The sequence below is a fragment of the Girardinichthys multiradiatus genome, chromosome 1 (assembly GCF_021462225.1).
Source record: "Girardinichthys multiradiatus isolate DD_20200921_A chromosome 1, DD_fGirMul_XY1, whole genome shotgun sequence".
Taxonomy (NCBI): domain Eukaryota; kingdom Metazoa; phylum Chordata; class Actinopteri; order Cyprinodontiformes; family Goodeidae; genus Girardinichthys; species Girardinichthys multiradiatus.
Window position 1 is genome coordinate 33,498,613 of NC_061794.1, and position 144,179 is coordinate 33,642,791.

The 144,179-nt window shown below is 40.2% G+C and overlaps 4 protein-coding genes across 9 annotated transcripts; 2 read left to right on the forward strand and 2 right to left on the reverse strand.

Annotated features, from left to right (window-relative positions):
* Nucleotides 1-1,484: 1,484 nt before the first annotated feature.
* On the reverse strand, nt 1,485-13,636 carry spo11 (SPO11 initiator of meiotic double stranded breaks). Of its 4 annotated transcripts, none has more exons than XR_007041193.1 (18): nt 13,238-13,636; nt 12,417-12,530; nt 11,006-11,094; nt 10,586-10,652; nt 10,338-10,446; nt 9,922-10,008; nt 8,373-8,409; nt 8,171-8,280; nt 7,988-8,087; nt 6,740-6,777; nt 6,428-6,504; nt 5,974-6,085; nt 4,051-4,180; nt 2,300-2,465; nt 2,077-2,193; nt 1,791-1,994; nt 1,630-1,681; nt 1,485-1,551 (listed from the first exon to the last, which is right to left on the reverse strand). XR_007041193.1 is itself a non-coding variant. In XM_047384910.1 (13 exons), the coding sequence occupies exons 1-13, from the start codon at nt 13,348-13,350 to the stop codon at nt 4,061-4,063; spliced, it is 1,173 nt and encodes a 390-aa protein (XP_047240866.1). In that variant the 5' UTR covers nt 13,351-13,635; the 3' UTR covers nt 3,818-4,060. The 4 variants fall into 4 exon arrangements, 1 of the variants encoding a protein (XP_047240866.1); XR_007041180.1 differs by having other exon boundaries at nt 1,630-1,684; XR_007041187.1 differs by having other exon boundaries at nt 1,630-1,724.
* A 13,809-nt stretch (nt 13,637-27,445) lies between these two features.
* bmp7b (bone morphogenetic protein 7b) lies at nt 27,446-74,350 on the forward strand. The gene is made up of 7 exons (XM_047380099.1): nt 27,446-28,150; nt 59,929-60,121; nt 64,574-64,722; nt 67,948-68,151; nt 70,931-71,007; nt 71,490-71,600; nt 71,787-74,350. The coding sequence occupies exons 1-7, from the start codon at nt 27,751-27,753 to the stop codon at nt 71,934-71,936; spliced, it is 1,284 nt and encodes a 427-aa protein (XP_047236055.1). The 5' UTR covers nt 27,446-27,750; the 3' UTR covers nt 71,937-74,350.
* A 4,692-nt stretch (nt 74,351-79,042) lies between these two features.
* Nucleotides 79,043-93,241, forward strand: irf10 (interferon regulatory factor 10). 2 transcript variants are annotated; one of them, XM_047373174.1, is made up of 9 exons: nt 79,043-79,173; nt 79,815-79,997; nt 82,495-82,690; nt 82,821-82,894; nt 83,270-83,324; nt 90,419-90,523; nt 90,623-91,009; nt 91,110-91,228; nt 92,738-93,241. In XM_047373174.1, the coding sequence occupies exons 2-9, from the start codon at nt 79,827-79,829 to the stop codon at nt 92,849-92,851; spliced, it is 1,221 nt and encodes a 406-aa protein (XP_047229130.1). In that variant the 5' UTR covers nt 79,043-79,173; nt 79,815-79,826; the 3' UTR covers nt 92,852-93,241. The 2 variants fall into 2 exon arrangements, with proteins under 2 accessions (XP_047229130.1, XP_047229122.1); XM_047373166.1 differs by lacking the exon at nt 79,043-79,173 and adding an exon at nt 79,327-79,665.
* On the reverse strand, nt 93,234-115,006 carry zmp:0000000926. Of its 2 annotated transcripts, none has more exons than XM_047373146.1 (3): nt 114,606-115,006; nt 95,953-97,694; nt 93,234-95,839 (listed from the first exon to the last, which is right to left on the reverse strand). In XM_047373146.1, the coding sequence occupies exons 2-3, from the start codon at nt 97,534-97,536 to the stop codon at nt 95,375-95,377; spliced, it is 2,049 nt and encodes a 682-aa protein (XP_047229102.1). In that variant the 5' UTR covers nt 97,537-97,694; nt 114,606-115,006; the 3' UTR covers nt 93,234-95,374. The 2 variants fall into 2 exon arrangements, with proteins under 2 accessions (XP_047229102.1, XP_047229112.1); XM_047373156.1 differs by lacking the exon at nt 114,606-115,006 and adding an exon at nt 101,686-102,769.
* Nucleotides 115,007-144,179: the final 29,173 nt, after the last annotated feature.

Consider the following 144,179-nt stretch of genomic DNA (forward strand, 5'->3'; position numbering starts at 1 on the left):
CATCTGAATCAACGAGTTAACTCTAAACACCTGCAAAAGATTCCTGAGGCCTTTAAAACTCCCAGCCTGGTTCATCACTCAAAACCCCAATCATGGGTAAGACTGCCGACCTGACTGCTGTCCAGAAGGCCACTATTGACACCCTCAAGCAAGAGGGTAAGACACAGAAAGACATTTCTGAACGAATAGGCTGTTCCCAGAGTGCTGTATCAAGGCACCTCAGTGGGAAGTCTGTGGGAAGGAAAAAGTGTGGCAGAAAACGCTGCACAACGAGAAGAGGTGACCGGACCCTGAGGAAGATTGTGGAGAAGGGATGATTCCAGACCTTGGGGGACCTGCGGAAGCAGTGGATTGAGTCTGGAGTAGAAACATCCAGAGCCACCGTGCACAGGCGTGTGCAGGAAATGGGCTACAGGTGCCGCATTCCCCAGGTCAAGCCACTTTTAAACCAGAAACAGCGGCAGAAGCGCCTGACCTGGGCTACAGAGAAGCAGCACTGGACTGTTGCTCAGTGGTCCAAAGTACTTTTTTCGGATGAAAGCAAATTCTGCATGTCATTCAGAAATCAAGGTGCCAGTCTGGAGGAAGACTGGGGAGAAGGAAATGCCAAAATGCCAGAAGTCCAGTGTCAAGTACCCACAGTCAGTGATGGTCTGGGGTGCCGTGTCAGCTGCTGGTGGTGGTCCACTGTGTTTTATCAAGGGCAGGGTCAATGCAGCTAGCTATCAGGAGATTTTGGAGCACTTCATGCTTCCATCTGCTGAAAAGCTTTATGGAGATGAAGATTTCATTTTTCAGCACGACCTGGCACCTGCTCACAGTGCCAAAACCACTGGTAAATGGTTTACTGACCATGGTATCACTGTGCTCAATTGGCCTGCCAACTCTCCTGACCTGAACCCCATAGAGAATCTGTGGGATATTGTGAAGAGAACGTTGAGAGACCCAAGACCCAACACTCTGGATGAGCTAAAGGCCGCTATCGAAGCATCCTGGGCCTCCATAAGACCTCAGCAGTGCCACAGGCTGATTGCCTCCATGCCACGCCGCATTGAAGCAGTCATTTCTGGAAATGGATTCCCGACCAAGTATTGAGTGCATAACTGTTCATGATTATTTGAAGGTTGACGTTTTTTGTATTAAAAACACTTTTCTTTTATTGGTCAGATGAAATATGCTAATTTTGTGAGATAGGAATTTTGGGTTTTCATGAGCTCTATGCCAAAATCATCCGTATTAAGACAATAAAAGACCTGAAATATTTCAGTTAGTGTGCAATGAATCTAAAATATATGAATGTTAAATTTTCATCATGACATTATGGAAAATAATGAACTTTATCACAATATGCTAATATTTTGAGAAGGACCTGTAGAATATTTATCACAGGTAGCAGAGATAATATTATGGAACATTTACTGAGTCTGTCATAGTTTTCTTCACAGATTTGACCAACATGCAGAATGAGACTCAGGAGGCAGGAGAAAAGTTTAATAAGTTTATTTGACAGGTAATGGATGTTGAACTGGAACCGGGACTGGAGGCACAGCACTGTATGGGGAAGGAGGACAGGTAAGTTCTCTGGAGAGCAATGGGGTTACTGGGAATTGGAGCAAGATCTTAGCTTACTGTTTTGTTGGCGTGGAAGAATGATGTGGAGCCTGGGAAGACTGAATAGACGCTGCTGCGGAAATGGTGAATAATCCAGGACGACGGTGAGTATTCTGTAGCGGCTTTGGTGAGTATGGGCAGTAGAATAATCCAGATCAATTAAACGGAGATGATTTTACCTGGTGAGTCTTTGGTGAACAATTGGTGGAGGGTGAGCAGGGTGAGCTTGTCTGACAGAGTTGGTATTGAGCTGTCAGCTGGATATTGAACCAAACTAGGTTCTTCTGAGGTTTGAGTACTTAGGCTGAGGCAGGATCCAAAACTGAGGACTTAAGAGCCAGAGCTGATGGTCACAAGAACATGAGACCAGGACTTGAGGATTCCTAGGAAGGAGCACAAAAAAGGTCAGAGACTTTGAACTTAAACTCTAGACTGAGACTACAAGGCTTGGCCATTAGGAGTTACCACAGAGGTTAAAACTCAGGCAGTGGAGTGCTGACAGCTCCACCTTCTTATACTCCTCCAGGTTGATGGAAATGCGGAACACCTGTTACCCTCCACACAAGGGGATCTTGGCAGCATCTAGTGGTGAGTAAGTGTTAGCAGCAGGTAAACAAAACATGAAAACTCCCAGACTCCGACACTTACCTGCAAAAGCAGTTACTGCAACAGTCTGTAACTGACTCACCTGGTTCTTCCGGTTCGGCTGAACCAGTTCTTCCCAATGAAGAATCCCCTGGCTCCGTCCGGCAGGCTGTCTTCTGGCAAGGAGCGGCATGCTTCTGCCGGCCACAGCCACAAATGGAGCTCGGCCCTGCTGTCACAGCCCCGCCCCATAGATAAAACTCCGCCCCCTCATTTGAATAAAAAGAACATGAAATAAAAAGAGCTTAAAATGAAAAACGGGATTAAAAAGTAAAAGTCATTGAAATACGTAAAGTAGCTTTACAAAATAAAAGTGTCACAAAATAAAACTGCATTATGGAATAAAGAAATCTTTAAGTAAATTAAATAAATCTCGAAATGAATGAAATAAAATAAGATGAAAATGTATTTTAAAATAATTATTTTGTTTTATTTCATGGGGATATTTATCTATTTCATGGAATATTTATTAATAATTTATCAATAGCAGTATTTATTTATTTAATTTTGAATGAAACGGCTCTCCATACTGCTGGGGAAATGACGGTCACGCATTAGTTGCGAAAGAAACCACGTCCTCTAACCTCGGCTGCCGCCAGGTGGCGGTGATGCGCGCCTTTTAGGACCCTTGTAGCAGTTTGTTACAGTACAAGCGAAATTAGTGGTACGTGGTGGGTATAAAACAAAAACAAATTCCCACAATTTTTTGAAATTGCTGTAAAACATCTGAAAGAGCCTAATTTTTCCAATTAAATATGTGACCCATACATAATGAAAATCCCCAAACCATTTTTGCGTAGACCTACCAGTTTCTTGTTGTCAACTAAGAGCTGCTTTTTTAATAAATGTTCAGACCTGTAAAATGCTGTTCCTTTTTATGGTTTTTGCAAATATTTCATTAGAAAACTAGAAAGAAGCACACACCTTCATGTACATCTTTAAAAATGAATAACTCTACCTCTTAAAGGTAGAATAACATTTTGGTATTTTTAAACTTCCTTGATGATTTTTAAAAATGTCAGCAGGTGGAGCTATTGTGCTTTGGCAAGTTTTGGTGAGTTTGAGTAGCATTTAGTCCTTAGAATTTAATTACACAACTTTTAATTTCCACATCGCTTACAAGATTATCTAATTGTATGTGACTTCTGAGACAATAATCTACACGAGATACATTCATTCTCTTTTTCAAAATACTGGACTTCATTATACATGAAGCAACTATAATTATCTAATGTTGAAAAACCCCAAAACAAAAGAATAGTTTTCACTAACAAAAAAAATACAAAAAATTTAAATGAATTTTACTTTAACTACAAATGAATTTCCTTCACAGGCACTTTTTCCCTTAAGATTGTTATTTCCTTACTCTGAGCAAAAAGTTTCTCAAATCTCTTTAAAGTGAAAAAGACAAAGAAAAAACAATCTTGAACACTTTTCAGAACTTTCTGTATGAAACAAAGTCAGGGATGGTAACCGCAATCCCATCAGGAAAGAGATTGGTTTATTTCCCTGTTTGCCGTTTAGGTTTTCTATACAAATGCACCATGTTTACAACTAAACATTGAGAAGAAATGTGTTCCTTTATTAGAGTACATCACAACAGATTGTACATTTTATGACCTCAATCACGATCCCATCACAGAGTTTTAATCAATAATTTACAAGTTAAATCACATCCTAAACACATGCAATATTGGGTCCACATTAAAACTGCAAACAAAATGACCGTTGGTAGTGTTCAAAGAAGTCAGATGAAATATTGAGATACAGAACTTTTTTTGGAAACCAGTTTACCTCTTAGTGCTCACACCCAGCCCCCATATCGAAGCTTATTGGGCAGATAGATATTGGTGAGGAAGTCAGGGGCTATGGATGACAGGGACTGTATTTCAGCCTTAACTTTGCTCTGCTGCATCAGTTCCATCTACAACAGGTAAGCAAACAACCTTAAGATGCATAGAATAGGAAGCTGTAAAAACATGTTTGAATTAAGCCTTCTGACACACATTCCTCTTTCCTGTGTCACATAAGGAAACCATAAAACTCTATGAGGAAGAACTTAATTCCTTTGAAAAACACTAAAGTTGCTTCACACCAGGTTTAAATAAAATATTATCAGACCTCATTGTTTCCTAGAATTTGACTTTTAATGATGAACATGTTCTACAGATTCATTTAGGTGTGTTTAAAACTAAAAGTACTTTTATAGACCAGATTTAGTTGCTAATTAATTATTCAACCCCAGATGCAAATGAGGTGTTTTGGTAAAATTTGAAATGGTTCTGATGCTTGCAATAAACAAACTACACATGAACAGTTTAAGTATATAAAATATTACAAGGATGTAATCCAAATTCAACACTTAATCCTAATTTGACTAATGCAGTCCCTAAATTATTCAACTGCTTGAACAGAATTCTTCTGAAACCATCCGGTCTGGTCTAGGACACGCCTGATGCAAACTGTGAGCCTCATTAGCTGCATCTAGTGTACCTGAGATAGAACACGTCAAATACATCGACCGTTAACAATAAAGTGTCATTGCATGTTGGAAATGTCAATCGTTCAGAGAAAATCACAAATACGTAAAACAGTGGAAAAGGTTAGCAAAGGTCCCCAATGTTTCCAGAAAGACAGTTCACAAAGGAACAGTGGCTACGCTACTTGGACGGGGCTTAAACAGGAAGATATCAATGGCACTACTGACCCAAAAGCACAAGAAGTGATTTTCAGTTTGTTCACAACTATGTAACTAAGCCAAAGAGGTTGGGGAATCTGTTCAGTCAGGTGAATAAAAACTGAAACTTTTCAGGAGTGAGGTTCAGCGATACATGTGAAGTAGGAAGAATGATGTATATGCTACAAACAACACCATGTCTAGAAATCCTGGGATGAATTCTGTCAGTGTGCAAGTTAACTGTCATTGGATTTTCCATCAGGACAATTCGATTCTAAGCACACCTCAATCAGAGGCGTAGCTAGAGGGGTGGCCAGGCCATTGGTGCAATCAGAAAAAAAAAAGACGAGGTCACACAAGATTTATAGTTGCTGTCTCTGTCCATGCACAAGATGACAAGCGTGAGATGCGCACCCATGCGTGTTGTTTTTGGGGGGTGGCGCGAAGCCCCATGTTGCAACAGTCCACAAGTGGTACTCACCAAACAGGAAGAGGTGTGAAACCTCGTTGGTTTTACCAGAATATGCACATAGGAATTAAAACACAAAGGAAATCATTATTGTTAAATGTTTGATGGGCTTGTAAAAATGGCTAAAAAGTTACCACTTATGAGGCCAGTTTTGTATTTAAGAGATGTGTTACGGATTAACTCTAATGAAAACATTTAGCAGGATTTCAAGAAGCAAAGGGCACCACACAAATCCAAGAATATCAGTGACCTGGAGGCCCTTGGCCACAAGGACTGGATTCGTCCAGAAAGCCGCCACAAGCTATGATTATAATCAGCTGGACAACTTGATGCTATACCAAGTACTACTGGCTGCAGTCGTCATCATCAAAATTGGCATTTTATGTTTAATTTGTAGAAACCATTGACAATATTAGCTATGCTGAGCTATTTAAACTTTCTTGCTTGATTTGTTTATTGCAAACACTTACTAACTTACTTATTTTACCAATAAACCTAATTTGCAGTGCGGCCAAATAACTTTAAAAAAGTTTTGGTTTTTATCTTTGCCCTACATTTTATTTTCACTCACCTCTTTGCACCAGTCTGGTTGGATGGTTAAGTAAGGTCTCTTTAGCAAACTGCTGAGCTTGCTTTCATCTCTCTTGGTAAGAGGAATCAGGGAATCTTCAGGAACCCTCAACCTAATGTAGACAAAGTTACCATTTTAAATTAGTGATTAGATTCATTTTCTTCTAACATTTCTGAATTTTGATGGCACAAAATAAGAATCGACTCAATGGGAGAATACAAGAAAAATGCAGAGACTACAATTAAAAAATATATGTCAAAAAACTCTTTTTTTTTTCTAAATTTGTTGAAATTGATGTATATTTAAAATGTCATAGACTCCAGTGCAGTCTTTAAAGGGAAAAAAGAGGTAAACAGCAACTGAAACCAAAACAAACATGCTGAATGTCCTCTGAATATAACTCCAATTGGAGGTGGGAGGAGGAAGTAGGAAGTAGCAAATTGTGTGTCCAAACCTCTGCAGGTCAGAGGGGAGAAGGCCAAGCCACATAACGCTTGGGACGGTCAGACTGTGGGCCTCAAATGACATTGCCTGTGGAAAATCCACACTCCATTACACAAAATCTCTCCAACACACATATCTTCAATATGCTTTTATGTCTAGGAATTTGTCACCAGTAAAACTGGGATGGATACATGAACATAACCGCTAAAAAGGTAGTTAATAAACTGCCTACAATGATCACTCCGTACAAAGCAGACGTGAGTATTTCCTATTTTAGACACTAAATAAAGCGCTGTGGAACAGAAAAAAACAAAATACTCACCACTGATCCATACTTGTAGATGCACATGATCTCAATGCCTGAAAAAATTGAGAGAGAGACACAGACACCGACATACCAGAGGAATTATCCTCTAAGATGTGTAACAGAGCTTTGAACAAAGTAAAACATTACATGTGTGTCTGGCCATGCAACTTGAACAAGGTTGAACGCACCAAGAGTAACAGAGGGAATAATAGCCAAAGTAGACACAGTGCTTTGCAAAAGTATTCCTACTGCTTGAATCTTTTCACATTTTTTCATGATACAACCACAAATGGATTTTGGGATTTTAAGTGACAAACCCAAAAAAATAGATATAGTCGTGAAGTGGAATAAGAACAGTATGTAGCATTTAGATTTTACTTTTTACAAATAAAAATCTGAAAAGTGTGGTGTTCAACACCACTTTACCATGAACACACCACCCCCCACCGTGAAACATGTTGGTGGAATCATCATGCTGTGAGGATCCTTGTTATCCCACCAGATACAGGAAGGCTGGTCAGAATTAAAGGGAAGATGGATGGAGCTAAATAGAGAGCAATCCTCAAAGAAAACCCGTTAACCTGCAAGAGACTTAAGACTGGAGCAGAGGTTCAGGTTTAAATGACCCTAAACATAAAGCCTGAGCTGCAATCCAATGGTTTAGGTCAAAACTTATTTATCTGTTAACATGGCCCAGTCAAAGCCCTAAACACAACTGAGGGTTTGTGGAAAAAAATTGAAAATTGCTCACCATCCAGCATGACTTTAGCTTCAGCTATTTGCTGAAGAATGAGCAGAACCTTTACTCTTTAAATGTGCAAAGCTGGAACAGACGTACCCCAAAATACCTGCAGCTGTAACTATAGTGAAAAGTACTCCCGCGACCTATTAATTTAGAGTTGATGAATAATGATGATTTCCAAACCTTTCAGCCTTCTAAGAATAGAAAAACCTTGAGTCATATTTCTTCCACTTTACATTTATGCACAACATTGTGTTGGTCTACCACGTAAAATCCCAATAAATGAAAGTGTGTGGCTGTACAGTTACAAAATGTGGAAAGGCTCAAGTGGTATGAATATATTTGCAGGCTACTGTACCACAACAAACTGTATAGATGCTAATAGGGGCTGACTACACAAGACATGCAACCCAGCTGTGTTTGTCGAGAGATGAAAGGAGACCCGTTTTGATAGATGTGGTGAGCTATGCAAAGCATGCGTGAGAGTTAGACTGATCTGCATTCAGATATATCTTCTGTACCATGAGGGTCAGCATCCACCAGGGCGAAGATGGGAATGTGCAGCGTGTCCCACAGTTTTCTCACCATCAGCCTGCTGTTCACATCTGGCACACCTTTACCCTGACTCACACAAAATCAATATTAAATATACTGTGACTCAGGTTAGCTCAAAAAAGACTGTGGCTTCAACAAATACAACAAACTGTGATTATGATGCAAGGAGAGAGCTTTGTGCAGAAGTCATCATCCAGCAGCCTTTGGAATGTTGCATCCTTTTCTACTATCATTATAAATTTAGCTGATGAAACAATATCTGAAAAATAATTAAGACCTTATATCATTTTGTCCATAAAAAAAAAACACATGATATGTTTACTTAAGACTCAGCTGGTGTTTAAAGGATACTTCTAATTCCAGTGATGTTTGGGGAAACTGAAACAGCCTAGAAAAAAAATCCACAGAAAACAAGACTGTAAATATTGCAAAGTCAGCTTGATTCACCAAAACGTACGTAGACTTGTTGACACATCATGGAGCTTTACAAGTAATTTTGCATTGCATGTTGTATTGAGACATGCACTGATGTTCCTGTCAACAGTACAAGACCATATGGTAAGCTGATGACAGTGATGTGCTGGAAAAAAATGGAAAGGAGGCACAACATAGTAACACAGAGACTGGGCCAATTACCGTAAATAAAATGGGGCTGTATAATGTGGAAGTTTAAACATATTCAAGCACAACATCTGTCACAAAGTAAACTATCAAATAGTTTAAATGATTAACATTTGACACAAACCAACTGTTCAAACATGCAAGTCTACACATATCTTTACTTTCTTTTAGTTATTGCTCATCATGACCCTGTTTGCACTTTACTCTTCATTGCAATGGAAAGTGTAACCATGGAGAGCAGTAAGTTTAAATTAAGCTTTTAATAAGTTATTTGCTTGTTTTCATCAATACTTTTCACCACCAATTCTTAAGACCTGAACCTACTATGTGGAGTTCATTTAATCCATCCTGCAGGCCATTATTCATATGCTGTAATGAGTTAGAAATACCACATCATTTGTGAAAGCAAAAATCAAAGTTGTATGAATGGGTGGATCATGGATGAGCCGCAGATATCCACAGCTTGTGTGGGGAGAATGTATTTTTTACAACAGCTATCAGATGTCCTAAAAGTTGTGCATTCCACAAATCTGTTGTCTATGAAAGTTTGACACAGTCATTTTTGAAAGAGAGCCATAATACGACGTCATCTTTGTTCTTTGTCATGTAAGAGACAACAATTAGTATGTGAAAAAGAAACTTTAAAATGTAACTTTCCTCTGATGCTGTTTTTAGCCAAGGCAGAGAAGCTGGTCAGAGTTGATTGCAAGATGAGCTAATTAAAGAGTAATACTGGAACAAAATAAGTTAGAGGGTGCAAACGTCTTGAGACTGGGGCAGGGGTCACCTCCTAGCAGGGCAACCACCCTAAGCATAAGGTCTGAGCGATACCGTGATTTAGATCAAAGTAAACCTGTGCATTAAAATGGCCCAGGCAAAGTCCAGACCTAAATCCAAATGAGAATCTGTGCCAAGAAAATGTCCTTAAATATTAGTCTCTAGATGTGCAAAGCTGGTAGAAATATACCCCATAACGTCTGAAGCTGTTCTTAAGAAGAAAAGTGGCTCTACGAAGTGTCTGCTCGAGGGAGCCAATAGAAAGGCACATTTTTTGGTAAAGACAAAAATGGAAAACCATGAATCATTTTTGGCCATTTTACAATCTACACTGCTTTCACATATTTTATGCTTTCACATAAAATCCTGATAGAATGTTTTTGAAGTTTGAGGTTATAACATGACAAAATATTCAGACGATATGAAGCATTAGATCTGTTGCATTGCCAGGGATAGTTATTGAGGTTAGAGGCAGTAGGTTTTGATTTTGGAGGAAACTTACTGCTGAGTTGGAGTGGCAGTCAATCCTTGTTCCATCCTCCTCCAAATAACACAGATCACCAGAGATTAAGCCCTTGGATGTGGCCAACTACAGACCAAAGGCACACACAAATACACACACAATGTGACATATGGTTATACATCCCTTTTGCAGCACTGACTTTTTGAACTCCACATCAATTCTATCTTTGTTTGATCAGTAAAACCATATTTACTCCACAGGTGTTTCCTGAACCATGAACTGAAGCAAAAATGAAATATGGCACTAATCTAAAATATTTCATTTGTTAGATTTTAGCTAATATTCAAAAGAATTCTGCTACAAGCTTTTAATATAAGAGGTTTGCATTTTCTGTCAAGCATTGTCACTGAATTATCTAAACCATCTGTCAGGCTGAAATGAATATGCACACTTACCACATGTAGTGATCTGCGAGGAACCTTCAACATGCAGGACATGTCATCTATTATGCTATCCACAGTTCTCTGTGACCCAAACAGCTGTGTGTTGTTGTAATATATGTCTCTGTGGAAGAAAACTTCAAAGTAAGCACATTGAAGAAATGCCGCCTTTTCTTTGTAAAACCACTAAACAAGTATATAAGAATGTAACGAAAGGGATTTTTTTCATTTGGCTTTCGGGAAATTCCTTGATGACAAATGACCTTTTCGTCGCATAGGAGTTGCTCTGCACTAGTCTGTAGATGACGGAGAGAATCTTCAGAATTTGTGCTTTGAACAGAGAAAGAAAGACAAGTTTTGTTATTTATATTTTACTCACAATCATCAATTCTTTTCTAGTTTTACAAGACAGAAGGAGAAAAGAGACCCAAGAAAAAATATCTGCTCTTTTCCATGTGAACTGATCCTTAAAAGCCTCTTTCAACATGTTCTGTCCCTGCCAATTTGTCACCTAAAACTAAGTCTGACTTTTACTGCCGTCTGTGCAGTTTATTCATATGCTTATAATGAATACAAATTAAAGCCACATGAAGAACCACACAGCTGCAAAGATCTTTTGAGTGAAAACAAGCGGGAGCGTTGAATTTGAGGCTGATGTGTAAGAAGTGTGTTTCTTTTCTCACCAAATTTAGTAACAGATGAAGGACAGTCACTCCTGACGGAGGTGACAGAGCGCTCTGAATTCATCTGAAGTCCGACAGCACTGTCAAAACTTAATGTAGAAAAAAAAGAGACCAAAAAATCATTAAAGTCCATTTATACGGACAACGTGCTCTGTGTTCGAAGTTCCCACCTCAGACCCTGAGGGCCACTTTAAATGATTCCACTTTACCTCACCCTCCTGATTCATCATTTAAACTTTCACAAAGGATTGGGTCTGAAATTGACGTGTTTTGATCCAAAAAAGACTGAAAGCGAGTCTTTGTTTTGAACGTGAGATCACCACAACACAGTCATTTTAAAGCTCTCTATGGGTTTGCCTATGCAGGCACAAAGCCCTCCTTATCACTCCGTCGTCTTTTATTGAACAGAAAGCTATTTAAGCTTCAATCATTTTGACTTGGCAGTTAATATAGGGCACTCATTATGCAAACCCAGTCTGACCTGACTGCTTAGTTCCTCTTAAGAAAAATAAACCGTAACATCATCATCATGTAAGGCCTCGATTCATATCAAAAGCTTTGTATGTATATTTTTATTTATCTGGTGACAGCTTGGGCTTGTTGAAAGGTCAAGTGGCTTAGGCCAGTACTGCGAGGAAGCATCTGTCTGGATATAGAACTGGTGCACACCTTTTAGCAGCCTAGGCATGGCCTAGTATGAGATTCTGATGATACAACAGAGTAAGTATACCATAGTAACTGTATTACCAAAATGCTTAACATGTCCATTTTTTTAAATCTCAAACAGAAAAGCAATAATCACTGCTAATGCAGTTAAAATAACACAACACTTTGATTATTACAGTTATAATATTATCTTTAACATATATCGAATGTCTGTTCTTGTCTTTCTTGTAAGTCAGAGAAAAATATAGAAACCTTTATTCAGTCAGCTGACTCCTGGGGGATGGATCATGAACAACCTATGAAGCCATCAGATATGCTGCCAAGTGTATTTCAACAAGAAACAAAACTTAATTCATTACAAGAAGGACAGAGGCCAGGCCAGAACTTAAAAAATATATAAAAACATCAGTAAAAAGAACACAGACAACAGCTGAATATGCTGAAAAAGTGTAGGATTAATCAGAGATTACTCCAGCTGCATGGAGCACAACGTTACGCAGCTCTGCCCGTCCCCTACCCCACATGTTGCAGCATACTATTAGTCAGCTGGCTGAAAGCAGGCTACTTGAAATATTTCGAATCGTAAAAAATCAGACACTTTTGGAAACTAAAGAAGTGCCTCCATTTCCCTTATGAAGGCATCGCTGTTGGCAAACTATGAGCTGCATGTCTGTTACGCAGCTGACTAGCCTATGACAGAAAGAAAGAAAATGTTTACATGAAAATGTGTTCAAATCAGGTTTACCTGACATTGGCCCGACTGGACCTGTTGGGCAGTACCAGGATAGGGACTTCATCTCTGGACAGACAGGTAACTATTCCCAGGATTACACCTTCAATGCGAGTTAAAATTTCATCCCTGAATTAAAAAAAATCAAGGCATCTAATAAAACAACTGTTTGGCAAAAGCATCTAAAACAATAGGAGGAAAACGGTGACACTGACACAAACATGCCTCTGAATACAGTTCATACTTCAAATATTAATGTATAAGTATACAGTAGTTTTGTCATAAATATATTATTATTTATTATTCAATATAATAATATTTCTGAGAATTATGCTTTTCTTTTTCTCTTATTTTGTTTTTTTCGCCAGCAAGGGCACCCCTACTGCACTATGTATGCGCAAAGCCCTCGGCTAGTTTGACTGCCTATTTCCAAGGGTCGGCTCACTTTACCGCAGCCAGCACACTTCCATTTCATACCTCTTTTTTAAAGTATCGTTTATTTTCTTGGTAGTTAATCATTTTTGATGTAGGAGCTTAAACGTTACGTGCAGACAGGTTATATATAACCTCGGACGTTTTGACTAAAGCCTTGTCCGACTGTGGTGACGTTCGACAGAATAGTTAGCAAAGGTTTTAACGTTTTCTGGAAAACTAGCCAACTGATAGTAAATCAAACTACTGACTACCTAACCCACATTGTATTGCTTTATTAATGGCTATTAACAACACCAGATTAAAACTACATACTCGAAAGTGAAATTTGCACCTCAAAAAAAAGTGTCAACCAGGCTAACGTTTACTAACCTTCAGCAACAAACAGACAACGGTGAACTTACGGACTGATTTCCCCCACAGAACGTTGGCTCTCTGCCTTAAAGTCGACGTTGTTCATCAGCTGAACACGAAGCTTGTCAATTTCAGAAAACAGCTGTGCTTCCAAAGTACTCATTATGTGTCTGTATGTCAAAAAAAAACTAGCAGCTAATACCTGTCTGGCGGTTAACCTTCAGGGTTAGCTTGTACTTGAAATCTCGCGCCGGCTAAATGCAGCTGATTGCCTCGTGCTTTAATAGATGTGGACATGCGAAAATATGACGCATCGACTTTAGCAAAATTTGCTATTTAATAAAAAATAAATAAATAGTTATTTTTCTTCGTATGATGTTGCCCTTCTAATTAAAAAAATATGAAAAAGGATTTTTTTTTTTCCTGTGATGGATTCCCGACCTGTCCAGGGTGTAGTCCGCCGCCACCCTGTACGGAAGAAGCGGGTACAGAAAATGGATGGTTGGATTTTTTTTAAGTATAAGTATTGGTGGTGGAAGTTCTATGTATAAGTGCTTAAAAAAGCATTTTTGTAAGGCAGCCTTTAGACACGATTTAAAAACTGATTAGCTACTGCCATTGTTGACAAATCTTAAGCAATTAAAAGTAACCCTTCAATGTTATTTAAGTGTTAATTCTGCAAAATTGCAAAGTAGCCAATGTCATTGGTAGACTTCTATTACTCAATCTTCCTTCTAAATAAACATTTGGTAAAATAAAAAAGTTTTTATTTGTTTGAACAAGTTCTTGTACTCTATTCCCTTTTTGAAATACTGCTACCTCATTAAGATTGTATGTATAGTTTCTATAAATCATGCTGTTTATTAACTGTATATAACAATGTCAATAACCATGTGAACGTCTTTTTTTTTAACAGAGGCAGATGTAATACCAGTGATAAGCTGAAAAATATTCACAACACCTGAACTTCTTCACATTTTTTCCACATTTATAACACAATATAATGTAACTATGCTTAATAGTTTGTAATTGTAAAGTTAAAGCATAATTATACATTGTTTTAAAGGTGATTTTACAAATAAAAATCTGAAAAGCATGGTGTGCACTTGTATTTATTTTATACCGTTATAAAAACCCAGTGCAACTAAAGTCCTTCATAGGCCACCTGTGTATTATTTTAATGTCAGTATAAATCCAACGATTCTGTGAGGGCTTTAGTGAGTTGTTAGAGAACATTAGGGAACAACAAGCATAGTGAAGGCCAAGGAACACAGCAGACAAACCAGGGATACAATTCTGGAAACGTTAGTTTATACAGCAATATATATCCTGCAAACATGGAAAAAGTATGGCACAACTGTAAACATACCAACAGGGACACCAAAGGATGTCCACCTATACTGACAATCTGAGCAAGGGGAGCATTAATCAGAGAAGCAGATTTATAGTTCAGTTGTGAGAATCTGTTGGCAGGACAATTGGTAGCAGACACGCTCCAAAATGCGGGCCTTTATGGAGAAGTGTCAAGAAGAAAAAACAAAACTCCAATTACAACTGTGAAACATGGTGGTGACAAAATTATACTGTGGATGTGCATTCATCCACCAGAGACAGTGAAGCTGGTCAGAGTTGTTGTGAAGATGGATAGAACTAAATATGGTGCAATGCTAGAAGAAAAGCCTGCAAAAGATTTAAGACTGAAGCACAGGTTTGTTTTAAAAGCATATTCTTCTGTTAGAACTGCCAAACCAATGACCAGACCTAAATTAAATTGAGACTCTGTGCCACCCAATTTGAATGAGCTTGAGCTGTTTTGAAAAAAATAAAAATAAAATCATTGGTCTCTAAAAGTGCAAACCTCATAGTGACACCCTGAAAATATTATTTAGCTGCAATTGCAACAAAAACTATGGTTTATGACATACATCCATTGACGTGTATTGAAAATGTAAATGATCTTTGTGTATGAATATGTTTGTATGGCATTCTTGTATACACTCCTAATTCTTAAATAATGGACTTGGAAACTTATTTTTCTTTCTACAAGTTGAAAAGTATTACTCACTTTGAGACTCTGTCCTTTATTAGGATCCAAGGAGGTGGGTGGGCTGTAGTGGCTTAAGATAATAACCCAACATTGGCTAGTATTAAGAAAAATTCCCATCAGCACCCTCTGCGGGCCTCAGTTATGAGACACTCTATCCAAGCCTGCTGCTACTTGTCTAAGGTGTGTCTGCTGAATGTGCTCGTCCTTCTGTTTGTGTGTTTTTGTGTTGATTTCAGAAGGACCTGGGTGGGGGCTTGTTTTGTTGCAGTAAGAGTCCATAAGGACATGACTATTGTTTCGTCTTGGACATTTGGAATGTATTTTTAAGCATAATTGTTTTAAATGAAATAACAGCATGTGTTATAGGATTTGATAATATGTTATAATACCCTCTTTGAGTTGCTCTAAGTCCCAAAAAATAAAATTACTTTAATAAACCATGTTCTCCGCATCTATTGTCGTCTGCGGTGCCTGTCGTGGCGGCAATCCCCGAACCCGGTGGTGGACACCGGCAGTAAGGAGTCAAGCTGAAGAAGGAGTCCTATCGGCAGTGGTTGGCTTGTGGGACTCCTGAGGCGGCTGACGGGTACCGTGGGGCCAAGCGTGCCGCAGCCCGGGCGGTGGCAGAGGCAAAAACTCGGACCTGGGAAGAGTTCGGTGAGGCCATGGAGAAGGACTACCGGTTGGCCCCGAAGCGATTCTGGCAAACCGTCCGGCGCCTCAGGAGGGGGAAGCAGTGCTTCGCCAACACTGTTTACAGTGGGGGTGGGGAGCTGCTGACCTTGACTGGGGAGTACTTCGAGGATCTCCTCAATCCTGCCATCACGCATTCCCTGGTGGAAACAGAGGCTGGGGACTCGGGGTTGGACTCTTTCATCACCCAGGCTGAAGTCACCGAGGTGGGCTTCGGGGTTGGATGAGATCCGCCCTGAGTACCTCAAGTCTTTGGATGTTGTGGGGCTGTCATGGTTGACACGCCTCTTCAACATTGCGTGGCGGTCGGGGACAGTGCCTTTGGATTGGCAGACTGGGGTGGTGGTCCCCCTACATAAGAAGGGTGACCGGAGGGTGTGTTCCAACTACAGGGGGATCACACTCCTCAGCCTCCCTGGTAAGGCCTACGACAGGGTATTGGAGAGGAGAGTCCAGCCGATAGTCGAACCCCGGCTTCAGGAGGAGCAGTGTGGTTTTTGTCCTGGCCGTGGAACACTGGACCAGCTCTATATCCTCTACAGGGTAATCGAGGGTTCATGGGAGTTTGCCCAACCGGTCCACATGTGTTTTGTGGACCTAGAGAAAGCATTCGACTGTGTCCCTTGTGATGCCCTGTGGGGGGTGCTCCAGGAGTATGAAATCGGGGGCCCTTTACTAGGGGCCATCTGATCTCTGTACAAGCGGAGCAGAAGTTTGGTTCGCATTGCCGGCACTAAGTCGGACCTGTTCCCGGTGCATGTTGGACTCCGGCAGGGCTGCCGTTTGTCACCGGTCCTGTTCATAACTTTTATGGACAGGATTTCTAAGCGCAGCGAAGGGCCGGAGGGGGTCTGGTTTGGGGACCAGAGGATTTTGTCTCTTCTTTTTGCAGATGACGTGGTCCTACTGGCCCCCTCTAGCCAAGATCTACAGCATGCACTGGGGCAGTTTGCAGCCGAGTGTGAAGCGGCTGGGATGAAGATCAGCTCCTCCAAGTCCGAGGCCATGGTTCTCGACCGGAAAAGGGTGACTTGTCCTCTTCAGGTTGGAGGGGAATTCCTGCCTCAAGTGGAGGAGTTTAAGTATCTCGGGGTCTTGTTCACAAGTGAGGGAAGAATGGAGCAGGAGATCGACAGACGGATTGGTGCGGCTGCCGCTGTAATGGGGGCACTGTGCCGGTCCGTTGTGGTGAAGAGAGAGCTGAGCCGAAAAGCGAAGCTCTCGATTTACCGGTCGGTCTATGTTCCTACCCTCACCTATGGCCATGAGGGTAGGAAAGAACGAGATCCCGGATACAAGCGGCGGAAATGAGCTTCCTCCGTAGGGTGGCCGGGCACTCCCTTAGAGATAGGATGAGGAACTCAGCCATCCGGGAGGGGCTCGGAGTAGAGCCGCTGCTCTTCCACATCGAGAGGAGCCAGTTGAGGTGGCTCGGGCATCTATACCGGATGCCTCCTGGATGCCTTCCTCGGGAGGTGTTCCAGGCACGTCCCACCGGAAGGAGGCACAGGGGACGGCCCAGGACACGCTGGAGGGACTATGTCTCTCGGCTGGCCTGGGAACGCCTTGGGCTCCCTCCGGAGGAGCTGGAGGAGGTGTCTGGGGAGAGTGACGTCTGGGCGTCTCTGCTGAGTCTGCTGCCCCTGCGACCCGGTCCCGGATAAAGCGGAAGACGACGAGTACGAGTACGAGTACGAGTACTTTAATAAAATGCAAAAATATTAATGTTTGCTATGATAAACAACCCCTAAAATCTGTTTCTTTGTTGCATCATTTAGCAATTATGTTGCTTATTTCGTAAAATTTGAAAATGTACTCCACTGAATATTAGGTTATCCAGTGTCCTCAGCTTTTGGAGCTGTTAGTAGGCATGCTGTGTGTGTTTGCAGTGGCACTGTTGTCTTTCTTTCACAGTGTGAAGGCCTGGTCAGAGAGCGTGTTAACCAAGATCTAAAAAGATGGGGTCCATAGCCCCTGACCTGACCCTGAATATTTCCTAGTTACTTTCTGAAGGTTTCCCTTTCCCCTGAGTGGCTGTGACAGGCTGCTTCCGTAGTAATGGCTCTTAATTTCTTTGTAATTGCTATCTTTTAGTGATGATGAGCAGCCCATCACTCAAGATGAAAACAATCTTTATATGTGGAAGACCGCATGTTGCCAGAGTACTTTTTCATCTTTTCCAGAAAACCCAGAGAACCCTGCTGTTCCTTTGGCCAGGGAGAGATTTGAGTCGAGTGTGAGGCCTTAACCCGAGGAGACAGAGTGCAACGAGTCATATGCATGTCTCGGGATGAGTGTTTGTGCTGTGCAAGAGGAGGGAACTCAGGGGGAAGTAGGGGGCTGCAGGGTCAGAGGAAAGAAAAGGGCTCGGTGGAAGGAGGGGTGGGGGGCACTCTTTGCAGGTGAGGGGGATTAACTGCAGCTAGAGGCCCATAGAAACTAAATACAGATCTGTCAACCTAATCCTCACAAATAGAAAACAGAGCTGCCCTCCTTTCACAATCCACATAGTTCAGCACGTCCACCTCCTGCTCCATTGCCCCCCACTCCAAACACACACACAGTATACTTTTGGGTCTCCCATTTGTCTGGTTCTCATCAGCCTTGGTCACTTTTGCCATGCAGCCCTCTCTTTAATGACCACTATCCCCAAAAGAGGAGCTAACAGATCACCCAGTGTCCATAGTGACTAACAGATCAACATAGCCTTATGGAGTGATGAGAGCAAGAGTCAAGGGGCAAGGCCTCTCACTAAACATGGAGGAATCTTAATGGGACCACAGCCCAGAGCTGTAATAAACTAGCTGGACTTTTATCATGCCCAGGCAGCTCAGTAATGGATGCTGATAAGTATGTGGCTGGGTTAGGAGGCCGACTAACTGTCGAACCTGATGACACAAGTGACAGCGTGCCTGAATGATAACATCCTGCAATGGGATAAGCGCAACTAAGCCTGACATTAAGGGAAAGCTTAACTAAAATGGTATCTCTGACTGTCAGCACCAGCAGCTATTACTGATGGGTCTGGCTGGACTGCTGAGTGCTATATATCAGATCCAAGCTACTCCGGTGTTCCCAAGTGCCATATCCAGTTGCAGACAAACACAGAGCTGACAGGACATATCTCATACAGGCGAAAGCAGGTAGTGAGTGATGGCAAAGAGACCTGCAAGGTGCAGCGTTTCAATTAACGTAATATTGTATTTCTTACCAGAAAATCCTGACAGCTTATTTTGACATGTGATGAAACCCATTTGTTACGGCAATTCCAACCTAATAAAATAGACCTCATGTGAAGACTAGTATTGAGTAGCAGTTGCCAGCTCCTGTCACTGTTCATTTCAAGTTTTAGGATACTGTACTTTATAAAGATATTTCCCTAATTACACATTTCAACTGTTTTTGCTTTCTAGTTAATTCAAAAGCAAAAAAAAAAAAAAAAAAAATGCAGTTTTTACATTATGATTTTTATTCTTTAAGGGTAAAAAGCTATCCAATCATATCCTCTGAGAACACATAATTGCCCACTAAACCTAATGTCTGGCAGTAACTACTGCCATCAAGCATTTGTGGTAACTGGCAATCACATGGCTGCGACAGAATTTTGAGCCACTCTTCATTGCAGAACTGTAAGAACCTCAGCAACAGTAGAGGGTTGGGCCTCAATGGTCTTTTTAAGGTTATGTCACAGCATTTCAATCAAGTCTAGGTCTAGACTTTAACTGGGCCACTCCAATACTGGAATTTTGTAGTTTTTGAGTCTTTCAGAGATCTTACTTTCTGTGCTTTTGATAACTTTCTTGCTGCATGAAAGGTGTGCTTGCAAAGATTTGTTAGAATGTCATTAAATATTTTACAGAAAATATGTAGTGTAAATGTATATATCAGGTACTGTACTTTATTTCGTAAGATATAGCATCCAAAAACTCAGTAGTTGTTTTTCTGTACGTCAGCCATGTTTTTTTTTTAACTCATGCAATCCATTTCCTTTTGGTTGGGAATAATACATGAACAAATACATGATTATGACATTTTATATCAATTAAAAAACAAGAGATTAGAAATCCAGTGGATATTACACATAAACCTATCCAAAAACACATCAATATGTTCTTATTTTCTCATGTGTCAGGCTTTAAATGTTATCATACTCAAACCCTAAATGCGCTTCATAAAATGAACTGTTTCAAAGCTGTTTCTTTTACCCACCCACTCTCTTTTTCTTTTTTTTTGTCTGCTTGTCTCACAGCTGCGCCTCATATGTTCATGAGGCCCCTGGAAGTGCGAGACAACAGAAGGGGAACATTCGCAATAGCTCAGCTCCACCTGGTTAGGCTGTTCTAACAGGCCATCAGCTTGTGCACTGCACACGTTGGGGTTAGACCAAAAACCATGAGGAACGGACAGGCAGATTGAAATGGGTGAAGAGGAAAAAACAGAACGTGTGCCTTCACCATATCGTGTCCTTGCAGTCGACCCCACATTGCAACCTTTTAAGACTTTTTTTCAAAAAGATAGATTTACTCTACAGACCCACTTCCCCAAACCTCATCCGGCTCTCTGCTGCCACAGATCTTCAAAGGACTACTGCCTGCTGCTCTCTGAGGCAACACATGAAATAAATATTAATATGACCTCTGACCACATGCTTTGAGCTCCTAAACAGAGTTAACCAAGCACACAGGAAGAACACCAACTCTTGCAATGCACTTGAACTTCAACAAAAGATTAAAAGAAAGCAAAAGAGTGAACAATGTGATGAACAGATGACAATGTTACATGAGTGTTATAGAGTTTCCGGGGAGGTTTTACTGAACTTCTGTGTGGTCTTCTTTGGAGCTTTGTATCATGCTCCAACCTGTTGGAGTGCAGAGAGGAGTTGCTGCTCAAACTGTGCCAGATGACAAGGAGAAATGTTAAAGTGTAGTTGAAATGCTGTGGACTAAATAAAGATTTTGTATTACATAAAAAAAAACCTGATTAAATAAGTAGAAGAGGTATAAGAATCTTGTGATCTTAGTTATAAACTCTAAAAGTGCAACTCTTTTATTGTGGCAAATGCCTCCTACACCTTTAAAACTGCTGGGCTGAAAACAATCCAATCTCATTTACTAACCCAGTCCTAGGTCATATCATTGCCTGTGTTGACTTGACACATTAGGGTTGGGTTGTAAATTTTGATTCAGCATACTGGATTACGTTTTTTGTAAAAATAGGCAGAAAAAATGCCTAAGAATGTTAGGTTTAAATTGTATGGTTCATCTTCAAAAAACATTCTGGCTTGTGGATGGGAACCAATTTCAAACAGTCAGTGGGCAAGAATTGGGGCACACTCAGAACAATCCAACACTTAGACACAAAGAACAGACAACTATACACCCACAAAATAAAACCTGATACCAAGTTAGAGGGGCCTTATAACCTAATGTTCAATCAAATAAATGTTAGTCCCAAAAGGAATTAAATATTGTTATAGCTCATATTGTGCAGATTTCTTCAAAGAGCTGTTGTAGATGGTGATGGCTATGGGCAGGAAGGATCTCTTGTAGCGGTCTGTCTTACAGCAGATCTGAAGAAGCCTCTGACTGAAGACACTATGTTGTTGTATGACAGTGCTCAGGGTTCTCCATAATGTTCTTCATTTTATGAAACATTTTTCTTTCAAAAATTGATTTCCAGACATTGTAGAGGTGTCCCCCAGCACAGAGCCAGCCTTCTTTCACTTCCACGGTGTGGGAGGAGAAATAAAACAAATAGAAACCCAGAATCAAACAGATAGTTTTTATTATGAACTAAAGTGATTAACACAACAAATGGACAGCATGTGGTAATTTACCATCTCACCATTCTTTATTTAATCCAAAGGAAGAGCTTTATTGAAGTCTGACTAAAAGAGAACATAATATTTATATTTTTTATTGTCATGCTGTGAAGGAAATTTAAAGGTGCTGCATTTATATTTATATTTATATTATATTGTAGATATGTTTATACTGTTTAATTTGTATTGTATTGCACTGACTACGCCAAAACAAATTCCTTGTATGTCCAAAAACGTACTTGGCAATAAAGCTTTTCTGATTCTGATTCTGATTCTTTGGTGCAGAAGTCAAATGTAGGTCTTTATATATCTTAAAATTGCAGTTTATGAAATGATGATGCAAATTTCTAGTCTCTTGTGTAACCCAACAAACTGGGTCACAATTTTTGACCTAATAGTGGGTCACAACTGCCTAACGTCTCTTCCAAGCAGCATGAAACCAGCATTTAGGTTTTTAACTGCTTCACCATTTGGCCTGAATTGGTCTCCTCAGATTTGTCGCTATAGCTTTTTGGCTTGTTTTTTTTCACTAATTAATTTAATTGCATTAAAGTGCTCGTTCTGACATCACTGCACATCTCTGTTACTCTTGCTTGCTTCATTTAATGTGACTTACTTAAGAAAAATCATGGTCATTCTTCCAACAGCTTTATCCGATGTGTCTCAGTGACAGAACTTTCAAACACAATTTGTTCTGCCTTTCCGCTTTAATTCCCCTTGTCAAAGGCCTCTCCGTGCAACTCACCCTGGTTGGCCTCAGCTTGTGCCCACTGTTTACAGGGACTGTCACCGGGCCCTCGAAGGACTAAACAAAAGGGGGTCTGTTCCTTTTGTGCTGTACAGAATTGTCTGCCCCTTTCTGGGCACAAATTGAGGAGCTATTGGAGGGGATTTGACCTCATCAACCCTACAGCACAGAAAATAAAGCAGAAGAATCACACACTGGGAGAAAAGAGAAAGAAATTGATGATGAGTTGAAGATGTGGATTTTTATGCAGGACCTTAAGTTCCCAGTCAGAAGCTGCTGTATTGTAAACACCTGCAGCCATTAACTGGATCTGTCTGAGCACTGGATAGAAATGTTTACAAGTCACTGTTGAGAGCCCTTCTAAAATCAAATGGAGGATCTGGTATGCAGAAGAAGCAGTGGCAGGATGTGAAATGCTTGAAACAATGTCATTGGAAAAAGCAGAGAAGAGTGCTTTTGAAGACCAGAACAACCACATTAAAGGGGCAGGAAGGTGAGCTACACTGTATTACAATTCATATCCTTTAAACATTTTTACATTTTGTCATTTTAGAAACACAAGCTTCAACATTTTGGGCATTTTGTGTAAAACTCTGGCACAAATATAGCACAGAATTACGTCACTTTAAAAATAACTTTTGTTTTTTACTAATAAAAAATATGACAATTTTGGTGTGTTCATCCTTGTTACTCAGATACTAAGACCAGTGCAAACATTTGTCTTCATATGTGACTTATTAGTAAATGGAGCTCATCTGTGTGCACTTTAATTTCCGTATAAATAAAACGGATCTGTGAAGGCCTCTGAGGTTTGTTAGAGAACATCAGTGAACAAGCATCATGAAGACCAAGGAATACAGCAGAAATGTGAGGGAGAAAGTTGTAGAGAAGTTTAAAGCAGCGAGTTTGGCAAAACTGCAAACCTACCAAGACATGGCTATCCACTTAAACTAAAAGGCCAGGGAAGGAAAGCATTAATGTGAGAAGCAGTGAAAAGACCCATGGTACCCTGGAAGAGCTGCAGAAACCCACACCTCTGGTGAGAGAATGTGTTGGCTGGACTTTTAGTTGTGTACTCAAAAACTGAACCTGCGTTAAAAACGCAGATAGGAGTAAAACTAACTGTGGCACATAGTAATGGCAGCATCATGTTGTAGGAATGTTCTTCCTCAGCAGGGACAGGGAAGCTTTTCAGAGTAATTGGAAAGATGGAGTGGGGACAAATATGTGTCAATCCCTCGAAGAATCTCTGTTAGAGGAGACTGGGGAGGATATTCTCCTTACAGCAGAACAACTACCCTAAGCACACAGCCTGAGCTACAATAGGATGTTTTAGTTCAAAGTATCTACTTGTGTTAGAACTGCCTAGTCAAAGTAATATCTATAATTTATGATAAGACATGCATATCTCTGTTTACAGATGCCCTCCAATCTGACAAGTAAACTAATTCAGTCTCTGAACATGCAAGGCTGGAGACATGTCCTGAAAAATTACAGCAGCAGCTGCAGCAAAAGTTAGTTGAAAAAATTATTGACCCAGCAGAGCTGAGTACATATGTACATCACACTCTCCAGATTTTTATTTGAATTAGAATTTAGAAAGCCAAATTCCTTTTGCTTTACAATTACTCTCTACTTTGTGACGATCCATCATATAAATTGCCAATAAAATATCTTGAAGTTTGAGGCTATAAAGGTCACGGGGTATGAATACTTTGCTCTGCCTCCTTTTTTTCCTTTCTATGTTGGAAATCAGAGTTTAAAATGTTGGACAGCTTTTCTTACTGTATTATTGAAGTCTAACTTTAATGTTATAAACATCACCTAGCAGGCAGGAGCCAAAAAACGTCTTAACTCCAAACCTTTGACAACTGTTTTTTTAGAGCAACTGAGCTCTGAGAAACTCCATATATTGAATTTAGCCATACATCAGAATCAGAATCAGCTTTAAGTTTGTTCAGACGAACAAGGAATATGACTCTAGTACACTTTGCTCTCAGTGAGGATACATGTATATTTTTTGGTAAGCTCCCCAGCCTCACCTGCTCCTGCAGGTCCTTCAGAAAGCTGTTGATCCACTGACAGGTGCGGCTGGGACTTTCAGCTGGGTGAGCTTCTGGTGGAGGATGTCTGGATTGATATTGTTGAAGGCCGAGCTGTCCACAAACAGGATCCTGGCGTACATCCCTGGTTGGTCGAGGTATTACAGGATGAAGTGTAGTCCCAAGTTGACTGCATCATCTGCCGACCTGTTTGCCCAATAGGCAAACTGCAGGGGGTCCAGCAGGGGGCCTGTGATGTCCTTCAGGTGCTTCAAGACCAGTCGCTCAAAGGATTTCATGACCACAGACGTCAGGGTGACAGGCCTGTAGTCATTTAATCCTGTGATGGTGGGTTTCTTAGGTACTGGGATGATGGTGGAGCGTTTAAAGCAAGAGGGAACTTCACACAGCTCCAGTGACTTGTTGAAAAACTCAGTGAAGATGGGTGCCAGTTATTCTGCGCAGGCTTTCAGACATGATGGGGAGACATTATCAGGTCCTGAGGCCTTCTTTGTTTTCAGGTGCTGAAAGAGCCTTTTTACATCTTCCTCTGAGATCCTAAGTGCAGGCAGGGGGTCCGAAGATAGTGGAGTGGTTGGTGTATGGTAATAATTTGTGTCTGAAAATGAGAGAGCAAATCTCCGAGGGTGCCATTAGAGGCACAGTCTTGGATGTTAATTACATGCAAACACACAAATACACAGTTTTAATGGGCATGCAAACACATGCAAATGCAAATACACAGGAAGATTAAAAATAATGTAACTTAGAGCTCCATTTTTTAAAGTTTTTTTTAAATGTATTCAACTTTGTGCTGTCTATGTTATATAGTGTTGTGGATGACTGAAAGTGTAGGTTGTTGTTTTTATGATTTTTATGTTGATCTACTGAAACAATGTCATCTCCCCTCGGGGATGAATTCTATTCTATTCTATTCTATTCTATTCTATTCTATTCTAATCTATTCTAGAGCAGTCACCGCTACCCAAAGGATGTCTCCATTTTCAAACACTAATGCAAAAATAATGCAAATGGTGGTTTAACACCAGAAGGATGCAAAGTGTCAAAAGGGCTAAAAAGCAGTTCAAATCTGCAACTTTCACTGTGTTTTACATGACCAGCAGCCACATTGGATACTAAATTCCAGGGCTGCTTCCTGACCTCCAACTTCCCCAGTCAGAATTCATACTTCAGGGGGATGTTGTGTGTTTTTAACAGACACATGAACAATCTTACTTCTTAGTACAAACATGATGCAGCATGAGCCCCTCATGTTCCACAGGGCTACTGGCTAACTTGTCATTACAATTCAATATTGAGCCAACAAATAATTAAATAGTCTATTGAAAAAAAAAACCCGCGTTGCCTGGCGTGTTGCATGACAATAGCCACTTTAAATTATTTGTTAAACAAATAGCACATTGCATAACCTACTAAATTGGAACTTGAGACTCCCACACCAGCAGTCGGCCCTAAGCAGCTATGGAGATGAATTTGTCTCAATATTATTCAATCAAACAAAAAACTAATCTCAATCAAGAAAAACTAATCTCAATCAAAAAATATTAAGTTGTGATCAAAACGTTCAGGGTTGTAACATTTTTTATTTTTTTTTAATGGAATATTTTATTTTGGGGAGAAAAAAAAATTGTTTGAAAAAACTTTTTTTGATTAAAATGACTCATATTTTCTCATGATGAGAAATAATCCTGTGTGCTGTCCTCACCACCTGTGATACTTATTTCCTCTCCTGTGCAATTCCCACACTACACTGCTGAGACACAGAACGCTTTCCACCGTGGCCCTGTAGACATTTGTAAGCAGCTGAGGAGAAAGAACAGTCTGTTTTCATGTCCTGATGAAGAAGAGCTGTTGTTGTACCTTCTTCAACAGGCGAGGGGCGTTTCCAGTCCAGGAGAGGTCAGAGTAGATCTGAATGCTCTTGCACTTTAAGTTGTCCAGACCACTTCCCACAGGACCTCATCGACCTCACCAAAAAGAAGCGTTTGTGGTACTCTGTTGGGGTAGTTGTGTATTTCTCCAGAAACCTACAGTGAAATTATGAAATACTAATTCTGGTTATAATATAGATGACCCTCTAATATAATCTGAAGAGATTGTGTTGTCGCCTAAAATTAGTCATTTTAATCAAAAAACGTTTTTTCAAACTAATTCTTTTCTCCCCCCCCCAAAAAAAATATTCCATTAAAAAGAAAATTTGTTACAACTCTGAAAGTTTTGATCACAACTTAATATTTTTTGGTTAAGATTAGTTTTTTTTATTTATTGAATAATCCAAAAGTTTTGACCACAATTTATTTTTTTGTTTTGATTAGTTTTTTTTTTTGATTGAATAATATTGAGACAAATTTACCTCCATAAGCAGCCGCAGTGTTTGCATATATCTTTGGGCTGGCTCTGGTTGTAGCTGTACCTTTTTGACATCAAAGGACAGCAGGCTTTAAAGCCTGGGCTCAGACCCACATGACCCCTTGTATTTAGACAGCGCACCTGCAGATTAGGGAGGGCTGCAACTGCATGTTGCAACGGCTCCCACGGTACTGAAGTATTCCCTGATAAAACTCAAATAATCACTCTCTTCTATGATTTGTGTTTTTCATCCACGCAGTCAGCCTTAACAAACTAAAATAACCAGTTTTACATTTGTTATTATTGAATCATTGCAAACAAAATGAGGGAATGTAACAATTCATACTGAAGCATCATAACACAGATCCCATCTTCAGTGTTCGGTGTTTTATTTTGCACGTGTCGCCTGGAGCCGTTTTCAACTGGCAACAAAGCCAAACTCGCTCTCTTCAGAGAGCCTGAGCATATGCGCCCTCACTGTCGCCCTTTCCCTCCCTCTTGCACTCCTCCCAGCGCTTAGCGCCTTCTTACAACTTGCTCAGTGAAATGCGTGCGCTCGCAGCCTCCACTCCGCAGTTGCAAGCTGCACCGCATTTGGCAACTTTTGACCGCAAAGGTTTGAATGAGGACCGAGGGGCACGCGATTCCACCCAGAGAAGTGATCAATCAAAGGACTTTTCAGTTGAGTTGATGCATAACTTAGACGTGCTTCCCCTCAACATGAGGGCATGTAAGTGATTTTTGAATACTGATCACTGGGCTGCCTTGCTGTCAAGAATTCCACATCTATTTTTTAGAGTTTCGGCGAACCGATCTTGGCGCAATTACGCACGGAGAGCGCCATGGCACATATTCTGGACAGACGTGCGCCCGTTTTGCTTTTGGTCTGGAGCTACTGCGTCCTGGCGGATACAACCTTTACGAACTTCACTTTGGACAATGAGTTCCACTCCAGTTTTATCCACCGCCGGCTGAAGAGCCAGGAGCGGAAGGAGATGCAGCGGGAGATCCTGTCGATCTTAGGACTGCCGCACCGGCCGCGACCTCACCTCCACGGGAAGCACAACGCTGCCCCGATGTTCATGCTGGACCTGTACAACGCGATGTCAACGGATGGGGACGAGAATAGATACTCTTACCCTTACAAACCCATCTTCACAACCCAGGGCCCACCGATTGCCAGCCTGCAAGACAATAACTTCTTGAATGACGCTGACATGGTCATGAGCTTTGTGAATTTAGGTAGGCTCCTCCAGTTCTTCAAACGTTCCAGTCTCTTTTCTTATATATATATATAATAAGCAACCAAAAATACTTTCCAAAATGCGTCTGTGTTTCATTTAAATTCAAATGTGAGAACAGAATCAGGATAATTTTTTATGCCATCGTAAAAGCAGCTTATGAACTCTTCTGTTGTAACACCTGTGCGCGCACACAATGACTGTGTTTATAAAACCAAAGCACAACTTCGCAGCTAACACCAGGAGAGTCAAATTCCACTGCACCCCTTTGTTAAACAGCTGAGAAAAACGACAATTTCCAGGTGCTTTAGTTGCGGATGAGGGAGCAGCTCAGCAGCTAATATATCAGCCAGGCCTTATCTGAAAAATGAGTCAACAGAAGAATGGGTTCAAAGTGCACAACCAGGTCCTCCTTTCACTCTAATCTGGAGACATCCCTGTAGAAACAAAGATATCAGAATAATTCCAGTCAGCAGTGATTTCAGCTTAGTTTATTCATATTTGTTTGCCTGTGAGTGAGTTGCACTTCACATCAGTAATTAGTTTTTTTATTTTTTTTATTTACAGTGCCTCATGTCATAATTGGCTTGTTAGAGGCATCAGCTTCAATTTATTTCAAATGGAATTTTATTGGATGGAGCCACACAAAGTAGTGCATTGCTGTGGAAGGAAATTCATACCTGGCTTTTAAAAATATTTTACAAATAAAAATCTAAATAATGTGGCATGCATTTGTATTCCTACCCCCTGAATCAATACTTCGTTGTGCCACATTTCACTGAAATAGCTGCTAGTCTGAACACATCTTATTGAAATTTTAGCCTATTCCCCTTAAACTCAGACAGATTGGAGGTTGAGCATCAGGGAACATCAATGTTCATGTCTTACAATAGATTCTCATTTGGACATCTGGGCTTTGACTAACACCGTAATATTCATTGATCTATTTTTTGTGGCTTGGATGTATGATTGTGGTTATTGTCCTGTTGCAAGATGAACCTCTGCTCCAGTCTCGTATTCTGCAGCCTCAAATAGATAGTACTTAGCTTCATCCATCTACTTATCAATTCTCACTAGCTTCCCTGTCCTTGCTAAAGAAAAGCATCCCTATAGCAGGATGCTGCCATTGCCTATCTATCTATCTATCTATCTATCTATCTATCTATCTATCTATCTATCTATCTATCTATCTATCTATCTATCTATCTATCTATCTATCTATCTATCTATCTATCTATCTATCTATCTATCTATCTATCTATCTATCTATCTATCTATCTATCTATCTATCTATGAACATTTCATTTTTGATTTTCTCTTGCATTCAATCCTGGAAAGACCATTGTTTAACTGTCTTGGCAAGAAAGAGGGAGGTGACACTGGTTCCCTCCACTGCAATGTGCAATTACTGTGGGAGCTGATGGATTGTGACTATTTTCAACAGGCTGCAGCACAGATGAATTTGACCACAGAGACTCACAAAGTCGAGAGCCAAGGCTGCAGCAGGCTCAAGGGGTAGAGGAAGGCTTTTGAGCAGAAAAGGCAAGAGATAAACTCAGTTCAAGGGCTTCTGAAAGATGGCTGCCATCAGCAAGGGGATTTACAGATGTGTGTTATGTTAAAGAGTTGCAAAAGGAAAGTTACACTACTGTCTTTATATCTTCTAGTTAATCTAATTTTAAATGACCTTTGGCCAAATTAGGCCTTTAAGGCACATGTTCATGTCTTTCATTTAGACACAAGGAGGTTATTTGTGATGGCATTCGGTCACATGCTGGAAATATTAATGTGTTTTATTGATGTGGTTTGTGTTATTATCATAAAACATTTGTGCAAGATCCTATTTTCATTCCTTCATTACCTTTCACTTGAGAGAACTTGAGAGAAGGAGAAAATAGTTATGAGAGAAAAAGAGAGAGAAAAAGTGATGGCAATTAAACTGACTGTTTCCTCTCTAAATTCCTTCGTTTCCACATTTGCACTTTGTGGCTTTTGTTTTTTCATTTAGGTTGTCTGAGGGCTAAGCGGGCACAGCTTTTATACAAAAAACGCCTGTTAACTTCTGCCCGTCTCTGCATCTGCAAAGCCAACGTACATGAGTCTGACTTTGCACCCTGGTTGTAGCAAAGGCCAGTGTTTTAGATTGACCTCTGTCCATGTTTAAGTTCTAGAGCACATCACAAGAGCCACCAAATGACTTAATATACCTTTATTTTTGGCTATCCCTTTTCGATCCTCTTTGTTTTTGCTTGTTGGAGCTCTGTCGTGAGTCCAGAGGAGCCAGTTAAGGGTGTGTGTGGGTTTTTTGGGACAGACCCCAGGCCAGGGACGTCCTCTTTACTGAGTCACTGGAGTTTAAAACCCAGCTGTGTAAATGACTTACAGAATGCATTCAGAATTCACACTGCTGCATGCAAACACAGGTCACCCAGGCACTGGGTGTGTGCCAGACATGATCGTGCACGAGTTAACACAACATGCAGGTCTCTGAAGCAGGCCACACAACATGGAACTGTCTGTGTACCTGCAGTGATTATTTACGGTGGTGCCTTTGGTCTTTGGCAGCGATAGCCCTCGGCCACTGTCTATTAAAAGCATTTCCTCCTTAACCAACCATGACTTCCGTGGCTTTTGGCCACAGCTTTGGCCTGTAAAGATCAGCTCATGTTGAACTCATACTTACTGATCCTTCTCATCCTATTGGCACAAAAACAAACAGTCCAACCTAAAAAGAAAACATTTAGGCCTTCTTAATCAGAGGAAAGAACTGTTATTGGAGGTCTGCTGTTTGCATACTGGATGACTAAAAGAGCAGCAAAATCATCACCTGTGCCTGCAAAATATGTGTGTGCGTGTGTGTGTAATGTGATCCTTTGCAGTAAGATGTTATCACGAGATATGTTAGTCACAGCTTCCTTGTTTTTCCCTCTTCTCATGCAACCCTACATGGATGATAGCTATGACTGAAAGTTGGAATGATGCAGCTCCACTGCAAATCAGAGGTAAAAAAAAAAACGGATATCCAGGATATCCCAGTTTTGTCTTATTTGATCAAAGATGAGGGGAAGACCTTTTACTCAATATTATTTCATCTTCAGAAAAATCCAGTCATGTCTTTTAGCACATTCAGAATTATCCAGACAGTCACATCCATTTCAAGCTTCTTCGCTCCCACTTTCCCAAAGTAAAACCTCTTAGATTTTGATGTTTGCTAAAATTACATTTACAATATTTCATCTCTAAATAGAAAAACATACACACTGTAGCACAAAAATAATGATATAACACCATTTCAAGAAGGGTTAAGCCTTAATGTTGAAATTAGAACCTCAACCACTATATATGTTCATAGGTGGGATTGTACGGCGTCTGGCAAAAGTAGTTACATCCCTTCTCCCATTACAACCACAAACCTCAATACATTTTATTAGCTCTAATAGCTGTGAAAGATCAACACAAAGCAGTGCAGAGTAATGGTAAAATAATGATATTCAAAGTGTGGCATGTATTTGTATAAAGCCCCCTCAATCAGCACTTGAATTGCAGCTGCTATGTTTCAATCAGCTTGGCACATCTGGGGACTGACAATTTTTGCCCATTCTTCTTCACAAAACGTTCAGTCAGATTAAAGGGAGAACATTTGCGAACACCAAGTTTCAAGTCTTGTTGGAGATTCTCAATTTGATTCAGATCTGGACTTTAAATTGGTAACTCTACATGAATATGCTTTGAATATGCTGTATATTTAGGCCTGCTTACCTGCTGAGTGGTGAACCTCCATCCCAGTCTCAAATCTTTCGCAGCCTCTGAAATGTTTTCCCCAGGTTTTTGCTTTTGCATCTCATCTTCCACATGTTTGCCATGTCTCCTACATAGCCAGTGGTAAACTGCAAATTTGACTTCTTGTTGATTCCTTTTAACAACACCTTTCTTCTTACCACACTTCCATATAGGCTAGATCTGTAGCATGCACCACTAATAGTTGTCCTGTCTACAAATTCTCCCACCTGTAGATCTCTGCAGCCCCTTCAGTGTTACAATGGTACCATAAGTTGCTTCTCTGATTAGTGCTTTGCTTGACTGGCCTGTCAGTTTAGGTGGGTATTCATGTTTTGATAGGTTTGATGTTCTGTCATATTCTTGTCATTATTGGATGATGAATCAAACTGTGCTCTGAGATGTTCAAAAGTTGAGACTGCTGTTGCGCTGTAGAGGAAAAGCACCTAAAATCACTAACAAATATCAAGCCACTGGAAAACATGTGCTACTAGGGAGCATTTTAATTGTTTAGTGTTCTGCTGCTGATAATCAGCACCAGATGGGATTTATCTCCCAGGTTGAAAAACAGTCAACAAACAAAGTTCATCTGGAATTTTTTATACTTTAATTTTGCCACTATGCATGTTATCTCAAAGTTATCATGTTGCAGATTTCAGTTTCATGGAACTGAGCCATGCTAGGGTCATGCTTATGTGCAAGAGAAGTGACCAGAAAAGGGAGAGATTTGTCTTAGGATCTCTGTGTCAACACTCATACTCTCTGTGTTACCTTTGTGACCTGATCGGGCACCACCTGGCCCTCCCCCATCCAACCCCCCTCTGCCTGCTTCCATCCCTGCTGCCAAACAGTTGTCTTGCATTTCTTTCTGCTTTGTTCTATGGCTTAGGAGCAATATTTCGAAGAGCAGAGAAGGGAAGAAATGTCAAACTGGTAAATTAGTTCAGATATTTAGCGGTTTGACTCTGAGAGAGAACTCTGTCACCAGTTCACCCTCTTACTACAAACTGAGAAGCAGTGTGTCATGCTGCAGTCGCACCAGAGTGAAGAGCTTCAATATATTTATCAACAACACGCTCATATCTCTCCTTCATCCTCTCTCCACCCTTCTCTCTGTTGATCCTTGCATTCCTCTGCACAGTATGCTGCCTGTGGTGCTGAGGTTAATACAGATGTTTCTCTCTGTCTGCAGGCCAAAGCAGCTGTGCAGAGAAACTTTATCTTTTCAGAGTCCAAGTCCCCTCGACTCGCCCTCCACCACTAGGTCTGGCCCAGTTTCCAGGCTGTTTTCACACACAGGACAATCTGACACCACATTCCCCCTGCCCACCCTCCTGAACGAGCCGTATTGATTGTCGACGCTGGCCTCTGAGTTTTAATTAGTTAGTTATCATATGGTCCCTGCAGTGTTCTGTGGTGTTTAGTCTCCAACCTCCTGCTCTAGCCTTCACCTCTAAAGGTTTACACCTCTTGAGCTTCCAGACATAAAACATTTCAACGCTTTCTCGAGTTCTTTTGTATGTTTTTCCACTCCCCACCTCTCTACTCACATACATAAGCTCATACACACACACTTCTTTTGAAAGGTTGTGACTTTGTTTCTCATTGCCTCTTGCTAAATTCACACAAACATTTTTTCTCGCTCAAATCATTTTATCAATTGCTGTCAGCTTATTTAAAAGCTGATAAATGTGTTAATCATTTTCTTTCCATCTCTAAACCAAAAGCAGTTTATCAAAATATATCTGATGCAGTTTCTCACACATGGACAATGGGAAAAAAACAAAGGCTGATGAGGTCTGTGCTGAAGGCCACGTTTTATCTCTGTGCATGGAGTTTGTCATTGAAACTGTTTGTTTATGTTCTGTGTTTATGCCCTCAGGGGAGTCAAAACATGTATGTGCAAGTTTGCATACAAGTGTAGAGAAGTGCTCAATTTTTGGGGGCCAAAAGCAACTACTCTGTAGCTAATTAGTGTTATTGAAGGCATGCTTTTCATTGCTGCTGGACAGGGAATGTGGGGAAGCAGAGAAATACCGCAGCTGGTACAGATAGCTTGATCTTCCCGTCAGGTAGTTACTCATCGAGGGCTGATTTAAAGCATTAAGGCCAAGTTCTTGGGATATGTCTGTAACAGTTTTTCTGCTGTCAAATTTGTATGTTCAGAGACTAAACATTTAATCCATTCATCTTTGCAAAGTATATGTAGCTCATTTGAATCGGATGGTAGAATGTATCAACTACAATTTTAAAGACTTTCTACAAATTCTCAATCAGATTTAGGTTTGGAGGGTAATGAGCAGTGTTATTTTCTGTCACACTTATGGGTTTGCATACTTGTTTCGCCTGATTAGAGCAACTTCTTTCAGATGCGTACAGCGTCCTCTATATATGTTTTGTTGCAAACTTAAACAGGACTTCTGATGGCTGTAACTTTCTTCTTGCCACTCTTCCATTAAAGCCAGGCTCGTGGCCAGCTAATAGTTGTGTTGTCAACAGATTCCCCTACCTGAGCTATTGATTTTTGCAGCTCCTAAAGAGTTGCCATGTGCCTCTTGGCTGACTCTCCATATACTTGTACTCGTACTCGTCGTCTTCCGCTTATCCGGGACCAGGTCGCGGGGGCAGCAGATTCAGCAGAGACACCCAGACGTCCCTCTTCCCAGACACTTCTTCCAGCTCCTCCGGGTGGAGCCCAAGGCGTTCCCAGGCCAGCCGAGAGACATAGTCCCTCCAGCGTGTCCTGGGCCGTCCCCTAGGCCTCCTCCCGGTGGAACGTGCCTGGAACACCTTCCTGAGGAACTACCAGGAGGCATCCGGTATAGATGCCCAAGACACCTCAACTGGCTCCTCTCAATGTGGAGGAGCAGCGGCTCTACTCCGAGCCCCTCTGGAGGGAGGAAGCTCATTTCAGCTGCTTGTATCCGGGATCTCGTTCTTTCGGTCATGACCCAAAGTTCATGGCCATAAGTGAGGGTAGGAACATATCGAGAGCTTCGCTTTTCGGCTCAGCTCTCTCTTTACCAAAACGGACCGGCACAGTGCCCCCATTACAGCGGCAGCCGCACCGATCCGTCTGTCGATCTCCCGCTCCATTCTTCCCTCACTTGTGAACAAGACCCAGAGATACTTAAACTTCTCCACTTGAGGCAGTAATTTCCCTCCAACCTGAAGAGGACAAGCCACCCTTTTCCGGTCGAGTACCATGGCCTCTGACTTGGAGGAGCTGATCTTCATCCCAGCCGCTTCACACTCGTCTGCGAACCGCCACAGCGCATGCTGTAGGTCTTGGCTAGAGGTGGCCAGAAGGACCAGGTCATCTGCAAAAAGAAGAGACGAAATCCACTGGTCCCCAAACCAGACCCCCTCCGGCCCTTGGTGACAAAGGGCAGCCCTGCCCTTCGACTATCGGCCAGACTCTCCTCTCCAATACCCTGGTGTAAGCCTTACCAGGTAGGCTGAGGAGTGTAATCCCCCTGTAGTTGAAACACACCCTCCGATCGGGGACCACCACCCCAGTCTGCCAGCCCAGAGGCACTGTCCCCGACCGCCACGCAATGTTGAAGAGGCGTGTCAACCCTGACAGCCCCACAACATCCAGAGATTTGAAGTACTCAGGGCGAATCTCATCCACCCCCGAAGCCTTGCCACCACGGAGCTTTTTAACCACCCCGATGACTTCAACATGGGTGATGAAAGAGTCCAACCCCGAGTGCCCAGCCTCTGTTTCCACCAGGGAATGCATGTTGGCAGGATTCAGGAGATCCTCGAAGTACTCCTTCCACCGCCCTATAATGTCCTCAGTCGAGGTCAGCAGCCTCCCACCCCCACTATAAACAGTGTTGGCGAAGAACTGCTTCCCCCTCCTGAGGTGCCGGACGGTTTGCCAGAATCGCTTCGAAGCCAACTGGTACTCCTTCTCCATGGCCTCACCAAACTCCTCCTAGGCCCGAATTTTTGCCTGTGCCACAGCCCGGGCCGCAGCATGCTTGGCCTCATGGTACCCGTCAGCCGCCTCAGGAGTCCCACAAGCCAACCACAGCTGATAGGACTCCTTCTTCAGCTTGACAGCGTCCCTTACTGCCGGTGTCCACCACGGGTTCTGGGATTGCGACAGGCACCGCAGACCTTACGGCCACAGCTATGGGCAGCAGCATCGACAATAGACGCGGAGAACATGGTCCACTCGGACTCTATGTCTCCAACATCCCCTGGGATCTGGTCAAAGCTCTCCCGGAGGTTGGAGTTGAATACATCCCTGGCCGAGGGCTCCGCCAGATCAGATCGCCAGATCAGATCGGGGAGGCCATCCTCCCGATCACGCCTCTCCAGGTGTCACTGTCGTTTCCCACGTGGGCGTTGAAGTCCCCCAGCAGAATAATGGAGTCCCCAGGAGGGGCACTATCCAGCCCCCCCGACAGGAACACCAAGAAGGCCAGGTAGTCCGCACTACCACTCGGCCTGTAGGCCGAGACGACAGTCAGAGACCTATCCCCAACCCGAAGGCGCAGGGATGCAACCCTCTCATCCACTGGGGTAAACCCCAACACAAGACAGCTGAGCTGGGGGGCAACAAGCAAACCCACACCAGCCCGCCGCCTCTCCCCGCGGGCCACTCCAGAGTAGAAGAGAGTCCGGCCCCTCTTGAGGAGATGGGTTCCAGAGCCCAAGCTGTGCGTGGAGGTTAGCCAGACTATTTCTAGTCGATATCTCTCGACCTCCCGCACAAGCTCAGGCTCCTTCCCCCCCAGCAAGGTGACATTCCACGTCCCTAGACTCTCCATATAATGCTCAGCCATTTTAGGTGAATGGTCATGTCTTGTCAGGTCTGCAAACGTGCCACACGCTTTCCGTTTTTGTATGATGGCTTGATCAGTGAGCTCACTGAATCTCACTACTCACAGCTTGTTATATTGTTTTATAACCAAACCGTACTTAAAGGTCTCCAAAACTTTATACCTAAACTATTTGGTGTGTTCTTTGGTCTTCATGATGCTATTTGTTCTCTACTGTTCTCTAACAAACCAATGATGGTTTCACAGAACAGCTGTATTTATGCTGAGAATGAGTCATAGTTTTGGTTGCACTGGGTTTAATTTAAGTGTATTAAAGTAAAGGTTCCGATTTTTGTGTCATTTTCCTTAAACTTCACAATTATGCACTAACTTGAGTTGGTCTATAGCATAAAATGATCCCAATAAAACACATTCAAGTTGTGGTTGTAACAACTGTACCAAAAACACAATCAAAAGAGTCTCAGCTTGTATGATTTTTTGGCATCTTTACAAAGTACACACCAGGCTATCCAGAAATATCACAATTTTTATTTTTCTATTTATGACCTAGCAGATTCACCTGTTAAACACAGGCAACCCAGAATGACTTCTGGCGGTGCACAGCGTCTGTCTGCTTGGCCAAGTTAAGTCACTTGCTGGGAGAGATGATGAAACACACTGCGTGTGGGACTTGATAATGTGGCCTGTGGTCAAAAACCCCAGATGTACAAAGCGGCAGGCGTTCTTGCTCTGCTTCAATGATGGAATGACCTGCGTTTCTGCCAGGAATGTTGGGCTCATCCGAATTTTTTTCTATTAAACTCACTCTGTTTTTCTAAATCTCTATTTTATTTAAGCGTTAGCCCCAACTTCTCACAGCAATCAGTATAAACTGGCTCTCTACTTGCTCATGGAAAACAATGACTATAGATACTGCACTAAATATGAGAATAAATATAACTTGCAGCCACATATCCACTTTTATTTTACCATGTGGATTACTTTGGCCAGGCCTTATCAGAGAACAGCAGCATCTGAGACTCCCCCTGCAATCCTCTGACGGCGGGTACCAAGCAGTGAAGCTCAGAGGGCAGACGTAGGCCAGAACACAGCCAGAGATCCTTGGACCAATAGCTCCACTGCAGCAATAACAAATATAATGTTCTTTGCTTGGTACTGGGGCACTGGTAGGGCAGAGGGGAAAGGAGGAATGAAGTGGGAAGAGCAGATGGAGACAAAAATAGAGAAAATGCCAAGAGAAGGAATTATTTGATGCTTTTAGTTGCCTTGAAATGAAAAGTATTCACTGACCTTTTTCACATTCTTTTACATTACAAACAAGACCTTCAATGTATTCCAGTGGGAACATCTGCGATAGCCTAATGCAAAGTAACTCCCAAGTAGGAAAATAGGATAAATGGTTTTCAAATTTGTTTTGACAAATACAAATCTACATTTCTGTTCAAGCCATCTTACTCTTATATCCCTAAAAAGTTGCAACTTGTTGTTTTCAGAAGTCATGTAATCAGTAAAAAGAGCAAATCTGTGTTTAATTTATTGTCAGTATAAATATAGCTGTTCTGTGAAAGCATCAGACATCCACAGCTCAAGTGAAAAAACTGTTGATGGGACAGCTGTCAACCAATTGTTTAAATGAAGTCATAAGAAGTCCTGTATGGAGTTTGCTTCAAACCATGTACAGCAAACATTTAGAAAAAGGTGCTCTGGTCAGATGAAACTAAAAACAAACATTTTAACCTACGTATATGCAAATTATGTTTGGCAGAAAACTAACATCACCCTGACCATACCACCAAGACCATGAAAAATGTTGGTGCCAGCATCATTTTGTGCAGGAACTGAGGAACTGAGAAAATCTTCAGAGCTAATGAGAGCTAGTAGAATATTCCAAGTACATCTAAAAAAATATGAATATGGTGAAAAAGTTCAATAATTTTTGTTACTCATTACAGAAAGTGAAACTCTTATTGTTATAAAGATTCATAGAGTGAAATATTTCAAGCCCTATTTATTTTATTTTGATGATCATGACTTACCAATAATGAAACCTCTAAATTGAGTCTCAGAATTAGAAAAATGTAAACATTTTCAAACTCCTGGTGCCACACCCTAATCAGCTAAAATAACTCAAAGCACCTGCAAACGTTTCCTGAGCCTCTAAATGATCTCTCAGTCTGGGTCAGTAGGCGACACAATCATAAGGGCAGACTGCTGACTTGAGAGATGTCCAGAAGACAGTCATTGACACTATCCACAAGGAGGGTAATCCACAACAGCTCATTGGTGACTGTTCACAGAGAGCTCTATTCATGCCTATTAATGGAAAGTTGTATGGAATTAAAAAGTGTGGTAGGAAAAGGCATACCAACAACAGGGAAAATTGCAGCCTTGAGAAGATTATTAAGCAAAATACATTCAAGAATTTGGGGGTACCAATACAATAGCCACAGACGTATCCTACATATAGCCTACAGGCGTCTCACCCTGGGCTAAGGAGAAAAAAACTTGACTTTTGCTCAGTGATTCAAAGTTTTCTTTTCAGATGAAATTAAAGTTTGCATTTCATTTGGAAATCAATGTCCCAGAGACTGGAGGAAGAGTTGAAAGGCATAGATTCCAAGTTGCTTGAGGTCCAGTGTGAAGTGTCCACAATCAGAGATGATATGGGGAGCCATGTCATCTACTGGTATTGGTCCACTGTCTTTTCTGAAGTCCACAGTCAACAAAATCGTCTACTAGGGAACTTGCACTTAATCCTTTCCTTCTGCTGACAAGCTTCATGGAGATGCTCATTTCATTTTCCAGCAGGACTTGCTACCACCCCACACTGCCAAAGGTACCAAGGTGTGGAGTTCAGGGACCAGGGTATTAATGTGCTTGATTGGCCAGCAAACCTACCTGACATGAACTCCATAGAGAATCTATGGGGGATTGTCAAGAGGACGATGCGAGACATTAGACCCAACAATGCAGATGACCTAAAGGCTGCTGTAAAAGCAACCTGGGCTTCCATTACACCTCAGCAGAACCACAAGCAATGTGTATTAAATCTATATAAACACTTTCTGAAATGAGTGACTAAAAATATAAAACTTTTTCACAATATTCCATTTTTTTAGATGCTCCTGTATGTATATGGTGGTAATAACTGGGACAACATATTAAAAAAATATGTTAGAGGCTGCAAAGGAATCAAGGCTAAATAAAAACCCAGAGCTACAGTGGAATGGTTTAGATTGAATCATATCCATGTGGTAGAATGATCCAGTCAAAGTTTTGACATAAATACATCATTATCCAATCTGACTGAGCTTGAGCTACTTTGCAATGAAGAATGGGCACTATTTTTTGTTTTTAGATGTACAAAGCTGGTAGAAACATACACTAAAAGACTCACAGCTATAATCGTGTTGGTTTATGTAAAATCTGTGCTCAGTACAACAGATTTTGATTGCAATCTTAATAGGAATTAGTTTTGAGGTGTTGAACTAATGGACTTAGTCATTGGATAAAACGTTCCCAACCAATAACTGAACCATGAGTTGAATGAGACAAGTCACACGCTTAGATGCGCTTGCAGACAAGATGAGTGAAAATTAAACAACTTTTGCACGCTTATGGTGGATGATCTTTAGTAGAGCTATTAAGAGGTGGCGGAGCTTTCTTAGTGGCGTTGCCTAACCTGTGGAACAACATACCTTTGCCTCTTAGAGCTGCTGATCATGATCATTAGCTGAGTCTTTTAAAAAGTAGCTATTTTATCTGTGTTCATTCCAGTTTAGCAGAATATTTTACCTTTCATTGTAGTTATTGTCATACTTATGAAATTGTTTTGCAAATATTTTAACTGGTTATTTTTCACTGTTTTATTGTCATATTGTATATAAGCCCCTTCGTGGTGTAGTGTGGTCGATTCCAGTTGCCTCAGGAAGGTCATCTGGTGTAAAAACTCTGCTAGGTCTGTGTGCAAGCTGTACTGACATGGCGTGGTGACCCCTGAATAAGGGCGCAGCCAAAAAGACACCTCCTACTCCATTGTCATATTGTACTTGATCTTTACTATTTAAGTTGCTGCTGACTTTATGCTATGTCAAGCACGTTGCTCTAATATTGTTGTTTTTAATACCCTATAGTCACTAATAGACATCCAAATAAAATACATTGAAGTTAGTGGTACAAATTGATAAAATGTAAAAACCTCAAGGTGTATGAATGCTTTGTAGGCCACTATTATACTTTCTGCATCTTCTATGTGGGGTTGTGTAGGCTTGTGCACCTCGGCGTCAAAGCAGTTACAAGTGTTTAAACCCTATTTTGAGCCATCTACCCTGCCCAGCCACCAGCTGCACTGTGGGTATGCGTTAGGTCGCCAAGCAGATGATTGGGATAGCGGAAGCTATTATACTGACCAGATTCCACAGAAAGTGCCAACATTTACATAAAAGCTTGCAAAAGCCACGCAATGACTGTGTACAAGTGGTTTTATGACAAGTGATGAAACACTGCATCTGTGACAGAGGGAAATATGAATTGACTGACAGATCTCTACTTATTTGGGTAAAATAAGTAGCTGCCTTTTCCTTGTATTTCCTTTACATATATTTATTTGTGAAAAGCAAAGTTAATAGGCTGTGAAGGAGCAAATTTTTTAATCAAAGCTCAAATGCCCATCATGTGCACACAAGGTGCAGCACTGTGATGCAGGGGAAAATCTTAAAATGCTTTCCCTTCTGTGCATGACACGTGAGTTTTCTTGAGGTCTATAATAGGAGCTGGCTTGGCTCATTGAGGAGGGTGTGGTTCCTGGGGCCTCTAAATTAAAGAACATGAAAACAAGGGGATGAGGGGAAGAGGGGGTGAGTGGGGAAAACTGACTGGCTGCGGTATGGCGACTCTGAGTTGTTTTATCCGGGAGGAAGTGGAGATGGCTGCAGTGGTGTTAGTGCTTGGAGATGCCTCACTGCTCGACACCAAAAACTCTTTCCTTCTTCATTCCTGCTGTGCAGCTCATTATATCTTAAAACACAATGAAGACTGATGAAGATGTAATTATGTTGTTGCCATCACACTAATGTACAACCTTTTTTACACAGGCAGCATTTTGTTATTCACCTCCTTCATGCAGGATAACTCAGTCTGGAGGATATTCAGGGTAGAACATTATTTAAAACAGGGAGCAAACTAGAAAAAAAAACTAATAAGTAAGTAATTACATCCTTTTTCTTACATTTATTCAGTTATTTTCACCAAGAATTAATTTTTGTCAGTTTTCAGCATTTAGTCTCACTCATTTCGTACATACTGATATTTTAGGAAACACTCCAGTATTTTAACAACATGCCATTTCAAATAGTTTATCCCACTGTCCTTGAAAAAGAAAGCTTTGATTCTTTTAATTTTAGTTCTTAGCGCACATCAAGGACACTTTATGACAGTCTTTGCCAACTATTGCATACATGAATATTGGGTCTATATGTTTCTATTAGTATGCAAGTGTCTGCAAGGGAGACTGATAGATGAAAGAGGTCAACCCTAAGGGATTTTCATCATTTTGATTTATAACAAATGGGAAATTTTCAGAGATGGTAGAGACCAAACTCCTAGTATTTTAAAATGCCACATGTTGATTTATTCATTTTCCACCTTAACCCTATTAGTGATTCTGTAGTATTGATTCTGATTGCTGCATCCAGTAAGATTTATTTTGGTGACTAACGTAACGAATTTGGTAACTGCCTTGCAATTTTGGGAAAACTTCCTCCTTTTGTTTTCTATTTTGATAGTCACACACTGACAAGAATTTTCCTACAGAGGTCCAGCACTCGTTCTGATAACAACTGTGCATGTACAGGGGTTGGACAATGAAACTGAAACACCTGGTTTTAGACCACAATAATTTATTAGTATGGTGTAGGGCCTCCTTTTGCGGTCAATACAGTGGCAATTCGTTTTGGGAACGACATATACAAGTCCTGCACAGTGGTCAGAGGGATTTTAAGCCATTCTTCTTGCAGGATAGTGGCCAGGTCACTACGTGATACTGGTGGAGGAAAACGTTTCCTGACTCGCTCCTCCAAAACACCCCAAAGTGGCTCAATAATATTTAGATCTGGTGACTGTGCAGGCCATGGGAGATGTTAAACTTCACTTTCATGTTCATCAAACCAATCTTTCACCAGTCTTGCTGTGTGTATTGGTGCATTGTCATCCAGATGCATGGCACCGCCTTCAGGATACAATGTTTGAACCATTGGATGCACATGGTCCTCAAGAATGGTTCGGTAGTCCTTGGCAATGACGCGCCCATGTAGCACAAGTATTGGGCCAAGGGAATGCCATGATATGGCAGCCCAAACCATCACTGATCCACCACCATGCTTCACTCTGGGCATGCAACAGTCTGGGTGGTACGCTTCTTTGGGGCTTTCCACACCGTAATTCTCCCGGATGTGGGGAAAACAGTAAAGGTGGACTCATCAGAGAACAATACATGTTTCACATTGTCCACAGCCCAAGATTTGCTCTCCTTGCACCATTGAAACCGACGTTTGGCATTGGCATGAGTGACCAAAGGTTTGGCTATAGCAGCCCGGCCATGTATATTGACCCTGTGGAGCTCCCGATGGACAGTTCTGGTGGAAACAGGAGAGTTGAGGTGCACATTTAATTCTGCCGTGATTTGGGCAGCCGTGGTTTTATGTTTTTTGGATACAATCTGGGTTAGCACCCGAACATCCCTTTCAGACAGCTTCCTCTTGTGTCCACAGTTAATCCTGTTGGATGTGGTTCGTCCTTCTTGGTGGTATGCTGACATTACCCTGGATACCATGGCTCTTGATACATCACAAAGACTTGCTGTCTTGGTCACAGATGCGCCAGCAAGACGTCCACCAACAATTTGTCCTCTTTTGAACTCTGGTATGACACCCATAATGTTGTGTGCATTTCAATATTTTGAGCAAAACTGTGCTCTTACCCTGCTAATTGAACCTTCACACTCTGCTCTTACTGGTGCAATGTGCAATCAATGAAGACTGGCTACCAGGCTGGTCCAATTTAGCCATGAAACCTCCCACACTAAAATGACAGGTGTTTCAGTTTCATTGTCCGACCCCTGTAGTTCAACCATTCCTAACTTGTAGCTTCAACCAGTATGTGTTAACCATGCTCCCAAAGTGAAACAGGATTGCCCCAGTGGTTCAATTTCCATTGGTTACCTACAGCTAAGAAACCAAGGAGAATGTGGCTGAAGAATCTGAGTTAGAAGTGAACACCAAAATCACTGTATGTTTACAACTTTCACACTGTCAACAAAAAGTTCATAGAGAAATATCTCTAACTCCAACCAACCTCCAGAAAAGAAACTTTGCCATCATAAGGTATGGTTTCAGAAATAAAAATGTATGTAGTTACATAATTTAATGATTGGTAGTAACTCATTTGTGCATGAAATCCTGTTCTTTGTACCCCTGAACACATACTCATTCTACCACAGAAAATCTTCCCTTAAGAAAAATCAGATGTACAATTATTGTGAGTTGATTTAAAAGTTTAGAAAAATGCAAGATCTATATGAATGTTATGATTCTGGCATGTCTACTCTACCCTGTCTCCCTGGCTGCAATCAGCATATTAGATTCACCTGGTGGCTGCTGCAGTGTAGTGCAATCTGTGGAATGCCAAGCACCTGTGTCTTCCCTGATATATACTGACTCTGACAAGCAGACGGTGCCAGATTATTGAAAGCATTGTGTGAGTAGATATCCAGCGTTCCTTCCTGTCTTATCATTGTTCTTCACCTTGGATTTATGCCTCTGCCTGCTCCCTGTCGGACTATTTGGATTTTGGTTGTCGACCTTGTCTCCTGCATCTGGTTTATGCCTCTGCCTGCCCCTTGCCTGACGCCTCTTGTTCCGATCGTTGACCCTGTTTCTGTCCTTGGATTATTGAGCCAGCCTAGCCCTCGGATTATTCAGCTTGGAGTCACTTCTTACCTGTGCTGTGGAGATCACCGCCTGCCACCCACTGAGGTTTCCCCTCTGGGTTTCAAGTTCCACGCAAAACAAAAGCAGGTTAGTGGCTTTTCTGATCCCTGCAAAATCTGGAGAGACTACAAGTCACTAATCCCTCTTTCTGCCTCAGTGATTCCTGGAAGCTGTGAGGAGTGTTACCTGTGTGACTTTTTCCTGTGGCTGAATAAACCTTTTAAACTTTCAGTACTGTATCTGGCTGAATCTTGGGTCTGCCTTTTTCTGATTCATAGCAATGAAATTTAATTATATATTTTTTTCACCTTTCTTCTTAGTTCAGAGAAGGTGAGTTAATTAAAAAGCTAAATATGCTGGTTTACGAAATCAGAGGTCAGTTCTTAGAACCATAATCCCAATCCTCAAAAGAGGAAAGCAGGTATTATTATGAATATTATCCTGTATTAAAAGTCCATTAGAGAAAATTTTATTACACATAAGAATCTTGGTCCTTAAGTCGCACATATTTAATGCTAATCATCATCAGCAACAGGAATAAGGTGTAAAATATTAGGAAATCTAAGGTAATCTAGGGTTCTGCAAATTTGAGAACTGAAGTCTGTTTTCATTCTCTTTTCAATTTATTTTAGCTGACCAAATGAAGAAGTTTCCTCATTAGTGAAATATAAAGGGCCTTTTAAAGATGTAGGAGGAGAACCTTTCAGCACACAATTTAGTATAAATTTAAAATAGATCAAAATCAGGGAGGTTGGTCAGAATTGATGGGAAGGTGGAAAAAGCTAAATACAGGGCAATTCTGAATGAAAACATGTCAGAGGCTTTAAAAGACTTGAGACAAAGTCTCTGTAAAGTATGATCATAAATGTGATGATACATTACAAAATATGATTTCCCAGCTTATAGCTAAAGAAATCTGTCAAGCACACCACATCAGAACGCATATTCCAATTTACTTATGTACCTGTATATGACCATAGGATGGCTAATGTCATCTGGATCACCAGGTAAAAGTCCAGATTTGAATCCAATTGAGAATTTGCGCCAAGACTTTAAAATTGCTGCAGTTTTGCACAACGTTTTGAATGAAACTAACCACATGGACTTGTTAAGATGTTTTTAGGTTGAGAAGTCCTGTAAAAATAACAAATAAACAAAGAGACTGGTTTTAATTTTCTTCTTTGCCACTCCTACTGAATTTCAGCAAAAAGTCCAACTATTCATTTGAGCGAAGAAGCCATAAAACAGTCGAAGTAAATGAGAAAAAAAGTACCACTTTGAGATTCTTTTTACAGAGAAATGCATTACTAAGAGCTCCAGGTTGTTTATATATCCTGTATAAATTTGTGGTCTACAGTGCCCAGTGAAGCATGAGGTGGAACCAAACACAGGAGTTTATGGGTGTAGAGGGCAAGCAAATTTGATGTCTGGTGTGAGAAGGAGAGTAAAGAGGTCAGCAAAGCCGGAAAGGTTTGGCCTGACCGCAGGTCTTCAATGTAAAGACTTTTCTTCCTGTGGTTACTTTCTCTGCTCCCACATAGGCTCAGAGGCATTTATTAGTGACTGTGCACACTGACACACTTTGAAAACAGCTTCTCCAGAAAGTTAATAATTTCTAAGTAAGTTAGAGTAAGTAAGAGTAAGTTATAGTATTAAACTCTGCTGACCCTCAGAGCTGTCAGGGCTATGATGGAAATACATCATGCTGGCATGATGTCATCAGCACTTGCTAGTGGACAGGATGTTTCCTAATGTGCTAATCGCCCTACTGTGGGTACTCAATCGTACCCAGGAGTTCGAACTGTCTTTATTGTTTATAGTATAAACATCATAAAAAAGTCTGCCCCTTCCTTGCACTGTTTTTCTTCACTGGTCTCCTTTTAGTGTATGGAAACTTTGACGTGTTCTGAGAGCACTATTTAAAATAAAGAATGAGAGTTCCTGGGATATTCTTGTGTTTATATGCCTCATATTCAAGCTGTGGAGTGATCTGACCACATTTTCTGATTTTAGTTACCAGGTGTGCCTATTAGTAAAGAGCTCTAGGGGGTATGTTGCGGCAGTGAACTCTGGGGATTGGAGGAAGCAAAGCTTAAGTCGACATTTGAGAAAAAGTGAGAGGGGTGCTAGGGGTGAGATCCCCTCCTGGTGAGGAGCGGAAGCGTGCAAACAGGACCAAGGGGTGTGAGGGTACACGACAGACACTTGGACTAATGTGAGCTGTCAGATCTGTCTGCTGTCGCTTTGGAGCCTGAGGTGTTGTAGAAGTGTCTTAGGTCTATATGATAGCAGAAGAGGTGGAGAGAGGATGAGGAGAATAAAATAGGGAGGGTTTCAAAAAGGGGGGAGACACAAATGGAGAGAAAAATCCCCGCTTTGATCTTCAGCCAGAATTTATTCTTAAAGGGATAGTTCAAACTTTTTCACATTTTGTTTGGTGAAGTTATAAATTTTACACCTTTCCTTGCGGTAGACACATCATTTCCCCATGAATTTGTAGTGAAGTGAATAAATCCTCAGAATGATGAATGGGTAGCATCTAGTAGCAGCAAATTTACAACATAAGAAAAAAAATACTGTGCAGTTATTAAAAATGGCATACTCAGATTCAAAGAAATTTGCTGCTGAGTAGCATAATTTGAAAAATGTACAAAATATTCATTTATATTTGTGCATTAAAAACAACAACACACTATTTTTCATAGTATATTTCAACAACAAAGTGTGCAAATAACAGCAGGGATGTAGATAGTTATTGAGTTTGGTTCTAAAGTCTAACAGCAGCTGGGATAAGGGATCTATGATGACACTTGATTGTCTGTCACTAACAGAGCTCTCCAGTTGTGATCCATGGGGAGGAAGACATTGTCCAAAAGTGCTTTTATTTTTGCCAGAGATCTTCTGTCTGCATTGAGTTGAGGGAAAATCCTAGGACAGAGCTGGCCTTTCTAAAGAGCTAATCTAACCGCTTCCCCTCAGTAAGCTGCTGCTATAACATACTACACTATAGAGGATGCCTGATGCCATCACAGAGTTAAACGTGTCTTAAGGATCACCCCCTGCACTCTAAAAGATCTCAGTCTCCTCGTAAGGTAGAGCATCAGTGCTGTGTCTCTGGTCCAGTTTATCTTTCAGTTGAATACCTAGGTACTTATAAGAGTCCACTATCTTAATGTCAGCTCCCTTGATGTTCACCAGTGTTGATGTGGAAATGTCTGCCCCTGCGGAAATCCTTGGATTTCCCCTCGTTGATCAGGTGGTGGTTCCGCTGTCACCAGTTCACAAAGTCTTGTGTACACTGTCTGTACTCTGAGTCATTCTTACCGGTAATGCTTTTACAGAAAAGCCTTGGAATAAGTCATCAAGGATGCTGAAGAAATTGGTAGATTTACAAGGAGTGTGTAAATCAGATTTTAGAAGATATATTTAGGTGATATAATAAGAAGATATATTAGGGTTCCAAGCAAGGGCTGCCTCAGTTTACCGAGGTGACTGTGGCTCAGTGAAAAGAGTGGTGGTCTTGCAATCTGAGGGTTGTGAGTTTGATTCCAGCTTCCTCCTGCCACATGTTGATGTGCCACTGGGCAAAGCACTTAACCTCAAATTGCCTACTGATCTGTGCATCAGTGTGTGAATGTGTTAGTGAGTGCATCTGGCTGAATGTGGCTCTACTGTAAAAGAGCTTTGAATGGTCAGTATGACTGGAAAGGTGCTAAATAAGTTCAGTCCATTTACCATTCATTGTGCACAAGGCATTTACTCTCATTCTATAACTTATGGTATGTAGTGCACAAGTCTGCTTTAGGAAATGCAGGTTTCAGATTGAGACTCTCTATCAGCAAATACTTAATTTTAAATGACTCAGACCAGTACCAAGGATGACAAATCTTTCTTGGAAATCCCTAATTTAAAGTATCTTTGGTAAATGAGATGAATAGTACTTCTGCATAGTTTTTCAGAAGGTTTCAAACTGAACAGGAAAGAGTGGAGGAAATGAAAATGAAACTATTAATAGGAAGGTAATAAGTAGACAGGAGCAAGTTATCCTTATTAAGGTATCTGTCAAGGTCTTAAAATTAAGATTTAAAAAATGCAAAAATATTTCCAACATTCTTTTTAAATTATCTATAAAGAGATGCAGCAGAAAGTGCCAGAGTCACTTGAGTGCTCTCTTGTTGAATGGCACATAGAGTAACGCAGCACTCCCCTACCTGCTGCTGTGCAGTACCCATCAGCTGGCTGAAAAAAGGTCACTACATTCCTCTTAGACAGTACTTGAAGAAAAGACAAATCGGGCTGTTAGCATTTCTGGTGAAGGCAAACAAGCACATTCTTGGTGTGGCAAACGAAAGGAGTGCCACACATCACTTCTTCAAGCTGGCGCTGTTTTAAAACTACAGTTGGCAAGCTATATATCTGGTTTAAAATAGATCAAGGTATACATTTTTGTTGAACATTTTTTGTTAATTTTGTAGTAGAGGGAAACTGTATTATGTTTGCTTCAGGCCATCATATTGTGAGAATCTCATAGTGGCACATGCCTAGTAACAAGTTACAGGTCCTTCTCAAAATATTAGCATATTGTGATAAAGTTCATTATTTTCCATAATGTCATGATGAAAATTTAACATTCATATATTTTAGATTCATTGCACACTAACTGAAATATTTCAGGTCTTTTATTGTCTTAATACGGATGATTTTGGCATACAGCTCATGAAAACCCAAAATTCCTATCTCACAAAATTAGCATATTTCATCCGACCAGTAAAAGAAAAGTGTTTTTAATACAAAAAACGTCAACCTTCAAATAATCATGTACAGTTATGCACTCAATACTTGGTCGGGAATCCTTTGGCAGAAATGACTGCTTCAATGCGGCGTGGCATGGAGGCATTCAGCCTGTGGCACTGCTGAGGTCTTATGGAGGCCCAGGATGCTTCGATAGCGGCCTTTAGCTCATCCAGAGTGTTGGGTCTTGAGTCTCTCAACGTTCTCTTCACGATATCCCAAAGATTCTCTATGGGGTTCAGGTCAGGAGAGTTGGCAGGCCAATTGAGCACAGTGATACCATGGTCAGTAAACCATTTACCAGTGGTTTTGGCACTGTGAGCAGGTGCCAGGTCGTGCTGAAAAATGAAATCTTCATCTCCATAAAGCTTTTCAGCAGATGGAAGCATGAAGTGCTCCAAAATCTCCTGATAGCTAGCTGCATTGACCCTGCCCTTGATAAAACACTGTGGACCAACACCAGCAGCTGACACGGCACCCCAGACCATCACTAACTGTGGGTACTTGACACTGGACTACCGGCATTTTGGCATTTCCTTCTCCAGTCTTCCTCCAGACTCTGGCACCTTGATTTCCAAATGACATGCAGAATTTGCTTTCATCTGAAAAAAGTACTTTGGACCACTGAGCAACAGTCCAGTGCTGCTTCTCTGTAGCCCAGGTCAGGCGCTTCTGCCGCTGTTTCTGGTTCAAAAGTGGCTTGACCTGGGGAATGCGGCACCTGTAGCCCATTTCCTGCACACGCCTGTGCACGGTGGCTCTGGATGTTTCTACTCCAGACTCAGTCCACTGCTTCCGCAGGTCCCCCAAGGTCTGGAATCGGCCCTTCTCCACAATCTTCCTCAGGGTCCGGTCACCTCTTCTCGTTGTGCAGCGTTTTCTGCCACACTTTTTCCTTCCCACAGACTTCCCACTGAGGTGCCTTGATACAGCACTCTGGGAACAGCCTATTCGTTCAGAAATTTCTTTCTGTGTCTTACCCTCTTGCTTGAGGGTGTCAATAGTGGCCTTCTGGACAGCAGTCAGGTCGGCAGTCTTACCCATGATTGGGGTTTTGAGTGATGAACCAGGCTGGGAGTTTTAAAGGCCTCAGGAATCTTTTGCAGGTGTTTAGAGTTAACTCGTTGATTCAGATGATTAGGTTCATAGCTCGTTTAGAAACCCTTTTAATGATATGCTAATTTTGTGTGATAGGAATTTTGGGTTTTCATGAGCTGTATGCCAAAATCATCCGTATTAAGACAATAAAAGACCTGAAATATTTCAGTTAGTGTGCAATGAATCTAAATGATATATGAATGTTAAATTTTCATCGTGACATTATGGAAAATAATGAACTTTATCACAATATGCTAATATTTTGAGAAGGACCTGTATATCAAGTCCTGGCCTTGTAATTTCTTTATCTCACACAACGTTTTACTTTTAAACACCTTTCAGACAGGTTTTATGGCTGTTTGAGGGAAGGAAATCAGATCTTGCCAATCTATTACTTCAAAAAGTTTTTTCAGGGCTCCTCAGTTTTGTTGTTTTTTTTCTTTTCAAGACGCTACCTTGGGGTAACGTATTTTATCTTAGAAAATATCACTGGATCAGGACCATTTGAGGTGAATAAGGAATTATGTTAGTTTGTTCTCACAGAAAACAGAAATATATTTGACATTTTATGACAAAAGCCTGTTATGTAGGACATTTCAGAGCAATGACCACTTGAGCAAATGAGAGTCCCACTCTGGATACCACTATCCAGGAGTCCCACTCTGGATACCTGGATATACAGGTATTATCAGCCATTGTATTATGAGGTATTATCATCCATTGTATTTAGGTCCCAGAGATATGTTTTAAGTAACAAGAAAGAGAATTACAGAAAGGAAGTTCTAACCATAGATGGAGCTCATTAAGTAGTCCCCCTCATGGTTACCAGGCATATTATAAACTCTTGGAGGATTGAACAGTCTCTACCATCTCACCATGTCTGAGTGCACTGATTTGCACGTGTGTGGCCAGCTCACTGTGTAAGCTCGCTTTTCTCTTTGCATGTGCCTGTTGTCGTGTCTCTAATTATGGATTACAGAAAGCCATAATGATTGTGTTACTGTGCAGTGACGCACAGGACCCGTCACTTTACAGACTCTGAGAGTTTGTGTGTGGAATAGCTGTGACTGAGTTAAATGTGGAATACTCAGAGTGAGTGGCTCACATGGCATCTCAGGGTGTGTTCGCCAGATTTTTGGTGTGTGCGACACAGGTGGGGTGATGGCTACTTACTTCCTTCCACAGGAAATCATAAATGCACCCACTTAGCTTAAACCTTGCCTCTTCCTCTAATCTAATGACTGCCATACTCCCTCCATGGCCTACTCCCTCCATGGCCTCTAGGAGAATTAAATGGCAAGCAGAGGTTTTGTTGTCCTTTATATTGTGCTGATAAAATCCATACATTAAAGGGTAGAAATGAGACAATCAGTTACTGTGTGTGTTTACAGCAGTGTCCAGCTGTTTTTATAAGAAAAAATGAAAAAGAAAAAAACAGGTTTTGTTGTAAAAATTTGAGAGGCTGCTCCGTAAACTGGAAAACAGATCTGGCTTACCAGAAAGAGGAAGTGCACCTGCACTGGGCGACAACAGGTTGGGGGGATACCAGAAGCAGCTGAAGAATGAGGCCATGGAGCCGTAAAATATACAATATGAAGTCTGTGTGAGAAAGTCTACTTAATGCCTACTTTCCTGCTGTGTGTTTGTCTTTGAAGTCATCAATGTCAATGTCTGTATGCCTAAGGCGTAATTCCTTCCCTGAAAAAGGTGTGCTTGTGATCTTCCTCGTTTGTTGTTTAGGTGCTTTCCCCCTCACTTATCTAAAATATGATGTTTAGGTATTAATTCGAATCCGCCTAGGGGTGATTTTTATACACCTCATAGAAGACCACCTGCATGCTGCAATACATTGTTTTTTTATTTTTACTTACAGTTCACCAAACAAAAGAGACAATGTTTCTTGGATGTGCTGCTGCTAATGCAGTATGAAGAACATTACCGAATCAGAATGGGAGGTATATGAAACCTCATTAATGTCAACTTTATTAAAAAAAAGAAGGAAATCGTTCTGAAGACTGTTTAAAATGGTTTTCTCACTAAGCTTTTTATTTTGTTTTAAAACATTTTTTTTTTACTTGAGGCCAATAGATACAGTGCTGTGAAAAAGTATTTTACAGTAGTTCAACTTTAACTTTTGTAATATTGATTTATTTTCCCTTACAGATGTTTTCTCCTCACACTTAAGTATTGCAGATGATAACAAATTTTAATATCAGACAAGGATGATCTGAGTAAATACAAAAAAGCAGTTTTCAAGTAATGATTTAATTATTCAGGAACAAAAGTATATAAACCAACCTGGTGTTATCTGAAAATGTAGCTCACCTTTGTTGGAATATGAATTAACTTTGATTAACCACTAGCTATACCCAGGTCTGATTACTGCCAGACCTTAAGAATAAACAAAGGATCCCTTAAATAGAACCTGATGAAAGGGTCTCAAAAGGCAACACATCATATCCTGATTTGAAGAAATTCAAGAACAGATAAAAAAATAACCTCTCTAATATCTTTCAGTCTAGACATTTCTAGTTCTTTGGGTTCCAGCAAACCGCAGTGAGAGCCATTATCCACAAATGGATAAAACAGAGAACAGTGGTAAACCTTCACAGGAAAGGCTAGCCTACCAAATTGACTTGGGTCACATCCAGGAGGTCACACAAGAAGCCAGCACAACATCCAAAACACCACACTCACCTTCCTTAGTAAAGTCAGTTTTCACAAGTCAATAAAAAGAGAGAAGCTCTGTAAAAATGGCAGCAGGTGTAAACCACTACAAACCAAAAAGAACACAAAGGCCCATCTTGAATTTGCCATAAAAACATCTTAATAATGCACTAGACTTTTTGGAAAGTATTCTGTTGAGTGAAATAATGATAATAAAAAAGGAAAATATGGATATTGTTACATTAAAGCATTTCAGAGAAACAACATCCTATCAACAGTCAAAAATTGTGGTAGTAGTGTGATGGTGTGGGACTGCTTTGCTGCTTCAAGACTGGGACCAGTGGGCTTAATTGAATGTGGGGCCCCAAATCAAACTCTACTGGGGACTACAGTACTGAAAAAGTACTACTGATGTAGTATTTGTGTATGGCGGCCTCACTTCTCTCAGTCTGCCCCAGGGCAGCTGTGGCTACATTGTAGTTTACCACTGTCAGTGTGTGAATGGGTATATGAATGGGTGGATGGCTGATTGTAGTGTAAAGCGCTTTGGGGTCTCTGGGGACTAGATAAAGCGCTGTACAAGCGCAGTCCATTTACCAGTGTTGTGACTATGAATCTGAATGTATTATTTAATATTTAATATTAATACTTTAATATTTTATCAAATAATATTTCAGTCTGTTAAGGGTTGTCCTGTGAATACCAGCCCAGTAAGGCGGTGGTATCAGGACAAGATCGAAATGCGTGAGCCAAGCTCTGACATTATTGAACAGCAAAACTCTGCACACACATGGAATGAATTCACACAATTTCTTAAAATACAAGAATTTATTAACAAAAATAAGTCAACTCAAAGTCAAACATATTTCAATCAACAAACTCTTTACTATGCTAAAACAATCCAACTAAACTACTAAGCAGAATTAAAGAATAGGGAAGACTAATGGGCTATGTACAATTTAAACAAGTTGATTAAAGATGATTGAAACCATGACCGAAAAAGTGATGCAACATTATCATGCAATGTTTATGTTTGAGGACCAAGGATTATCTTGAAGAATCTGAAAGTGAAGTGAAGTTAGTCTTGGAACTAACTTAGGCAATAATCAGCAAACCTTTAGACAACCCTTCACAATGCAAGATCAGATAAAATATTATTTTAATAAAATAATGTTTTGAGAATGATCTGCTGAATAAAACCAACCTTCTGGATGACTAATTCTCAATGGTGTCTCATTAGCTGCCTTTACGTATTAAAATAATATTATTAAGGAAGTGGTAAAATATTTAAGGAAATATTTTGGAAAAGACCCAAATCTTTCTGGAGAAATGGGGCTTAATGGTGTTTACTTGGTTATAAAGTTTAGTAAATTAATGTTAAGGAAATATTATTTACTGGATTGAAAACTAACAACCTTTCTGGGTAAATATTCTTTAGCAGTAAGCACGTGTTCTTACCTGTTAGCATTTAAAGCTAACAAAAGAAGCAGATAGCTTAGCACCAGAATCAAACACACACCTTTAAAATACTGTTAATAAAAGGGTTAAAATGCATAAGCACGGACGGCGCGTTATGGCCGATCTTTTGTGTTTAAAATCACCCTTTGAATAAAGTTTGTCTTAACTTTAAAAACACACAAACACAGAACACAAAACTGAGCACGTGGTGAGCAGATAGCCTGCTAGCACCAAGATAGCTGAGTTCAACATAAACAAAACCAAATTTCATAAAATGAAAAACGTTCAGATCATTTCATCCTAAATTTTCTATCACTCTGCCCGAACCTAACATCATGAACCGTGGTGAGAAGGAGTTGTCCGGGCAACGACGAAGTTTGAAGAAACGCCCACAGTCAACAAACGGTTAGCTACAGCTAACCTCCTTAGCTGTGGGGAGTGGCTCGTTCTGTCGGCCATCAAACTGCACGTTACCGTAACCATGATGCGGCTCCTGTTGTCCTTCTTTCAGACCGGGAAACTGCTTCACTCGGCTTCATAGAGACAGCGTCTCTACCGGGAATTCTCTATAACACAGCTTGATTCTGTAGGCCTCAGAGAGAAAAGTCAAGCCAGGCTTGTACCTTAATTATTATCCCGTTATGAATGAATCTACCGGATACACATACAGTGATTAATTTGTACTTATCTTTGTGCATATGATCGATGATCGTATGACACTCTTGGATCCAGTTGAAGAGTTCTGTCTGTTTGCCAGCAAAGAAACATTAGCGCGCTGTGCCTCTCCTGTCCCGGTCCCGCAGAGGAGCAGTGGAAGAGAAAGATTCATTGGAAAAGGGGTGCTTTATACAGCCAGTGGCATCATGGGAAGTCCGCTGCTACCCCACACTTCCTCAGTTGTTGGAAGTCGGTTAAATGCAATTTATTTTGAATGTTCCAGAAAAGTTTGTACCGCATCTTTCATGTTGTATCCATGGCTATGGGTCCCAACACCATTTACATACTCACTAGGAGCTGCACTGCGATGTAGCCCGGCTGAGAGTGATCCAGAGCGTGGTAAAAGTGCTGGCAAAAAGGGGACTGGAAAAAATAAATAAATAAGTGATACTTGTTTTAGAGACTGATGAGAATTGATAATGCATAGTGAAGTCCATCGACAATGTTTTTTAAGTTGAAATGCTTGTTAAATGAGTTTATTGTGGGTAATAGTGGATTGAGGACAATAACAGCCTAAAGCAAGGCCATCAGTTGGCCAACTGAGTAAAGCTTTGTTCTTTATGGAAAAGGGAGTATATTCTGGCTAATCATTTCACAGTGGTGCCTTTGTACAACAACTGGCTTTAATATAGGTATAAGCAGGAAAGGGTGTGTGGGACAAATACTGGGGCAAATATCACCATAGTGTCCATCACTGCATAGTAGTTACAACTCTAGATAAGAAACATGCTAATATCAAAAATCCTTGATAACTGGGTTAGGCATTTGTGTATGTGTGGATATTTGTCCATTATAATTTCAAAGGTTAAAGAAACCCTGAGTAAATAAAATGTATTTGAAACCCAAAACATTAAGTTAAACAGAAACTGTTAATAGAAATGATAAACTAATGTTAAGATAATTCAAAGATTTTTTAACCTTTCAAAGACAGCTGTAATATTTAAAACCTGCAAGTAGTGACTCAAATTCTCTGTTTAAGTGACCAAGAAGTAACTTAGGCCTGTAAAGTATAGAAATATTTTTCCAAATAAATTCCCATGGGCTCAAGATCACGTAGAAGTGGTATTTGTGTATGGTTTGTAGAAAAAACAACAGCAATTTACTGCAATAAGGTTAACTTTCAGTTTCCAAGAGAACAGAGAGGCACTGAGTTGACATAAAATCTGTACAAACCTGCAGGATCAATGCAAATCTAAGGTCTATATACAGGTCCTTCTCAAAATATTAGCATATTGTGAGAAGTTCATTATTTTCCATAATGTAATGATGAAAATTTAACATTCATATATTTTAGATTCATTGCACACTAACTGAAATATTTCAGGTCTTTTATTGTCTTAATACGGATGATTTTGGCATACAGCTCATAAAAACCCAAAATTTCTATCTCACAAAATTAGCATATTTCATCCGACCAATAAAAGAAAAGTGTTTTTAATACAAAAAACGTCAACCTTCAAATAATCATGTACAGTTATGCACTCAATACTTGGTCGAGAATCCTTTTGCAGAAATGACTGCTTCAATGCGGCGTGGCATGGAGGCAATCAGCCTGTGGCACTGCTGAGGTCTTATGGAGGCCCAGGATGCTTCGATAGCGGCCTTTAGCTCATCCAGAGTGTTGGGTCTTGAGTCTCTCAACGTTCTCTTCACGATATCCCAAAGATTCTCTATGGGGTTCAGGTCAGGAGAGTTGGCAGGCCAATTGAGCACAGTGATACCATGGTCAGTAAACCATTTACCAGTGGTTTTGGCACTGTGAGCAGGTGCCAGGTCGTGCTGAAAAATGAAATCTTCATCTCCATAAAGCTTTTCAGCAGATGCAAGCATGAAGTGCTCCAAAATCTCCTGATAGCTAGCTGCATTGACCCTGCCCTTGATAAAACACAGTGGACCAACACCAGCAGCTGACACGGCACCCCAGACCATCACTGACTGTGGGTACTTGACACTGGACTTCTGGCATTTTGGCATTTCCTTCTCCCCAGTCTTCCTCCAGACTCTGGCACCTTGATTTCCGAATGACATGCAGAATTTGCTTTCATCTGAAAAAAGTACTTTGGACCACTGAGCAACAGTCCAGTGCTGCTTCTCTGTAGCCCAGGTCAGGCGCTTCTGCCGCTGTTTCTGGTTCAAAAGTGGCTTGATCTGGGGAATGCGGCACCTGTAGCCCATTTCCTGCACACGCCTGTGCACGGTGGCTCTTGATGTTTCTACTCCAGACTCAGTCCACTGCTCCCGTAGGTCCCCCAAGGTCTGGAATCGGCCCTTCTCCACAATCTTCCTCAGGGTCCGGTCACCTCTTCTCGTTGTGCAGCGTTTTCTGCCACACTTTTTCCTTCCCACAGACTTCCCACTGAGGTGCCTTGATACAGAACTCTGGAAACATCCTATTCGTTCAGAAATTTCTTTCTGTGTCTTACCCTCTTGCTTGAGGGTGTCAATAGTGGCCTTCTGGACAGCAGTCAGGTCGGCAGTCTTACCCATGATTGGGGTTTTGAGTGATGAACCAGGCTGGGAGTTTTAAAAGCCTCAGGAATCTTTTGTAGGTGTTTAGAGTTAACTCGTTGATTCAGATGATTAGGTTCATAGCTCGTTTAGAGACCCTTTTAATGATATGCTAATTTTGTGAGATAGGAATTTTGGGTTTTCATGAGCTGTATGCCACAATCATCCGTATTAAGACAATAAAAGACCTGAAATATTTCAGTTAGTGTGCAATGAATCTAAAATATATGAATGTTAAATTTTCATCATGACATTATGGAAAATAATGAACTTTATCACAATATGCTAATATTTTGAGAAGGACCTGTACATAAATCTTCAAATTGAGCTCAGCTTTTAATACCTCTGTATAAACGGCCGTTGCTAAATATCACTCCAGCATCCTTTTTTTGCTACAGCATTTATGCTACTGCTACTTACACATGAGGCAAACAAATCTTACTCAGCTTGAGATGCTGAATGCTTGAAACCGAATGTGAAACTGATGGCAGGACCTACTTTCTGATTAATTGGGATACTTGCATATGGGATCTTCTACTATGGGGGAAAAAGTAACAAAAAAAGTAACATACCACATCCTGTTAAGGTCTAACATGGTGAACGCTACACCCTTGACCCCAATACACAGGCACTATTCAAACTACTGGTGCATAAAAAGTGACAACATGCAACCTGAGAATGTGCGTATGAGAAACACAAAATGTGTTTCCTAATGTTTAGACCTGGGAAATATGTGTTTTTCAATAGAACAACAAATACAAGAAAACAAGCAAACTGTGAAAACAGCTTAAAGTAAGAATTACTCACTATGGCACAACTATTGAAACAGTATACCCGTAATTATAGAACTTGGAGACGTACGTCATGAACTTATTTAAGAATTATTGGTGAGTTTTATGTTACATTCACATTTTACATCAACACAGTGGAAGTATCAGTCTTCCTATGTAACTCTGAGCTTTTTTTGTGATTCTTATTTATTAAAGACTGCAACATATTTAGCTCTTGGCATCCAAAGTTTTGCTAAGTTCCTAAACAGTTATTGATGGGTAATTTAGAGTTGAGTAAGTAAATGGTAGGTGTACTTTGAGGTTAAAAAGTAGTCAATGGCCGAAAGAGACTTCCTTAAGACCACTGGAAAGCCCAGTAAACTGTTGATGAATGCCATTTCAATTTGTTAGGAGCAAGTCTTACCATTTGAAACTGAAAAACAAAGAAAGAAGAGATGAATTTTTCATTGTACTGTATATTATTGGCAGGAAAATAAGTAAAGATATTAAAAGTTAAAATTACTTGAATTAAAATCCAAGATAAAAATTAGAGTTACTGTCTATTACACAGAAAATCATACAAAGAGAGAATGATAAACTGGTGGATGACTCTCTGTAAGTAAAAGGCTTTAGCCCAGGGGATGTCCGGCTGTGACTTAAGAGGAGCAAGGTTAAGGATGGAGGTTTTCTGGGGGTGCAGGATGGACTGGAAAGCAGGGATGTGGCAATGACAGGACAGCTGGAATGGGGTACAGCAAAATGGAGCCCCCACCCCATGAGAACCAGATGAAGTGCAGACAGGATGACTCTCTGGGGCTATGAAAGGAAAAGAAAGGGAAGAAAGCGGCTCATAAAACTGTCAGAATCTGCTTGCATTTCTTTATTATGCAGTGTTCACCAGATGCATTGCTTCTAATGCAACACTTCATGAATGTTTCTATCATCAGCCAACATGTGCACTGCATATCTATCAATGTGTCAAATCTGGCACTGACTTAAAGTCTGACAGCTTATGTCAGGTCCTAACTGAGTTTGAAAGAGAATATTTTATTTTGAAGGAAAATATCATGACTCTCTGCCTCAATACATAAAGTTTTTAGACTTTATGTAAACTCACATAAGTGCTTCACTGTTTTATACCTCATAATGGGTGAATCCCCTCAGTCTGTAAAGGAATGCTGTCTTATTTGTTGTTTTTGTGCTTCTGTGCAGTGGAGCATGATAAGGAATTCTTACCAGTGCGGCGGCATCATCGAGAGTTTAGATTTGATTTGTCCCGCATCCCAGAGGGTGAAGCCGCCACTGCCGCTGAGTTTCGTATTTACAAGGATTTCATCCATGAAAGTTATGATAATGAGACCTTCCGGGTCAGCGTCTACCAGGTGTTGGAGGAGCATTTTGACAGGTGAGCTCCAATGTATAGTAATGTGCTGAAACAACTTCCATGTTTCTAGATCTCTGACCCTGGAACAGTATTTAAATGTTTTTGTTTTACAACCAGTCATTCTGCTTCCAGGTAAGGTGAGGTGACAGGTCATACAATATGCTTGTCTAAAATTGATGTCCATGCTATAAAAACCCTTTAGATATTTATTAATAGTGTGGGATGTTGGCAATGAAGTTTCTGCCTAAAAGCAAAATGATTGTATAAAGATTGTTTTTAGTCATATATACTCGATTAAAAAGTCCCCCAAAATGAGAGAATGAAAACCTATCTATTTTGAAATATGTACAGGTTTTTGATGATTTTTAAATATATTTCAGTTGTATACATGTGTACTGCATATCTCATTGTGATCAAAAACAATTAGAAAAATACTCACTTTCCTTATGCCAACTCTGGCTTTCTTTGGTAAAAACCCCAACAACAGTAAAGCTTTTTCCTGTGGTTTTTACCACATCAATCTCACCTTTTCCTAACTATTTTACCACTGAACTTCAAATGTCAGCTGATGATATTAATGACTGAAGAAAATGATAATTGTACCAAAGAAAACATGAGCTAACATCATTCTGGAAAATATTTAAGCCTTGCATTGCTTTAGCCAAGCTCACGATCTTGTTCTTTTAAGTTTGGCTGGAAATATAAAAAAACAAACAAACAAATAAACAAAAAAGTTTTGGTGTAGTTAATTATGTCCACCTTCTGGTGAAGATATCAGAATCAGAATCAGAATCAGAAAAGCTTTATTGCCAAGTACGTTTTTGGACATACAAGGAATTTGTTTGGCGTAGTCTGTGCAATACAGTACTCAAATTAAACAGTATAAATATAAATATATGTGCACAGTTTTGAGTGAGTGAGAGTAAATGTAGAGCAGTATGTAGAGCAGTATAAGATGCGAGAGCGGTACAACAGTGCAGGTGATCAGTGTGCAAGTATGGCAGTGCAAGTAAAGCAGAAGTCCAAGCTGAGCGTTAATGTAATGCAAGTTACAAGTGTCCGGTCGGCAAAAAAAAAAAAGGGGGGGGGGGAAGGGAGAGTGTCAGGGTGGTTTCTGGGCTTTGTTAACAAGGCTGGTAGCAGATGGGAAAAAACTGTTCTTGTGGCGTGAGGTATTGGTCCGGATGGACCGCAGCCTCCTGCCAGGAGGAGAGTTTCAAAGAGTCTATGGGAGGGATCAGCCAGAATCTTCCCTGCCCGCTTCAGGGTCCTGGAGGTGTACAGTTCCTGGAGCGACAGTAGACTGCAGCCAATCACCTTCTCAGCAGACCGAATGACATGCCGCAGCCTGCCCTTATCCTATTACAGAGTTTCTGTAACTTTAATTTTACCAATGATGCCAGAATTAAATTTGTCCAGGGTATTGCAGTTGGGGCCTAAATCCAAGATATTTGGCAGCTTCTTATGCTCTTCTTTTGTGTTAAGGACTACCACTCACATTTTGATCCTTTTGTCAGGTTAGATTCGTATCCAAAATAATTACAATTATGATAACATTAGCACCACCGTACACATTTCCCACACCCTTTGGAAACTAAACCAGCAGAAAAGAAAGTAACAGCTTTTTTGCAAAGAACGCACAGCTTGGTAGGTTCTGTACCTAAGTTCAGAGGAGAAGAACAGAAGGAATGAAACAAGAACTTCAAACAAAAGAGACCCTGATTTGATGCCTTTTTGTGTAACTTCAGACCATTATTGTCAATCCTGTTTTGTTCGATCTAGCTGTGCACAAGTTTGCAGCCCTTACTACTGACAAAGTATGTTTAATTTTATTTAAGTAATTCAGGTAGATTCTTTCTCAATATCATTTGACTAATAATCCAGCAATCCAAACAGATTGAGCGTGTATTTTCAAGGGACCAAACCAATATCTGAGAGATCAGCATGATGCAATCCTATTTACAAAGGAAGTATTTTAGTCACTGGCTATTTTCAATAACAGAAGACCTTTTTTAGGTAAATTTGTTTAACATTTAACTTTGTGTTACAGTTTGTGTTACAGTTGACACCTCATACTCGTACTCGTCGTCTTCCGCTTATCCGGGACCGGGTCGCGGGGGCAGCAGACTCAGCAGAGACGCCCAGACGTCCCTCTCCCCAGACACCTCCTCCAGCTCCTCCGGGGGGAGCCCAAGGCGTTCCCAGGCCAGCCAAGAGACATAGTCCCTCCAGCGTGTCCTGAGCCGTCCCCTGGGCCTCCTCCTGGTGGGACGTGCCTGGAACACCTCCCGAGGAAGGCGTCCAGGAGGCATCCGGTATAGATGCCCGAGCCACCTCAACTGGCTCCTCTCGATGTGGAGGAGCAGCCGCTCTACTCCGAGCCCCTCCCGGATAGCCCAGCTCCTCACCCTATCTCTAAGGGAGTGCCCGGCCACCCTACGAAGGAAGCTCATTTCGGCTGCTTGTATCCGGGATCTCGTTCTTTCGGTTATGACCCAAGGTTCATGGCCATTGGTGAGGGTAGGAACGTAGACCGACCGGTAAATTGAGAGCTTCGCTTTTTGGCTCAGCTCTCTCTTCACCACAACGGACACTGCGCCCCCATCACTGCGGCAGCCACACCTATCCGTCTGTCATCACGAGGGACACAGTCGAATGCTTTCTACAGGTCCACAAAACACATGTGGACCGGTTGGGGGGCAAACTCCCATGAACCCTTGAGTACCCTGTAGAGGGTATAGAGCTGGTCCAGTGTTCCACAGCCGGGACAAAGACCACACTGCTCCTCCTGAAGCTGAGGTTCGACTATCGGCCGGACTCTCCTCTCCAATACCCTGGCGTAGGCCTTACCAGGGAGGCTGAGGAGTGTGATCCCCCTGTAGTTGGAACACACCCTCTGGTCACCCTTCTTATGAAGGGGGACCACCACCCCAGTCTGCCAGTCCAGAGGCACTGTCCCCGACCGCCACGTAATATTGAAGAGGCGTGTCAACCATGACAGCCCCACAACATCCAGAGATTTGAGGTACTCAGAGCGGATATCATCCACCCCTGAAGCGCACGCTTGGCCTCACGGTACCCGTCAGCCGCCTCAGGAGTCCCACAAGCCAGCCACAGTCGATAGGACTCCTTCTTTAGCTTGACAGCATCCCTTACTGCCGGTGTCCACCACCGGGTTCTGGGATTGCCGCCACAACAGGCACTGCAGACCTTACGGCTGCAGCTACGGGCAGCAGCATCGACAATGGATGCGGAGAACATGGTCCACTCAGACTCTATGTCTCCAACATCCTCCGGAATCTGGTCAAAGCTCTCCCAGAGGTGGGAGTTGAATACATCCCTGGCCGAGGGCTCCGCCAGACGTTCCCAGCAGACCCTCACTATGCGCTTTGGCCTGCCAAGTCTGCTCGCCTTTGTCCTCTTCCAGCGGATGCAACTCACCACCAGGTGGTGATCAGTGGACAGCTCAGCCCCTCTCTTCACCTGAGTGTCCAAAACATGCGGCCGAAAGTCTGATGATATGACAACAAAGTCGATCATTGACCTCCTGCCTAGGGTGTCCTGGTGCCAAGTGCACTGATGGACACCCTTATGTTTGAACATGGTGTTCATTATGGACAATCCGTGACTAGCACATAAGTCCAATAACAAAGCACCAATTGGATCCAGACACAGCTGACACCCTTTTTTAAATTTGGTTTTCAGTAAACATCGTCTGTGACAATATACAACACCACAAAATAAAGAATTTTATCAAAAATATGGCATCAAAGCTTTGATTTTAGGCAGTTTCACACAAAACATTTCTGAACTGAATAAGGCTTTTCAAGAAGGTGTATAACTCTGTCCTCAGCTGCTCCTAAAGTTTTCTGTTGTCTGAAGGGAACAACACAGTCATTTATTCCTCTGCAAGAGAAAGGCCTGCATACATGAATGGACTAGGACTATGTGACACACTATCTGCTCAGTCAGAAAATAGGTCGGGATGCATGAATGCCCATGTGAAGAACAAGGGATTTTTACTTACAAATGGTGAAAGATTAGAAACCGGAGTTCAATGTTGGACAACAGGATTGACTTGGATAGGCACTATTTCCTTCACTACTCTGCTCACTGTTTTTTTTTTCTTTTTCACAGCTGTGTGTTTTGTATCTCCCTCTGTCCCCTGTTTGCTTTCTGGTTCACCCACTGAATTCCAGTCAGTGTGTACCATATGAAAGGACAGCCCGTTTACAAAGCTATTGTTGTCAATTAAGAAAAGGAAATGCTCCCTAGGGCCTCACCATCTGGAGACCTCCTCACCTCCCTCCATTACTCTCTTTCTTTCTCTCTGTCACGCTACTCTGACTCTCTCTCTCTCTTTTCATGCCATGACTTTTTGCTTCAGTCAGTCATGACATTTTGCTTCAGTCACTTTCTTTCTACATGACTATCCATATCAAACTTTGAAAATTTTTTCCTGTGTCCCTTCAGGGAATCGGATCTTTTTCTGCTGGACTCGAGGGTGATCTGGGCAGCAGAGGAGGGCTGGCTGGTTTTTGACATTACAGCCACCAGTAACCACTGGGTACTGAACCCTGACAAAAACTTGGGTCTGCAGCTGGCCCTGGAGACCCCAAACGGTAAGAGGCATTCATGTCAGATAATCCTGTCACATATAGGAAACAGAAAGGCCTTTTAGTGTTAGAGTTGGAATTCCCACAATGAAATGTAAAAAAACCAACAAAAACACAGAGGAGAAGGTATAAACGATTAGATTAGAAGGAGTCTGAAAAGTATAGCATATGGAGTGGTTTTTCAATACTGAGAGATTAAGAAAGGAAACATTTATGGAAAGAGGGTTGCACACCTGTGCAGACATTTGCACAAGTGCCCATTTCATGTTTTAGAACGCTGTGACCTTTATTTTCCGTAGAATCGCGTATTTTGCAAGTGCAAAAAAAGCAGCTAAGCAAAGTCACCAAATCAAGTTGTTCATGATTTGGTGTTTTTATTAGAAACCCAATTGCAGAGTGAAGCAGAAAGCAGATGCCAAGCAGGCAAAGTGGGGTGAATGAGTCTTTTGTGAAATAACCAAACACAAAACTTGTAGCAACAAAGATGATAGGTAATGTGAAACAAACACAGAAAGTTCAGGGAACTTGAGAGAAACAGGTAGGGACTGGGCCCCAACAGAATGCATGACAGGAGTAACAAGAGCAACAAAATCTGACAAAAAATGACTAAACAGAGAGGCTTAAATGCTGGGGAGGTTAATTACTGGAATGCAAAATAGTCTAATTGCTGGATGAGGAAAACCTAAGAAAGAGCTGGAAGCTGAGACACCTTGAGAAAGTAATCACTAAATTAGGGAACACTGAAACAGGGGGAAATGAACACAGAATAAATGATGATGCACACACATTCATACCCAAGGACAATTTTAGAGAGCTACATTAACCAAACAGTCATGTTTTTGGACCTTGGGAGGAAGCCAGAGTACCCAGAGAGAATCTACACAAGCACAGGGAGAACATCCAAAGCATGCAGAGCAACCACAGGCTGGGACTGGAACCAGAATATTCTTGCTGCAAGGCAACAGTGCTACCAACTGTACCACCATGCAGCCTTTGTGGCTACTCATGAAGACCAATAATATCTCTAAAATGTCTCATCAAACAAGCCTTCGACAGGAAGTCAAACAGATAACGGTGAACTATGATTCCTTTTAAAAGGAACGTGAGTAAATACTAGAAAACAGAAAATCACCCATTATGCATTTTACAAGCTGTTTTATATGTGCAGTCTTCAAGTGCTTCAATAGCTACTTCACGTAATACTGCAAGTCTTTAGGTTTGTATTTACTCTGAATAATCTGCTCTAAGACTAAAATAAAAAGACCAAAAACTGTCATCGTTTTTAAGCCAGATTTGACTCACATGCAGAGAACGCTCAAACAGAGAACCGTTTAAAGAATTTATTAACAATTTGTGAAATGTACAAGGAGCGAAGTTTCCAGGAAGGCCGTCTGACTGGAAGGGAAAACAACAAGGTGAGTTCAGATCGGGATACAGACTTGCTAATTCTGTGGTTGGGCTTACTATTCGGGTGGGGCAATCTGCCAGGGGGAGATGGTTGCGAGTCTGGGACAGTGAGGTAGTGCTGATTCCGTTGGGGCTTCTTGATGATCCAGGAGGAACCATAGGAGGGTGGACAGGGTTCGCTTAACCAAACAGAGAGGTATCCAGGGTGGCCCGCTGCATGGAATGAATCCAGAGTCCAGACTGTGATCAGAGGTTTTTCTTGAGATCTCCAACAAGGAGCAAGGCTGAGGTGCCTAAGACAAGGTAAACGGACTGTTGGTAAAAATCCTCATAAAACTATCACAAAATACAAGGTATATGGCCAGGGAGAACTACCATGAAGGGCAAAAACACTCAGTCGCAAAAGTGCAGGTGAGCCGCCCTCATATAGTCCTCTGAACTGATGAGTCAATTAAGAACACCTGTCACACCTTCGGTTCTCCAGCTCCGCGGCCCCCAGAGGTGGAAAAAGGAAGCAGCAGGCACAGAGACAACCAGACTATGACAAAAAACAGATAAGATCTGTAAGGAGGCAAAAACCTTTACAGCCCTGTTTTTAAATTGTGAGGCCTGTGAGGTCAGTTGCCATGTTTGAACTGGCAAATAATTAATCCTTCTTGCTTTGTGATGCTGAGATGGAGCACATACAGGCAGAAAATATGCAGCTTCTACATATTCAGTGCTACGTGTTTTGTCTTGTTGGTGTGGGATATTGAATTTCCACTTCTTTTTTGTCCGGCAATGTTATTTATTTCCTAAAGACTCCACAGCTTAGTTTTTTAGGTTAAAAAAGACAAGAAAATATCTAGTTGTATAACCAAGACAGTCAGTACATATTTAGAAATGCCTAATGTTCAGTTAAACCGAACCTACATCACTGTTACTTAAATGTATAAAGCTGAAACAGAAATAGTGCCTAAATATGGTTGGCCTAAACTATTTACCTTATTAAGTTAAAAGAGTAACCAGTTTCTACTTTATTGGCCATAAAATGTGCTCCAAATAAACATTTTGAAGAGCGCCAGCTGTGTTCAAGTGTAAACCTAACAAACCCAAGTTAGCTGCATCCATCATAGTGCAGTGCAACATGAGGGTCAGCATTATAACACAACGCTGCAAATGCCAAGCACTCGGATTATTTGTTGTTTGTGGGGACACAGAGGAGATATATCAGACTGTGCCTTTCATCTGTCAAGACCTCATCATTCATCGCCATCATCATCGGTCATACCCTCATCATCATTAGCAGGCTTGCGGAAAAAAAAACAGTTTTATCTCAGTTGGCATAAGTTATCTGGAGGCACAAATATTTGCCTCCAGAAAACTTTCTCAACAAACAGCATTCAGTTCAAGAGAGTGTACAGAATGCCATCTTTGACGGGAAGACAGGATGTTACATGTTAGATGAGGAAAACAGACACTATACTGCTTTCAGGTTGTGCAAAGGGTGGGCTGGGCACATTGGATTCATCTGTGTGTGATTGTAGGTTAGACTGGGTATGAATTTATAGGGGAGCATGTACAAACAAGTGTATACGACATTCTGTCGCCAGCAGTGACTGAAGAGAAGGTGGAGAAGGGATGCATGGGAAAGACTTCACAAAGCAAAACGTTAGTTATACATTTTATTGAAGGGTCAGAAATAGTTTGAGTGAGTAAAGGATCACAAAAGTAGGAAAAACCTATAAACACAGCAATTACTTGATCTCAGATGCTTAAACTTTAAACCTTTCAAAGTAAAATGATGTGGAAAACATATTGCACTGTTCTTTGTCGCCCCAATAGAAGAGAGTATCAATCCTCATGTGGCCGGGCTGATTGGTCGCAGTGGACCTCAGAACAAACAGCCCTTCATGGTGGCCTTCTTCAAAGCAACTGAAGTGCACCTGCGAAGCATCCGCTCAACTTCAGGAGGAGGCAAGCAACGCAACCCCAACCGATCCAAAGCTGCAAAGAGCCAAGAGGCGCTCAGAGTGGCTAGTGTTGCAGGTAAACGTGAGTGTGCATTATGTAGACTGTCCGTGCAAACTCATGCACTGAAATAAGCATATCCATTATAGTCCCTTGTGACTATATTTCTACTCCTTGATGTTTTTCCACATTTAACGTCTGTTTAGTTTAAAAGTTTTAATGTGAGAAACATAAAGTGCTCATAATGTAAAATGGAAGAAAAAAGATACATGGTTTTCATGTTTTTTTTTTTTTTTTTGCAATTAACAAAGGTTTAGCATGTATTAGCATTTAGTCTCTATAATGCTACTTGGAGCTGCATGTACATCTTTTTAAGGTATGTCTACCAGCTTTGTAAATCTAAAGACTAGATCTTTTTAACTGTTCTTTTTGCAATATAGATGCTCAGCCAAATTGAACAAGAAGTATCTGTCAACATCCATTTTCAAGTCCTACCCCTGATACCCAAGTTTCTTTTGGTCTGGACACTGACTGGGCCATCCTAAACACGAAACATCAATTATCTTGTGGCCTCTTCCAAGGACAGCCCTGTATTTAGCTCCACCCTCCATTCCATCAATATTTAAGTTCCTTGTCCATGCTGAAGATGCCCATACCCACAGTATGATGCTGCCACAACTGTGTTTTACTGTGGGGGTTATGTGTTCAGGATGATGTCCAGCATTCGTTTTACACCACACTTACTATTTGTATGCATGTCCCATCTAACTAACTTCTTCTACATGCTTGCAGTGTCCTCCTGGTTTGTGACGGTTAGTTTTACATGCTCATAGCAATATGCATGTGGGCCAGAAGGCTTGTAGCAAACTGCAAACAAGACTTTTTATAATGTCCATATTGGCCTCATGGCTGCATTTTGCTCAGCATGTCAATTTAGGACCCATACTCCTTCCATTTTCAGGTGATGGAACAAACAGTACTCAGTCAGACGTTCAAAGATTGGGATATTGTTTTGTAACCTAACCCTTTTAAACTGGTCCACAACCCTATCGCTGACCTGTGTGATGTGCTCCTTGGTCTACATAATGCTGTTTGTTCACTGACATTCTTTGACAAACCTCCGAGGCCTTGAGAGAACAGCTGTGTTTATACTGACATTCAATTACACAAAGGTGGACCCTGTTTACTAATTCTGTGACTTCTGAAAGTCTTTTTTTTTCAGATGTGTTTATGTAAAAAACTATCCATAATTTCCCTCCACTTGACAAATATGCGCTACTACGTATTTGTCACATATAATCCCACTAAAACTCAGTGCTGTTTCTGATTGCAACATGACAAGATCTGGAACATTTCAAGGGGTATGAATACCTCTACACTGTATATATCTGTAAGCCACTGAAGTAACAAAGTAAAAGGTACTTCTTTAATAGTATCTGTGTCTGCACATGCACTCATAACACACAGACACAAAATATTCATAAATGACACTGAAATGTTAAAGCATTTGATACCTTTATTTTGCAGGTGTGAGTGTGCTATGTTTATGTGAAGCACTGAAACATTAGACTGTAAAGCTTCAAATAGTGCTCTGCTGTCTTTGTTTATTTACCGAGCATTACAGAGAGGTTGGGGCTAAGTTTCCCGCTTGAAGGCAAGGCAGCATAGGGTTTTGTGGCGGAACACATCTGCAGTGCGCTGTGGGGCAACCAGACCCTGGACACATGGGCCAAATGGGTCTGTTTGGAACTTTGGATAGCAGTGATCTTTAGCAGGATGATGAGAACCAGTCGCTCATAATCATTTCCAACGCTTTCAAGAGCTAATGCACCACAGACCCTTGCTGGTCACCAGAAGAGCAGAATGATACTTGTGGATAAGAAAACAGGCTCTTTTTGTGTTGTCAAAAGAAAAAGGAATGCTAAAATAAGTGAAGAAAGGAGTGAAAATATAAAGTCTTTAGTTGTAAATCTGGCTGAGATATGTTGTGTGCACATCTGTTTCATCTAATGGAAACTCGAAGTCCAGCAGAGTGACATCCAAGCATGGTGGCCCATTTATTTAAAATACTGAAATGATGATACAAAAATGATGCTACATCCTTAGGTAATTTCCTAGCTATTGGCTTGAACAGCAATGTTTTTAAGCATTTGCTACATTTACAGTGCAATGCATAATTGTGAAGCTGAAGGAAAATGAAAAAAAGAAAATGAAAATGTGTTGCATGCATTTGAATCAAAACCCCCTTTACTCTTTTAGCCCTGAATACATTTCAGTGCAACCAATTGCTTTTAGAAGTCACCTAATTAGTAAACAAAGTCCATCTGTGTGTAATTTTATTTAAGCCCTCAGATGTTGATAGAGAACATTACCAACAGCATCATGTAGATCAAAGAACACAGCAGACAGGTCAGGGATAAAGCTCTGGAGAAGTTTAAAGCAGCGATAGGTTATAAATCAATTGTTAAGAGTTTGTGGCAATACCAGAAAACTTTTGTTTACAGATTCTCTCCATCAAATTCTACTTAGCTTTAGCTGTTTTGCAAAGAAGAATGGAAAGAATGTTCAGCAGATATCTAATATCTACAGGGGCTTTGTATTCAGCATACACTTGTCCCCACTTTTTACTTTTATAATTTTGAAAACCATGAATCATTCTTCTTCCAGTTCACCATTTTGCTGTACCTTGTGTTGGTCTATTAGATACAATCTCAACTGAGGGTTTGTGGTAGTGATGTGACAAATATAGAAAATATCCAGAAGTATGAATACGTTTATGAGGCACTATAGGTCTGTACTTTTAGACTCTGAATGCACCAATGTTTATTCTCTGTTTGTGTCTTTCTTTTGTCCGCAGAAAACAGCAGTGCTGATCAGAAGCAGGCGTGCAAGAAGCATGAGCTCTATGTCAGTTTCCGTGACTTAGGATGGCAGGTATAAAAACAGAACTTGCCAAGATTGCTTGACACTGTAGAAATCGGCATAAAATCCAGCTTTAAACTGGCCTAAAACATAAAAATGTAATTTCAGTGTCCAGATTAAAACAACATTTTGTGTTTTTAGAAACCCGAGAAACTCATTCAGCTAGCTAACCCACATCTGGGGTTTTAAGTGAAGCTTTCTTTTTGGAGAGCTTTGGAAGACCAACATTTTGTCACATTTCTTAAAGTTAGAAACAAAAGAAATTTAATTAGAGGTACAAAAAAATGACAAATATGACTAAAATAAATTCTATGTTATGTTTGCATTTTACATCCAGTTGTTCTAATGACCTCTAGAAAGTCACTTGCAGTGAAGAGATTGTATATTATTTCCTGCACTCCAAGGTGCCCTCAGGCATGTCAGTTTCAAATATTTACCAGAAAGGACAAGAAAACCCAACATCTATCTGAACTTCTCCTTTCATTCACTTTCAGGACTGGATCATTGCTCCTGAAGGATATGCTGCATATTACTGTGAGGGAGAGTGTGCCTTCCCGCTAAACTCCTACATGAATGCCACAAACCACGCCATTGTGCAAACACTTGTGAGTAGCTGTAAAGCCAATAAATAAAATACAGCATACATGTGCAGCCTTAGTGAGATCTCTCATGACTATTTTGGCGAATTTGGGACACAAACTTTGCAAAGCCCAGATTGTATGGGGCATTATTCATGAAAAGCATTTATTGTGCAAGATATCTTGTCATAACTGACCTCCTCTTCCTTCCAGGTTCATTTTGTTAATCCAGAATCTGTTCCCAAACCTTGCTGTGCACCGACACAGCTCCATGCGATCTCTGTGCTCTACTTTGATGACAGCTCCAACGTGATCCTCAAAAAGTACCGCAACATGGTAGTCAGAGCATGTGGCTGCCACTGAACCAACATCATCTTCACAGAGATGCACTCATACGCACACGATGAGAGGGGAAGGAACAGAGCGCTCGTGTAAAATGCAGCAGAAGGATCGCAGAGTTTTTTGTGCATTTTATGTGGACATATTATTGTAAGGCCAAACAGGAAAATTCCCCCCTATATTTGTTTAAGATAAAATAGAAATGTACTTCCTGGTTATGCTGTCATTTTTAGCAGTAAATGTAAAAGCCCATATGTTCCACATGAAGCAATGTTTGGAAAGCAATCTGCATATAAAAAAAATAAACAGTATAAGACTTCATGGAAGATGTTCATTCAGCTAATAAATAAGAAATAAACTAATCAACAATACTTAAATAAAAATAAATAAATAATAATTTTTATTTCTTTAGATCCTATTAAAAAAATAGCAGTGTGAGTCGGTTTAGAAATATATTTTACTGATAAAAATAATATTATTAATCAATCAATTTCCAACCTTCTTGTGAAGGAGTTTGCAGCATAAAGCCTTATAATGAAGCCTCTTTTTTCATTTTCCATTTTCCCTTATATTTTCAATAGGATCATTTGCTTGCCATGTGATGGAAATGAGATGTCCCCATTCCTACTGAAGGTCAGTCAGTCAGTCAGTCAGTCAGTTATTTTCTACCGCTTATTCCATAGTGGGTCACGGGGAAGCAGGTGCCTATCTCCAGCAGTCTATGGGCGAGAGGCGGGGTACACCCTGGACAGGTCCTACTGAAGGTTCAGTGACTTATCTAACCACAATGTTATGTTGCACTGATGTACTAGATGTAGAGGTAAAGACATCTTTAAAGACATCAATGTTCTTTTTTCAGTAATTTCCTCCTTTCAAAGTTTCAGAATATTTGCACCGTACAGGTTGTAGTCTTTCATGTATGATAACCTTGAGTAAAAACACAAAGATTTCATAGCATTTGCACAAAAAAATAAAACAAAGATATATAACATGATCTAACTGTTTTTGCTGGTGAAAGAAAAGCAACAATTATTCATTGTGCTAAATTAATATTAGCTTGTTAAATAATTTGGATGTCTGCTTAGGCACTGTAGCTAGCTTGCACTCAGCTGGGAACTGTACTTTTAAAACACTGTTTCCTTAATAAGAGTGATGGGTGGCACCCTTTAGTTTCCAAAACATGGCTGTGTTTTTTGTAATCAGAGATATTTCTAAACAGACAGATTTATATCTCTTGTACATTAGGCAGCCTTCTCTCAGCCAGCTCACTTGCCTGCTGCAACAGGCAGGGGGTGGAGGATGGGGGGTGCGCAGCATCACTCCATGCTCCATGCAGCAAGAGATCACCCTGGCCTTTCTCTGGCATGCAGTTACCCATAGCTCCCTTTCAACTTTTCTTTAGCTGTTAAAATCTGAAACTGTTAATAGCAGTACATTTGTCTTTTGTTTCACTCTGCAGTCCTCTTCCTTTCTCTGTTATGTGCTCAACCCACTCTAACAACGTGAAACTTTTAATATAGCAGGAAGAATACTTTTCCTCATTTTACTTTCAGTGACACACTGGCAGGGCAGAAAGGATCTCACTGATTTATCTGCTCAGGGAGAATAAGGTCTCTAAACGAGCTGCACAGATTAAGTAGCAGACAAAGGTTTTCCTTTGTGATTCTCCAAACAGACAGTCTATCTGTACATTTCCCTTTCATTTCATTATTTTTGTCTAATGATTGACAATTCAAAATAATCTAAAAAAAATGCAGTTTTTTGGAACATTTTTATCTGACATTTTCAGATGACTAACTTTCTATTTTACCTATATGTGATCAGATTTTGTCTTTATAAAACAGCTGAATGAACATTCTCCAAGAACAGAGACTCCATATTTAAGTTAGAGGCTAAAGGACATAAATTATTTACATTATTTGAAAATAAAAATTCCCTTGTATGACCTCTCTACATAAATGCACAGGTACGTACGAACACACTATCATGTTTTTGGGTTCTACCGTGTGTACAAGAAACCTAAAGCACAGACTGTACTGTATAATCATTCATTCACAACCATCTGTTATCTTAATGATTATGATAATCATTGTAGTTTATTATGTTTACCATATATATGAATATGTGACTGGTGGAGGAGTATAAAGGACTTTGTATTCCCTCAATGTACAATACTGTGTAAATATTGTTGTTTTCCAAAAAAAAAAGAAAGTGTATTTATTTCCCGGAATACAATTTGGATTTCTTTATTTTATTTCCATGTATAAAATGCTGTACTATTTTTGGACATAAGCATTGCCTCATTTAGTAGGAACATTTTTAGAAATACAAACCACCTTGAAGTATCTTGTTCTGTGTGCTCAACATTTTCAGGTTTGTACTTCTCTGCTGTAATACAATCTGTTGTATTTAAAAATAAAAAGGTCTATTTATTGAGAGCAGGCTGAGCTTTTAAAAAGTGCGCTCCAATTTCTCAACTATGTTTTGCTGCTGAACTGTTACAATAACATGGGAGAAAGGCAACACACCAGCAGTGTGACATATTGTTTCATGTGACATTAAAAAGGGGCATATATCATAGCTTTTTAACAAATTTTCTGCTTCAATTGTAACTCATGAAAGTTATATTCATTCAAAAATAATAATAATAATAATAATATACATTTTATTTAAAAGTGCCTTTCATAACACTGAAGGACACTGTACAAGTAGAAAAGAGCAAACAATGGACAATAACTTAACAAATAAAAAAATTACATGAACATGCAGATTTAAAAAAGTGAATTTTGATGTGAATTTTAAACTGAGGCAGGTAGACAATATTAGTGATATTAAGTGGTAGCTGATTGCTTTTTTTTTTTTTTTTTTTTGCAAGTCTTGTCTGGCAGAGTAGCACTAAGAATCGTTGTCTGAGTGCCAAGAAGAAGCCCAACAGATTTATTTTCACAGGTGGAGCATTACGGCTAACGCTACAATGAGAGAGGTGGGGCAAAAAGGAAAAAGGGAGAGAAGGAGAAAAGGATAGAGAGAAAGAAGGATTTTAGTATCTTGTCTTAAAGTACAAGATACTAGAAGACTGCTTCTACACCTGTAGAAACATATAACAACAGTAATGTCACCAAAAAGTGCACGTTACTAATGCAAGATGTATTTGGTGGTAACTGCTGCTCAATATAGAACATCTGTGTACCTGTTAACACCTGAATCCAGACACATGTGGGTGTAAGTTTGAATGCATTGTGTATATAAGGTTTCTCTTTAAAAAAAATATTGCTAAAGCGAGTGTGAGGAGCCAAAGACTTGAGCCCCTAAACCCGGGACAGACATGGAGAAGATCTGAGCTACAGACGTCCGAAGCCCACCCCCACAGCACAGGAACCCCAGGAGGACCCCCCCACTCCCTCCAGAAAAGAACGGAGGAGAGCCCCAGGGGAGCCAGCAGCCATAGTGCAGAAGTCCCAGGCAGCTGCAGTGACGAGCAGATCCAGCCCTGCACCAAGAGACCCAACCTGACACAAAAACAGGCGCACACAGTCACAATCACACATTCCCACTATTATGGTGGCAGCTTATTCCAGAGCTGGGTGGCAGAGTAAGAGCTGTTGTAACATGGGACGAATGTTGTGGAAGGAGGGGCTTTTGCTGATGAAGCGGGTGGCAGAGTTCTTAATAATTTGAAGTTCATGGAGGGATTTTTGTTGAAGACTATAGAGGAGAGGAGACAGGAGGTGACCAGGCTATGAATGAGGACAGAAGTGGAGTGGGGGCTGAGGGAGGAACAGAGGCGGTTTATGGAGCAAAGGTGGAAATCTGCAGACAGGACAATATCATAAATATGAGACTGAAAGGAGAGAGTGCTGTTGAGGATGGCACCCAGCCTCTTTCCATGTTCAAGCTCAAAAGACAGAAGCCAAAGATGCAGTTCAAAGTTGCAGAAGAGTGATGACCTGACTCTTGGAACACAGATTTCGGGCCTCATTGCATGACACATTGGCCTCCCAAGAAAAACAGTGTAGTGAAGTAGTAGTGAAAGCAAAGTCCCCAGGTCCAATGTGAGCTCAGAAGATGAAGATTTACATAGTGGTTTGTCGAATCAAGTTGGAGGAAGTCAGGGGAACTGTAGTCCATATATACGAGTACCAAAACTTTGAATCACACAATGTTTGTTGCACCTACTTTTACACAAGACTCCAGAGGGTAGTAGTGTCTTGCAAAGCATTCATACTTTCTTAAATTTTCCACAAACTTCAATGTATTTTAGTCTTGTTACAGATTCTCAATTAGATTTTGGTTTGGACTATGACTTGCCCATACTAACACATCAATATGCTCAGATCTGACCTGTTTCATTGCAGTTATGTTCTATGTTTAATCTGTTTAGAGGTATTAGAGTAAAGACGGGTGTAGAATGGATTTCTATTTTCCTTTCTAATTTACAATATGCACTACTTTGTGTCAGCCCAGCAGACAATGGCCGCAAATGAAAAGCTATGCAAAATTAAAGTAAAACAATTTATTACAGTGGAATACAAATTGCTGGAAAATGGTCCAATATGATATCCTGCAAAACAGCAAAGACAATCTGCATAATGAGTCATAGTTTTACTTTAAACGTGCAGAAATAAAATGCCAGTGATCGGCGACTCTATGAGGTAAAGCTATTGTTTGACAAAACACATCTTAGGGCATAAACATTTTATGCAGAACAAAATGTGCAATTGGTTTGCATATTTCTTTGATATTTTATCAGTTCAACCACTACAGATGTGGGACTGTTCTAATACAAATAGCAAAAATAGGCAAATCTGGTTGAATATTAAAATATACAGTGGGGAGAACAAGCATTTGATACACTTTGCAGGTTTTACCACTTGCAATGCATGAAGAAGTCTGTAATTTTTATCATAGGCACTTTCCAACTGTGAGTGATGTAATCTAAAACAAAAATCCAGAAAATCGCATTGTGTGATATTTAAGTAATTAATTTGCATGTGATTGCAAGTATTTGATCACATAACAACCAGTAAGAATCCTGGCCCTCACAGGCCTGTTAGTTCTTCTTTAAGAAGCTCTCCTGTTCTCAACTCATTAACTATATTAACTGCATCTGTTTGATGTCCTTACACAACTGTGTTGTGTAAGGACATCAGGGATATAATAGTAGGACTGTACAAGGCTGGGATGGGCTACAGGAAAATAGCCAAGCAGCTTGATGAGAAGGCAACAACTGTTGGCGAAATTATAAGAAAATGGAAGAAGTTCAAGATGATGGATCTGGAGAAGATCTGTATAAAGGAGTGGTCCAAAATTCCTGCTGCAGTGTGTGCAAACCTCATCAAGAACTACAGGAAATGTCTGATATCTGTAATTGCAAACAAAGGTTTCTGTACCAATTATTATGTTTTGTTTATCTGATGTATCAAATACTTATGTCATGCAATCAAATTCTAATTAATTATTTAAAAATCACACAATGTTATTTTCTGGATTTTTGTTTTAGATTCCGTCACTCACAGTTGGAGAGTGCCTATGATAAAAATTAAAGACTTCTATATGGTTTGCAAGTGGGAAAACCTGCAACATCAGCAGTGTATCAAATACTTGTTTTCACTATATTGCACTAACATTAGCTTTGTAAGCCCTGCTGATGTCCACCTTCTGATGGTACAGTGTAGTCATAAACGGATGGACACAGTCAGCAACAATACTCAGGTGTGCTGTGGCCTTTAAATGATGCTCAACAGGTACTAGGTGGCTTAAAATATCCCTATCATCTTGAATGAGTATGTTCCTTCTCCTCTGACCTCTGACACAAATAAGGCTTTTCAATTCCTGAATATTTTCTCTTTTTCTGACCATTTTCTGTAAACCTAATTGATATTTTCTACTCAGTCAAATTCATCTGCCACCAACAACAGCGTCACGTTTAAACTCACTTAAATAATCTCATTTCCCCAATCTAATGCTCGGTTCAAACTTCAGCAAGTTGTCTTCACAATGTAGAGAGACCTAATTGCATTAATTAGGTGCCATGTGATTGGCTGATTCAATGATTGTGTTAACAAGCAGTAGAACAAGTGTACCCAGTAAGTCAGTTGGCTATTGCAGTGCTTTTCAAAGTGGGACCAGGGCCCCTCATGGAACCACCAGGGGGTGCTATGGGGGTCTCAGAAAATTTGAGGGAAGGTAAGAGAAAAAATGCAAAAACAAAGGAATAGAATCTGATTTTTTATCATTATCATAAAATGTAATCTTATATTTAAATTATTTTTTAATCATAACTATAAAGTAAAATATATAATATTATAACATAAGCTCCAGAAGGGAGTTACATAAGTGTTCCCACTTCACCAGGAGCTGCTGTCATATGTTGATTTGGGCTCCATTTCGCCATTGTTCCAGTCCCACCTGGAGCACCTCCAAAGATATTTCAAAGACTATTTTCTTGACCTTGAAAACTCACATTTAAACTGGGTTAGTAACCCATTTGCACCCAGTGTCAGTTCTAGTCTGGAGGAAGAGTCACAGGTGGAGCTGATCTAGATGACATATTCAGGGGATTTAAAACTGAACTTTGAGGGTCGTCCCTTGTCTAACCACTGGCTATATATAAGAAATCACTATCCCATCTTGATGCGTTCTCCCTTTTGCAACAACCTACTTGTGTGAGCACAACTTTCCAACTTTAAAGGTACTCAAAACAAAATATAGAGCATGTCTATACGTAAACAATGAACTGCGTATTGCACTGACAGACATTTAGCCCAGGCTTGACAAATTGTTTAGGAACCACCATGCCCATCCCTCCTATTAGTGTAATCTTTGTCTGTTACTTACACACACACACACACACACACACACACACACACACACACACACACACACACACACACACACACACACACACACACACACACACACACATAATGAATAAAAATAAGAAAAAAAACATTCTAAAAGTTGATGTTTCTTTACAGAAGCTAATTTTGTTTGGGGGGCCTTGGCGTGGTCGAAGTTTGGGAACTCCTAGGCTACACTACAAAAACAGTTGTTCAATAGTTCACTACCTGAGGCAGAAAGCAACGCAGCTCTATGCTGCCATCTGTTGGTTGAAATTGTTCAGTGTGTTGGTTTGTCGTCAGCTTTTATCTAAAATAAGTTTGTGGTTTTGTTTTGTTTTCTTTTTTTTTCAGTCCCATCTCATGCCTACAACAACTTGAACTGAACAACTGAAAGGGCGCGTTCTCTTTGGGCAGAAAAGGTGAAGGAGCGTCTGACAGGAACAGAAAAACAAGTTACACCCACATACTTTCATTTTCACGGGAACATTTTGTTATGAGTGGCTGCGTGTGCATGTGTGTACGGTTTTTTTTCCTGTTCTTCTGTAGGAACTAATTATCAGGCGGCCTCTTTTCTGCATTAGCATCTTTAATTAGTCTTATCACTCATTCAGTTAATATTGTAGGTTTCTTGTTTTTAACATCCGAAGTCTTTTTCTAAAGCTGAATTATGTCTATTATACTATTCTAATACAAGCAATGACACCAATGATATAACAAACACACTATTTTGAATTAGTTTTTTTTATTCTCTTACAACATATACTTAGGGTTACTTGGAAATGATTAAATGTTCTCTAGAGCAAAGTGGGGAAACCGAAAGCATAAAAATAGCGTCAAAGCTTTCGCTTTCGCTTGTGGGAGCGCACTGAATTTTAGTTGCGACTTCTCCATTTAACTTTTCGATTCACCATGTAAGTGTAAAACTGAACAGCTCCATTAGCTGACTTATTATTCTACTTTTTTCGTTTTGTTAGATAGAATAAATCACAGAATAAAATATAGGCCTATTGTTATGTTAGCAATTTTGGTTTAAAACTAGTGTTGTTCCTGTGACACGCAGCATGTGCTGAAGATGGATGAAGGAGCCAAGTTGCACCTTAAAGAGTGGCTGGTAGCTCAGATAGAGAGTGGGAAATATGAAGGTCTGTGCTGGGAGGATGAGGACAAGACAATGTTCAGGATTCCCTGGAAGCACGCAGCCAAGAAAGACTACAAGCAGACGGAGGATGCTGCTCTTTTTAAGGTCAGCCCTTCCTTTATGTTTCGCTCTCAAAAATCTGAAACTTGTAAACAGGTTATTTTTACTCTGAAATAGGAAAAGCATTCATTTCTATCCGAAAGGTAAGCGAGTGAAACCAAAACTGAGATCAACTTAACCTCTACCCTAAAATCTACAGTTGATTACCGACCTGTGACAATAAGCAACCTAATCATTAAATGTCTTTTTTAGGTGCAATAAGTGTAAAAATATAGCGTTTTGATATTTATTCTAAAATCCTATTGTATGTTTTATGTCGTTTCGCCGTTGAATAAGGTGCTCCCGCTATGGAAGGTGGCATAAAATGTTCAGAGCCAAAACATGGCTCTTAAGAAAACATTAGGAGATATAAGATTTGTCGTTTTCCACTGGCGATTGTTTATATAGCAACGCTTTTCTAGATATATGTAACAAAATAGATTTACTTGCACCAATATGTGGGAGCTTATATCAAATCAAATCTGCTCTAGTGATCCTAACTTGGGTTGAAAAAAGTATGAAGAAACTAAACCTAAAGGAAAACGATGGATATTCTTCCTCGTGTTCCTTTAAACCTTTAATGGAATCACTTTAATACGATTAATATGAAAGTTTGTGAAATTCTTGTAATTTGAACAAACTGTGTTGATTCCTTGTGTTCCGTACGATCCAACATGCAAAAGAAAACTAAAGCGCCCCTGATGCACCATGGGCAAATTTTGCAAGCAGCAGTGGCGCATCCAGAAGGGTGGCCGGGTGGGGGAGACTCCAATAATCTTGGTGAGGGAATATCAGGAATATCAGGAGCTTTATGGTTCTGTTGTTATAAATAAGGGAAATGGGACACAAAAATGACATATAAGTAAGTAAATAAATAAATGCTAAAAGTTGGAACATGTTTTCTATGTATTATATACACCACTATCCGGTGGGGGCCAGTGGGGTGGCCATCAAATTTATAAGGGCGGCCATTGTTGCTGTTTTTGGTCTTTATTAATTACCTATTATTGGAAATTCTAAACCCAATCTAACCTGGCTGACTAAAAGCGGAAATAGCAGTACACAATTCCAACAATTAACATGGAAATCATCCATGTAAACAAACGAAAAATATAAAATGATCCAAACACAAATTCAAAGTAGTAAAAAGAAAAGATAAATATCTCCTACACAAGCAAACAGTTAGACTTAAAAGTCTTGAAGAACTCTTCACTATCCTGTTGCCTTAAGCTCCCTGTTGGTAAAACACTGCAAATAAGAGCAGAAGCATTTCAAAAACTAAAAAGAGAGACAATATTTCATTCTAAATCTGATTTTGATAAATTAATTTTAAAATAAATATTATTTTACCCTTTGGGATTTCATTTCCTTCCATGTTTTGTAGATCTTAGAATAAATGTGTGTCTTTGCAAACCACAATGAGGTACTGTTACCCGCTAAAGATAATGAAATGCCTACCAGACAATCAAGGTTTTCAAAGAGTACACAACCTCTTTGGGTTATTTCCACAATCCTGGATTTGGTAAGTTGTGACATATTACAGTCAAAGATTAACCAAACAGCACTAGCTGATAGAAGTTCCTATTCTCAATGTATTAAATAATTATGGAAACATCTACTGCCAATTACTGATCAGGGGGGAATTATCTGACCTCTGACCGAGCAGTTGGTGCATCTCTAGTATCAACACATCTCCTCCCTGAAAATAATCCTGTGAAGTAAAATGTGATCTGTGTTAGAATTTACTTTGTTGTGATTACTTGTGTTTAAACTTAAATTAGCCATTTTCTGGTTATTAACTGTTTGAACTGACACTAGACATATATCGTTTGTTTGTGTGTCAGTACTTAGTAAGTTTTATGGTCTTTCATGCAACTTCTCTTTCTATTCAAACTATCTTCTTCGAGCCGGGAAACAGAGCAGTTGTATTCTCAAGGTCTTCTCTGTACTATCAGTAAGTCTGTTGCAATTAAATACATGCCTGGGAACACACACTTTTGTAGTACATTACAGTGAGTTCACGTGTGCAGAGGCTGGCCTGCCCACAGTATTAGCATACAGCCAATTAGACTGCAGTGCGTGCCTAAGTCCAGCATATTGTTGCCAGCAGGTGCATGCTCAAGAAGATAAATATGTATTGTCCTCTAATTATGGGGCTCTTTTCTGCGGAAAAGAGTTCAGCGCTGTATAACTTTGTATGTTGTCCAAATGAATTAGGCTTTGGCTTCTAAGAACTTAAGACTGACTCCAAAGACAAAAGAAAGAAAAAAATGACACCTGTAACAATGTTTATTGTTCTGTTGCTTTCCAGAAACAAGGTGAAAAATACCTTTACTAATATACGTTTTATGTCTAAATGCAACTACAAAAATAAGATTTGTTTTATATTTTTTTCTTTTTTTTGTCTGATTTAATGAGGATTTAAATCTCCATATTAGCTAGATTGAATTTATTCAAATAATAATTTTCTAAATTAGCATCTTCTTTTACTGCTTATGCACAGGCCTGGGCAGTGTATAAAGGCAAATACAAGGAGGGCAGGGATAAAGCTGATCCCACAATGTGGAAGACCCGACTCCGTTGTGCACTTAACAAGAGCACCGACTTCCAGGAGGTTCCTGAACGCAACCAGCTGGACATCACTGAGCCCTATAAGGTCTACCGAATCGAGCAGGATGTCTGCCTATCTAAGACAGCAGGTAAAAAAGACTAAGCTGAGGTCAAACTGACTTTTATCTTTTCTGTTTTGTTTTCCTTTTACAGCTATTTGATGGCAAATAATTGTCGTATTTGACTTCACTTGTGCCTTCTTCTTCTTAATCTTCGCAGCTCATCCTCAGTCAAAGTATGTGTTCAACCGTGTAAAACTGCCTCCAGGGAGTCCTGGTTTTCCGGAAAAACAGGTACAATAAGAAATACATGCATACATCCAATGAGACATTATTTACAAAATGTGTCCAGGGGCACACTGAATACTTTTGGTTTGCATTGGTGGTTTGATGAATAATTATGAGTTTCACAAAGGGATTTAAAAACATATCACAAGTCATTTTAAGGCCAGTCACAATAAAAGATGTGGACAGCTTTTTAATTTCACAGCACAGCAAAAATGATAGAGTTGACCCTAGCACTAAAAAACAACACGAACAGCTCAAACAAACAGCAGGAACAGAGACAGTAGTACTTCACATGAACCATACCATAAATCTTCTTGCATTGGAAAGTATAGCTGCAGTCCTTACTAGATGCTTCACTAACTTTGGTTTCTGTTTTTGTAGTTTCACTGTCAAAAGGAAACGTTTCAAGCACACAAAGAAGAGAAACCATGTGCTGGTAAGGGTTACATACACAAACATGTCAGAAATTCTTCAAGACGATCATGCACATTTACAGATGCAACTCTATAAGTTTGAATATCACAGAAAAGTTTGCTTATTTCAGTAGCTCAATTTAAAAAATGGAACTTATACAGACTGATCTATTGACAGTGCTTATATCCTTTAGTTTCAATGATTATGGCTTATAGCTAATGAAAACCCAAAATTCAGAAAATTAGAATAAAACATAAGCTCAATAATTTTTATTTATTTATTTAGGAATGTTGTTATGACCATGGTATGGCGTACACAATCAGGGGTAAGATCATAGTCATTGTCCATTAGACTTTGACATTCCCTAAAGGGGGATTTATGGCTGTAGTCGGTGCCTCAAGTGCATCACACAGAGCTGTATCATGTGGATGAGCCACTTCCGAACCAAAAAGAACTAGACTATTGCTAATTGGTACTAAGTCCTCTTTTCAGATGAAAGTACCATTTACAATTTAATTTGGAAATCAAGGTCCTAGAGTGTTGTAGAAAGAGTGGAGAGGCTCAAAGGAAGATGTTGCTTGAGGTTGTTGAGTTTAAAAAACTGTTTATGTGAGAACAGACCTCAAAACTACTTCTCTCCATTGAGGATTTATTGAGGACTCAAGGTTTGGTACACAAAGACTCCTCCTCTGTTCAATTCACTGTACACACCAAGGCACACACAAATCTAATCATTCAGTGTATACATGTTTTTTATAATGGATAATGTGAAGCAAAATTGCAATGCTTGGTTATGAAAAGGTTGGGTTGAAATTTTAGACCCCCCTTCGTGGATATGAAGCGTCACTTCTGCCTCTGCATGTGAGGTTTCCATGGTCAGAGATAATTTGGAGAGCCATGTCATCTGAAGGTGTTTGTCTGCAGTGTTAAGTCTAAAGTGAGTATAGCCGTCTAACAGGAAATTCTACAGCAATTATTGTCTCCTATTACAGACAAGTCTTATGGCAATGCTGATTTCATTTTACAGCAGGACTTGCCACCTGCCCACACTACCAGAAGAATAACTATTTGTTTTAATGACCATAATATCACCATACTAGATTGGCCCTTAAACTCACCTGACCAAAACCTCAGAATCAATAGTATATCATCAAGAGAAAGATGAAGGATGACAGATCCAACAACGTAGTTAGGCTGGAGACTATTAAAGTAACATGGGCTTCCTTGACACCTCAGCAGAGCCACAGGCTGATCATCTCCCCGCCACACTGCAGTGATGGCACATATTTAGGCAAATATAGCTCAGGCCAAGTATTAAAATAAATGAACTTTCAAAATATATTCTAATTTACTGAGATGCAGCTTTATGTTCAAAGGACCCAAAATTTCATCCAGACAAAGCATGATTTACAGGATTTATTTTAAATCTGAAACTGGTGGGAGTAAGGAAACTTTGGCAGGAGCACACCAGAAACTCTGCAAGGGGATAGGACAGGTTAGTGGCTGTTAAAGTGTTGAGGGAATCTAAAAGGACTCAAAACGAAAGCTACGAACATTTTCAGGATCAGTCTGAGGGCTTCAATCCAAACTCTGGTAATTCACCTGCTCTGGGGATCCAAAAGGATGTCAGGAGATTGAATGAGGGCAAGGAAAAACCCCCTGGTATTCCAGAGACAGGAGCCTTTGATAATGAGGCAGTAACTTAAAGGCTGCAGATCACTTAAATAGAGCAAATCAAAGGTGAGTAAAATTGTACTGATTGAAGCTGAGGAGGTGGGCGTGGCAGAGAAGAGGACAAACAGACATGAAACCATAATAGCTTCATTTTGTTTCATACTGTGTAGGACGATCATAGAAATAATGTAAATCACATTTTCGGAAGTATTGTGTTAGCAATTGGTTTGATCTGGGGTACTGTGAGGTTGGTTGCATTTGGTGTTTCCTATATAGCCATACTTGCAAAACATGTAGAAACATCAATCTTTCAGGAAGTCAGTAAATAGTTCAGCAATTCTGTGAAATTCTGGAGAATGTTTAGTAAAAATTGCTTTCCTCTGATATTTAATTAAATTTAGTTTTGTTTTAGTTTTCCTTTTTTTCTGTATTGAAATATTATACTCAAGGTATGACTTTCTAAACAAGGTGTTTTGTAGTTCTTAGTCTAAGGGTGTCACAACTGGTTGTCTGTGCACACAAATCTCTGTGGGAAGAAGTTCTTGGTTTTGCTCCTACATTCTTAAAAGTAAAAGACGCTAATGCGAGAGAGAGGTTCTGCTATAGTGCAACATGTACTGGTTGTCAAATGTCACACAGTTTCCTTTTAAAGTAGTTCATGTTTGAGAAATTAAAGGTAACGAGGAAAATGATTTTGTTATACAATTTTATTGGTGGCAAATGATGCAAAGTTTAGCTTTCAGTGACGTGTAGTAGAGGGAAAGTTATATATTTGTTTATATTTATTAATTTGTTTTCAGCTCCTTGAGTCAGTATTTATTGGAACCAGCTGCCTTTGCAGTTACAGCTGCAAGTCTTTTGGGGTCTCTTTATCAGCTTTGCACATTTCTTCCAATTTTTCTTCACAAAATAACTCAAGGTCAAAAAGACTGGGTGTCTGTAAACATCAAGTTTTAAGTCTTGCTACAAAATTCCAGTTGGATTTATCTCTGGACTTTCATTAGGCCCTTCTAAAACAAGAACATGCTTTGTTTTAAACGTTTGGGGCCACTGTCCAACTGGAAGGCAGAGGTCTGCCTCAGTGTCTAGATTTTTGCAGCCTCTGACAGTTTTTTTTTCCTGTTTTAGCTCCATTGATTGACTCTGAACAGCTTCCCTGTCCATGCTTAAGCAAAGCAGCCCTACAGTATTACGATGATGCCACCACTATGTTTCACAATGTTGAAATTGAGTTCAGGGTAATGTGCAATGTTTCAGCTGCACATAGAGAATTGCAAGTAGGAAAGAAATTTAATTTAGGTCTCATCTGACCAAAGCCCCTACTTCCGAGTGTTTGCTGTCCCCTTATAGAAGTGGTTTTCAAAGTAGGGGTCACCAGGACTCAGAAAGGTTGGGGAGATGAAAAACACTTCTTATTCTCAACAGTTTGTTGAATGTTAAACCCTGGGATTATAATTGTGTTAACATATTTTAAATATACTCTTAATAATATTCTTACAATAATTCAATTCAATTCAAATTCAATTCAAAAATACTTTATTAATCCCAAAGGGAAATTAAATGTTGTTGTAGCTCATTATGAGGGTTTCTTCAAAGAGCCGTTGTAGATGCTGATGGCTGTGGGCAGGAAGGATCTCACAACCCTTCAGTCTCACAAACTGTGGTCTGTTTGTCAGGTAGTCTTTGATCCAGGAGATTGTTGAGGCCTCCACCTGAGTCTTCTGGAGTTTCTGACAAAGCAAATCAGGTTGGATTGTATTAAATGCACTGGAGAAATCAAAGAACATGATCCTCACAGTGCTACTGGCTTTGTCCAGATGACAGTGGGTTTGTTGAAGCAGGTGTATGATGGCATCTTCAACTCCAACTCCACAGCGATAAGCAAACTGAAGGGGGTCCTGATGGTTTACTGTTTGCTTACTCAGGTGGGCCAACAGGAGTCTCTCTAGGACCTTCATGATGTGAGATGCTGTTTAGGGGGGCCATGGTATGGAAAAGTTTGGGAACCCCTGCCCTATAGGACTTGTAGCAGACTTCAAACATGAAACTGTAAAATCCAGACTATTGGTTGTTCTATCATAAGACTGTCCCATCTATGCAGCTCTGCCAGAGTCAACATGGGTTTCTAAGGTGCTTCTTTGATTAATGCTCCCCATTCACAGTTTAAATCAGCGACCATGTCTTGGTAGGATGGCAGAAGCCTTTACAGAACAGCTGTGTTTATGCTGGAATTGGTGCACGGTGGCACAGTTGGTAGCACTGTTGCCTTACATCAAGAAGGTCCTGGGTTCGATTTCCAGCCAGGGGTCTTTCTACATGGAGTTTGCATGTTTTCCCCATGCATGCGTGGGTTCTCACCAGGTACTTTGCTTTCCTCCCACAGTCCAAAGACATGCCTGTTAGGTTAATTGGTCTCTCTAAATTGAACCTTAGGTGTATGAATGAGTGTGTGCATGGTTGTTTGTGTGTTGCCCTGCGATGGACTGGCGACCTGTCCAGGGTGTACCCTGCCTCTCGCCCATAGGCTGCTGGAGATAGGCACCAGCTCCCCCATGACCCACTGTGGAATAAGCGGTAGAAAATGACTGACTGACTGAATATCACACAGATGGACTCCAGTTACTAACTAGGTGACTTTTGAAGGCAATTGGTTGCACTGGCTGGATTTTATTTAGGGCTGTCATAGAAAAAGGGGGTGAATACAAATGCACCTGTTATAAAGTAACAAAATGTAAAAAGGTTTAAGTAATATAATTACACTGTACATTTATTACTTTCCATTATCAACTATTACTTTTCCGACAGATGTCTTGACATTTTCCTGCAGAGGTTGAAATTACCAATAAAGGTCAGGTTTTATTGTCACATCAATAATGTCATGTGACTTAGATGCAGAAATGTTGGCTAAATGATTCTAATAACACTCTACAGCACAGAATTAATAAGGTTAGACTGGAAAGCAGTATTTTTCTTTCAGCAAAAATAAGAGCTTGACATTTAAACGAGTGGGTTCCATTTTAGTCTCATTTGTTCACACAACCTTACAGTGAGACAGTATTCCGAATTTGTCCACATTATTTCTAACAATCTACTCATAATCAGCAATATTCTTTTTGAAGCATATTTTTTTGCGTTGCTGCCTTGTATTACTGAGATACACGTTTCCTTGGAGCCAAGATGGGTTTTTTTTGACGCTCTGCTTTTTACACATAGTAAGAAGATGTTAACTAATTAATCAGGCCTGCATTCAGCTGGTTAACACATAATTTTTTATATCAGCATTATATTGATAAAGCATTTGGTGGTGCTCATTTAGTTGTGACACCATGACTGTGTATTTTGCACCAGCACCAGGTCAATTTATACCATAATCAATGCATACCCTCTTATAATCCCAATATGATTTCATTTTATACCTGCAGACAAAGCTTTTTGCACTCATTTACTTAGCCATTGTGCATCAGTTTTTTTTCTTGGTAGTTTTTGCATTTTTCTTAATAAATAATGGAGTAAAAATATCCTAAAAAGGCTTAAATTGTATGTATCTGTGACTGTAGTTTAAACATATTGGTGTTTTGTAGGTCGCTCTTGGTAAGGTCACTTTTGAAAATCAGACATTGTGTCTTATTGAAATTTACCTGTATTAATGAAGGTTAAATAAAAAACAATAAAATAATTTTGTTACAGTGCACTAAAAAAATATATATAGACATTTATTTTAAATCACTGGTTGTCACAGTGGGTGCATAATGCCCCCCAGAAATGTACAAATTGACACAAGACACACAATAAACACCGGGTGGCAGACAACTCCATGTCAAATGAAATGATTAAAGTTGCAAAAGTACAAAGTGGTAAAATCGTGTAGGTACAAAATTACCAGCATCCGATATGTTATCTTGCTATTGTTTGGTTCAGTGACAAACCTTTAAATGGCTTCATTAGCTGTAGCTGCAGTCCCTCTACAATAACCGCAATGTCTCTATATAAACGGCATAACAGGGAGAACATAAGGAAAATGTCCGCAACCAAAATAAATCTCCACCGCATAACAGCCCCAACTACGGCTTGTGTTTCTAATTGGTCATGGTCTATTGATAGTTTTATTACAGCCTGAAGATTATTATGAAGCCTGTAGCCTCAATCGTTATCTCTGATTGGCTGGTATATAGAGGCTAAATATCCTGCCCGTGTCCAAAGGCCTTTTTGATGGGATCTGCTTGTATTCACAGCTGGAGTCAGAATATAGATATAGATATAGATGAATTAGGATTACCAAATTCATTTCAGGATAATAAGAGATATATATTGTTTATTATTATTTTCTTTAGTCTTACATGTCTTTAGTATTTCTTTAAATTGCCTTTTAAGCTGTAGGACTTTGGTGAAATGTTTTAGGTGTCCTATCATTCCTCTAGCTTCCCACAGTAGTTTGCTGGAATTTTGGCCCATTCCTAAAATAATTTTGACATCATCATGTGAGCTTTTTAAAATTTTTCATAGTCATAAAATCTTGGTGTTTTCATGGTGTCCGGGGCTGTTGCAGGACCAAAGTGCGGGCAAAAGCGAGGGAGGAGCATGATGAGTAGATAAATGTATTTAATGAGAAGAACAGCCAAACCTACAAGTGCAGGTTGGACAAGGAAAACACAGGCAGGTCATAGGACATGGATCAGGTAGTAGCCAGGGTAGTTTCCAGGAGGAACCAGTGGAGAACAATGGTAACCAGAGAGTATAAATACTGAGGGGGAGTGGAGAATGGATCCATGAACCAAGGGAGCTAATCAGATGGGGAATCAGTAGCAGCTGGTGGAAGAGGGATCCTGAATGCAACTAAGGGAGGGTGGCTAGTTAACACAGATGAGCGGGGAGTCCAGGGACATAACAGAAAACATCTAAGTGTACAAAAATAAGTAAACAATGAGACTATCAAAAGAAAATGGAACAGGGAAAACACAATTCTTCAAGAAAATACAAACAAAAACATCTAACATAGTAAAGGGAAGTATCAAACACCTAAACACCAGAATGAGCCTAATAAACATGAATGAACTGAAATAAAGCAAATTAAGAACATGACAGTGCAGAGAAAGCAAATAGAAGGCAAACTCTAAACCTCAAACACAGACAGATTTTGACAGGTGTAAGTGAATTTCTACATTTGCGATATATATATAAAAAAAAAAAATTGCTCTCCTTATTCTTGCATTTAGTAAATATAAATAATTTTGGTAAACCTTACTGACCTTAAACAGGAAAAGGTTAGTCTGATTTAAGGTAAACTAGTGTGAAATTTCCTTATGTGTCTTTTACACTGCATATGTAAGTATACTTTTTAACAACCACATGGACTTGTGAATATGCAAAAATAAAAACCCAGCAAACACTGTTTTTCCCCAGCTTGCGATTTTGAGTTTGTTCTCATGTGTTTTTCTCCTCCAGATGACCTGATGAGGGAGCATATGTACTGTGAGGTAACAGAGAAGAAAAATCAAAATCAGGCTTCTGCTCCAAAAAGTTTCTTCAGCCCTGCACTGAATATAACTGGTGAGCAAATCACAGTTTTCCAAAGAAACATACCTACATCAACACATATGCATTTTTACATTGGTCTTGATCAGTGTTAACTGTATTCTGTATGTACAGATTTTCGCATGCAGGTGAGACTGTTGTACAATGGCCAGACAGTGACGAAAGTGACCACACGGAGCCCAGACGGATGCTTCATCCTCCAGGGTCACGTTCCTTTGGGAAATGAACAGATCTATGGCCCCTGCACTGCCCAGCAGCTCTCTTTTCCCTCCCCGGGCTCTGTAGCTCTTCCGGCCTTCATGACAGAAGCAATGAATCGCCTTCTTTGTCACCTGGAAAGGGGTGTGCTATTGTGGGTGGCACCAGATGGTGTGTTTATCAAGCGCTTCTGTCAGGGCAGGGTGTATTGGAGTGGTCCCTTGGCCCAACACACTGACAAGCCAAACAAACTAGATCGAGAAAAGACCTGCAAGCTGCTGGATATACCCACGTTTCTAAATGGTATTACAGAAGATTCATACTACTTACATTTCTAATTAGAATTAAAAAACTGTTTCTGTTTGAAATATAAATCTGAATCTATAATTTAATGTTTGATCAGCACTCCAGAACAGTTTACAGGGCAAGGGGCCAACACCTTCATATGGGATCGAGCTCTGCTTTGGGGAAGAGTTTCCAGACCCAAATGTACCTAAAACCAGGAAGCTCATAATGGCACACGTGAGTTGGAAAGGGACACAAACAGCTTGCTGCTGTATTCCAGACCATTTACTCATACAACAGGGTAAAATAAGTATCAAACATGTTAATATTTTTCTCAGTAAACGTATTTCACATTGGCCAGTTGATATGAAAATCATACCAGATGCAGACAACAACCCAGGTAATCCATAAACAGAAAGAAGTCAAAACAAATTAGTCCATAAAATCTATTGAACAGTTGGTAGAAAAGCCCTTTTTAGGATAGGACAGCTTTGAAACCTCTCCTGTAAGGCGAAGCTGTCCACATGCATTGTTAAGGTATAATTTCGGCCCATTCTTCAAATTTTGAAGATTCCAGGGGGCATCTGGGTGAACATCTGTTCACCCAAATGTTCAATTCTTTCCATAGAGTTTTAAGTCCATTAACTGGGCCTTATCTTGCAGCTCCACCTTCATATTTTTAGTCTCAGAAGTCTCAGAGGATTTCTCTTTTAATCCTTTCTTCTGTTATATAAATTTCAACAGGACCCACACCATGATGATCCCACTTTCAAACTTCACTATTGGTTTGGTGTTTCTCGGGCAATGCAAAATCCCATTCCACCTTCAACATTTTGTGTGCAATGACATCCATAGAATAAAATATTTGTCTCATTTCATCAAGTTCTGCCAGTGTTTCATTGGCTTGCGAAAACATTTTGCAAAGAACATTAGCATGCCTCATCTGCAGCAGTCTTGCACAGTGAGTGTGCATAGAGGCTGTAACTGCCAATTCCAGGCCTTTCTGAAGCTCTCTACAAGTGGCCCTTGGGTCTTGGAAAACTCCTCTGATTTCTTTACTCCTCTGTTTACTCCTCTGTCATAAATCTTCCAAGGAGGACCTGGTCATGGCTGGTTCATGAAGAAATTATGTTCTTTCCACTTCCAGATTATGGACCCAATGTTCATTGGAATATTCAGAGGTTTAGAAATATATCTAATTTAATCAGTTTGTTTAGAAAATATATTTGTTCAAAAGGTCTATGCTTTTCTCAGTCCTGGCATGATACTTTTTATGGGTCAGAAATTAAGACTAAACCAGCTGATGTTAACTGCCACTGATAGGAAGCAGGATTACTTTCTACATACTACAGATTTCAGTAATTTTTTTGACTTTATGCATTTTTTTCATTTTGATGTTTTAATATCCCATCTCCTTTTGCTTTATTACACATAACAGAATTTATGGATCAGATTGTTTAAAAGTGTTATACTTAGACAACATTTGGTGTGAATTTCTTGCGATTTGCCCCACTAGAAAGATATTTCCAGAGAAAAATATTGACATGTTTTGACACATATTTTCCCAGCAATTTTGATTTTATATACAGACTTGTATTAGCTGAGCAGTAGACGTTTGTAAATGTTGACTTTTGTAAACGTTACAGATCAGAATCTCAGATGTTCCTGCATGAGAGTGACATTTTTGGCCAGTAGATGTCCTTACATCCACAGTGATTAAGTTTTTATTTGTTTCCTGTTGGCCAGGTGGTTCCCTTGTTTGCCGTGGAACTGTTACAGAGATTCAGCTTGAGACAAACTGAGGAAAAACATCAGAATCACACATCCAACACACAAGGAAAAAATATGTCAGCAGACTGAGAAATGTGCCAGAGTAAATACAGACAATGACAAATGAACTTGATCTCCATCCTTGTAATCACCATGACAGAGTACCACATTATTATCAGTATAGATGTATATAGATAAATATTACCTGCATAGTAGCCATGTTTGCAAGTCATTAAGGAAAATTTACTGTAATCTTCATTATTGCAGCTTGTATTTGATGTTATTTTCTGCAGCGCAGCTAAACACCTGTTGTACATTTTGGTCAAAGCATGCTGATAACTAAATAATAATGTGAATGTTTTTCTCCCTCTTCATTTGATGTTGAACTCATACTTGTATTATGACATGCTAATTTAATTTTCTCCCACTGGAACAAATATGTAGAGTAAATTGACAACAGGAATTAAATCTATAAAGCTTTTTCGTCATTTATTTCTAGCGAACATCATATAACAGATTCACAATTTTTTTAAAAATATACATTTTTGTAGCTGTAACATTTAAAAAGAAAAGAAAATAACAGGTAAGATTTTTCTCTTAAAAAAAAAACACAAACTAAAGTGAGAGAGAGTGCTGAATCAGATGATTTACCCGTATCTGAGTTTAAAATACTTTCATCATTTTTCCCTGCCTTCAAACATATACAGTACATTAAAAATGAGACGGGAACTGAAGCGTACAGTACACACAGGGGTCAAGAGCATTCATAAAGCATCATGTTCCAACGTGTTATTAGCACCATTACTCTTCAGCCATACTGCACCTTTTTTAGTCCTTCCATCATTCAGTTTTTAATGGAAAAACACCATGAGTGTCGAGGCGATGTGGCACAGACCTGTCTGTGTGGGTGGGATTGTCTGTTACGCAGTTTTCATTAGTGTTCTCCCTTTCTCAGAGATAATGTTAAGAACACATTGGAGAGTAATACTTTGATGAACAACATTTTGAAATGACTCCCAGTGATGAGAATTAGAAAAAAAGGCGAAGAGTTGCTCATACATTCACCTTGCCTGCCCAGGCCGGCGTGAAGACATCGGCTCAGAAGCAAGAAAAGAAACAATAAAGGAAAAAACTGCATTGCAAGATTGACAGAAATTGCATTAAATGTGTTTAGCATATTTACTGTATATAACATCTGTAATATATATATGTATTTTAACTATATATATATGTATATATATAGTTAAAATCTGCTCATATATATCTGCAATTCCTCAGTAGCGTTTACTACTTTCATAACACTGATTCAAAATACCCTGCAGTAGTTACTTTTATTGAGTACATGTGTGGGACAACCATAACAAAAACAGAGTGAACACAGACAAGTGCTTGATTGTCTCATTAAATGTCTTCGGTGTCTTTGTAAAGACTCATTCAGTTATCTTTAAGCTGCTGCTCCATCTCTGAGTCAATTCACTCCTTCACCTATTCGCACCCTAATTTCGAACCTACGCATTACTATTTCATCCCCTCCTGCTTCTGTTTTGTGCACTTGAATAAAACATTTAATACTTACTTATGAACTTATACCATGGTGTATCTGTTCACCTTTGGTTGTATTTTTTGCCAATTATATAGATCAACTGTCATAAAAATAGCAAACTTTCTCATGCAATTCAGTTTAACTCCATGTTATGACCTAAAAACGTTGTACTACACTCTGTTTCCATCTACTTTTGCTGTAATTTCCATTTAGGTCAGTTAACAAAAAAAACAGATTAGAACCCTTGAGCGGACAAAAATACCTTTAAGTTACCTACTGCTTGTAGATATTATTTATTGGATTCATATAACCATATTTCCTTACAGTATACTCTGGGTAGAATGTAGATACTGTTTCTAGATCCTTGATATAAAATGGGGATGACTGGTGCAAACTGACGCATGATCAGTGTAAAGCCTCCCCAACAAAACAATTTGTCATAAAATGACCAAAACTACAAAGGTAGCAGATGGTGAAGGAGCAAAATGACCCACTCCCTGCTGCTCCTTTCAGGAAAAGAAAGACATGACAGGACTGGACAGGAAAGGAAAGGAAAGGAAAGGAAAGGAAAGGAAAGGAAAGGAAAGGAAAGGAAAGGAAAGGAAAGGAAAGGAAAGGAAAGGAAAGGAAAGGAAAGGAAAGGAAAGGAAAGGAAAGGAAAGGAAAGGAAAGGAAAGGAAAGGAAAGGAAAGGGTCAGCAGGGGCTAGTTCATGAAGTCCTGGAGCGCTACTATCCAAGTGCTTTTAGATACATCCCTTCTCCAACACACCTGAATCAAGTGAATGACTTGTTACTATGCCTCTGCAAAACTGAATGCTTTAGGTATTGGAGAAAAATATATCCAGAAGCTGTGGGATAGTAGCTTTAACTCTCCAGGACTGGACTTGGAGACCCCTGGACTAGACCGGACTAGACACAAATTGTGCCTTCTGTTGTTGTGTATACCTTCCCTGCAACCCTGCCTTGAGGTCTCTCCATCGTTTGTCTTGATAGGTGCAACAGAGACAAGGAGGGTGTGTATGTGCTCATATGTGTGTGCATGTGTGTGTAAGTATGCATGTGCAAGTTTCTACTGCCACTTCATTAGCTTGGAGCCATGAGGTAAATCCACGAGGCTTTTATCAGTTCTGGTTGAGGGAAGTGTGTCCGGTGCAGACCAGTGCCGTTTACGAGGCCGTTGCTGCTCATTAGCAGGAGTGTCTGCGGCCTGTCTGCAAGAAGGGCCTGGTGTTGACAGGGGTTGCTGGGGAGGAAGCGGAGGGGGTGGTGGTGGGGGAGGCATTTCCTCCCTATGTGAGCCGCTTGACTCTGCTGGACCCCTGGGGAGGAGTTGCGTACGATGGGCCCTGGAACTGGTACGACTGGATGTCCGCTGAGTTTGGGTAGGCATTGGGGTTAGGGCCAGGCAAACATCTCCCTCACTGAGCTGACGGCAGGGCAGGCCATACAGCTGTGTAGTTCTTTGAGGAGAGCAGGAAGACCAGCCCTGGTCTCTCACAAAGAATGGGTACTCCACCAAGACCTGCAATAACTCCTAAATATGAACAACAACATGATTACTTTAAAGTCAGTGAGACCTTTGCCATTTAACATCACAACAGTGAGGAAGCTTTTAAACAGAAGCATTCAACCCTAGAGGGAGCTGACCTGAGAGTTTCGATCTGTAAGGTGAACCTGCAGGTGACTGGAACCCTGGGTACTGCTGGGGGAAATCACCAGAACCGTGCAGGTGCTGAGGTGGAACTCTGGGGATGTATCCGCACTCCTCAGAAAGTCTTCAGTCCTCAGCTCCTCCACTCGTTTCAACCGTCCGCCTGCCAGCTCAATAAGAGACCCCTTGGTGAAATGAGGTAGGAGTGCAGAGGGAGACGAATGAAGGGTTGCAGACGAGGTCTGAGAATTGGAAGGAGAAAAATCTCTCCATCTGTCTCTGTTGCGTCGCTTCTCACGCTCACTGTCTTTTTCTTGGTCTTTCTCATGTTGTAATTGCTTCTCTTTTACTTTACCCCTTTCCCTGTCCTTTTGGAGGACTTTGTCTCTTTCTAGATCTCTGTCCCACTCTCTTTGTGACCTGTCATGGCTGTTAGGCAGACTTACAGGTGAGTTTGGTGAATTCCCTAGCATGTGCAGCCTAGGACCTGGCTCCCTATGCAGACAGTATGAAAGTGTTCCTGAGGAGCTCGAGAGAGGGTAGGCCTGGGCATGAGGGCTGGGATGGGTGACTGATCCTAAGGAGTAATATATTTGGGCCTCAGTTGGTGTAGTCCCCACATGATCCAGAAGTCCACCTCTGCCTGCCCTTGGGTCTGGTCCAAGGGTATGTGGACTACTGGGGAGTGAAGTGGAGCTAGTCTTCCCAGACTGATGTGTTTCCTGCAGTGAGGAATGTGGCTCAGGGCTTACTTGAGGTTGAGAGTCTGACAAAAATGCCCCTGCAGAATGGATAGGGGAGGTTAGATCCTCCTGCTGTCTACGTCCTCCATTGGCATGCAACGTATATGGACTGACCTCCAGCCTAGCTCTGCTGCTATCATTCCCAAACTCTCCAGTAAGCAGAGGTCTGGAAGATGAGGCAGTCCTGCTGCCTGGCCCATCCAAGCCATTGGGCCTTTTGCTTATGTACCTAGGTCTTACCTCAACTAAACTGGGGTCTTGGGCATACAAAGCATGAGGACTAAATAGGTAAGAAGGGGAAAAGAGAGAGGGGCTATAATCTCGACGGCCAGTATTAAAATAGGACCACATCTCTCTTGTACTAGCTGGAAAAGGAGTCTTAAATGAGGAAGAAGATGAAGAAGATGGGGAGGGGGTCAATGACAGGGGTCCTTCCCCTCTGAGCCACCTGGAATGATGGGGCAGAGATGAGGTGAGGGGATCATCTCTCCAAACAGGCGAACCTGAAGCCCTTCTGTCGCTGACCTGGCCTGGGAAAACTGGAAGAGAAACAGGTGAAGAATAGTTCAGGGACCATGGTAATGGCATGTGGAGGCCTGGTGCTGAAGCAGGAAGGGCTGGAGGACTGTGTAGGAGATGGGGGTTTGGGTTAGAGAAAGCTCTGTCCCTGTCACTGGTTTCCCTGCCTCCCTCCCCTCTACTGGTGCTATGTCGGCTTCGAAACGGCACAGGTGGTTTAAACTCATCAGGAGGGATGTGGTGTTCTGCAGATCCTTGCCGAGACTCCCTCTTTTTGGGAGGGAGGCGCTCTTTGTTGCGGTCAGGACTTGGATTCATGGGTGGGCTCCAGCAGCAGTGGTGGCCCCCTGTGTGTTAATGTAGGCTAAGTCACATGGGCCTCACGGGAAAATGAGGGGGGCACACAGAGGGGAAGGCCGATACACAGCATCACTGTTGGATCGATGTTGCTGCTCTTGCACTGAAGCACCACTCACCTTGAGAAGAGCAAAAAAGAAAGAGACAGAAGTAGGAGAGATTAAGTGTGAACATTGGGAAAGAACAGTCTGTTAGGTCCTGGCATCAGTTGTAGTTAAGACTTAGCTGTCAGTATGGTCAGACATACAAACAAACATTCAGCTGTACCAGACAGATGGAGCAAAATCAGTCACTCATTCTTTCTTCCAAACTACTTTGAAGAGGTTAGAAACTTGTAGCGTTCTGATGGTTGTAGCTAATTAGTCATTACCTAATATGTCCAGTGTGGTCCGACTGAAACTACCCATCTTGTTCGTTTCATTCAAACACATTACTCCCACATGTGAGCTAAAAATAAATTTTGCAGCCAGTGAAGTTCAGAGGCAGTGCAGTATGTATGTACAGAAACAGACACAGTACGGCCTGACACCAGGAGAGTTTTCATCTCTGACTCTCGGGGGATGATTGGAATATGTAGATACGTTTTTGTACCACTTTCATGATCCACTCCCACGACACCCTCGGGTGCTCTCTGTGTTCTACATAAGCTTACTACTAACACCCCCTCAACCCTTCACTTTCAGATGCACATATGGACAATAACAGACAAACACTCCCTCAATTGGCTGTACTTACTCCCTCCAGTGTTTGACAAAGCTGGTCACTGCCCACCAAAAGCTGACACAATCATTATGGATATTACCACCAGTTGTAGACACAGGATATGCATCTTTGCATATTAAATAGGTGCCACAGAAGGGGTTTGGGCAAATATGTGTGACTGTGTTTGTGGGCAGACATGTTTTCCATGTTGATTTCTAAAAATATGTCATGTTTTGGTTTGGGAAAAATCTGTGAATGTGTTCAATTGTTTGAGTCTTTGTGTTTGAGTCCTCGAATGTGTCAGAAAATTTTCCAGCCTCACTTCAATCAGTGAGAGGTGCGGGGGAGCTCCACTAATTCTTCTCCCAGTGTTTTAAAGATGCCTTTAGAAATGATGGCTCCTCCAGCACGTTTCTCCTCCAGCTGCCGGCCACTCAAGCCCTGCACTCACCCGCTAGTCTGTCAACTGCTAACCAACTCCCTGCCGTCTCACCATCCACCACACTGTCTCCATGGCAACAGTGTCCACATGTATGCACATAGTCATATACATCCAGCTGGTTGGAGAGGTTAGACAAGGATACTTTTTGGAGAGGCAGGTGAGCCGTTGCTCATCAAAAGACTTGGTCCCAAAACACAATAAGTATAACAAGCTGTTTGAGCATCTTATTTGAAACCAAAAACAGGGCAGTGAGAGGTCTGGGATGTTAAATACAGTGAATATGACATAATCTTTGTTTGTCAGTCCTGTTTCTTCATATTTTTTATACTCAAACCTCTTTCTGTTATAGACACATAAGCTCTTTTTGCAAAATTCCGAACTAAAGACAAGTCTGGAGTATCTGGTTGATTTAGTATTAAATAACCCATAGATATGTATTTACAGCATTTATTTTGCCACTGGACTTCTTTGCATATTCGACTTCTATCACTGTTTCTTGATGTATTTGTACATCCTGATTGCTGTCCATCTTTGTCAGACACAGAGAAGATAATCATGGACAAGGAACTAAGTGTCTTTAAGAGGAACCAAGTGTCCATATAAGGTTTCATAGCTTATTTGATATATCAGAAGGACTGTAAAGCTAACAGACTGGTTTCAGGAGATTTTTGTATGAAGACCTCGGATTACACACTTAACAACTGTGTCTGATGAAGGGTCACAGGGTACAAACTAACAAAAGCCATCTGAAGTAAACAAATTCCCACAAGGGGGTCAGTTTTGTAGGCAAACAAACATACCAGTTGGTGGCAGTAATGTACAAATTTGTTATTGTTCAACCACATATTAAATCTTTAAGTAGAAGAAAAAGCAAAGGAGGAAGAAGTAAAAATACACTGATGACAAACAACCTTGTAGTGTGTCCTCATCCTAAGCCACAACATTAAGAAAAATGTTCACAGAGAGTAAAATAAATAAAACATGTAAATCTGGTGAAGGAGAAAAGAATACTACTGCAGTATTACACAACTGTTTCCAAGTCCTAAACATGGATGAAGTTCAGAACCACCACCAGACCTTTCAGGTTTTTTTAAGATTTGTTTGGCAGTAATGGCCTTTATTGACAGTTGCCAGACAGGAAATGGGCAGAGAGAAGGGGGAAGGCATGCAACAAAGGCCTCAAGGCCGGAATCTAACTCAGGACGGCTGTGTCGAGGAGTATAGCCTCTAATTTGGGGTGCCGGCTGTACCTCTATACCACCCCAGACTTTCCAATTTTAGCTGACAGTTTAAGAAATCCCTTATTCTGACAACATGATTCAAAATCTTTTAATCGAATGAAACAAATATGAAACTCTTTGCACACAATTTTCAGGATGTCTTTCAGATTTCCAGACCCCCCATTTACCAACAGAGATAATGACATCATGGAGTGACTTAGGTAAACTGTTAAAATATTGGAGTAACTCAGCTGAAGTATGGCAATACACCCAGTGGACCATCTCTGAACAGAAACTGCAAGTTTTCCATAATTATATGCTTTATTTAAGCCTGGCTGAGGTTAGAAAGGTTTGATTCAGTCAGTCAGTCATTTTCTACCGCTTATTCCATAGTGGGTGGCGGGGGAGCTGGTGCCTATCTCCAGCAGTCTATGGGCGAGAGGCGGGGTACACCCTGGACAGGTCACCAGTCCATCGCAGGGCAAGGTTTGATTCAATTTAGACAAAAACATTTGCTAAACATGTAGAATAATTTTTAAGAACACTTAAGTCTGCCGTTTGTGCCTGAGGTACTTTGACCAAGAACTACGTGTATGTGAACGGTTTTAACATGTGGTGCAATATTTGAAGCCATTTTTAAGTGAAAAAAAAAACCACCAAGAAAGAACAAAATGTAATTTTCAGGTTTTGTGTACAGCAAAACTAAGCTGTTAATTGTTTCAGTTAAAAAATATGAATTACAATGAAAAAGATTTCTGGTCCAGTTTAATAATTACTTTTGACACATGAAATTGCAAACCTTGAACAAGGCCCTTCAAGTGATATGCTTTAAAATTCTAGAAAAATAGAGTCACATATAGTCAATAAAAAATTATACATAGACATTTATTGTATTTTCATTTTATGTTGTTACTGATAAACATAGCAAAAATACAACTCAATATTTTAAGACATAATAATGGACATTAATGTATTTTAAAAGAAACTCAAAATACAGTACTACAATTTCCAAACAGGACTTGTCAAATGAATTGATTGGAATTTAAATTCTACCCCAACTCCTAATGTTGTTCAGAACAGAGAAAAAAGAAAGGTTTTGATGTTTTTCCTCAGATGACTCTTACACCCGCATCAACGAAATACAGTTCATATAAATTTGCAAAAAAGAATACAACAAAACAAAGAGCACAATTGTGCATGTGGAGGAGTTTAAAAAGAAATGTCTCCTTACAGAATACTCCTACACTGTGCAGACACGCACACTGAACTGGAGTTTAGCTGGAGCTGGTGTTCCTACAGTAAATACATACTTTGGATGTATTGAAAGCGTACCCATCATCATAATGCATAATAACATTCCTACATGTAAAATGTCCTAAAAGGCTTTGGGTTTTGGTCAAAAAGTAAATAAAAAAAAGTTATTAGCTTTATGGACAATTTAATTATTTTTTCTTGATTAAAAAGGCAAACAAACCCACACAAATTTCCGCATTGCTCTACATTATCCCGCCTTTTCTCTTCATGCATTTATCTCAGAAATGTGAAACATGCACCCAGACTTATGACTGCAAACCTCCAATAAATAAATAAATACTATTTTTAAAATGTCCCACACCTGTGAAACTTGAAATATTAAGTCTGTTGTATTAAAAGTAAGAGAAAGCAAGGAAAATATCTCAGTCAAAAGAAAGTGTGTTATAACAAGCAGGTGCATGAAGTTAGTAGCTGCTGTGATGTAGGACTGACCTTGGTACCGGGGTGAGAAGATGTCCCAAAGCTGGCACTCATTCATATTCTAGTCCTCCTAAGGGGGTCAGCCCACCTCCCAGCTCCTTACTGTGCCACAGTGCTTCCTTCACAGCACCGCCAATGGCTCCAACACCCGCAGATATCAGCAGCCTGCAGCTACGCCCTGCCTCTGATCTCTGAACGAGTGAAATATCACCAGCAAGCCCACCAAACTGAAGGAAAAAACTGAGAGTCTGCTATCCGTCTCCGTGTCTGTTGTGCTTGTGAGCATGTGTGTGTCAAGAGAGTTTGTGCATGTGTTTGTGCTTGTGTGTGCAAAGGGCTGAGGAAATGAGTAATATCTAGCAGTGAGAAACATGTCTGCTATGCAGAGCCACACAGGCAGACCAGTTGCTGCTGCCGCCCACTTGCTTTAATCACTGTGAGGGATACAAACATGTATACACACATATACATACACTCATATGTATGCACAGTCAGGGATGCAGGCTACAGATTTCTTTGCTGTCTGATGTATTTTACTTCTAACAAAAATTTTTGTATTACATGGAATATTGCTAATCAGTCAAAGAGCAATCAAATCACTAATTTATGTCTGTAATGGCATTTACAAAAGACATGCTGACACATAGAAGAAAGAAAGGGATGGAGGGGAGGTAGAAAGACAGTTGATGAGAGACAGGGAGGGACGTGGTAGGAGGCTCATCCTACACACACTCTCAGACTTAGGCTTGCTGCTGCCTCTGACTCAAAACTAAACCTCACATCCATCAAGAACACACACAAGCACAGAAAAGCACACACACATGCTCATGCAGAGTGCTCTTTTTTGTTTATCTGCAGTTTCATCTGAATTTGTGTCCTTTGTTCTCATCAAAGCACTTTGTGACAAACCTGCTTGTTAAGAGCGCTTCTATGAATAAATTTGATTTGACTTTATATGCTTGCACAGACACATACGCACACACACACACAGTTGTACACACACTGAAACAAGTTCATACGCACACAGGAGCACTGCAGGGGAGCTCTGAATGATTTGCTTCAGTGATTCAGTCAGTACGTGTGGAATGTGATGGTATGGCTGCCCCGGCTTATTAGAACTCCATTAGTGAGTGTAGTGTTCATTCAGAGCACAGAAACAATCAAGATACATGTATGGGAAGGAAACAAACCCAGGGAAGGATTTAGGGCCATGTTCTTTTAAATCTTCTTAAAATGCAGAACAAAACACAGACTTTTACTCACAAACATGACATATTAACCTCGACTCGCTTCTCAAAATCAGCCAAACAGAAGGGTTAATCAGAAACGGAGGTATGAAAACAAAATTCAGCTGGAAGCCCACAATGAAACGTCCTCACTGGGATGTGACAACTGCTAAAAAAAATCACCTCTGACATTTTACAGAACGTTACTTTTATTTTTCAAAGCAAACGCCGACTGCAGATGATAGACACCGAGGTTGTGTGGGCACGGTTGCTGTCTGCTCCAGCAAATGTTTTATGTGGGCAGAAACGTAAACGAACAATTTCGGTAAATCCTGGATGAAGGCCCGAACAGCTGCAGGGCCACAATAAATTAAACAATTGACATGCAATCGAAATCTGAATAATCTTAAATAGTTGAAATATATACTTAAAAACAGACTAATGATTAAATGTATTTATTATTGACTAAACAGACTCAGGATTCATAGAAAGAATGAACAAGCCAAATGTGGCAAGATTAAATGAATATAACAGTTTCTTTGCATGGAGTTTTCAAAGAGCTGTTAACTTACCTGTTGAGCTGTCTGTTAGTAAAAAAAGTTTCTTCTGAAAAAAACATTTCATTGAAATGTAATACAAAAAGCAACCTTAAACATTGGCTGTAAATCAAACAGCTTGATGCATATTTATGTATCAAGCTGTTTAATTAATTTAATTTTTTGACCCAAAGCATCAAAACAAAAATTATTGTTAGTGAGAAATATTATAGATGTTAAATTACTTTTTCACATTTTTGCATTATTACAATTGCGAATTGTATTTGGATTTTATGTGACAGACACAGACAAGAGGTAGTCACCTGAAATGTTTTTCCAACAGTCTTGAAGGAGTTCCCAGAGATGCTTAGCACTTGTTGGCCCTTTTGCCTTCACTCTGCGGTCCAGCTCACCCCAAACCATCTCGATTGGGTTCAGGTCTGGTGACTGTGGAGGCCGGGTCATCTGGCGCAGCATCCCATCACTCTCCTTCTTGGTCAAATAGCCCTTACACAGCCTGGAGGTGTGTTTGGGGTCATTGTCCTGTTGAAAAATAAATGATGGTTCAACTAAACGTAAACCGGATGGAATAGCATTCAACAGGACAATGACCCCAAACACACCTCCAGGCTGTGTAAGGGCTATTTGACCAAGAAGGAGAGTGATGGGGTGCTGTGCCACATGACCTGGCCTCCACAGTCACCGGACCTGAACCCAATCGAGATGGTTTGGGGTGAGCTGGACCGCAGAGTGTAGGCAAAAGGGCCAACAAGTGCTGAGCATCTCTGGGAACTCCTTCAAGACTGTTGGAAAACCATTTCAGGTGACTACCTCTTGAAGCTCATCAACAGAATGCCAAGAGTGTGCGGAGCAGTAATCAAAGCAAAAGGTGGCTACTTTGAAGAACCTAGAATATAAGACATATTTTCAGTTGTTTCACACTTTTTTGTTCAGTATATAATTCCACATGTGTTAATTCATAGTTTTGATGCCTTCAGTGTGAAGCTACAATATTCATAGTCATGAAAATAAAGAAAACTCTTTGAATGAGAAGGTGTGTCCAAACTTTTGGTCTGTACTGTACATAGAAATGTTTGCCACACTTTCAGATTTTGGTTTGTAAAAGATGTGAAAACCATGTATACTTTAAATTGTACTTCAAAATTATGCGCTACGTTCTTTTGAGATGTTACAAAAATCCCAATTTTATACATTAAGCTTTGTGGTTATAAGATGACCAAATATGAAACAGTTGAGGCAGTATTAATACTTTTGCAAGGCATCGCATAACCTGACAAATTTAGCATGAGGTCCCATTTGATATGATTATGACGGTCGAGTCATTATGAAAAAGGATGGATTGATCACAAAAGTATGTACTACAGTATTGGATATAGAAATGACTACTGTGTTTTACTCGTGGAAGCACCCTCAGCTATTTAATACATTCCAAAACACACAAACATCAACACAAGCAAATGCACAAGAGGTTCATGCTGCACTGCCAGTCATTTATAGCACCCCCTGAGTCATTTTGTAGTGTATACTCTTCCTCCATATCTCCTGTTTCTGTCTGTCTTTCTCTCTGGTGTTGCACTGTGTAATCTGGTCGTCTCTTTGTCTCTCTCTCTCTCTCACACACACAGACACACACACACACCCACCCACACACACACACACACACATACAAAGAGATACACACAAACAGGGTCAGGTCTCTATAAGAAAGGTCAAATGAGTCAGGTGATATTCAAGTTATCATAGCACATCAAGTGTAACAAAGACCTCAACATTTTACTATAATACTTTGAGGGTCTGGTTTATAAGAAAACAACCATTTGCTTTTGGCTTTTTCTTTATTTCTTTAAATCTACCCTTCCTGATGTGTAGCCCTGTATTGGGTGTCCTATCACGTTTCAGGCTGAGAGGGAGATCTATGATGGACATCTGATGCAGCAGAAATTTTGTTGCTGAATGTAATAGATCTGAACAGAGAGGAAGAGTAGAGGAGAGGCTGGAGAGATCAGGACAAAGCACATATCCAGACAAAGAGAGAGATGGTTGAAAGGATCGCAAAGTTAGAATTAGGGGAGAGTTGGAGCGACAAATTGACGCTCCAACTGAGGGGAGTACTACGGCGGTGGCTTACACTACAAGGAGCCTGGCTAAGCTGATAAAAGGACAGAGTGATACAGGCAATAGCTTGTTGGGCGACAGGCCAGGTCAGCCTTCAAGGCCTTGACCCATTCTTCTGCAGGATGAGCCAGCAGCACTGCTTCAGTCAAACAATCACAACTCAAATGGACCTACAGTTAAGGACTTACATTTCATAGGTACATAAGATTAAAGAAGAGACATTTGTCTCCCTTTACAATCTGGTACTTTTACAGTCATTAATTTTTTTATTATAACTTGGTATGGATTGGACCTCTTGGTATTTCTTGTAAACTGCCACAATACATTGATAATATAACTGAACTGAATTTACCATAAATAAGCTAAGCTGATCCATATAAACGAAAAAAGGTGAAGCCCCAAATTATTTACACTCCTGGCAAACACTTTGAAGCTATTTTTACCAGCATGATAACTTAATGATAACAAACTATTCCAGCCTCCTTTTGACTGAAAGTAATAACAACGTTTTGGAGTGGACCAGCCAACTAAATCTGATTGAGAATATGTGAAGGGAGCAACAGATTAGGGTGATGGAATAGAGGCTTTTCAACATCAAAACACCAGCGCAAACATGCAAAAAGCTGGTCAGCAATTATAAAAGGTTTTGTTTGGTGCAATGACTATAAAGATTTTTTTCACTGATAATTGTGAGGGGTATAAATAAATTTCAACATACAACGCTTTAATAAAATGTGAATAAAAACTTAATAACTTTTCAAAATTGATACTATTTTTACATTGTTTTATTATATTTAGAGAGATGCGTTACTTCCTACAAGAAACAAACTTCTTTGTTGAATGAAAATAGTTTTAAATGTACATACATACATACATGAACTCTGCAAAACCCTAGCTGACACAGGACTGTTGCAGTGTGGGCTAATCCCTTGTGAATCCTAACTCATACAGCCTAAGGCAGGCTTAGTATAGTTCTGGGGAGGAAATTTCCCCCTGTGTTAGTGGTACGGGCCATTAGCCCACAAGGTATAAATAGGGCAGCCATGGCTCCTTAAGCTGGCTTTTATGCAATATCAGTTAAAAATATGACTTGACTAATTACATGCAGGTCAGCCACTCAGCAGAAGTAAAAAATTCCTCCACCTCGTTCTGCTTTTTTCCTCTGACCATAGCAGGGCCATCTGCTGCAGCAGTGCTCCTCTGTCTCTCCTTCTATACGTGTGTGTCAGAGTGAAACATGTGCTACAGTTTTCATGACATTTCTACTTGCTAGTGTAATACCATTGTCATTTCTTTGACATTTAAGATGTCATTTGATGGGAGTTCCATTTTTTATTTATACAGTCTGAGGATTATAATTTGCCTTCTTTGCTGGATCTGAAACACCATTTTTTTTGAAAAACAAATTTGTTTTTTGTTTACATTTATTATGATTAAAAACATGCACAATAGAACTTCAAATGTGAAACTATAGGTTTGGTGACAGCAAGCAGTGATGTCACACGAGGCTGATGCACAGTCATGCCTTTTCTATTACTGTTCTTGCAGCTCTTTCCCAAATTAGCTTCCCAACTTTTTGTGTTAGTTTGTGTGTGTGTGTGTGTGTGTGTGTGTGTGTGTGTGTGCGTGCGCATTGGCTCACTGTTTTTCTGGCAGAAGATCTTCTCACTAGTATGTGATATGATTAACCAGACTCAGAGCCTTTGATGCACTCCCATGCAATGAGATCACCGGCTTACAAGAGTGGTGGAAGCAGCGGGAGAGTGGCAAGAAAAAAAAGCTTGAAAGAGTAAGGACAAGCGTGTGAAGTTTCAGTGTGTGGATGTGAAATGGGAGGTGGGAAGGGAGCCACTGTTTCTTCTAAACATTTGCTGTTTTTGGCTTTGTACCCCTCTTGAGTGCCAGTCAAACCTGGGGTTTCTACTTGTTCTCTGTTTTAGAAGCTAACATTTCAGCAAGCTGTAACCAAACAAGAAATCTCAATGAAGAAACAGTATAGCCAGGTTTCTCACTGGTATCTTAAGTGGCATTCATATTCAGATAGCCTGTCTAGACGGGCTTTATAGAGTACCTTTATCACTGCTGGTATTCAAGGCAATGTTGCTATACACTGCCATTATTGCTGCGGCTCCACCACCCCTCCCACACTATATCTACTGCCTGGGCCACGTGCAGTTGCAGTCACTTACTTAACACATTGCTTAGGCTGCAGAAAAGTGCTGCAGATTAATTAGAAATATGTCTGTATAGAATAAATAAAATACCATTTTAAAACAGTGATCACATTATGCTATTAACTTTGCTGATAAATACTAAGAGGTACAAATGAATTCACAGAATGATTTTGGGTTAATTGATCTTAATTCTTAATCTGAATTAAATTAATTCCAAAAGTGAGCTGCTTAAGGACATGTCTCCAGGAAGATATTGATGCAATGGACTGCTGGGTGTCTCAGATGTTACTTTTTGCACAGTGATACCAAAACCAAGAGGGAGCAATCTCACATTCATAGGCTCTAGCAAAGGAGATAAGCAGGTCTAACTGAAAAACAGTGGGTGTAAGTGGTGGGTGGCAGGGTTTAAAGGTTGTTGACCTGTATTGTAGTTGAAATGCAGAGGAGGAGAGTATGCTACTTAATCATACACAGTGGTTAGCAAGTCAAGGCCAAGGAAAAAAATCCATATCAAGAAAACTAGAAAAATATGTGGTCAGATAACTGACAGAGCATACATGTGTTTTCAAATGACCAACGGTGTACATTTTTTGTTACACATGTTTATTTCGCACATGTAGCAAGTAGAAGAAAGGCATGCTATGAAACACCCTGCCCTCATGAGAGAACTTGAATGACAGGTGTGTTTGTCACATTTAAGTAGTCTGGCACAGTGTCAGCTGTGTTCAAACACTGGCTTCTGTTTGGGATTCTTCATCCCAATCCTGGCTCCTTGGCTCAGATTCCAAGCCTGTTCTCATATCGGATCAACTGGGTGTTATGATCCTTAGGTGTTAGGTTTTGGTTCTCGTTTGTATTTGTTTTCATTATTCTTCTGTTGCTCATTATGTTCCTTATTCTTGCCATATCCCTATGCATTTTTTGCGTTCTTTAGTCCTAGCCTTGTTAGGTCATTTCTTTCTGTTTAGTTTCTTGGTTTATTCCTGTGTCCCATTCACTGTGTATTCTAGTTTATTCCCCTTAGGCTGGGATTTTTCACTTGATTTAGTGTTTCTGTGTTTCTCTATTCAGCCCCTTTGTGTTGATTAGCCTCCATTCCTCAGTCACCATGCTTACCTACTGCCTCAGCTGCTCCGCATTATCTCCTGATTGAAACACCGATATGCAATGTCATTCTCAACACCTCCCTCAGTATATAAGATTGATTTACAGTGTTCTCTGCTGGATCCTCCAGTTATTCCCCATTGTTCTGCCTGCTACCCTGCCTGTGTCTCTCGTCCTGTTCGTCTTGTGCTCCTAGTCTTGTTCTCCTTGTGCTCCCCTGTAGGTTTGTGCTTTTTCTTATTTAATAAATCTTCACCTTGTTGATCCAACATTCCTGTATGCGCTTAGGTCCTACTCCAAAACCACAACACATGACTCTGAGAGAGAGTCTAGATTTTAGAACTAGGAAGGCCATAAATGTACAACTAATTTATATCGTTTCAAATACAAAATGACCAAAATCACTGCAGACTACTTGAGAACTGTATTGCACCGACTACGCCAAAACAAATTCCTTGTATGCCCAAAAACGTACTTGGCAATAAAGCTTTTCTGATTCTGATACAGAGACATGTTATTTTTTGGACATTTTTGCAATAACTATTTTTTTTAATTTTTCATTTAAATGTTCATTTAATCTTGTGATACAGTTTTTTTAATAATAGAATCGAAAAAAAAAACTTGTCCCAAAGCAAACACATTTAGCAACACAAAAAATAAGAATAAAATAAGTAAATCAAATAAAAAAGAACAGAATAAATGAATAAACAATTAAAATTATTTATTTATTTAACAAATATAACATTTAAATATTTAAAACAAACTCAATATAATATAATATAATATAATATAATATAATATAATATAATATAATATAATATAATATAATATAATATAATATAATATAATATATAATATAATATAATATGAACAAAAATAGTACTAACCATAATGGGACAGGATCTGTTGGGTCTGTTAAGTGAAGACAGGGTTTTTTTCTTATGTCTAACAGTAACCTTATGCTGCAAATAACCTTGATGCATCAAAGAGCCAGCATATTATGTGCTCAACACAGAGCCATGCCACCTCTTGAAACATGCTGATCTTGTCACAATTGTCATCCTAAAAAGGAGGTGTTGTTACCCAGAAAATGAAACGTACGTGCTTCAGAAACAACAGTGGGAGTCAAACAGGAAGTGCATAATTTACAAACAAACATAACTGTGCAGTCTCGGCCTATCTCCTTTACTTTTAAGTGGAAATAATATTTCTTTTAACATTTTCTATTCTTGTATGTTTTAGGTATATGAAAGTGCAACTGTTTCTAAAGATTCCTACGGTGATGGCATCAGTAAGAACAGATCACTTGCGAGTGAAACTGTTATTGTCATGATTTCACAATGTTTGTCAGCATCATCTCCGTCTGCCTGCTCTGTGCTACAGCAATTAGGATTGCTTTCACCTGCTCCTGGCCAGCCAGCTCCCAAATTACACCTTACCTGCTCCACCTTTTCTCCTGTCTTTATAAACAGCTCTCTAACAGACAAACATTGCCAAATTTCTGAAAGCCCTGTGTGAGTATTGTCCAGCATCCTTCCTTGCCTGCCTGCCTATCGGCCTGCCTGCCTGCTCTGATCTAATTTTTGTCTCACGGATTTCTCTGCCCTCCCTTACCCTTATTGGATACCTCACTGGATTCTGGAATTCGACCTTGCTTATGTCTTCTGACTACCGCTCTCTGCCTCTCCCTTGGATCCTGTCACCTAAATCTGCTTCCCTGGCTGTGACTGTGTTTTTGCCCCCTGACCACCGAACTCTTCCTGTTCATTGGGTTTATCAACCTGAGAGCCCGTGTGACGTTATCCTGCTGTCACCTAACCACCTCACCGAGGAGCCAAAATTCACATTTCACATTCTCCCATGGATTCTGAAAAGGTTAGTGGCTTTACTCCTGAATTTGTCAGTATTCTCAGCCCTCTGCTCAGCCACTAACCTATCTGTCTGCCCTCAGAGGTTCCTGAGCCTGCTGCTGGTGGTGGTGGTTTCCTGCCGAATTTCGCCTAGAGCATTTGATAAATCTTTTGAATCTGATTGTTTGTGTCTGGCTGAAATTTTAGGTCCTCAGAACCTCTCATTATAATTTTTGTTTTAAAAATGTGCCTAATTAGCCGCTAGCAACAGCAACTAGAGCTAGGAGGCATCTGACAGCTTTAAAATAGACTAAAATCTACGGGTCATCAAGTTGCATATAACTGTGAAGTGGAAGGAAAAGGATAAATGGTTTTTACATTTTTCTTAACAAAAATCTACATGGTAAACTAGTAGTCATGGACTCTACAAATCTGGCCTTTATGAGGGGTGGCAAAAGGTAAAGTCATTGCTGACAAAAGGCAAGCTGTCATACTTAGTTTGTCACTAGCCATACAGATGACAGAGGAAACATATGGAAGGTGCTCTGGTCAGATAAGACCAATAATACCTCTTTTGGCAGCTTTATACTATGGGATGCCTTTATTCAGCAGGAGCTTTGAAGCTGGTCAGAGTTTATATGAAAATGGAATGAGCTAAATCCAAAGCGATCCTGGAAGAAAATCTGTTAGATGCTGCAAATGACTTGAGAGACACATGGAGATTCACCTTAGAACAGCAGCCCTAAACATACAGTCAGAATCACAATAGAATGCTTTAGGTCAAAGCATGTTCATGTGTTAGAACGGCCCAAAGTCCATACCTAAACCTAATTGGAAATATGTAGCAAACCCTGCTATTTTAGTATGGAAAATGGACAGCAATAGCAGTTGCATAAACATACATAAACATACCCCAAAAGACTTGTAGCTGTAATTATTGCAAAAGGTGATTCTACAAATTATGGACTCATGGAGGCAGAACGCAACTGCACACCACACTTTGCAGATTTTCATTTGTAACATGTATGGTATACCTTCTAGTTTCTAATTATGAACTACTTTATGTTGGTCTATCACACTGATTCTCAAGAAAATAGACTTATATTTGATGAGGTGACTGTGAAAAACTTTAAGAGCTATAAATGCTTTTGATTGTGCAATAACTGGTTTAGTGTTTTTTTTTAAGATTGTTCAAAGCATTTTTAATTAAATTATAGAGTTAGTTTATGTCCACTCTGCATGATTTATTGAAATATTTCTGAAAAAAAATGGGAGAGAAGATGTGACTCATTTCTTTTCTGTGAGTGGATGACATGGAAGACAGGCGAAGACATGTAAGCGCTCGCCCATACTGTAGGTGTGACTTGTGAGTGACAATAAGAGAGATTATCGTTTGCTCTGTTTGCATCGAGCTGATGAGTGTTTCTTGACTTTCTGAAGAAGTAGTGAATAAAGCTGTTAAGAAAATGAATGCTTGTCAAGGGTTACGAAAGTTGAAATGTTCAAATGTTTGCCAGACTTGCTCCCGCAAGCGGCCCTTAGATCTGATTTTATGTAGGCACCTCATCCTGAAAACCACAGACACAAGAAGAACATGACTGCAGATTCATGCAATCATCCAAATGCGTAGTCTCAGCATGAATGTACCCTTCAGTCTATAGTTTCCCTTTCTTTGTATTTCACTTTCAGCCTCCCCACCCCACCCACTCTCGATCTCCCTCTCTGTCTTTCCCTCTCACTTATCTGGGTGGCTGTTTGAGAGCATACACTCAGCGTGGGTGAGAGTGTGAGAGTGCTAGAGTAGAGTATATGACTGCTAACACAAGATGTAGGGTGTGTGTGTGTCTGTCTGTGTGGTGCTGTAGGTGGAGAGACACAGCAGGGCATGAAGGAGCGCTGTGATAATGACAGGCCATGCATTATATAACATGCAGATTGCATAAGGAGAAGATTATTTTAGGTCCAGGTATTGAGGATGTATAAGTAATTTTTTATGTGGGTGAATAGCACTGCATCCACCTTTAAATGCATGTATGGGTGTTTGTTAACAAATGTGTACATTTGTGTGGTTTCTTTTAAGGAGCGTGGGGGTTTAAGCAAACTAAAGCGTATTTTGTTTTTTTTTAGAAGGGGCATGAATGTTTTCAGCTTTCTTTCCCTGCAATCTACATATAAGTGTTTTTTACAGTGGGTATAAGGATATCTATACTGCATGCACCCACTCATTATCACTTTTAGACTTCAGAGAGATCCACTTGAAAAAGGGCTGATTCTCCTTAGTTTTTGAAAAAAAAAAAAAGCAGAGTAACTTTCCGTTTTGATGATTTTGATATTTGAAGCTTGTACAAAAAAGAGCAACATGCTCTTCTTTGGACATGAATGGATTTTTGGAGTCTCCCTCAGTCACTCAGTATCAGAGCTATGGTCTTCATATACAGTCTCTGTGTGCTACTGCCTCACTCCATGCATGAGTGTGCCCCTGTAAAAATAGACCTCTTAAAGGGCCAGCAGCCACTCAACCTTCTCCCACAAGAGGCCTGTTCTTCTCTTCAGGGTCACACAAGTAACATGGGACAAACTTTTCATGCAGCCCACATGGTTGGTTGTGCTTCTGTTTCCCAAAAGTTGTTAAATCATATCAGGCTACTCAGTCACACCAAATACAATTCATAAAGACAAATCTCTGTGTGAGTACAATATAAAACATCAGACATTCGTCTAATAAGTAACTATGAAATATTAACAAATAAAGTTGTAAGTTTTACTGAACCAGAATATAGAATCATAATTATGAGGGAGTCCTTGTCTCTACATGCAATTAGTGACAAATCAAAGATTAAAAGCAAAAGTGCATTCTCCCAGAAACTCACTTTGTAACAGTTCCTTCAAGGCATTAGAGGAAGCAGTTACACAGAGACCTAAGACTTCCTGTAGACTCCAGCAGATCACCCTAGTAATTGAAATAAGTGAATTAAGTCAGCAGGGACAAATGGTGTACGTCTCGCTTGAAGGACGTCTGCAGTTGAGGACCGCTGGAACTTGGTAAATTCTCCTATATTGAGCATATGGGTGATTAGGGCAACAGAAGGACGGCGCCTACTGTTGTAGAAATAGATGTGCCGACTGTGCTCTCTGGGGTACGAGAACGGGAGAAACCAGGAGGGATCTGTGAGCCGTCTGTGACAGAGCGTAAACAATACATCTCTGATCTTTCTACAGAGGCATGCAGAGGAAAGTTTCAAGAGTTAAAAAGTAAGAAAATTGAATGAAGAGACTATATTAGGAGGTTTTTCTAATAAATGTTTTATGGATTATAACACATGCACCTGCACACCTCCACATGTTCACTTAAATAGCACAAGTTCTCTCAGAGATTTGACTCCAACATCTGCACATTATACGTTTCTCTCATTCTGATCCACCCACCCCACACACACACACATTAACTGGGCGAACCCCACCCTTCTCATTCTCATCTCCATCCTTCCCAATTTGAGCGGGCTCCTGGAGGGCCCCTGGCTATCTCTGGACCAGTGCTATTTAAGCCCACTGCTCTAATTCTGAAAGCCCTGATCTGCAGTCAGGATAAACCTCACACACTCTTTCTCTCCCAATCAGTTAGAGTCTCCCTCTAGTTCAAACAGTAACTCATTGTTTATGTCTTACAAACACACTCATCACACTTATTTACTATTCAGTGTCTTCTTTCATATCTAGCTAACCTCCCTCCATCAGAAAGCCATATACCAAAGCTAGGTCCTGAATCAGTCTTCTCATAGCATTTACTTTGTGTATCCTGCCATTCAAAGTTGTCAACACACCTGTGCTCTCATTCTCTCCTTCACACACACATATGAACACACACGCATACTCTCACTGAGAGGAGGAAGCACCGTGGTCACATACCTTGCTGGGTGCCTTTACGTAGCTCGTATCTGAAAGTTGTTCATTGGATCAGGCAGCAGCATACACGCAATATCCAGTTTTGACACTGTGTCTCTTCCTCCTCTCTACTGCTCAGCCTTCTCTCCCTTCATCCTATTCCTACCTCTGCTCCTTTTCACTCTCTAAACGCCTCTTTGCTCTATCTCTCCCTCGCTCTCTCTCTCTGTAACTCCCTATGAGCGTGCTGTGTCTCTCTTCAGCCTGCCTGATCTTTCTCTCCCTCTTTTTAAGTGCAACAAATCTTTATCTCACTCTTAAAACTTCAGTCTACAATCATCCCTCTTGGTGCTTCCCCTGTGCCAGACCAAGATACTTGGTACGTTTTCCTCTACCCTTGCCTAATATGTTCTCTATCTCTTCCTGCCTTGCTGGGAGTGTATAATTAGACAGAGCTCAGTGGTAATACAGTCAGGCTCATTGTGGGAGCCTTAGCATTGCTGCTCAGGTTTGGCTGACAGCCCAGTGGCTTCACTCATTAACCTCCCTCGAGCTGCAGAATGGACCGGCCCACACGCCTGTGCTATTTGCTGTAACACCTCAGCCTCTTTGCGGCACAGCCAATAAGAGGCTGATGGGATGATGGGGAAAGGTGTGCTTGCCGGACACACGTCCCTGTAGATGAAGGAGCTAAACATAATCACAAAGCATCAACACCCAGCTGCAGGTGAAGCGTAACACCAGCTGGTCAAATCTGACACAGTGAGGTTTTCGTCCCAGGCATAACAAGTCATTTCTCCTTTTAGCTCATTCTCTTGTTCATGATGTGCGTGTGGTGGCATCATGTGCTTTTCTTTGAGGCATGAAACCACAAAAAGATCACTCACACATTTTATTTTGAAACCACTGCGAGGTATGGGAATGTCCTGTGCAATTTAGCAATAAGTCATATGCTCTCTTTACTGTACTGCATGCTCCAGTTCCCAACAAGTATGACCCGGCATAAACCCTTTGAGGGAGGCTTTTTTTAATCTATCTCTGATCGATTTAACGTATGTAACAATAAAACTTAACAGGAACATCACAGGTTTAAATTACACCTGTCTAACACATAAATATTTTAGTTTTTACAAATAAAACAACAGTTTAATTTTATTTTTCTCAAGTTGAATGTTAAATCATTATATTACCCCCTAACATCTCCATCTCCTCACTCAATCTAAAGAAGTATACAGAACATTGTTGTTTTTAAGAAAATGAGGCATATGTCTAGAAACTCAGCTTTTAAAAGTGAATTAATTGAATTATTATTCTAAAATTATGTGCACAATACTGTAAGTTGCACAGACTTATCAGTACAGCAATGCTGAAACCATAGATAGATAGATAGATAGATAGATAGACAGACAGACAGACAGACAGACAGACAGACAGACAGACAGACAGACAGACAGAGACAGACAGACAGACAGACAGACAGACAGACAGACAGACAGACAGACAGACAGACAGACAGACACCCAAGAAGGCTTGAGCTGAAGTTCACAAACTAATGGATGGACAATCTCCTTCAGGATTTTTTGGTAGAGAAATAATTTATGGTTCAATCAGTAATAGTAAACCGCCCAGGACCTCAGGCAACAAAGCAGCCCCTGACCATAACACTACCACCATGTTTGACTTTAGTTTTGTCATTGCACACAATATTTTCCCAAAGGTCTGGGGGGACCATCAATGGTTTTACCATTTTTATCCAGTCTCTTTCTTATTGTTGAATTTTGAACACTGACCTTAACTGAGGCATGCGAGGCCAAGATATATTATTTCCACAGTAACAGGTTGTGTTGGAGAGCTGTCTCAGAAAAAAAGAACATAAAAAGAATGAGTGAATTAAATCTTTATTTCAAACATGTAAACAAATAATAAAAATAATACAATTATGAAACAAAGCAAAGTAAAAACATAAATTAATTTACAAAATACACACAATGAGATAGAAATATAGGGATATAAGTTTATACTTCAACCTGCTCCTTTTAAAACATGTTAGAAGACATTTTATGTGTGGAAAAATGTCAAATATTGACTTTATTAATGTATAAAATAAATAAATCATTTTCTTTTACCTAATAAAAAAATCATACTTTGAATAATGACTTCTGTATTTACTCAGGTCACCTTTATCTACTATTAAAATGTTGATGATTAAAGTGTTTGATCCAAAATATTAAAGTGTTAAAATTAAAAATAAATTTAAAAAAAACAGAAGAACATGGTATGGTGGGATACTTTTGTCACAGCACTGTACCCACCATTTAACTATTTTTAAGTAGGCTAATTTCTTTTAGCCACTTTAAAATAGGAAGGACAACATAGCAAGCCATTCAAGTAAAGCAGATGTGTGTTGATGTTTTAAGTCAGGAATTAGCATAAAGAAAACACATTCTAGTCTAATTTTGTATATATCTACATTATTAACAATAATTACAACATTTAAGACAACTGTAAAAAAAAAAGGCTGAAATAGGATCTAAGTTTGTCGTGTGAAGAGGATGGTAAAAAATATATCCAAATATCACCAAGTTATTGGAGTGAGATTATACATTTATATATGCACTAAACCCTAATCAAAGTATTTTGATACATTTTTATCAATATTAGAGGACCAATAATTGTGGAGGGCCCTGTATCTAATTTTATCAACATGCAATATAAAAACATAGAAATGCTTCAGTCAGTTTAAATGAAGTTCCATCTTCAGCAGTTGAAGTCAACTCAAACTTCTTCCAAACAGGAAAGACAGAACTCCCCCAAAATGTTCACAGTGTGATTGAGGTATGATTTGGTAACACAAACACAGACAACATTCTGTTTAAACTGAAACACAGCCATTGATTAATAATTTCAAACGAATTTGCTCAAACAGATCTGGTTTTGCAAACCGAACGTCTCAAGCAGAACTGAAAAGAAGTTCAATATTTTAGCAAAGGTCTTCAATGATTTCATGTCAAGCAAGCGCTATCTTTTGAAAGTTTCTGTTTGACTGGAGAACAGGAGTGGGAGGGAGATTGTGATCAAACAACCTCAGAGTAGGGAGGGAGTAACTTACAGCATTAATCAAGAAAGATCACATGGTGCGCGTGTGTGACTCCGCGTGCACTCAAACTCGCGTGTGTGCCTCTTTTTGCTCTTGTGATCATTAGGCACTGCGCAGGCCAAATGTCTTGGTATCATTTCCTCTCTCCTTCTCTCTCTCCCACTCTCACTTCTGCATTCACACTACAAGATCCTTTAAAGACGGATGCAAATAGAACTGGGAAAAAACATTACTCTTATCGCTGAGTAAACATTCAAAAATGAAGGTTATGCAAAAACGACTCTGTTCATTCTTGAGCTTTGAATTATGCATTCTAAAACAATGTGTTTCTGTGGTTCACTGAGGATATTGCTGACTCCATCAGGCAGCAATGTCAAATCTCTTTACAGTTACAGAAAAACTTATAGTTATTTTATTCTCAATTACAGAAAACAGAGAGCGCCTCCCAGACAGAGAGCCATAAAGGAAAGAAGTACCAGTGTCTATAAATAAGGGGGCATAAAGGGGCATTTCATACCAAAGATGGGGAAATCTTTAATTTTAAGTTAAATTATACAACAGAAACACTATAAGACATCAGTAATTCCTTCCCTCACTCAAAATTAATCTTATTTTCTCTTCTTCTGTGTTCATATTGCTTATAGGCCAAAATGAACACGCTGTGTGTGTGTGTGTGTGTGTGTGTGTGTGTGTGTGTGTGTGTGTGTGTGTGTGTGAAAGTGACTCACCCCGTGTCAGTTACTCCTCTACTAAAGTGTCCTTTCCTTTTTTACTTCACACCTCTCCACTTAGCTATTTTAGGGCCATGTTAGCAGAACTAGTAGTATCTAGAGGATCACACACACACACGTAGTCACACTCAGACCAACATGCTACATCCACTGGGAGTCTTGGGAGAGGGAGTGAGAGCCGTGCATCTTTTTATGGAACAATAGCTGATTCGGTGTAGCTGACAGAAATACCCAGGGTTACTTGCAAAGTGAAAAATATCGAATTGCATAAGATGGTGAGAGGACTTGACCACGTAAATGCAACAGTAGCTCTCTCACACAAAGGCAAACATACACATACACACACAAACACACACCTTTCCTCGCTCACACTCACACGAGCATTGGCTGGGATATACACTAATTCACACACACATACACACAAAATGATGTCCTCATAGTGTCCTGCAGGCAGGCGGGCAGAGGCGGAGCGGGATAGAGAAACTGGAGCTGAGGCAGATTGCTGACTCAGGGAACAAACCAGTCAGAGAGAGAAAGTGTGTATATGTGTGTATGTGTATGAGTGGAGGGCATTGTGCTGTGTTGAGGCCTCTCGATTTGTGTGAGTGTCCCGACCACCATTCTGCTCACTTTGAATTATTTCACCCCACCACTTTGTGGTTAGGACAAAAGCTGCCTACTTGCAAGACTGGCAAACCAAAAAGGCCAATGTCATATTTTTTGTAAGAATTCAATTGAGAGAAAGGAGAAGTAAAAAGAAGAAGTTTGCCTCAGTCTTACTTCTTTCAGTTGTACTATTTCACTCCTGGTTTTTCTTCTGGGCAAATAATTGTCAGCATGTAGACTTGTCTAGCAATGCAGAAGTCACAACTTAAGGGAGTAAGGAATTTTATCTATTTTAACTATCAAGTATAAACTCAGTTTAGTAAAATAAAATTACAATAAACACATCTGATTTAGGTAGATTTAGTTTTTGGCCATCCATCCTCTAGTATGACCAGTTTCCCTGTCCTGTTGGATAAAATAATTTCCACAGCATGATGCTGTCACCACCATGTTACACAGTAGGGCTTTTGAGTTCAGAGCGTTAGTTTTCCGCAACCTCGTGTTTTCCCTGCAGATCAAAAAAATGAATTTATTCTCATCTGGCCAGAGCACCGTCATCCATATGTTTGCTGCGCTTCCTGCATGGTTTGTGAAAAACTGCGAAGAGGACTTATGACTTTCTTTCAACAATTCAGCAAAACAGCCATTGTTCCATTAAGGCCAAATCAGTGGAGTACATGACAAATAGTTGTTTTATTAGCATGATGCTGCCACCAAAATGTTTTGTGTTGAGGATTGTGTCCTTCAGGTGTTTTGCATGTAATCTAAAAACTTCTTCCACAGGTTTGCTGGGGCCCATACTGAAAGTGGAACCTCATTTTTTTGTTGTTGTTTTTTTAACAATGTATTTCTTCCGAAAGCTATCCATAAAGGGAATATTTGCAGAGAGCACAAATAATAGTTTCCTTTTAACAGATTTTTAGACCTGAATCTGAAATTCAACTCAGTTCAATTAAAAAAATCAATTCAATACTTTTTTTAATGTAAAAGCTAGGTAATATGTTGTTGTCATGATACATGTTGATGGCAAGAAGGATTTCCTGAAGTGCTCTGTATTACAGCAGATCTTTAAAACATCTGACTGATGACACTGTTGCTGCATTACAGTCTCATGAACACAATGTTGATGAATGTCTGTTATATTCTTTATTTTCTGAAGAATCCTTATTTTTTGTCACTTTATTTTTTATTGACCATTTCTCCTTCATAGTCAGGATAGTACAAACGGTAGTGGTTACATACAAACATCAACATAAAAAACAAAGGTTGGTATGTGGGAGCTACATTCTAGGCAAAGAACCAGTTATCCTGTTTTCTTCAACACAATCATGGTTGTCCTGAGTTCTATGTTGCTGTTCTGTTTTGTTCGTTGTCTATTTTGTCCATTTTTCTTTGTGCTGAGCTTCTTGTAACCTGAAGTGGTATGTCATCTTTTTCATAATATGGATTTCCTCTGCAACCTGTATCCATTGGTCCAGTGCAGGGTCTTCTGTTCTCCATCTCCTTGTGATAGCCTTTTTACCTGCTACTAAAAATCCTAATTTTTACAATCACCTCTGGAGGATCCAAAGCAGTCCACAGAACAGAAACAGTATTTTTTATCAGCTTGTTCAGCTTTTTTAAGTCAGTAGCTCTGATGCTTCTATCTCAACATCTGACTGCTGCAGAGTTGCACTCTCCACAACAGACCTCTAGAAGGTTTGTACGATCTTGCTTCAAACACAAGCTTTCTCAAGAAGTGCATTCTGAATGTGTCTTCAGTCCTGTCTGTTGTCTAAGTGAACGCTGAGGTGTTTGTACTCCTCCATCTCCTTTAATTCTTCTCCCATGATAGAAATACTGTTTGGAATATTTCTGTTTCTCCTGAGATACACAAAACTCTCCTTCGTTTAAATTCAAGATAAGATTATTGTTCCCACATTATGCAATATAGGGCCAATCTGCTCTCTGTACTCAGTTTCTTGTCTTTCATATACACAACTGAAGAGTCATCTGAGCATTTTTATGAAAATGACATGACTTGCACTGAAGTGAAGAATGAGTACCGTTCCCTGTGGTGCCCCTATGACTACCTCAGACACACAATCCTTCAGACTCACAGACTGTGGTCTGTTTGCCAGGCAGTCATTGATCCAGGTGATTGTGGAGGGCTCCACCTGTGTCTTCTGGAGTTTCTGACATAGCAAATTGTGGTGAATTGCTTTGCAAACTCTGGAGAAATAAAAGAATATGATCCTCACAATGCTGCCTGCTTTGTCCAGATGACAGAGGATTTGTTGAAACAAGTTTATCATGGCATCTTCAACTCCAACTCCATGACAATAAGCAAACTGTAGTGGGACATGAAAGATGCTGTTTCTCTGATTAGTGCTCTATGAGAAACACTTGACTAAAAACAGACAAGGCAATTACAGTGTACACCTCAGTATTCCTCTTACAAAGACTGTTGAAAAATTTGGACCAATCAAGAGTTCTGCAGCTCAGTCTGGTGTATTTACTTGCAAAGTACCAAATGTCCAGAATTCCCTTATGTCCAAAAGTTCTCATAGCTTACATCAACTCCAATGCATTTACTGTGATTTTATGCGACTGACTTACGAAACATATTGCATAGCTTTACAATGGAAAGAAAACTCTGAATTGTTTTCATAAATGTTTGTAACCAATGTCCTGTTAAGTGTGATATATTCAGGCCCCTGAATCAATACTTTCTAGACTCACTTTTCAGTGCAATCACAACTGTTTGTTTTCTGGGGGATTCTACCAGCTTTGGACATCTTGAGATACTGTACATTTATCATTCTTTTTTGAAAATAGGTCAAGTTCAGTCAACCTTGACAGAGAGAACATCTGTGAACATCAATTTTCAAGTCCTGCCACAGTTTTGTGGGTGGATTTAGGTCTGGAGTTAGACTAGGACATTCAAACACATGAATAGGCTTTGTGGACATCATGCTTATTCACTAAGGCGCTCTTTCTTTTTTTAAAGATATTTTTCAACACTAGTGGCCTTTATTTATATTTTCTTGACAGTAGGCAGACAGCAAAGAGGGGTAGAGAGAGGGGGAGACATTCGGCAAATGTGGCCGGATCCAGGACTCTAACCCGGGACGGCCGCTTTGACGACTTTAGCCTCTGTACATGGTCGCGCGCTCAACCACTACACCATCAGGGCCGCGCCCCTAAGGCTCTCTTTCAAACCTTTGCGGCCTTTACAGAACATGCTTAAATGTGCAGTACACCGAGATCCGGGTGGCAATGAAAGTGATGTGTACTCTGCACTCCAAAAACAGGAGCATCAAGTCAGCAACATCCAGGTGGTTTTGGTTTACCCTCAGATTTTATTGCTCCCTTGATGTCTCACTTGGCCTCTTCTGCTCCATTATTTGTCCTTTATTGTTGGCTAAAAATACATGCTGCACTGTCACTATAACAGATTATCACAGATGAAACTTGCTGCCAGCATTAGACAGTGTTTGAAACAGTAGCAACACCATCGGCTCCACACAGACACGCACAAAAGCCTTGGATCATGATGGTGTTGGCAGATCAGTGTTTGCAACTGTTTGTTATCATGTAAAAAAGACTGTTTGTGTGTATGCTAGACAAACAGGTGCAGTAATCTTACGAGGATGACTGAGCTGTTGCGGGGTTGACTGTGAAAGTGCAATAGTTACTGTAGGTCACAGCAGTTGGAGAACAGGAATAACAAATACTGTCGCACGTACGCACACAGACAGGGCTGCACCTGTGCAGTAACAGGAATATGTATGCGAGAAAATGGCTGGGTGGGTGATGCAGACAATGAAAATATATGTGAGCAAATGTCCACAAGGCTACATGAGAAAGTAGGTTTTATATGTAAGAGAGGGAGAGTGAGGGAAAGTGCGAAAAAAGCAGGGTTGACAGGCCATGCTTGTGTCTCGTAAGAAAATGAAATAAATAACAACTTCTCACTCCCGCTTTCACACTTGATGTGCAACTCACCCGAGTCTGACGGAGACGGCACAAGGTGTCACTGTTCAGGGCTGGGGGAGAATTTTCCTTCTTGTTTCTTGTTCCCATAGCAACTGTGCAATGACCTACGGTGACCCTCAAGAACAGTACAGGGATGGAGGTGAAGAAAATGTTTTCTGAGGTAGATGACAAAAAAAAATCTGAAAATGTCCATTAATATGGAATCAATCGGTAGGTTTACAGGCACATCTCCATAAATTGGAATATAATCAAAAGTATAATTTTTTGCATTCTGTCTGATACTGTATACATACTATATATTACACACAGAGTGATGTGGTTGAATCGTTTATTTCTGTTAATTTAATTAATGCTTTAAACAAATAAAAATCACATATCCAGCTGCTTAAGAAATCAAATATTGCATAAGACCAAGACAATGATGTATTTTCAACACAGAAAATAATCGTTATGAATTGTACGATATATGCATTTAATATTTAGTTTTGTATCTTTTTGCAAAAAAAATACTTGACAACATCTCTGTAGGATTTAGGTCAGGTATGTGCTGGTCAACCAAGCACACTGATATCATGGTCATTAAAATAGGTATTGGTACTGTCAGTGCAAAAGGTACAAAGTCCTTCTGCAAATTAAATCGGCATCTCTATATAGCTTATTAGCAAAAGGAAGCATGAAATGCTCTCAACTTTCTTGGTAAGATGGTTGCTTCAATTTTGGACTTTATAAAACAGAGTGGACAAACACCACCTGAGTGCTCCCCAAATCGCCAGTCACTGTGCAAACTTCACAATGAACTTCAAGCAACTTGGATCCTGTTCCTCCTCCACTCTTCTTCCAGATCCTGCAAACTTAACCCTCAAAAATTCAAATTGGGCCCTCTTTTCCCATAACATAGAGTAGGCATTTCTAGGAGATGCTGTTGCAACACACTCCCCATTGTTAAAAAAAGCTCACTCTGCCACAGCATAGGTGTTATCCCAGTGTTCTATATTATTTTCAACTGCCATGTGTTGTAATTATGAATATGAATATATTATTTAATATTTAATATCAATACTTTAATATTTCATTAAATAATATTTTGTCTGTTAAGGGTTGTCCTGTGAATACCAGCCCAATAAGGCAGTGGCATTAGGACAAAATAGAAAGGTGTGAGACATTATTGAACAGCAAAACTCTGCACACATATGGAATGAATTCACACAATTTCTTAAAATACAAGCATTTATTAACAAAAATAAGTCAACTCACAGTCAAACATATTTCAATCAATAAACTCTTTATTATGCTAAAACAATCCAACAAAACTACCAAGCAGAATTAAAGAATAAGGAAGACTAATGGGTTATGTAGAATATAAACAAGTTGATCAAAGATGATTGAAAACCATGACCAAAAGAGTGATGCAACATTACCATGCAATGTTTATGTTTGAGAACCAAGGATTATCTTGAAGAATCTGGAAGTGAAGTTAAGTTAGTCTTGGAACTAACTTAGGCAATAATCGGCATACCTTTAGACAACCATTCACAATGCAAGATCAGATTAAGAATGATCTGCTGAATAAAACCAACCTTCTGGATGACTAATTCTCAACGGTGTTTAATTAGCTGCCTTTATTTATTAAAATAATATTTAAAGAAATATTATTTTGAATAAGAACCAAATCTTTGAGAAATAGGCTTAATTGTGTTACTTAGTTATAAACTTTAGTAAAAATAATATTTAGGGAAATATTATTTTCTAGATAGAAAACTAACAACCATTTTGGGTAAATGATCTTTAGTAGGCGAGCACGTGTTCTTAGCTGTTAGCGGTTGAAGCTAACAAAAGAACCTTATAGGTTATCATCAGAATCAAACACATACCTGTAAAATACCATTAATAAAAAGGTTAAAATCCATAAGCGCGGACGGCACATTATGGCCGATCTTTGTTTAAAATCACCCTTTAAATAAAGTTTGTCTTAACTTAAAAAAAACAAAAAAACAGAACACATAAACTGAGCACATGTGCTGAGCAGAAAATCTGCTAGCACTAAGATGGCTGAGTTTCAACACAAACAAAACCAAATGTCATAAAACGAAAAATGTTTAGATTATTTCATTCTTAACTACTGCCCAAACTCTGCCCAACTCTACCCAAAAAACAACCTCTTACGTGAACCGTGCTGAGGAAAAGTTGTCTGGGGTGAAAACATCCACAGTGAACAAAGGGTTAACTGCAGCTAACCTCCGTAGCTGTGTGGTGGGACGGCTTTTTCTGTCGGCCGGCCAAGCTGCACGTTACTGCTGTAACCACGGTGATGCGGTCCCGTTGTCCTTCATTCAGATTGGGAAACTGCTCCGCTCGGCGTTGTAGAGACAGAGTCTCTGCTGGGAACTCTCTGGAACACAGTTTCCTTCTGTAGACCTCAGAGAGAAAGTCAAGCCACGCTTGTACCTTAATTACCCCTGTTCATGAATGAATACCGGATACACAAACAGCAATTCATTCCTACTTAACTTAGTGCATATGATCGTGTAATCGTATGATATGACAATCTTGGATCCAGTTTGAAGAGTTTATGTCTGTTTGCCTGCAAAGAGACATTAGCGCACTGTGTCCCTCCGTCCAGTTCCTCTGGGGACCCGTGTGGTAGACGTCAGTTTGTTGCAAAAGCGGGGTTTTTATTCGGACAGTGACGTCACGGGAAGTCTGCTGTTACACCTTTTCCTGCCTGTGCTAGAAGTAGGTTAATGCGATTTATTTTGAAAGTTCCAGAAAAGTTCGTACTGGCCTTTCATGTTGTAACCCATGGCTGGGTCCCAACACATGTAAACCATGAGAGCTTGTCCAAATCCTTCAGCATCTATGGCCTTCAGCATCAGGGACCTTTGCCATGGTGATAAACTTATGTTTTTAATGTCAATCACCCGCCTCTAAAAAACACCACAGTTGTCCATATGGGCATTAAAGCACCACTAGGGTGTTCTTCCTAGTCTACCATCCACAAATAAGATTTGATGAATAAGCATAGACAACAGTCGGAGCCTTCCCTTTTACAACCTGCTTGACAAATGTCAGGTCAGCAGTTTTCCCCATACTCATGTTGGCCATAACATCAGATTCATTAGTTCTAAGCCATAAATCAACAAAACTAACAGAAATTACTACTTCAACATGTATGACCCTTTGTGCAATAAGTTGTTGAGTTGAATTTCTAAATTAAATCAACTGTTCAATAATTTTCTAATTTGATAAGATGCACGTGTTTGTATGTTCCCATTGTATTTCCTAGAGGCAAAATTTACTTTCTTGAAGTCAGTGCAATCCCTTGTTATGTATTTTTGCTATTCCACCAGCTTTTCCTCCTTCTCTCTTTATTTTTATGTAAAAATGCATGCTTCACACAGCAATGCTACCTGTACTTCAACAGGCCTTGTTGTCTCATTATCAGAGTGACATTTATGCAGTCCTGCAGAGCCATCTGGATACGTCCCACACACATGTGAGAGAAACCAGCCTGGGTCTGGATCTGACTCACATCAAACAGCCTCTCTGCCCACACACACACACACACACACACACAAGCACACAAACACGCACACACACTAAGACACAAACACCAAATACAGACGGCACAAACAGAGAGGTTTCCAGAAGCTAATATCTGACATTTAACAAATAGTGAGGTGACAGAGAGATGCATCACACTTGAGACTTTCCAATCACAACAGCAGGGGCTCTCTGAAAACAGCTGCATGTAAGCCTGCAGACAACTGTGGAAAAACACACACGGAGAGCAGTCACATTTCCTTAATAATATAAGTGACATTTTTTTAATTACATCTGTATGCATGCAAATTAATGGGACAGCCCCAGAAAGAAAATACAATTCTGTAACAGTGCCACAAGTTGGAGTTATGAAACTCTCTAAGGCTAGGTAGCACAGATGAAGACGGAGATCAAATAGGTGATAGGTGGCGGCTGTCCAGGAAAGTCCCAAAAATTCCTTCAGCAAATACATTTTATATTTCATTTTATATTTGAGTTTAACATGATAAAATCTTTTAATGTGAGAAAACAGTACCAATAGATCCAAATCAGAGACCTTTATTTGATGCCAGATTCATCCGTCAGCAATACAAATAATTTTCTTTTAATAAAATAAATGGTAGAAACTCCCCTAAGTACCATCACAAAAAATGCTATTTTTATATCAGTACTTCTGCTCTTGTAAAGTTACTGAATCACCACTAAGAATATCTGAGAAAAATCTCTTCGCGGTCTGAAATGTGTAGCGTATTGTTGTGTATCTATGAGGAGTAAATAGGGAAAAAAAGTACTGTGTGACTCAAACACAGAGGAGATTAAAAGCTACACACGGGTAATTCTAACATGCTGCATCTGGACGCATTTAAAATCCTTGTTTTGCAACAGGCTGTAACCTACACAGAGGATGCTATGATTGGTGCTCGACATTTGTGAAAAAGCCCAAATGCAGTTTCGCTATGACTCTGTCAGCGCAGCGGGTCGTAGAAAAACACAAGTGCACACACAACAAGTGAACCAAATGAGAATGAGCTATGCCATATAAATTTCATTGCTGTGGTGTGAAAAGGTGCATGCGCAGCCTCTTGCTTCAGAAACTCTTGTGCTTTCAGAGTCCGCACCCGGTTTATATGCATGCAGGTTACACTGTCCACTATAATGTTCATATGCATGCTTAAGCCCCACTGCATTTAAGGTAGGCCTCATTCTGTGCCCTTCATCTATCCATCTCCTTCCCTCCGACCTTATCTCATTTATAATTGATTGCTCCCACTGTAGCAACTTAATTTGCTGCCTGTGAATAATGAATGAGACACGGATAGGGGGCACTTTTTCCACTTTGTTGGTTTGATATCCGATTTGCCATTTACAGTTTATCTGTGCTATCTTTGACCAGGCACGGGGTTCCCAACAAGAGCCATTAAAATGTTGCCAAAAAAGCCCCAGGTCCCAGGAAGTAATAGAATGACTAAAGGAGCATTTAAATTTAACATTGATTACTATGGCTCAACAGCTACTGAAAACCCAAAATTTTGTTTATCAGAACATTTGCATTGTACATAAGACCAATTCAAAAAGCAGGAACCTTTGCAACAATTACTGCATCAGTGAAGTGGAGCATGGAGGGAATTAAGCAAATAGCTTGTGGCTCTGTTGAGGCTTTAAGAAAACCCATGTTGCCTTTAATAGTGGCCTTCAGCTTGTCTTTTATTAGGTCTGGTGTCTCTCATCTTCCTCTTGACAACACCTAGTTTCTATACATGGTTTAACTCATGCAAGTTTACCGGCTAATCAAGCACAATAATACCATGGTCGTTAAACCAGGTATTGGTACTTTCGGCAGTGTGGATAGGTGCCACATTGCCCACACTGGTGCCAAATGCCTCAAAATGAAATCAACATCTATATAATGCTCTTCAGCAGAGGAAACCATGAAGTAAATTCCTGGTGGACCGCTGTGCTGACTTTGGACTTGATAAAGCACAGTGGATCTACACCAGTAGATGACAAGGCTTGCCAAATAACTGGAAAAAATTACATTGGAACCTAAGTTACTTAGATTCTGTGCCCCTCTACTACTCCTCCAGACTCTGGGACCGTGATTTGACAATGACATGTCAAACTGACTTTCACATTAAAGAGGACTTTAGACCACCAAACAACAGTTGTTTCCTTTTTCTCCTTAGCCCAGGTAAGATGGCTCTGATGATGTCTTGTTCAGGAAATGGCGTGACACAAGTAGTATAAAAGTAGTAGCCCACATTCTTGATATGTCTGTGAGTGAAGGCTCTTGAAGCTCTTACTCCAATATCCAATATCCCCCAAACCCTTAAACAGGTATTGCATCCTAATCACGCCAAGGCTCCAATTGTGCCAGTTGCTTGTGCACCTTTTGCTGCCACACTTTTTCCATCTACTCTACTTTCTATTGATATCCTTGCATACGGCTGCACTCTGAACACCTAGCTTTTTTTTTAGCAATGACCTTTAGCAAATTCCTTTTTGTTGCAATTATAAAACATTGTAATTTTCCAGGGAAATTAATGTTGTGTTTTCATATGCAGTAAGCCATAATTATCAAATTTGATAGAAATAAATGCTTGAAATATACCACTCTGTGTTTAATTAACCTATAATATAAGGTCAATTAAATACCTTAACTGCTAAAACAACTGACCTTTTCAGTGGTATTCTAATTTAATAAGATACACCTGTATATATAGCAATAAATCTTAATAATTATCATTAGTCTAGGTGATCAAGCAACAGGCATTTGAAACAAAAAATGGTAATCATGTGGGTTTGAATAAATGACTGAATCTTCAGAAGCAGTGAAATGGTAGAGCTGCTGTATGTAAATAAACCTTGTGACATTGGTGATACAGAGGAGTCTTTAAACATGCAACACTACATACTGTACCTCACACAAGTTCACACATGCTTGAATAGCCACACTCACGGATACAAACAGTTTCTTGGCACATTGAAATGTGCTCTTTTGAGGTGCCTGCCATGTGATGCACACTCTGCTCACCTCCTCAACAAAGCTCAATGGACTTTCAAGCTGCGTCCAACTCACGCTCACTCACTCTCCGCCCTTTTTATTAATAGCGTGTTTCTGTTCCACAACGTGCCAGAGCATTTCAAGTAAAGGCAAAGCGATTACATTATTAAAGTTCAACCAGATACTGCTTCACTCTTGCTGGAAGCTCTGGCACAAAGCAAACTCTGACCAGCAGGAGCGTCCCACCTACTGTCCCAGGCCAAATGCATGCACACACATCCTCCTGGTCAGCATGTGCAGACACAGATGTGCCTATTAAACATAAAAACTGAGTTACCATAAGTATGCTGAAGGAGAGACGTTGTGATTGACAGAATGGTCACAGTTGTGGGCATCGGAGGGCGGATGACATGGCAGTTGCTCCACTTCGTGCAACCTGATGGAGTGATTGCATGTTTCCATCTTGAAAGAGCAGAGATGATGACAGTCATGATATTTGAAGTGATGAAGATATGGAGGAGGACACTGTTCATGCTAGGATTATATCAGTTGAGACTCCATTTTAGTGTACTACAATTGTTATCAAGCTATTTTTTTATATATCCTAACCTCTCCCTACCTGCTTGTTTTTGTCTTATCACATGATAAAGTGAGAACCTCGAGTGCCTGTCTGAGCTGTAATAAAATCGCAATCATCTGAATCCAGCTAGGTCTTAATCGGCAGCAATACAGAAAGATAGTTATAAAAAGAGATGGATGAATGTTTGCAAAAGGAGAAACACACAAGAGTAAGATTGTGTGAGAATGAGAGATGCAATGAAGCTGGAGGAAGACATAGGGAGAACGTGGAAATGAAGTCAGGGAGAATGGATGAGCATGAGAGTGTGCGAAAGATAAATAGAAACGGAGCAAGACAGAGGAGTGGGAGAGTGTAAACACCAGAAGGTTCACTGGGTTCAATCTGCAGTAGAGGAGCTGAAAGATGGGCGTCAGAACTCGAAGCCCGGGGGGCTGCATAGTGGTGAGTGACTCACATACTCATCTATACATTCACACACATACATGCAGAGGAGTACTTTCCAATTAGATTCATGCAAATGATACTTCATCTCCTAACATAAACCATAACACGTACAAGCCCCAGGCAGACACTATGACACAGAATTAATAAACACACATTAAACTAGTGAGGCCGTTTTACCTTTTTTCTTGAATGATCATTCTCAATGACCAACACAAATTTTCTAGGTAGTCTTTTAACAGGATTGTGTTATCAACTCAATCTGTCTGTATTATATTATTATGAGACAGTAACCTGAATTGATAAGTTTGAAATAATTTGAACTGAACTGAATCAGTATAATTGGATAGGGTTTGTAAAGTGCCTTGCAAAAATATATTTTTACTTCTCAAACCTTTGCACATGTCAGGTTACAACCACAAACCTCAATGTACTATAGTACAGTTTAGTGTGGCATGCAGTTGCATTCTTTCCCATTTACACTGATACCCTAAATAAAATGAAGTGTAACCATTTACTTTTAGAAGTCTTCTGTTGAGTAAATTGAGACAACCTGTGTGGGATTTAATCTCAGTATAAATGCAACTGTTCTTTGGAGGTATAAGCAGCTTGTTAGAGAACATTAATGAACAAACAGCATCATGAAGGCTGCATAACCCAGCAGATAGCTCAGGGTTAAAGATGTTGAGAAGTTTAAAGCAGGGTTGGGTAAAAACAATATTACAAGCTTTGAAAATCTGATGGAACACTGTTTCTCAAAGATTGAAGTATGGCATTTTAGCTGACTGCCAGTCAAGGAGAGTATTATTCAGAGAAGCAGCTAGGTGGCACATAGTAACTCTGGAGGAGCTACAAAGATCCACAGCTCAGGTGGGAGAATCTGTTGACAGGACTGCTAAGTCATGTGCTCCACAAATACGACCTTTTTGGCCATACTGAGTGGCAAGTATTGAGTGGCAAGAGGAAAAAAGAAATTTGGGGCTGGAAGCATTATAATGTGGGGATATATTTTTTTAATAGATAATGGGAAGTTGGAAAGGCCTTGAGAGTAGGGTAGAGGTGGAAAATGACTGTAAACATAAGCCAGAGCTACAGTGAAATGGTTTAGATAAAAAATTATTCATGTTAGAAAGGCCTAGTCAAAGCCCAGACCCAGGTCTAAATAAAGCTCTGTGGCAAAGACTTGAAAATTACCTTTTTACAAATGCTCTCCTTCTAATATGACTTATTTTGAGCTATTTTGCAAAGAAGAATTACCCCAAAAGACAAGTATCAATTCGAGTGCATTGAAAACAAATGCACACCGCACTTTTCAGATTTGAATGTGTAAAAAGCATGAATTATTTTCCTTCTACTTTAAATTATACACAATTTTGTATGGATCTTAAAAAGTACTATTAGTATTGTGGTTATATTGGGACAAAACGTTAAAAAGTTCAAGTGGTATGAACACGTTTTGACACAGTATTTAAATAAATTAAACTGGACTTCATCATTGACTGAAATACCATGGTCTGGCATTTCTAAAGACATGAAAGACCCCAAATAGTTGGTTTTTATATTCACAAGTCACCTAAACAATTTTCTGTGTTCAGTTAGCATTTTTTAATCTCACAATGACTAATGTCCACAGCAAAATCCTGAGTTTCTGCTGCTGTATATCATTAGAGTTGAGTCAAAATGATACTGTCAGTCACTTGGTCCAGGCTGCTGCTTTTCTCAACATGAGTCACTACATCTCATTTAGACACTAAAGAAAAAAAGAAAAAAAAAAAAAACCTCACACCCATGTAAATCTATTAACACAAATCCTACTGTTACCAAAAACAAATCATTCTCAACAAATGCATTTAAGGACTGTAGAATAAGAATTTTCTTGTCTTACACAGCTGTCATCTTTAAATTAGTTTTTAGACTTTTACATCTCTTTTGTACTGCAAATTTAAAAATCAGTTTATACCAGAACTGAGATGATCAAAACAAAAAGTTCATTGCTGGGTGAAACTTTTAATGATATAACATGCTGATGTAACTTTAGAACCCTCTGTTGGTTAGGACAATCAGAGAGTACTGAGTGCTGTGGCTGTATTTATTCTACGCTGCTGCTCATTATATTGCACTCTGCAAGAAATCTTTGGAGACCAAAATCTGTTTCACACCAAAGGTTGTGCAATTCAAAGCTAAAGCAAACCCAATCCTGACAACTTTGAAGCCAACAATGGCTAATTAACACCTTGACAGAGCTGCATGCTCCTCTTTCTGAAAAAAAAAAAGGCTTTGCTGCTGCTGTTGCCTCTCTGTCCTGACAGAAAGGCAACATGTAGCATGTAGATACTGTTGAACAGGGACGCCCAGATCCACAAGCTGGAACACTTGCAGGCAGGTTTGCGTGTTCCTGCGCATGGCACTTTAATGTCTGTTGCCATGGTGACCCCCAGAATATCCCCACACAACACAATGCAATAATTTTAATAAAATTTGAGGGCTTTGACTTTACAGTGTGGCGTTGTTGCGCAGACATTAACTTTGATCCATCTTAGAGGCTCAGCTTTGTGGAATTTACTTGATAAAAAGTATTAAGCCATTTAAGTCAGCATGCTTACAGCTTTAAAGCGCAAAGTGTAACATAAAGTAGCATGCAGGGAGTACTAACTAGTAACCAGGAATACTGTGTGTTTGTGCTTGTCTTTGTGTGTGTGTGTGTGTGTGTATCAGTGAATAAATGTGTGACTTTGTTTGTGTGCATGCACAAATGTGTGTATTTACCACAGTATGACTCACAAACCACATCAGAGACTATGCTGCAGAAAACTGAGACAACACAGTTTCAAAGAGGAAGCCAGCTCTGATAAAACTGAAAGAGCAACAGGCACATTTTACACACCACCAACACACTCACACACATATTCATTAATATGCACACAAAACCAGGAACAGTCTGTGGAAATCCCCTTTTGTTCACCTGAATGAATTAAACCTCGGAGATTTTTTAACCAGAACTTCAAATCTCACACGTGATAACAATTTCCTCTCAGTTTGTCTATCAGTACATGAAATCTAATAAACTGCTCATCAGGATTAAATGAAATCTAAGGCTTATTTATATTGTGTTTTACTAATGCACTTAAAGTATGGTGTTGGTCTTTCTTAAAATGATTTCTACGGGAATCATTTTACTGCACCTAAGTTCCTCAGATGTGAACCAGACTGCAATACTCAACTTTCACCAGCAGACGTCAATGTTGACTCACATCTGTTAAACCTTATTCTGACGGAAGGAAAAAAAAGTCTCACTCTGTTTGAGGAAATAATGATAGTTTATCCTGACCACAGCAACAAAATGAAGCAGATCAAGCCCTGTATCTTCCTCATATCATTGTTCTTTTTGTTCTCCTTGTGGAGTTTGGGTAGAATTTTGCATAACATTCAAGATTAGGCTGGAACAGCCTCTTACAGCTGACATGTGATCTAATTGCCTGTTAGAAGCCTCTTATCTGGGAGGACTGAAGTCAGGACCATGATGCTAAGTGCCAATTAGCCTGTTCCTGCATATATAACTGCAGATATAACTTTACTGTTACGATGGGTAGAAGGCATCTCAGGTCCACAAGCTCCACTTTATGGAAAACAACTGAGTAGACCCCCTAAATATATATACAAAAGCATATTCATATTATTATGATTAAATAAATATGGATTATTACGTATTATTCCACTGTTAGAAACAAAATGGCTTTCAAATGGCTTTTTCAAAGTAGACTAAGACACAGCGTCAGTAATTTTGATAAACAGGACTTGATTGCACAAACTTGAATTTACTGTGGATTTTCCCAAACGTGGTCAAAATTAGGTCCATCATTTATATTGGTCTCTTGCCACAGACCGATGGCGTTAAAGTCAGGGGCTCTCCATCAGGTTAACATCAGCCTGGTTTATCCTTTACAAAACCAGTTTTGTGTTAGCCTAATTGTGTCAAAGTTGTTTAGCTGTTGAGTTCATTATGGCTTGGCCACTCCCTCTCACTCCCTGTTGATTTTCAAGACATCAATGTCTCTGTGGAGTTTTGAACATCCTAACCAATTTCCTTTCGTTTTATGTATCAGAAAGATGAAACTGTTGTTGCACCACCAACTATCCGATTCTATTAGAAAGATGAAACTTGCACACAACTGTGAGTTCCATTAGGATAATGATCATTTTAACCCTTCAAAACCAATTTTGAAATGGGTAATGTACAGGGGTTGGACAATGAAACTGAAACACCTGGTTTTAGATCACAATAATTTATTAGTATGGTGTAGGGCCTCCTTTTGCGGCCAATACACCGTCAATTCGTCTTGGGAATTACATATACAAGTCCTGCACAGTGGTCAGAGGGATTTTAAGCCATTCTTCTTGCAGGATAGTGGCCAGGTCACTACGTGATACTTGTGGAGGAAAACGTTTCCTGACTCGCTCCTCCAAAACACCCCAAAGTGGCTCAATAATATATAGATCTGGTGACTGTGCAGGCCATGGGAGATGTTCAACTTCACTTTCATGTTCATCAAACCAATCTTTCACCAGTCTTGCTGTGTGTATTGGTGCATTGTCATCCTGATACACGGCACCGCCTTCAGGATACAATGTTTGAACCATTGGATGCACCATTAAAACCAACGTTTGGCATTGGCATGAGTGACCAGAGGTTTGGCTATAGCAGCCCGGCCGTGTATATTGACCCTGTGGAGCTCCTGACAGACAGTTCTGGTGGAAACAGGAGAGTTGAGGTGCACATTTAATTCTGCCGTGATTTGGGCAGCCGTAGTTTTATGTTTTCTGGATTCAATCCGGGTTAGCACCCGAACATCCCTTTCAGACAGCTTCCTCTTTCGTCCACAGTTAATCCTGTTGGATGTGGTTCGTCCTTCTTGGTGGTATGCTGACATTACCCTGGATACCGTGGCTCTTGATACATCACAAAGACTTGCTGTCTTGGTCACAGATTCGCCAGCAAGACGTGCACCAACAATTTGTCCTCTTTTGAACTCTGGTATGTCACCCATAATGTTGTGTGCATTTCAATATTTTGAGCAAAACTGTGCTCTTACCCTGCTAATTGAACCTTCACACTCTGCTCTTACTGGTGCAATGTGCAATCAATGAAGACTGGCTACCAGGCTGGTCCAATTTAGCCATGAAACCTCCCACACTAAAATGACAGGTGTTTCAGTTTCATTGTCCAACCCCTGTATTTTGCTTATGCTAGCATCACCTATAATGCATATAATACACTAAACAATTATGGAGTGCTGCACATCCACCGTTAAACTGTTTTCTGGAATGATTTGGTTTGTTTCAAATCCTGAGCAATTGTAATTCAGAATATTTTTGTGACTAAAAATCGTTTGTATGTTGTTAATGCTTTTTTGACAACAGTTTGCGACTTTGTTTCATCAATCGAATTTTCATAACTAAAGAACAACAAGAACTTGGAAAACTTGACTTAAGTAGTTGTAAATGTATGTGGCAGGATCAAACTGAGTGGTAGCCTTAGCTGCTCCTGATACATAATTCATCACATTATCTGCTAATAAATCATCAAATCTAAATGCTATCAAGGCATTAGTAAATGTCAGTGGGCAAATTACCTTTTAATCAGTCAGCAGGTTGGCAGATGTGAATGTTATTGCATGATGAGGTTTCTCTACTGCTCTTTTCCAGAAGTCAAAGTTTTTTTAATATCTTTTTTAGAAATTATACATAAAAATGCTCAGATTAAATTGCCATTTAATTTGTGGACAGACGTTAATAGTTATATTTAAATAATGAAAGGGATTTGCAACAAATGAGAATCCTATCCTATTCTGTTTTATCTGTCAGACTATTTGCTTTCAGCTTAGAGCTATCTGGGCTGCTTTGAAGACAAGAGGCCTGCAGGAAAAATAAAAAAAATAACTTTTCAGACTGGTATAGGTCAATATAATAATATGCTTTTAGACTGAACTTAATGTTTTAAATAACGATTACACCCAATAACTGGCGTTACAACATACTGTAAATTTGCTTGTAATGTTAACTCACATCGAGAGTGCTCAAAAGGATTTAAAATGAAATACTAAAAGCAATGCTAATAAAGTTGTAAGGAGATGGATAGAAAATGTGTTTTAATTATATGAAAACTAAACAATTACAAACAGTTCTTACAGAGTATCAGTTATACTTTATGTTTAAAGGGGATTGTGGCGGCACAGCTCTTACAGTAAGCATGGAGCAAATCTGCCTTATTTTCTGACTGATGCTTCATTTTGATCTGTATTTCACATGTTTAATTTATATTTTCTACGATTGCACCAACAAGGGAGAAAGACTTACAGTAAGTCACTGTTCTTGTGTTCAGACTGTTCAACTAAAGTGTCTCATTATAACATGTCAAGTTGCATAATATGTTTTATATGATGAGTTTTAATCAATGTGCCTAAAACAGATGAAAGCAACAGCAAGCACAGAACATAAAACCAAGTTCACCCAGTAAATAATAAAAAAAAACATACATGGTGAAGTTTGATATTCAGAATGAACATGTAAACCCAGTTTCTTTCCAAAGACATTTTTGTCACAGATATAAATTTTTGTGTCAGAGACAGGATAAGGCCATACTAACTGAAATAAACAAATGGTTGTTCAATACGTCTTGAACTCACATTTTTCTCACATCAAAGCTGCAAAGTTAAATGTATGTGAATTGAATTCCTGTGATAGACTAACCTGTGGGTCAGTCTATGACATGTGTTTGTATTCAGCCCCCCTGGATTCAGGACTTTGTCAAACATTTCTTGCAGTTACAGCTACAGCTCTTTTGGGGGTTGTCTCTACCATCTTTGTACAGGTCCTTCTCAAAATATTAACATATTGTGATAAAGTTCATTATTTTCCATATTGTCATGATGAAAATTTAACATTCATATATTTTAGATTAATTGCACACTGACTGAAATATTTCAAGTCTTTTATTGTCTTAATACGGATGATTTTGGCATACAGCTCATGAAAACCCAAAATTCCTATCTCACAAAATTAGCATATCATTAAAAGGGTCTCTAAACGAGCTATGAACCTAATCATCTGAATCAACGAGTTAACTCTAAACACCTGCAAAAGATTCCTGAGGCCTTTAAAACTCCCAGCCTGGTTCATCACTCAAAACCCCAATCATGGGTAAGACTGCCGACCTGACTGCTGTCCAGAAACTGTCCCTAACCCTAGTCAAAAGTAATCAAGAGGAAAATAGCACTTTCCTGGCTATAAGTCTGGAGCATTGTCTGACAATACACATCCACTGTTTAATGAATAGATGGGCAGACCTCTAAACATCCACAGGTGTGCATTGTCTCAGACAGTCTTCACACCAACTGTAGTCACAAAGTAATTAAGAGGAAAATAGCACTTTCCTGGCTATAAGTCTGGAGCATTGTCTGACAATACACATCCACTGTTTAATGAATTAACGCGTCTGCGCTGTTGCTGAGGTGTCTCGGGGGGTATGGCCAAGGGGCGTAACTAAGCGCGCTAATAGGATTTTGTCATTAGGGGGCGAATCTAGAATCAACAAATTAAAAAAACAGAGGGGCGTTCTTCATTGTTTGTTTTAAATACTAGCGGAAAACGCAACAATTTACCTGCAGCATTCGCTGGAAAAGAACGCTTGTTGAACAATGGTTAGAGTTAAGAGAGTTTTTCATCAAACCGGGGAGAAAAGCAAGATGTGCCAAGATGATGAACAACCATCTACATCATCTATTTCCTCGTCTGAGATACCTATCGGAATTCCTATCGTAACATACTCTGCAGATGATGATTCAACTTCACCAACAACAATGGATGAAAAACAGGCCTCAGGTCAGCTAAGACGTACATCTCTTCTGTGTGAAACCCCAGTAACCGTCTACAGGCATACGTGCCGTGAAATGGATGCCCCGAAGAAATCAACATATTACCTATGCAAGGTACAAAGGCCTCCGTTCGACACTCTGCAGGAAGAGTGGTCTTTGGAACCATATGGACTGAGCGGTAGCTGGGGGTATATTTTCATGTACGAAATAGGAGAGCTCTGCCTGTGTCAATTGGATCAAGACGAGGTATTTAATAGATCATTGGCTCTGTGTACTCTCACCCACAACGACTGGGCTGTGTTACGGCTGGCAATCCCACACCTTAACGATAACCCTGAATCAGTCTCAGTGTACGAAAGGGAGGATGAAGATGAAAGCTCTCCTCGACCAGCAAAAAGGATGAGAATGTGTCCTTCCGATGTTGAAATAGCTGCGAGAGAACTTCTCTTTAGTGCAGTGTGGGGGTCAAAAACCACAGCAAATGGCTGCTGGTCTTTTCAGGCAAGCAAACGCAAGAATAACCAGACGACCCCCTCAGATCTGTTTGTGTTGGAGGCATTCAATCAGAACTGCGGTGTATTCAAGACTGTGCTGGCTCTACCGTATGATGCTTGGGTTGAGAAGATGAATGAAATTGGACAGCGTCTTTCCAACCTTTTCGAAAACTCACGCTGCTGGATTGATGTTATGTCAGTGAAAAGAATCCTGACGTTCCCTGCTGTGGATCTAAAGCCCACCCTCTTTTGAGGACCCACCCTCTTTTGAGGACCCACTCCCCTTCTTGAGGACCCTCCCACCTTCCTGCGCTATATATCAGGGTCTAACTGCGAGCTCACAGACTCTTCTTCTTCATAACGGCGGGCAGCAGACCTTGAGAATGTATGGAGCGTACGGGAAAACACCATACTGGGACGTCTACAGCCAGCAAGAAGAGACCGTCTTCTCTCCTGATCATGATGATAAAAGCTTCAAGACCGGGCCGTATCATCCACCTTCTCCAGACCTCTACTCACCAGCCGCCTCATCGTCGCAGCTCTTTGAGTCCCTATTCAGTTCAGGGACACCGACAGGATACAACCTCAGATCATATCATCCGCCTTCACCCGGCCTCTATTCACCACTATGCGTGGCTGAGTCTGTACACACAGATATCCAACCTGAAGACAAGAGGGTGATCGTGGAGGACGAGGCAACCATCAGCTACTCACCCTCCACACAAACTCCAGACCCGATACCTGCCCCTCAGCCTTCACCAGAGGAGGAGGAGAGTAATCAGGGTGATGAAATGGACGGCTGGATCTCAAGCGCTCTCATCAATACGGTGAAAACAGCAATACTTCATTTATTCAACATAACCTGTTTGAACTATGTCAAAGAAACCTGTTATGGGTGCATTACGAACCACCCGAGCCAACGACAGCATCAGTGCCTGGAGATATTGGAGGAGGAGTATTACCAAGTCAACTTTCAACGCATTGTGCGACAACTCGTAAACCCCAAGCTCCTTCCTGCTATTCGGAAACTTCTGACACTTCGACGCATACAAGCAGATGACTTCAGAGTGAAAACGATTGCTGAGACGGTTTTATATGAACTGAAATCGGTACAAGGCTTCCATAGTGCAATCACTGATATGTACGATAAGATGAGCGGTAATGATTGTCTCAAGCAGCTTAACTCTGTCTCAGAGTACTACGATCCGATCTCAGATGATTGATGACTTGTTTTGTCTTTTCTGTATTCTCTCAGCTTTCTACTGGTATACATATATAACAGTTTTTTTTTTTTTTTTAAAGATTGCAATGTTTGAATTTATCTTTATTATCTGAATGTGGTTTTTTTTCTGTTTCTCTATTAAATACGGGTATAAAATAAAAAAAGAAGTATAAATATACCCTCAGGTGTTTGTTTTATTCATTATTTAACAAGTAGTCGTCAGAGTGAGCATAAAACTGGGATGTCTGAAAGAAGGATCATGAAAAATGTATATTACAACCCATCAAATCCTGGAAGTTTAGGGGGTTTAGAAAGGTTGAGGAGGGTTATACAAGATGAAACGGGGAAGAAGGTAGCGGTTGAAAAAGTTAAAGATTTTTTATCGATTGAAGATAAAATTTACACCGAGATCCAGCCTTTATCAGCAATCACCGATGGAGGACCGATCGAGTTTTTCACTCTGAGATGCAACAGCGTATCGTTGAGATCTAGATACTTTTCTCCATCTCCCGGAATGAAAAACTCGATCGGGCCTCCATCGGTGATTGCTGATAAAGGCTGGATCTCGGTGTAAATTTTATCTTCAATCGATAGCTGCGTCATCGGGGCAGAAAAAAAGTCCAACTCTGCCAGCGTGCACTCTGATGATTTGTTATGTAAAAGAGCCATTATGTAAATGTATCAAAACATGCGGATGACTTCCTTCCTCTTCGTTTGTAAGCTCCAACTGATCTCCTTTTTCGCGTTTGTCATTGTTTTTTAACTGTCCTTAAACGATCACCAGGGGGTCTTGTTCTGGGTCTTTTGGATAAAACCATAATTCCTGAACCTTCTTGACCTTCGGTGCGTGTAGAACCACTCATTTTACTCACGGCTCTACCAATGACATCCGAAGCGATATTTGATGCAGCCGTTTTAAGATGGGGTTTTGCAATAGCAAATCCTTTTTTAACCAGAGGGGATACGAAGCAGAATAATTTTGAAAATAATGATCCGATTCCGCGTCCGTACATGACCGGGGCCCCATAAAACCCTGGCAGATTACCGCCTGATTGACTTACATAGTAATTTACAAAGCGATTTGGATCACGTCTCAGACTTAGATGTGCCATGTTCTCTCTTGCCTGCTTGATGCAGTGTTGAAGGACCAGGGTAATATGAATGATAATCAATCAGTCTTAGAGGTTATATATATCTCTGTTTATACAAATAAAATTTATCTCAGGCTACGTTGTGATATCACCGGTTTGAAGTGTAGTCTTACGATGGTCTTACCATAGACGAAATTTACAGGAACATTTTGGTCCGATTTAATTTCTATATGGATATTTTCAATATGTCTTCTGGAAACTGGAAGGTAGTGGGCAGGGTTAAACGTCAGAGTAACCATATCACTGAAGTCGCCTTGTACTTCGACGGTCCGCAGTAAAGGTGCAAAAGTGTCGCCTACTATTTGCGGGCTGACCACGTCGCTGTAACAGTATAAGTGATAGAAACCAGCCTTTATATCCGCCGGAAAAGGAGCCAGTTTTGGTTCAGATACATGAATCCATTCCCCTGGTTTCACGCCCATCATATAAGCCAGAGTGTTGAAGAAGCGTATTTCATACGGACCGCTTGCTTGAAATGCAAATCTCTTTTGAACTTTGCTGAATTTAATGCGGATACCCGAGTTCATTTTTTTGAAAAACAGTTCCATCTCTGTCTCGAGTTGAATAGCGCTGTTATAGTAGCCACTTCTGATCCTTTGCGTATTGATCTCCACATTGCCAACCTTCCTCCATTCAAAGTAGGCATCATAATCCGGTAAATTATGCCATGTATGAGGGTATGAAATCTCTACTAATGCAACCATCCATTGGCCTTCTAAATCAATATGTTGAGCTAAATTTACACGGAAACTCGAACTGGTATTATTTTTAAACACTTCCATGCTAGCATTAGAGGGAAGGGTAATGTAAAAACCGTCATCCTCTGCCTTGCGTTCCATGATGCTGTATGAATCATTAGGTTTTAGTACACACCTATTTTATACGTTTCGTAGTTCATCAAACTTGATCCAACTGTTGAATTTCTCAGGCCAATTTTTCCAGCGTACAAAAACCTGTTTGACACCCTTGACGGTGCGTTGATTTAATATTTTCTCCACTTGATACATCTTGTCCTTAAATATTTTTACTTTTTGAAGTTCCTCTGCGTAAAAAGAACCCTCAATAGGTTCTCCATCCAAATCTTTGAGTTTGTATACAGGAGGAGATCGGGGTATCCGCTCATACACTGTAAACACTTCATCCGTAAAACTCTGTTTGTATTTTTTGTCAAACACTCCACGTACCTTGGATATTCTGACAAGATCCCCCTGTTTAAACATTGTCACTGAGTCCCTGCAATATCTGTTGGAGGTCACATCGTACAGATTCTGAAACACTTGAAAGGCATTTTCTGAGGTCACTTCCATTGGGCTCATCTTAATGTTGGTGTGGTAGCTGTGGTTGTAGCTTCTAGTTAAATTTTGCAGGACATCAATGTACCACCGGATGTTGTAAGCAGTAAAATATCTCCACATCCTTGTTTTTAACGTACGGTTAAACCTCTCAACCACAGAGGCTTTTGCTTCACTTGCTGTGGCAAAATGTTCAATACCGTGTTTCTCCATTAGAAGCTTAAATTTCTTGTTAAAAAATTATTTCCCTGCATCAGTCTGAAGTTTTTTTGGGACCTGACTTTCTTTAAAAACTGATTCAAAAGCCTTTAGCACCTCTGCAGCAGTTATCCTCTTCAAAACACGTACATACGCCCTCTTTGAAAAGATGTCAATGACTGTTAATAAATAATTGTAACCGTCATTTTCCTTGGCCAGAGCTTGCATGTCACAGAGATCGGCTTGGAACTGTCTCAATGGTCTGGTGACAAAAACTCTGTTTCTCGGGAACTTTATTCTTGCAGGTTTATGTAGAGTATAGGTATCTTCTCCCGATAAAAAATCTTTAACTTTTTCAACCGCTACCTTCTTCCCCGTTTCATCTTGTATAACCCTCCTCAACCTTTCTAAACCCCCTAAACTTCCAGGATTTGATGGGTTGTAATATACATTTTTCATGATCCTTCTTTCAGACATCCCAGTTTTATGCTCACTCTGATGACTACTTGTTAAATAATGAATAAAACAAACACCTGAGGGTATATTTATACTTCTTTTTTTTTATTTTATACCCGTATTTAATAGAGAAACAGAAAAAAAACACATTCAGATAATAAAGATCAATTCAAACATTGCAATCTTTAAAAAAAAAAAAAAACTGTTATATATGTATACCAGTAGAAAGCTGAGAGAGAATACAGAAAAGACAAAACAAGTCATCAATCATCTGAGATCGGATCGTAGCACTCTGAGACAGAGTTAAGCTGCTTGAGACAATCATTACCGCTCATCTTATCGTACATATCAGTGATTGCACTATGGAAGCCTTGTACCGATTTCAGTTCATATAAAACCGTCTCAGCAATCGTTTTCACTCTGAAGTCATCTGCTTGTATGCGTCGAAGTGTCAGAAGTTTCCGAATAGCAGGAAGGAGCTTGGGGTTTACGAGTCGTCGCACGATGCGTTGAAAGTTGACTTGGTAATACTCCTCCTCCAATATCTCCAGGCACTGGTGCTGTCGTTGGCTCCCATAATGCACCCATAACAGGTTTCTTTGACATAGTTCAAACAGGTTATGTTGAATAAATGAAGTATTGCTGTTTTCACCGTATTGATGAGAGCGCTTGAGATCCAGCCGTCAATGTCATCACCCTGATTACTCTCCTCCTCCTCTGGTGAAGGTTGAGGGGCAGGTATCGGGTCTGGAGTTTGTGGGGAGGGTGAGTAGCTGATGGTTGCCTCGTCCTCCACAATCACCCTCTTGTCTTCAGGTTGGATATCTGTGTGTACAGACTCAGCCACGCATAGTGGTGAATAGAGGCCGGGTGAAGGCGGATGATATGATCTGAGGTTGTATCCTGTCGGTGTCCCTGAACTGAATAGGGACTCAAAGAG

Excerpts from the sequence above, each read along its gene's own strand:
- bmp7b (XM_047380099.1), top strand. The coding sequence starts at position 27,751 with ATGGCACATATTCTGGACAGACGTGCGCCCGTTTTGCTTTTGGTCTGG. Across the intron at positions 60,122-64,573 it reads TTGGAGGAGCATTTTGACAG|GGAATCGGATCTTTTTCTGC; the intron begins GTGAGCTCCAAT and ends GTGTCCCTTCAG. Across the intron at positions 64,723-67,947 it reads GGCCCTGGAGACCCCAAACG|AAGAGAGTATCAATCCTCAT; the intron begins GTAAGAGGCATT and ends TCGCCCCAATAG.
- zmp:0000000926 (XM_047373146.1), bottom strand. The coding sequence starts at position 97,536 with ATGAATCCAAGTCCTGACCGCAACAAAGAGCGCCTCCCTCCCAAAAAG. Across the intron at positions 95,840-95,952 it reads TTACAGATCGAAACTCTCAG|GAGTTATTGCAGGTCTTGGT; the intron begins GTCAGCTCCCTC and ends GTTCATATTTAG.
- irf10 (XM_047373174.1), top strand. The coding sequence starts at position 79,827 with ATGGATGAAGGAGCCAAGTTGCACCTTAAAGAGTGGCTGGTAGCTCAG. Across the intron at positions 82,691-82,820 it reads CTGCCTATCTAAGACAGCAG|CTCATCCTCAGTCAAAGTAT; the intron begins GTAAAAAAGACT and ends TAATCTTCGCAG. Across the intron at positions 82,895-83,269 it reads CTGGTTTTCCGGAAAAACAG|TTTCACTGTCAAAAGGAAAC; the intron begins GTACAATAAGAA and ends CTGTTTTTGTAG.
- spo11 (XM_047384910.1), bottom strand. The coding sequence starts at position 13,350 with ATGAGTACTTTGGAAGCACAGCTGTTTTCTGAAATTGACAAGCTTCGT. Across the intron at positions 11,095-12,416 it reads TCCAGTCGGGCCAATGTCAG|TTTTGACAGTGCTGTCGGAC; the intron begins GTAAACCTGATT and ends TTCTACATTAAG. Across the intron at positions 8,088-8,170 it reads CTCCTTGCATCATAATCACA|GGTAAAGGTGTGCCAGATGT; the intron begins GTTTGTTGTATT and ends TGTGTGAGTCAG.